The sequence below is a fragment of the Euprymna scolopes genome, chromosome 8 (genome assembly GCF_053919585.1).
Source record: "Euprymna scolopes isolate OS-2025 chromosome 8, ASM5391958v1, whole genome shotgun sequence".
Taxonomy (NCBI): domain Eukaryota; kingdom Metazoa; phylum Mollusca; class Cephalopoda; order Sepiida; family Sepiolidae; genus Euprymna; species Euprymna scolopes.
Genome location: NC_136489.1, coordinates 86,264,944 through 86,409,122, shown reverse-complemented (window position 1 = coordinate 86,409,122; position 144,179 = coordinate 86,264,944). Strand labels below are relative to the sequence as shown.

Below are 144,179 nucleotides of genomic sequence, written 5' to 3'. Positions count from 1 at the left end.
GCGATTGATAACGAACATAATAGCCATTAATTCATTCTCTGGAATATTGTTCTCTTCAACATCCAGATATATTTTTTCTCATTTGACACAGGTTTTGTGTATCGTTTAATAAGAATTTCTTCACGATCATGTCTGAATCTCTTTATCCATTATTTCTGCTTCCGAGTAAAGTTTGTTAATCTTAAACATTCGGTAATTTATTTTTTTCGGATTCCGAAACGTTCTTTCTTGATATATTTTTCATGTTTACGTTCCTTATTGGTTGGAAATAGTCTGCCAAAACCGTTTTGATCTTCTTTGCAAGCATTGATTCTGTTGGCGGTATAAAAGATTGAACATTGTTATCCGGGGAAAACTTATATATTTATTACTGCATATTCACATTGACACACCAGTTCTCGTTCAATCACCAACGTTAAGCAACGATGATCCTGACCAGTACTAAATGGGTGACCATTTTGAAATAGAACACTTCGTATGTGCTCTCCAAATATCTCGGTATTGTATCCAGTTGTCCGAAAACTTTCTACTTGCCATTGAAATAAAACTGCCTACTCAGAAGAAGCATGGTAAGGATTGCGCAACCCTTGCCACAAAAAATTATACGCGCAAGTCACAGCATCATCAGTGATGCTGTTGTCTTCACTGATAACGATGGGCAAACAATTTTTCTATTTATATATTTGTAGAAATTTCTGAATGTTCTTTTCAGTAGGCATATCCTTTGCTTTCTTAAGCGTATACAGTCACCGTTCTGCATGGCTACATTTCTTGCACGATACGGAGAGATAATGGTATATTTCAATATGCACGCCTTACAGAATATTTTTAATTCTCTACAAGTGAATTGCGTACCATTTCCCAATACTATAAAAAGCTTACGTTAGATATTAGTTGTGGAAGATATAAATATAAAGTTGGTAGTAACGTGCTGATATATATTAGGTTTGCTGCATGTGTTGTATCCTTGTGAAGCATAAAGGTGGTATAATTTGGTGGATTTTAGAACTGATGTGTGGCTATCGTCTAGCACTAGTAGAGAGCATGTTGTAGATCGTTTTTAATGCTGAAGAAATGTTTTAGCTGTTACATTTTGTTTTGGATCGGATAGTGTTGCTTTTTTGTAATGTGATTTAAGTCTTGTAATGTGATTTAAGCATTACATATTGGGATGTGTAATCCTGTATATATATATATATATATAGATATATATATATATATCTACATATATATATATAAGTGAAAGTGTCTGTTTGTCTGTTTGTGTACATTTTCCTACACAATAACTCCATCAATTTTTCAGTCTACAGACTCGAAATTTGATATACAGGGTATTGAGATTTGGGAAAATCTTTGTAATCGGTTTTCGGCCAGATATTTTTCTGTTAAGAGGTCAAAGGTTAACGATTTGACCTTTGAGAACTCTACAAAACCCCACCAAACCCCACCGTCAATTTTGGGTCTGAACACTTGAAATTTTTTATATAGGTTCCTTGGACATGGATCTTGATTTATAAATGGGTCATAATAGGGTCAAAGTTTATAAATATTTTACCGCTTGGGTCTCTACCAAATTACTCAGACAATTTCAGATCTAAACATTTGAAATTTTACATAAAGGGTATTCAGATATAAGACAAGCTTTTTAATCGGTTTTGGTCGAAAATTTAAATTATAATATATAAATGTATGTATGTATGTATGTATGTTTGCATGTCTGCCTAAAACTTTTGACAGAGGCGACGGATTTTTATAAGATCAGCATCGATTTGGAATTCGACCTTTCTGATGACAAATATTAAAATATTGACTAAAAACATTAATGTCTTCACCTTCTACAGGGGGGGTCGCTTTTTTCGCCGATATTTTCGAAATTCATCTTCTCCTTTCGATAGTCTAGCCTAAATTAAAACCTACATCACTTCGGCTTGGCGGTGGTTGCAACAGCAAAGCCGTCAGGTTTTTTCCGTTCTTTTCCTCCTTTGCGGTACGGGTTTGATCCTGCCTTCTTACAACCACCCTTTTTTTTTTTGCTCAACATACATATTCAAACACCCGGGCAACGCCGGTCACCCATGCTAGTATATATATATATATATATATATATATATATATATATATATATATATATATATATATATATATATGTGTGTGTGTGTGTGTGTATGTGTGTGTGTGTGTGTGGTTGATTTTTTTAAAGAATAATATAAAGAAAAATGGACTCATTCTTTAGATGTATCCTTTCCCTGAGACGTATTGGCCTTATTCTTTATATTTCTTTATATAAACAACGATTTTCACACACACACGTACTATATATATATATATATATATATATATATATATATATATATATATATATATATAAGTCTGTGTGTGCGTGCGTGCGTGTATGTGTGTATGTGTGTATTCATGCGCGTTTTCTTTTTGTTAAAGGAATAATTCTCCCTAAATTACATAAGGTTGTTTCAGTTCTTCAGAATCTATTAATATTTTAACAGTAGGTCTACTACTTACTGATGCGATATTTAAATGTCTATAGAAAAATACATAAAACAATACCCCAGATATTTCAGTCGAATGTCTGTGTAAAAAAAAGAAGGAGAGCCAGATAAATAATAAAAGAAGGGTTACATGTGTTAGCGAGAATTGTTATCTAGCCATGACTTACACGCACAATATTTTTATCCGCGCCTTTACAGACCATATTTTTAAGTTTACCGTTTATTTTATCACAATACTTTATTCAATTAATTAGTATATTTCCAAAATTGGCCATGGTTTATCCCATTTTCCTTATCATCATATCTCCTTCATCGGGCCAAAATATCGGATATTGTTTCTTGTTCACTTTAATTCCTTATAATCATTCGTATATCTCAAAAGATGACATTGATCAATAACCTACATCCCGTTGATCTAGCAAGTCAGCCTCAACTACCTGTCTGATGACTGTCTGTTGTATACGATTTGTGTTAAAACACATTTACTGAATTTTCTAACTATTAACAATTGGATAGTTTTCTTTTATGTTTATTTGCAACTCCTTGTTTAAATTGAACAGCAATTACAAATTGCATACTTTACTTTTTACTTTAATCATCAGCAAAGGCTTAAACATCTAGTAGATGAGGCCTTATCCCCTCCCTGCAAACGCTTTCCCAAAAAAGAGGCGTTGCGAGACTGCATCTGCTCTGCCGTTATTTTCATGACAAGTAATCGTTTAAGATTCAATATGTAATACAGTATGTTAAGTGCCACTCTCAACGTAGCAACACAAATATTTTTTGCTGAGAGATAGGGCCAGTCGCGTAACGATTATGCAATAAATTACCCATAGTCCTGATTTACAAAACTCCATTATCAACAATTTCATCCCATTCTCCGTCTGCACCTGAATCTTAAAGAAAATTCCATGAACAACGATTATTTCCCCAAACTGTCTACACCGTTCGTTTGTTCACACCGGTGGAGCTAGAAAAGTTCCCACGACAATCAGGTAACCCGTCACTGGCAAACAGATGGGTTATAAACGTATGATCCATCCGTCAAACCTTCACAAAAAGCACACGTTGAGATAAGACCATTATCAACAATTCCATCCCATTCTCCGTCTGTACCTGAATCTTAAAGAAAATTCCATGAACAACGATTATTTCCCCAAACTGTCTACCCAATGTCCACCGTTAACAATTACTACGCTGTAGTCTAAATGGTCTTAATACACTCAGTAACACTTATTCTTGGGTGGCATTTTGGCCTTAATAAGTGGTGACTCCCTTGGAGAAAAAGAAGAAATTACTATCCAAGAAGACGTCTCCATAATTGTACGCTTTAATTAGACTTGATGACGACAATGCTATAATCGTTTAAAAAGCAGACTCGTCGTATCTTTTTCTATAGACTGTGCCTTCTTGCACAGAATCTTTTTCATAGAAGTTCGTTTGGTTTTTGGTTAAAATAAAAGAGAGAAATGAAGACTCTTCCTGCTTGTTGTAACAAGATAAGTTCTTGCCATAAGTTTTTACAAAAGGTACCTGTAATTAGAGCTCAATCAATCATCTAAAATGAGCATAACAAACAGTAAGAAGAGACTTGCATCATCATTTCTCTATGTCAGAAGTAGCAGGGATTAACTGTTCCAGATATGAGATCAGAAATTTTCCAGATAGGAGAGCAGAACTTCTTTTTATGTGGGTCATGTATAGGAAGAGGATTGCTTCAAAGGTAAGATACTTTCTGAACTGGTAGATTGATCTAACTTGTAGAAATATTAGTAACAGAATTTGCTCTTTCTTACAATCAACACTTAATTTTCCTCTCTACTATCGCTTCTGATTTTACATCTACTGATTTTAAAAATAAATTCCATATAAAATCATCAATCTAGGTTAGTACAAAACACAAAGAAAATTGATCTCATACAGTTAAAGTTAATTCAATGTTCGTGTTCATTTCACCCGGCGGTTTGGCCTTGCAACGCCCTTTCCCAAATGCTATTTTGATTTTATAGTGTATTTTTTATTGTTCAAGCTAGGTTACAACAAAATGAATTCATGCAAAGAAGCATTTAAATCAACATAAATGTTTATCCTTCTGAGGTTTTCGCTATTATTATTTTCAATGAAAATTATATTCGCAATCTTCTAACCTTTTATCCGCGAATGCACAAGGAAAATATAGCCATTCGTCGTAAACTGATAATGATTTAAAAATACGCCCTTTAAAAATTATTCTGCCGTATATATTTTTTATTTATTTATTAAGCATTTATATCTATCAACGCCTCTATATTTTATTTCCTAATACTCGATGTAAGCTTTTCAAGGTTCGCTGTCTTGTTTACAATAAAAATACTGTTCAATTACGTTGACACACCGGTTCGCTAAGATCACAGAGGTTACGTAACGCTGATCCTTGACAGTAAAATATCGTTACTACTTGGGAATACAAAGTTGTTGTATGTAGGTAGAAAATGATTTTAGTCCTTCTGTTTCCAAATGTGTGTATAGGTTGCGGGCGCACACATTAACACCCATATGGAGTTTACCGAACGCCATCATCTCGACTACGATCGCAAAATGATGATGATGATGATGATGATTACAAATGTGTAATCAACATTCACCCCGTGCAAATGTCAGGTGTTAATAGCGTCATACCTGATTCACCTTGTTACACACTAAGAATTAGAGATGAACAGTGATTCTCACGTGACATAATCATCTAATATTCAGGTGACCCACAAACAAGTTACGTAGATATTGGCCATTAGAGAGTGTAATGTTAAGTCGATTTACAATTGGCATGTTGTTTTTTTTATCTGGGGAGATATTCTAAAGTTAATATATCGTCAAGAATTTGGTGAATCAAAAGTCGCAAATTCACAAAAAAAAAAAAAAAATGCAACGTGTTTCAACAAGTACCAATATTGTTTGGCGTGTTCAAATGTTAACCACAACCTCTCATAGCACATGTAGATCAAATTCCAGAAGAAACATACATCTACTACAACTCGTTCAAAAGAACTGACACTCTGGGGAATAATTGTACATAGTTTATTTCTTAGATTCAGCAATTATTAACATATTTCCTGGAGGTTTATAAGATAAATAACAGTTTTATGTGTTAGTTAGGGAGTTTGCGCTGTATATATCGAATTATGTGCAAAAGTAAAAGTAAATTTAATTATCGTATGAATATTTTTATGAAAATATTTTACTTGATTGCAAATTTGTTAAATTCTAACCGGAAGTTTGCAATAAATATGCATTACTCTATTGTTAAGAATCGTTTAAACTGCAAATAAACTGCTGTTACATACAATTACAATCATCTACATTATTATGCACAGCGGAGACCATCAATTGTAAGGTTTGTTTATCTTTTCGCTACTCTCTCCTTTATCTTTCCATCCATGTTTATCTCACTGTTGCTTTTTCTATCCGATAGAGAAAAGGGTATATTTGCAGGATTATATATTTCTTGGCTGAATCGCTTCATCAATGATGATCCGGCCATTAATACAAGATTACACACGAAGGAGAACCGTTTATAAATGAAGGTATGTGACTTGACCAATTCTATCAACAGGAGATAAAACATAGCAGTAATAAGATAACCATTTTACTACAGTTAAATAACGTTTTTATTCAACGAAAAATAAAAAGATACTTCAGCAAATCGGTTGATATACTTTTTATAAAAAACAAACTGAAATTATATCAAATTAGATGAGCAGAACATTTTTTGAACAAAGATAACTGATTTCAGCTTTTATGTTTTTTTCGTTTCCTTTTTCTATCGTCCTCTCTCATCCAATTCTCAGAGGAAATAGATTGAAAATCGACCTGCAACAAGCGAAGCGTGTTATTGGACTTACGATTACCGAAAGCGAATAGAAACAAAGATTTGTATGATTATTACAACAGCCATCAACATCAATGGGGTTATCTTGTTATTTCTATCGACTATTGCCTTTTCCTATCTCCCTATCTCTTTATATATATATATATATGTATATATATATGTATATATATATATATATATAACTACTTTATTTACTCACATAAAATTAATATACGAAAGTATAGATTTATGCGTAAACTTTAAGTATTTACTTCAAAAGTGCTCAATACGTAGGTAGAGCTAGTTAGTAATTTATAAAATATATATGGCGATTAAGCTTCACTGAATATTCCGCGTTTCATTCACTCTAGGACTCTTATAAGCCTGAAGAGTCCTAGAGTGGATGAAACGCGGGATATTCAGTGTAGCTTAATCGCCATATATATTTTATAAATTACTATATATATATATATATATATATATATATATATATATATACATACATATATATATATATATATATATATATATATATATATAGTAGTAAGTTATAAAATATATATGGCGATTGAGCTACACAGAATATTCCGTGTTTCATCCACGCTAGGATAATCAGGTTTATGCGAGAATTTTTAGGTTGTCTTGCGTTATTACATACGCACCTTCTATTGAGATTTAATTAGCCAATCAGCTTTCTAGTATCCACCGCATCCTTCCTAATCAGCTAACGAGCAGACACTTAAAAGACAAAGGCCCAGTCGACTTCCGATTGACCCATTCCTTTGTGTGTGCTACTTAGCGTAGATATTTTGTGTCTTGACCTATTTTAAATCTAGGTTAAATGTTTTTTTATATATGCTAGTTTGTGATAGTTTATGTATATGCATGTTTATTTGTTTATTTTCTATTATTATTGTTAGTTTTTAAAATTATTTTGTATCTCTATCCTAGAGTAAATTTTATCATATGAACACAGTTGTTCGCTATTTCTCTCCCATGGTTTAAATAGGATAGCAAATTTTTCATGAAGGCATAATGTACATGGATCGTCTAGGTCTCTACATGTGTTTGCTTGTCTTACTATTTTCCATTCGATTACTGGCGAACGTCCGATTTCCTTCAATCCCCAGTATTTATTTGCTAGTTTTCATACGGTGTTTTTTTATTATTTAATGGACTCTTGTGGTAATAATATCGAGTTTTGAAATCTAAGGAAGTCATACCTACGTAATATTTCTTGTTATTCGGGTTTTCTTTCGCAAATATTGTGGCCATGTAAACTATGCTTTTGATTAGACATTTATTTTGAAGTGGGCAAAGTGGGCAGTATCTACAGTTGCATTTATCTTGTTCGTTATTAGCATTTTTATTTTGTTATAGCTTCATGAAAAACATTTGCCTTGCTCACGGGCTCCATGGTGTTCTGAACTTAAGGAAATTATGAACATAAACAATAAAGACGAGATTATTTTGAATATTTTGGAGTTCAACAAAGCTGAAATGATAAAGTTGAGATAGGTCCCGGCGTCGATGACATAATGTTTTCTTCAAGCCAAACTGTCGTTTATAAAACAGATTCTATCATTGTTATAGGACGGATGTGTTAAGTGATAACTACCTTGAGTTGTGGTATTGTTAGGTAGTTGTTGTACACAAAGTCTTTCAAAATACCAACTGGTATGGGGTTAAATCGGGTGAATGTGGTTGATATTTGTAAATGCAGCCTTTTTAGTCGACATGCAAGGCGATAATCAATCTATTCCATAATAGTTAGCCGCGTAAGTAGTAACTTATTTTTGTGTACGCAATTGCTCATTTCTCCGTATTTCACTGTAAACAAGTAGAATGTGTTAACGCCTACGTTTAAATATTCTGTATGAACACTTATTCTATCCTCAATATTCAGAAAACAAAACAGGTAAATTATTCAATGATACAAGATAGTGAGGAAATATTACAATTCGTAGAGTGTTGTGCTTTTTAAAATAATATTTCACACTAAGCGATTGAAATTAGAGTTTCCGTATCTTGCTAGAAAGGTTTAACGATTTCTACTCCCGATAAATAATATATTTTCCTTTGGTAATAACGCCATTATATATATATATATATATATATATATATATATATATATATATATATATATATATATATATATATATATATTATACCTTTTGTTCAAACTAGTCCGATTTCACACGGGAAATATAACAGAATCACGTGTGTAAGTATGTGATAAATATATTGAAAAATGAAGAACAGATAACCAGTATATATATATATATATATATATACACATATATATATATATATATATATATATATATATATATATATATATATATATATATATATAGGGACAATTTATTCTTAAAGTGAATTAGAAAGGATCTGCACTATTGAATTGAGGAGATTGTAAATTACACAGATATATCTGTCTGATAAAAAGTCAGATCTGAATAGAAACCCCATATGTTCTCTGAATCTTAATTACTGATTAGAGAATAGTATTTTGCCTATTCTTTATCCTATTACACCTATAGCTATAATCATGCCGCAGGGATCTCTTGTATCTAAAAAGCTACTAATATTCAGTAAACCATTTTCAAAAGATACCTTTTAAATACATTAAATAATAAAAGAGGAAACAAATAATAATACACACCTTTTAAATATGTGATCGCAAAGTAAAGAAAAAAGATTTTTTTAAAAAATTATATAATGTCGCTGTCATTATGGACAAAACAAGAAATAAGATACACTTTTTGGCCTCACGCGTAGATCAAAATGCAGTATCCTTTCTGTCCAAACTCTTTACAACATTTCATATGTCATAATTTCCTCAAAGTACTTGAACGTAAACGTCTATAACGCGATATAATCTAAAAGTACATCAATCGAAATATGTTGATAAATATTTTTATTTTAACAAAAAGTGTTTACCTTCTGAGCCAAGCTTCTATTAACTACATAGTAGCAATATACAATCGATGTAAAATACAAATATGATTTCTATTAAATTAATACATTTGCGACCTTTTTCTATACATAATCACATTCTACACAATTTTTAAAAATAGCATCGTAACATCGTATAAAGACATTGAAGTCCCATCTGTCGAATGCATTAAAACTTGGCTAATTTCCTTCAGAGTATTCTTCAATTCCAATGTAAAATGAATAATCGTTATAAACCATCCTCATAATACATACAATTCCTTTTAGAATATTCTTTATCGTTCAATTGATCATCAAAACGTAATATAAACCTTTATCTACAAGTGGGTATCAGTCATAATAAGTGATAGCTTATTATATATATATATATATATATATGTATATATATATATATATACGTGTGTGTATACATATATATATACATATGTATGTATACATGTATGCATATATATGTGCATGTGTGTATATAAACCATAGTCACCTCTTTAGAAAACGTAACGATAAAGACGTAATATTAAGCCGAACCTTGCTTGAGAGAAGCCCTGCTATCGGTTAATGCAATCATTAAAACGTGGGCGGAAGTAACAATGAATCTGATGGGTTAGCTATCGTAATTAAATATATACTGCATGCAAAACACACGATAACATGAATTACATATATTTGATGAAGCGCGGAATAATCTGTGTAGCTTAATTTCCGTATATATTTTCGTAACATTATCTAGCTGTATTACATATCTCTTTCTCTTGAAGTAAATACTGAAAGTATATGCATAAAATGTGATATTTTCTAATGTTATTTTATGTGGATTAGCTTATCTGATATTGCTGGTTATCACAAAGTTGAGATAATACTGATTACAAATAAAATTGTTCCTAATAAGATATTAATAAAATTCAACTTAAAATTACATTCGTTTTACCTGTTCAAATAATATTTAGATGAAATTATTTACTGTAAGGAAAAGATATTAGATAGCCAATCATGAGATTCCCTTGATGTTCTCTTCACATTATTATGATAGTTATAAACATAAAGTATTAATCTAATATTTAAAAGATTATCTGTCTGTCTGTACGTCTGTCTTTCTCCATATTTTTATACTCTATCTCCCCCGAAACTAAAAGTCGCAGGGTGGCACAATGACGTAGCCCTTTTGACATATCGACCCGTTGTGTTGCTGTTTCCATGTGCCTGTCGTTGGATATCGTGTCTAACACCCGGGGAGCTGGTTGCATTGACAGGACGTTCCTCAACCAAGTAAATCTCCCCAGAAACGATAGTACCATAACAGAGCGGCGCAAGGGCCTCAGATGATTGGATTTTTTTATGAACCGTTCTTTTATGGGTCTTTAGCCCGTTAAAAAGTTTTAAAGGGATCAAAAAGGGGTCAACATTAAAAAAAATCGTTGTACATTTTGTACCTCCATCTTAGTTTATTTTTCAATCAATTCGTGTGAGTGTTATGTTGGAACAATTGTAACAACATCGGCTTCAAATGCTACCGTTGGGTTTTCGATTTCGATCTATCTGATGGCACCAAACTTTTTTTTTTAACTTTTGGAATCACAACTCTATAATCTAATATATAAAAAGCTGTCTGTCTGTCTGTCTATTTCCATATTTTCAAACTCTCTCTCTTCTTTGCAACTAAAAATAGTCAAGCGGCGGTAGGGTCTCAAATGATTGGATTTTCTACGGGCCGTTCTTGTATAGGTTTTTAGCCGGTTAAAATAGTTTTTTTTAAGGAGTCAAAAAGAGAACAAATATGACATCATCGTTTTACATGTTGTAATTCATCATAGTTTATTTTAATTAATTCGTATGCGTGTCACGTTGGTATAATGGTAACGTCACCAACTTTGAACGCGGCTGTTTTGGTTTTTGGTTTTTGTTTCGGTTCTAGCTGATGCCAACCAAATACACTATTTTACTTTTGAAATCACGACTTTATAATAATATATACGAAATCTTAACAAATTAAAATACCATGTTTAAGCGTATTTTATGGCCTGGAAAAAGCTGGACGCCCCCTGCAAGTCTAATATACAAAAAGACTATGTCTGTTTGTCGGTCGGTTTGTCTGGCTGTCTGTTTCTATAATTTCAAACTCTATCTCTTCCAAAACTAAAAGTTGTAGAGCGATGCTAGGGTCCTTTAAAATGATTGGATTTTCATGAGTCGTTCTTACATATGTCTTTTGCTGATTTAAATAGTTTTTAGGGGTCTAAAAATGGGTAAAAATCGAAGAAAATCTTTATTACATTCACCTTAGTTTATTTAAATTTTTTAAGTTTTAATCAGTTCATATGCGTGTCTCATTGATACAGTGGTAATGGTAGTTCATTTTAAATCAGTTCATATGCGTGTCACGTCGGTATAGTGGAAACGTCACTGGCTTTTAATGCTACCGTTTTGATTCTAACTGATGGCAACTAAATACTTTCTTTTTCCTTTTGAAATCACGATTCTATAATAATATAAACGAATCAGGACAAATAAAAATATCACATTGAAGCGTATTTTACGCCTGGGCAAACCAGGCGGCCACCGCTAGACTACAATATAAAAGGCACTATGCCTCTCTGCCTATCTCCATATTTTTAAACTCGATCTCCACCGGCTGACTACAATATGGTTGTGTTCAAGTCTAAAGTAAATAAGTTCTTGATGAGCCGTTCCATATAAGTTATCAAATTTACCAAATTTTCATTACTAATGATTACTATATTGTCCAATTTCTACTGTACACTCTTTAACCCTTATCCTTGAGTGGCCTCTGGGCCTTGATAATGTGGTGATGCCTATGTAAAAAAAACAAAAAACTAAAGGTCGCAGGGCGGTGGTAGGTATCTCAAATGATTGGATGTTTCATGGACCGTTCTTGTATAGGTCTTTAGCCCGTTAAAATAGTTTGTGAAAGTGTCAAAAAAAAAAAAAAAAGAGAAAATTTGAAATCATCGTTTTACATTTTGTACATTGATCTTAATTTATTTTAAATCAGTTCGTATGCGTGTCACTTCGGTATAGTGGGAACTTTGAACCCTACCGTTTTGCTTTTGGTTTCGATTCCATCTGATGGCATCAAAATACTTTTATTTTACTTTTGAAATCACGACTCTATAATAATATATAAGAAATCTGGACGAATTAAAATATCATATCTAGGAGTATTTTACGATACGGCCCAAGCTGTCTGTTGTTCGGTCTGTCTATCTGTCTGTGTGTCTGTCTCCATATTTTCAAAATCTATCTTAGCTTCGAATTATTTGACTTTTTATAGACTGTTCTTTTATTGGTCTTCGTTTTCAAGGAGTCCGAAATATGTCAAAATTGAAAAAAAATCCTTTAACATTTTGTACATTCATCTTACTTTATTTTTAATCAGTCCATATACTTATAAAGTCGTGACGTCACCAGCTTGAATGCTGCAGTTTTGCTTTCGGTTTCGATTCCAGCTGATTGCACCCAACTCCTTTTTTGTTCACTGCTAAAATCACGACTCCATAATAATTTATACGAAATCGCATACATTAAATCATCATATTTAAGCATATTTGACGACCAGGCGAAGCCAAGCGCACCCCATCTAGTATATATATATATACATATGTATATATATATATATATATATACATGCATACATATATGGTGAACTAGTATATATATATATATATATATATATGTATATATATATATATATATACATACATACAATTCTTTTATCATTATTATAGATTATTTACTCATTACCATGTACTTTATTAATAAAACATCGTTATTTAATTTTATAATTAATTTTTATTTTATTTATATTGTATTATTTTATTATTTCATTGATTTTTATTTTTTATTTATTTTATAAATTTATACACATCTACATGGGCATTCATATAAGGCTTCAGACCTCCACTTGATTTGCAGACCATAGAGGAAATAGAACATCTGTTTAGAACGCAATATTTTCCACGTCAAAGAAACACTGATTCTCATATAATCGCTAGCTAGACCGGCTTCAGGTAAACTTATTTTACCGCATACATCACAAACATGGTTCAGCACAAAAGCCTCTGACAGTTGTGACAGATATTTTCTTCCGGATCTCACGCTCAATTTTTGCATCGTTATATTTTTTCTTCTCAAAGCTATCACAGCTGTGATAAACCATGGAGCGACACTTTTCACAATTACTGGATGCACTCTCCCAGCTGGACACGTCAATACCGAGAGCTTTAAGGTTATCCTTGATGTTGTCCTTGAAGCGTTTCTTTGGTTTGTATTGTGGACGCTTTCCTTGAAAAATTTCGCCATAAAACCGGCGCTTGAGTAACCTCTCATTATCAATCCTTTATATATGTCCAGCCAACTTCATCTGGTTACGTGTAATCGATTTTGAAATGTATGGTACGTCAGATCGCATGAAAACATCCGTATCAAGTGTAAAAGAGTTCCACTTGATGCCCAGAATGTGTCTCAGAAATTACTGGTATACTCTGTCCATGACCTTTTTATATCTACCATAAGTTTTCCAGGCTTCAGAAGAGTAAAGTAAGAATGGTAAAATACAAGATAGACACTAATTTTTATACGAAGTGTTATACCTCTGTCAGACCATACTCACCTCTCTGAGCTACCAAAAGCCTTAGTGGCATGCTGTGTCCTGTAGTTGACCTTATCATCGAGGGTTCTGTCTCTGGCAAGAGCGCTACTCAAATACATCACAGCAAGCCACTGGTCGTTGACAAAAATATATGGTTCCGCATACAAACTATGACCTTTATACAGGCCTGTGAAAACAAATCGATGATACCTCCATACCTTCCTTACTATGGACCATAAGATCAGCATACTCTGCATTCACGAAGCAGGTGCTGAAAGACCCCTGTAGAAGCATGAAAACGACGAAGATCAAATACTTTACCTGTGGTTCTATTACGCAAATAAACATCCAGAAAACAATCGTTAAAGGCATACGAAAGCATAGTTGCAAAATGAATAGAGAAAAGTGTAGGTGCTGGTATATCACCCTTCTTTATGCCATTGTAAACTGAGATAGGTTCTGATATAAATCCATTGAAGTTTAGGCGAGCATTCATATTAGTGTGGAGTTCCCTGAGTAACCGTAGAAATTGAGGTGGGCATCCCAACTTTCCTGGAATTGTCCATAGCGCATTTCTGTTCACAGTATCAAATGCCTTGGTAAAATCAGCAAAACACTAATAAAGTGGAACACGGTGTTCCGTAGCGTTCTCCTGCAATTGCCGGGTAGAGAAAATCATGTCCATAACTCTTCTGCCCGGACGAAACCCACTTTGACATTCTGGAATGACAGACGGACAAATATACTTTAATAATCTATTGAGTAGAACTTTGGAACATACTTTGTTTAATGCTTCAAACAAACGTATCCCACGATAACTCCCACAGTCTGTCGTAAGCCCCTTTTTCTTGTACATTGATATAAGAATCGCATCAACCCAGTCCTGATAGATAGGGAACACCCTTCCTGACACCAGTAATAAGATGAAAAAATTCACGAACAAGCTTATTATTTCTATGTAAGACGACTTCCACAGGAATACCATCAAGCCTTTGGGCCTTTTCAATATTTATTACCTTGATTCCATCTCTAATTTCGTTCTCAGATGGGCACTCAGACATTTTATGGGTAAGTTACTGTTGTGGTAAAAATCTATTGATAACATGTTCATCAACATCAAATGGGGTTGTCAAGGAGATCAGAGTAATGTTCAGTTCAACGAAAGTTAATCTTGTTGTGATCCTTTATAAAAGTAGTTCCATCACTTGAGAGTAGGGGAGATGCTTACAATGTTTGAGGAGCAAACGTGTTTTTAAGCAAATGATACACTTGGAATCTTTACGATCGAAAGACATCTGAATTTGATTGGATAGTTTAGCTAAGCACTGATTTTTAATTTGGCAGAATCGCATTTGAAGAAGACCTTTGTTTGCTTTAAGCGATTGTTGGGATGATTCCAGATTTTCATGAGAGACAGAAAACATTTTATGATGCAACTAATTTTTAGCATTTGACAGTTAAGTTATTTCATAATTATTATCATCAAAGTGATCCTGATGCTTAGATTTGCGAAAGCCAAGAACATTTACATTTAGAGTGTTTTTTTAAATGCCTTCACGATCCATCAAGAACAGTAGAATTAACTAGAGTTTTTAATTTTTCACATACATTTAGATCATTCATTTTAGATACATAAACTCGCCTGGGAATCTTAACACCACCTGACCTACACTTATACAGATTTTAAGCTTTTTTCGTACCAAAAAGTGATCAGTACTGCACGCAGCTCAACGCATGACACGCACACTAAAAACATCTTGCAAGTCTGCCCTCCTGGAAATAATGTAAACAATCAAGGTCCTGTTTTGAACGATCGTGGGTCCAAATAAACTTATGGACTTCTTTGTGGCCGAGGAAAGTGTTACAAATTGAGTGCAGAGATAAAGAAAATGCAGACCGTTATTGTTAACCTTGCTGTCCCAAGTATGGAAATCTTCACTCACCTTAGCATTTAAATCACTGACGAGTAAGATATTATCAGATAAGAGAATAGAAGAAACTGTACGGCTGAGATCTTGATAAAAAGCCGTAATGGTGTCTTCGTCATGGTAGGAGCATATACAGATAGTGTCTGCAAGAAGGAGATGAATTAACATGATTCTGTCATTTATACAGTTTTTCTGTTCAATCCTCTTCACCAAATCTGATCGCACTGCAAAGTCAACCCAGCCTTCTCGCTTTAGCCTAGATGGCTTTCCTCTCTAGGAAAAGTGTATTCTGAACCCACTTCCATCTATTTGTATTCGTCACTCAGGCGTGTTTCAGATAATGTTATACTGTCTATACTGTATATACTATCCCGCAATAATAGCTGTCTTGTGCTCAAGTCTTTTACTATCTAGTACAGCTAACAAAGTTCTCACATTCCACGTAGCAACAGTTAGGTTATTCCTCTCCTGATGAAATTTGGATTTTCCTTGTTTCAAATTTTTCAATTTTGGAGCAGCTTCCGACCGCAGGAAATTGACCAGCGAATAAATGAGTAGACAATATTTCAGTCACCTTTTCTAGACCCTTCTTAAGTTCAGTGCTGAGCAGTGTATCCCTAGAGATTGCTGCCCAGACACCAGATCATCCAGCGAAGTTGCTTCCTCACTGTAAGCAGTTTATTCGATTACGTTAGATAAATCACTGACCGCTTATGTGCACTTCCAGTCCGTCAAGTATATGTATATTACTACTTACCTATCGCATTAGGACTTTCGGAAAGAAAGATATCTGCACATTATGATTGCGACATAACATGCTTATGATTGCACAGTGACAAACCGAAGTAGTAATATGAATGAGCAGTGGCAGGGTGTGCATGTTTTATTGTCACGGTGTATAACCTCTCCGGCAGCTGGACATATACACACGCATACACACAAGCAAGCAAACACGCATATATATATATATATATATATATAGTTCTCACAGTATAGTAACTCGCCAGACCTTAAGAGAAAGGCTAACAAGTACGACACCTTGCCCAAGGGTTACCTGGAACTATGCAAGGCAGAGGCGTTCATCTCCCTGAGGTATTACGTATACTCGCATATATATATATATATATATATATATATATATATATTTATATATATATATATATATATATAAGATGAAAACAGAATTATTAAGTTCTCAGATGTACCTCTCTATAATACTGCATATCAATACTCTATGGCTGATTGTGATAACTTCCAAACATTTATATCAGATATACCTCTGCACTCTATGTTCAAAATAACGCGTCTGTTTAAGTATCTGACCTGTTTTCATGATTAATTATTACCGTTTTATACCATCCAAGAGCCCAACAGCCCACCGTATTTCACCCTAGGATGTGATGCTGCCCACAGAAGTCATTATTTCCATTGCTTTGAACGTAATTAACGCTGTGAAACCAAGACAACCTTTAGGACTGCTAGCTACTATTGTAAAAGCGTAATAAAAAATGCAAGAGATTAGTATGCTTACCACGTCAGGTTTAAAATAGCTGAGCATGAGCTTGGTTCCCACCAGTTTTAACGGATGAAAAACAGGATCCTAAACAGAACATTGCAGCAAATTCTATCCTTTACGATCAGGGCCGCCTACCCACAGTATTGTCTCCGGTGACTGAAAAAAAAACCCCACCACGATGCATACAAATATATGTACGTTGTATTGCCAAGCTTATCAAAAACCTAGATCCCAGTAAACTACTGGTTTCGGCGGCATTCTGGCTTACCTCAGGTTTTCAGCCTGAGTCCAACTCTCTTCCTTATTTACATCAATTATCTTCCAAATAACATTCTTAGATAATTCATATATATTTATGCAATAGATACCAAAATCTATGCCAACACTTTAAAGACCATCAATCACCAATACTTTTCTGATTCTTTCTCTTCTGATCTTGGTAACATGGTGAATGCATCGAAAACCAAGCTTCTCTCTTTTTCTCATAATTGCTCTAAAACCCAATTGAAATGAGTGCCTCTCGTCTTAAGGATGCTCCATGTCTTCACAATCTTCTGGAACTGACTTTCACTACTGATCTTAAATGAAAAACGTACATCAAATCTGTTGCCACGATCGTTGGAAAATGGATGGATCGCGCTACCGTTCCAATAGGTATCTCACTGCTGATGCAATCCTCTATCTTTATAACAGTCGGGTATGTCAGAAAATGGAGTACTGTTGCCATTTCTGGGCAGGAGCTGCTTGGCGAACCCTATACAATCTTGATAGCGTTCAAAACCGGTTTCGAAACCAAGTAGGGGATGCCTTTTTTCGTCTATGAAACCTCTTTCCCACAGAAAAGACCTTGCGAGCCTGTTTATGATCTATCGTCTATTTCACAGCAAGTGTTCTACTGAACCCCAATCTATGGTTCCCCCTTGCCAAACTTTTACAAAAATACTCAACTAACTATAACCACTATGTACGATTTCTCCACACTCTCTATCTGTGTCTAAATCTAAATGCAGATTCCATGAGCAAAGCTTCTTTCTCAGAACTATCTGTCTGTGTAACTCTGTTCGCTGATCTGCTTCCCTGTTAAATACAACGTAGTAGCCCTCAAATCCAATAACAACAAATTCTTCTTGAGCCGCCCCCATAAATTTTCGAATTCAACCGAATTCACACCATTAACGATTACTACACTACCACCTTACATTCATTAACCATTAGCCTCAAGCAGCTTTCATGCCTTGATAAGTAGTGGCTCTCAAGTAAAAAAAGAAAATTTATACTACAGAAATTACATATATCGAATGATACATCATAAATACGAATCGAATAATCACAAAATTATTTTGTATCTCATTAGAAAATATATTTAAGTTTTTAAAACATTATTTTTCTTTTCTTATTTATGTGAATACATTTTAATTTTCACTTATTATTAATGCCTATTATTCGCACATGAATACGTGTTTTATTCATTCGATACATTCGATCATTTCTCATATGTTTCTTTGAATTTACATTTGTTTGTTGATATTTGTTCTAATTTTATGTCCCGAGTTTAACATTTTTTTCTCATGTAAACTTCTTTATATCATTTCAACAATCGCTAAACAATTCATATATTTTTCCGACTAGTCTATTGTTGCCACTGTTCGAATTGTAAATAAGAATTCGAAATCACAAGAGAGTACGTTTTAAATAACAATGTGTATTGAGAAGCACACACGGGAAAATAAAGAAAAGTACATTGCTTACGTACGTTTTGAGATAAACTCGCTTAGATAAACGTTGTATATTTTACTGGAAATTGTATATGTCCCCGGACGGGTTCATAACGGTTATTTAAATGCTCATGTTATTTAACGAAAATAAATTGATTTTAATCTTTTGCATTAGAATAAATGTTGATAATTAAAAATAGTTATAGCAACAAAAAGTACTATCGATAATTTCCTCCACTCTTTTTCTGTGTCTAAACCTAAACATGGTTTCAAAGAACAAAGCTACTTTTCTTAGAACTGCACGCTTATGGAACTCTGTTGCTTTTGCCTGCTTTCTATCTGACTGCATTATTGCCGTTTTCAAGCCAACGTAAACAAGTTGCTGATTAGCCGTTTCCTTAAGTAATCCAATTTACCAAATTTTCACTACTAACGATTACTACGATATGCTCCAATTAACTATTTTACACTCATTAAGCCTTGCCTTCGAGTGACATCTGGGCCTTGATAAGAAATGACGCCTTGTAAAAACAAAGAAACGCAAAAGTGTTGTTTAGAAAAGGATTATAATTTTTAGTCAATAATTATAACCATAAAATTAATGTTTACACGTTATTCACTATACCAGTAATTTCCTAATTAGACTGTCCAAGGAAAACGTACAAAATATGTTTTGAACCAAAATACAACTTAAACTGATTGTAAATAAATGTTTGTATAAGTCAGACGATCTAAAAATGCGTGTTACACTTTGATAACTCCTCGAATATCCATTATATATCTAGGAATGTTCTTTCGGATGTTTTGTATCAGAATGTCTCCGATAAGGATAAAAAATCGATAATAGAAAAATTCGATTAAAGAAGAAAGTTCGAATTTTTCTAAAGTTGACACCTTAATACAGCCAAATATCACAAGTCTATTTAAGAAGATTTATCACAGTACAAGCAGAAAGGCCCTGCGTACAAAGTCAACTATAGATTCTTTTATGAGACAGAGGTGTGTTTGTAAATGAATGTTTCGTTTCAGTTCACAATTGAACCCTAATGATTGATTTTTGCATTTTAAACTTTAAGTGAAACTATTTTTTACAGATATTATTTTTATAAAATCAATAGTCGATTCTGCACTATGCAATGTAGACTACAATGTTGAGCTGTGAAACAGCGAAACAGTAATGTATGTCGATGACTATAATGCTCCCTATCTTGGGTTGAGCATATTGGGAAGTGATATGCAAATTGCTATTAGCGTATTAAGCGACGCTCTTTGTGTAAACAAATCGAGCGGAGGCATTTGGACGATGTCAAAAAATCGTTAATTCAGTACTCACTCAGCATCAGCCGTATAGCGTACTGGTGAGAAGCCTTGAGGTTTCGATCCTGGCTTGAGGCAGTTGCCTGTTTAGCCGCACTGATGAGCGAAACAGTACTGTATGTGGATGACTATATATATATATATATATATATATATATATATATATATATATATATATATAATTCATATATATATATATATATATATATATATAATTCAGATCAGCTTGCCTAGTCGTTGAAACTGTGTTGATAAACATAATATACTTAATTATCAACATAATATTTCTTAAGATAAAATAACAAAAACCGTATAAGTAAATGTAACCAAAGGCAATAGCAGTTACTGTTCTACGAATTTACTTAAGTTATTTACCATTTTTTTTATTGTATTACATTTCATAGTTGGAAGTTTAAAGACTTTAAAATTAATTGCAAATGTTTATTATTATTTGAAGATGATGCAAACAATAGATATTTTAGCCTATTAAAAAAAGCAAAACTTATAACCGTTGACTTGTGATAAGAAAGTTATGCCAAACTGGTTTTGTTAAGTCGTACTTCTTTTTTTTTACAAAGCTTTTCGGTGGAAGAGACCTCAGAAAAATTATAAGGCACGAATGATCAACGCTTAATATAATGTAGCTTTTTAAGCAGATATAGATATAGAAGTTGTGGAAAATTTTTGGTAAATTTTTACTTAGTTTCCACCTGAATATTCTCCTTTAAAATTACCACTTGTTTACGTTTTCTGGCATGCCGAAAACGAATATCGCATTTAATTTTTTTGCAAATCAGTAGTTCTCCTAATATTAAGTAATGCGATTTCTTATGGTTAAAGTGGTGACCATTGTTGTACGCACAGGCGCACATGTTTTTGGCATAATTTATGTACACACTATTCTGCAGGTCACGGGTATTATATATATATATATAGTAAGTTATAAAATATATATGGCGATTAAGCTACACTGAATATTCCGCGTTTCATTCACTCTAGGATTTTTCAGGCTTATGTGCGAATTCTTTGGTTGTTTGTGGTTTTTATAAAACGACAAACAACCACAGAATTCACACATTCAGTAACTTCTGGTGAAACTTCTCGGTGTCATATTACTGAGAACTGCAATGGTTTTCTTGTTCATTGGTCTTCAAATTTATTCCTTCTGTACTTATTATTTTTCACATAAGCTGTCTATCCCAACAATGCCCTGCTCTAAAGAACCCTGCTTAACTCTCCCACAACCCCTCTACTCATATTATAAATAAACTCAATAATCAAAACAAGATAAAACCCAGAACTTTCAACTTAGACTACACTACATGGTCTCCTTTTCCTACATCAGAGGTCTACGTTTCAACCTTCTGAATATTGTAATCCAATTACGGGAAACCCAACCTTCAAGCGCGCACAAAGCTGGAGAACTAAGTGTGACTGGGACCTGTGAAAGATTGGCAGTCGCTGTCAACCATTAAAGAGGTGGGATTTACATAACAATGATCGACTGCGGCCCCGGCCGCTTTGCCCTATGGAGAGTCTAGTGAAATAGAGGCAGTCTTCGACATAGTGTCTCTGGAGCGAGCTCCGGTGAAAGAGCTGCTATCCGACAACGGAATCGCATTTAGATCGGTAATAGTTGCGGATGTAATGAAGAAATGGATTATCCGTCAATTCTTCAGAGCTACCTATAGAGCCAGTGACAACGAGATTGTGGACAGAAACCACCGGACAATAAAGGCAGTAACAGAGAAGGATACCACCTCACCCGAGCAAGCTGTCTATTTGTACAATCCGTCGCCTAGATCGGGACAAGTGCAAGAGACAGTTCCACACCTGTCGATATTCACGTACTCCTGGAGACATCCCAAGGTTGAGCCGACAAACATGATGACCGAGACAACAGGGACCATCAAACTCGGGGACGAAGTATAGATGAATCCCCCAGGGGTGCGATGTATCACACAATAGAGCAGGGGTATAGGTAAAGTAATCACCTGATACACTTCGTATCCGATTCTCCAGTCCCAGAGGGGTACAGAAACAAACACTGGTATCTTATTGTCTAGCAGTGCACTAAATCCCAGGCTTTGGTTGGTTGGTTGGCTGTTTTTATTTTACGGCATATCAACCTTTTTCAGGTTATTTAATGCCGAATCCAGTGATATAGAAGTATTTTTTTTTCAAATAGAATTTTTTTTCACGTCGGTTTCTATTTAACCCACGGGACCTTAACAGGTAATACCACTCCGTCAGGGTGGACCTGGGAGCAATGGCAAGTAAAGGGTGGCTCCACACGCCTTAAAGCCCGCAAGCTGGGGCCTCACCATCGGATATAGTTTAAGGTCATATGCAGAACCTCCAAGGCTTTTGTAATACTCTAAGAGTTTACATTCTGGACTCAAAGGCAGTTCAAGACGACAGCTTCCGCCTTATGATCTCTTACCCTTCTCGTAATTGTTCGGATCTTACTACACTGGGAGACAAATGTCCCAAAGCTAGTTCGTCTAGCTGCGCCTTTTATATATTCAGTCCAAATAGTTAATGACTGTCTAATCTGCCTCAACCGGCTCAACATATTTAGGATATGGAAGTATTTCTGCAAAAATACTTCTCTGAATATTTCCGTCTCTATCTTATTGGAGACGTTCTGAACTTCTTCCCGCAAGATATGTGTTGACCAATAATCTCTCGATCTTTCTTATTTTCTGTCTCATAATATTTCCTATCAAGATTCTTTCCTTATTTATCTGGGCTTTGCCTTTTTCTAGATCATTTATTCGTTGTTTAATTCTCCCAATATCTTTTTGGCAACTAACCTGAATTGAGCTATTATAGGGATTAATGCACATTGGATTTGTTTCCCGACCAATTCAACTTTCTCGAAATGATTACTTTGCTTCGCCCATCACCATCTTAACGATCGTAACTCATCTTTTAAGGGGTTTAATATTCGAGAATATTCCTCTATATCTTTATAAGTGCTAGTTAATTGCTGCCTAGCCTCATCGAACCTATTAATTTCTTCTCTATACTCTTGGATTAATTTCTCACTAGAATCCAAGTCACTTACTAGAGTAACCAACCAGTTCCTCTGTGTAACTATCACTTCGCTGGTCGTCTCAGCTCTTAGCCTTCCCCTCAGTCCCATAGTCAGTAACCAGCTGTTCTGGGACCCCGTACCTAGGGTAGATCTCTCTCAGAATCAAATCTGGTACTATCTGTACCCTCTTGTCCGGCCCAGTATATAATTCCTGTCAGTTGGTGAGCCAATCCGCAATGCTCACATTTTATTGGTTGCTTCGTTCTGTCATCGGGAAAATAAGACTTCATCTTCTTTCTCCCAAGCATGATCAGAATCGTAGCGATTCTTATGATTTTATCACAAACCGCTTTCAGAGTAATTTCCAGCCCGAGCTGTTTTGCTCCCTATCAGAGGTGTTCCCTAGCAGGAGATTATACCCAGTTTAAGTCTGCTTTGGGCTCGTGGTGTTGCCTTTTTCTCCTTTCTACCCCTAAGGGCTTTCATCACCTCCAGGTCAACTTGGCTAGGTTCTTCCTCCTCTTTAGAGGTTTGCCTCTCAGAGGGTTCAACCAAGGTCGCTTTCCTTTGCTTCCTCCCCTTCTTTCGCGGAGTTGCCTCTACCTCAAACTCAAACTTCGCAAGATTGAGGCCATTAACATGAACTCTTCATCATCTCAGTAATCTGATCCCAGGTCACAAAAGAAGCCGGTTTGCTCAACGATCCGATAATAGGGGGTTTATCATTTATTTAACTTCCTTTCCCGGACCTGTACCTTATAATAAATGAGATCTCCGACTTTGGTCACGACGTCCTTCATGTTCGAGTTTACCCGAGCGTTTCTCTTTTACTGTAGACATATGTAAGGATATCAATGAGCAGGAATATGTTCCTTCTAAATACCAACTGGAATATTGAAATCTCTGAACTCTCATTAATTGTAAACTTCACAGCAGCCAGGGCCTGCGTCAGAAACACGTCAACCGAGTCTGATTTTCCGTGACTATTTTGCCCTTAATATCTGCCAATGTCTTTCTCCTTTAACATTTATATGAGAGTGATAAGGGGAAGTTATGTCTTGCAGCACCTAAAACTTCGTAAGGCGTAACACATGATATTATTTAAATTATCTCTGCCATAGTCGGTAACCAGCTGTTCTGGGGCCCCGTACCTAAGGTAGATCTCTCTCAGAATCAAACCTGGTACTATCTGTACCCTCTTGTCCGGCACAGTATATACTTCCTGCTAGTTGGTGAGCCAATCCGCGATGCTCACTTTTTATTGGTTACTTCGTTCTGTCATCGGGTAAGAACCAAACATGTCCAGACTCAGTTTTTCACAGGACTTCTCCAAAATCTCTCTTTTCGTAAGCACAACCATCTTCAAGTTTACCTCAATCTCTGCCTGAGATATAGTGTAGGATGCCTTGACACAAGGTGTATTTCAGGCTCCGACATCTATCAACCAGGGCCTTTATTTTTACCAATTCTTGGTCCGGCTGGGCCTTGGTGATTTCATCGACCCAATGAGGGTCGATAATAACCCTGGGCTCCTCCGAGTCACTGTCACTCTAGAAGGGCTTTTCCTTGAGGGTGTGGGAATTGATTATTCCTACGTGAAATAGCCTTCCAAAAGGGTAATCGAACAGATCTTGCTTTCACCTTTGTTTCGGATGGCCTTAGATATATTATTTGTTAATAGTAACGAAAAACTCATAGTTCCGTCCATCGCAGAATCGCTGACCATCACCTCTCGACTCTCATCGTCTTTTTCCAACAAGGCTCTGAACTGGTACCAATAAGTATCTGTACCCCATCGCCCAGTAATCCTTCATCTACTGGACAGCACTGTCCTGGACGTAATCTTTACATCTTCCTGGGTCATCACAGGAGAGCTTCCGATGGGGGGGGGGGTTGGCCTCCCAATGGAATCCCCATCCTATCAGGGCAAATGGGTAAAAACTAAGTTTCGTCTTTGCTCCCCAAGTTAATTGCATTCCAGTATTAGCTCTGAACATAGGTCCATCGCTTCGTAGACCCTCAGATATCTGGCTATCCGGCCCAATTTATTGAGCAGGCGGGCCATACCCTCCAGTCTAGGTCAAGTGTAGGTCGACCAATCGAAACCGGCTGCTGTCTGTCAGGCGACGATACGCACCATCACCTGAAAGTAAGAGTCTGGCCATTTGTTAAATGTGTCAGACTTTCATTCGTCTTCTCTTTCGCCCCCATCCATAAGCGGGGGTCGAAAACAGGAATTCTTCTTCTGTCGATCTCTTTATCAATGGGGTCACCTCTCTACAAAGAAACTGTATTCGCAAATGACCCCTTCTTCCACCTTGCCATCGCTACTTTGTCGGGTAAGCCCTGTGCCTATGACCCGATTGGCCAAAATTCCCACAACGCAAGCATCTTTTGGTCACTCCGGCTGCCTGCCCTTTATACTTTAGGCTACCTATTGTCGTTTCCTTAAGGCTTAATTTTTCGGACGTGGTCCGGGACCCTACGATTTATTGGTTCATAGCCTCGCCCCCTGTCTTCCCCTACCGTGCGCCGTTTTGCCGTGTACATAGACTCTCTACAAATCTGGCAAATTAGACCCCTGCCGCTGCGGTCGGGTAGGACACTCCTTAGTTCGGTTTCCACCAGTATGGCAAGTAAGACACATCAGATTCATCGCCATGAGATCTGTTTATGAGGGCTGTTACGGATGTTACAAACCTCTTCCTCAATCCTACACCGGTTCTGCTTGATTGCGGGGTGGGGATCGGTTGACCGATCTCGGTCGGGACTTTTAGTACGTTAGTGACCTTCTACGATATTCTTGCGAGATTGTTTGCTTCAAATTCTTGATAACACACGATCGCTGATTGAGGCCAAATCCAAGGCCTCCTCCAATTCCTCCAGATTACCATGAAGGACATATGCCCTGATTAACGCCTCTCCAAGCACATCAGCCAACAGAACTTTGATGGGTCCACTTTCTCTCATTTAATTTTCCGGAAAGGCTCTGATAGTCAGACCCAAAATTCGCACGTCAGTTTAGTGATCACCTCTTCCCGCTCGCTACAATAGGCTCCCTAACTGCAACTATCGCAGTCTTTTCGCTGGACTATTCCTTCATCAATGCTGATCGCAGCTGCCTTCAAGACAACCTGAGATTTTCTTTGAATTTCCGCCCGATGAACCGTGCCACTGGTACTTGTGCCTCCTCATATGTCAACAAAATCAGCTCTTGCATTTTGCCGCCCGAACATTACCTTTTTTTATTACAGCGTAAAACCATTTATCTAATTCTTTCTGGTTTCCCCGTAATTCGGGAATTCTCAAATTCCTGAGGAGGGTTCTGTAAGCCTCTGTCACCTTTGGTCACCCACGGTCATCTTCCACCTTTTCCTCTATCCATTCCTGGGTTATATCCAACCATTCTGTGAGACACATGCTACTCGCTCGCTTTTTTCTTATTCTCTGCCTCGCTATCGATCAATTTACTCTTGGTTCGGTCTGGGACACTTATTCTCAAAATTATTCAATTAATAACAGAAATTCCACTTTAAATTTTAACGTATTCTTTTCCTAAAATATGACTCCTGATTTCATTTTACGATATTTATCATGCTAATCGGCAGTTTAATGGCGCCAAAGTGTTAATTATTTAATTCTGCAATCTCTCTGTGTCTTTATTTTTCCACTACTTTCTTTTACTCTGTCACCGACTCAAAGCAAAAGCCTACACCATCAACAAAACACGACAACCACTATCAAAAGAAAATCAGAAGGCCTCACCTTCAACCGCAAGTTGGTGGATACTCCAGAGTCAGAATCATGCGCCCCACGGCACCAATTATAACCAAACGAAGACTATAACGGGTCTTCATCGGTATAAGAGTTCGAATCCAGGTGTATCTGAAATCAAATACAAAGTCCAACAGCTACACTGATCACCCAAACAGCTCATACATTACAATAGTTTGATCATGCTCAATCCGCACGAGGACATGGATGGGTAAGTTGCTTCTGGTTACTTCACTCTCCGCAGGAAGAGTCCAGCAGGCGAAAGAAATTGATATTTTCAAGTCAAAGGAAGTGTCACACGCCAACATTGTGATCTAGATTAGATACCTGAACCACACACCCGGACTTGGTCTTGGTTTCTGTAATTTAAAGCACGTTGCAGTAACAACAGAAAAAATAACGATCAAATCCTCTGGTCGTGTTTTATAAAAAGATTATGTTGTTAGGAACTATATGATTACAAAGTTCTTAAATATGTACAATATACAATGCCACTGATACAAACATTGATTTGGTATGTATTCGAATGGCGTCAGTCTAATAGTCCATTAAAGTAATACCTTTTTTATATACCGTGAATGAAAACACGTACGTTTGAGAGTCCGTTAGAAAAACACCTTTCTGTTTTGAATATCGGATAACAGTCTCGTTGAAATCAACAGCAGCGTGCCAGCCTGTCCTTTCCTCTCTTGTGGGAAAATACCGTTTCTTCTACCCTCTTATGAAGTATAGTCTATTTCTCCTTTTTTCCGGAGACGTCTACAGACCGTTGAAAGTTATGCTGGTCGGGTGGCTTCATAATAGGCTTAGCGAGATTTGAGTAGGATCGTCTCAACCATAACGTACCCAACCCGGGGAGTTTACGTATCCAACCCGGAGAAGTTAATGAACCCAACCCGGGAAGTTGATGTTCCCAACCCGGGGAATTATTTATCGCCTTGCAGTTCAAAATCTACTCAGGAATTCTACTGTCAAAATTCGCTTGCGCACGATATTTTATAGATAAGTAACAGGTAGGTTTAGACGATATCGGACGTATACTCCAGTCAACAAAAGATTGCCCCGTCACACTCATACTCGTTCCGATTAGTCAATTGACAATCCTACGCAAGCATCCCCGTGGGTAATTTTCCATCTTCTCACGCTGGTGAGTTCTGTGAATGATGGCCATCGTCACTAAAGCTTAACTCCAAAAAAATTGCTTCATTAACAAAACATTATTCGTATTATATTGTTATAAACTCAAATCAGTTCAGCTGAAGTTGTTTTCTCCTTGTTTAGAGTTGAGTCACCAACCAGCAGGATAAGCGGGATTTGCCTGGTATTCTTCACATAATAAAAGCTTAAACTGATCTCTATTATAATTATTAATGTTAAATCTGTTATCACAGAGGTTGAGTAACAGAGGCACGGAAAGTTAAAAACAGAACACGAAAAGGGAAAATGCTGGGATAGGTGAGAAGCTAATTTGAGCAGAAGCACACAAGATACTATTGAGCGTAATTACCCGATGTCAGCTTTAAAAAATGAGACAGAGGACCACGCGTCGGCGTGTCTACCAGCATGTGACACAAGTTTTAGAAAAAAGTGCTCATGAAATTGAAAACTACTGTTAATCGCATTCCTTTCTTCTTTACTATGGTCTCCTATATTTTTCTATTACACATTTGATATTTTTTGTATTAAAAAGAAAACATTTTGACTAGTAATCGAATGGTATATTAAATACACAAAGAAAGAAATTTCGGGCTTCACAAACTTTTGAAATGGTATTTTATCCCAATTATTAGGGCAATAAGAGATGTTTTATTGTTTTGTGTTATTGTTTTCTGTCTTGTACCGGGGAAAATGTGGCTATGATGGAGGATAATCGGTGCAGTAAAAAGAAAATATGAGCATTTTTGTAAAATGTGTGAGGAATGGATGTTGAATAATGAGGGACGGAAACAAGCAAAAATGAAAGTTCAGGTAACAAAACTTCTGGGTAGTTATATAACGAGTTGATAAGACCAGATTATTGACCTTTGACGCAAAGTCGTCCTCATGTTTGAGGTCTGACGCAAAAGCAAACGTCAATTACAGTAAGCAATATGGCAAACCCTTTTTATCTCCAGAACTTATACAGATAAGCTACGCATCGGAAACTCTTCTGAAATCAAACCTGGCTTTCAATGCAAAATATAATATATTGTAATTGTTCGGCCACGTGTAGAATTCCACTGTAGGGCTATGCAAAATATACGTTAAAGGCATAATACAGGGAAAACTGGTTGACAAATAGACAGAAGAAAATGGATAGACAACACCTGTGAATGGACCAGCATAAACATAAACCATACAAGCACCTTCATCGGAGATCGCGATAATTTGTAAGGCACTCAACAATGTTAGTGAGTATTTTGCAGCTAGCTTAGAAAACTCTAAATGACAATGCTGTCTCGTAATCAACACCCATATACTGTTTCCAGATTGGTGAAAAGTGTTTAATGTTACGTCACTCATAAACATTAAGTAATTGGTTAAAATTGGATGAACATACGTCAAAATCAATTAAAAATTTCGGTATTTTATTTTTGTTTTTATTTCTAGGTCTCTCTCTCTCTCTCTCTCTTCTCTCTTTCTATATTTCTCTTTCTTATATTCTTTCTTATATTTTTCTCTAGTTCATTCTTTTACGATTACGTATTTCATTCTCACCGAGTTATTCCATACCTTAAAGACGCAAGTATATGTCCTAGTACTGGGGAATATTATAAAAAGAAGCAAAATTTGTACATGATTGGATAACTCACTCCAATGTTCATTGGATCTAATGCCCGGTGACCAAACACGAGCTATCGACTACTGATCTTGTTTATTTATTTGTTTTAAAACTTGGATATTTTCGTTTTGTAATTCACATAAGCCTCTTTTATTCATTTTATTATATAAAAATAGAGTGGATAAATGCTTCCATGTGCTTAGGTTTAAAACATATATATCCAAACATATTACGTTGATATTAAAAATCACATATTGATTGAACTACAGCAGGATGGCATTGTTAAGCTTTTAATGTAAGCTCGGCGTATATCTTCTTGTGAAAGATTCCGTTCTTCGCCTTGATAGCACATTTCTTTTGCGTTCTTTTTATTAGCCGCATTAAGTAGTATAATTTTATAAGCAGGTTCGATGTTTTTGTTCTTTGTGCGGTTTCTTTGCTTTCAAGTATAATGCAGTATTTCTTTTCTTATTTCAATCATAATTGCATTAACTTTATGCGAGTTTAATGTATCCGCCTCCGCTTGTGTTTTCCTTGAAAGGATTCTTTCATTTATATTTTTGATGATAGTTTGTATTATTTGAATTTGGTGTAATTTTCACTGTAAGATAGCAAAGGGTCTATTTAGATAGAAGACAGTGTCACACCTTAAAGGTCAGCATAAACCGCAAAGCGGAAAGTAATGAAAGTAGCTGGATTTTAGGCCGAGGTATATATTGACTATTCTGACTGACACCTGAATGAAGCTAAGCTAAATTTGCTGTACAGTGAGAATCTATTGGGGTAGTCATATATAATGTGCTTAGATGAAACTTAACAAACAGTCTTTCTGCCTATCTGGTTTTTTGTCTATATGTCTATATATCTGTCTGTATTTATAATACACATCGACATACGCAAGTGTATTGTTGCGCTGATATTTTATCTGGTGCTCTCTTTTTTTTTTCAAATAAACTTTTCTTCTAAACTAACGTCAGCGTCCGAGTCTTTTGCCTTCAGACGACGAAAACCTGTGTTAACGATGGTACAGGTCTAAAATCCATTTGTACACTAGTGGTAACTGAAAATATTGCACTAAAATTTGGCGACTGTATGATGAAAATATTTCATCGAAGTATTTGTCTTAATTGCATCAAGCCACCTCTGAGGCACTCTCATCGGTTGGTCCACCTTGTTTAACTTATGATACATCTATACGACAACCAATTATCTTTTCACCAATTTAATTATCGTGATCAAAAGAGTAACGCAATCGTAGTATTGATTCGTACTCTAGCTTATGTAAGGATATTCCAGATCAATTTATATACATGAGTTGAATCAGTGATAAAATTGAAGGAGGATTGCCAAATATATATCCATTTAATAATGACATTAAGTTCCTCAAAAGTAATATATTTGGAATCTTTTTCTAGGTGTAACCATAAAGTATTCTCTATCACAGCCCCACCATATACCAACGACATGCCGATATCTATAAAGCTTGCATCGACGCATACGCTAAGGTTTTGGCCGTCGATGCACCATTTGCCCCTCGTTTGTTGTGCACGGTTAGAACTTCTTTAATCATGATGTTGAGAGGGGTGTCGTTCACTGTCATCCCACCCAGTGGTGACGTCAGATGCTCTCTGCTTGATGAACGCTACGGCAACACAAAAATTACCACTCACGAGAAAGTGCCCAACCAACTTTCCAATAAAAATATTTGTCGTCGTGTGACCGTTGTCTCTTTATTAACACTTTTGTTTCTTTATTAACAATGTTTATTGCGTGTACTAAAATATATGACTGCTTTACGTGTACTAAAAGTATGTGTTCGTGTGGGCTGTAAATGAATCCACATTTCGATCCTAATTATCAAGTACTGACCGCTGCTTTTGTTTCTGCTGGATGACTGCCATGGAACCCCGGTTCCTTTTCTAAGTAAGAAACCAACAACCTATTCAGGCTTGTAGCTCTCCATTATATTCTGCATGAGCTTTTGCAGGGATGTTAAACTCAGGTACATTGTTGCATAACTTTTACTGGCGGTTGATGACCGGACCACTTCCACGATATCGTCATGGATTTTGTGGGTTGGTGGAATTCCGCGCGAAAGTAAGGTTCTTCTACTTCTATTGCCGCATCCAGAGCGAGAGCCGTCTCAGCAAAATGCACCTTGGCTACTTCGTTTATATGCACACCGCCAAATTTCTTGATTATGTCCATCCATAGAAAGAAAGTCAAAGCATAATGGTTTGCTGTCTATCAGCAGACCGTCAGTCACCAGGGAATTTCTGTTGGTCACTGTTTAGGTTATGCTGTCACCACCGTGGCTTAGCTGGCATTTCCAGCCTGCCGACAACATCGCGATACTTTTTCATACTTTTATAACAACTCAATCTCAACAGACGAGAAGCGCCCAGAAACCACCAATGCTATCCGATCTAATAATTGAACACCTCTTCTAGTTTATGTGGAGTCAAAGGAGTCCTGGCTTCTCGTCCTTTGCCTTGTTTCCCGGACAGCTAGATGCGACATGTCCTTGTTGCTGGTACTGATAATAATATATCTTTGGAAGCACTCTTTTTACTTTACCCCCATTCTTCTGACAGTCTCTGGCAAAGTAATTAGAACCTCCACACTTGTAGCACTGCACTGCGACTGCGTTCTGTTGGCCGAGGATTGTAGGAAGAATTCAACGTCGCCCGACCACCACAGCAACAGGCTCTTTCTCTTTTTTCATGTGATCTATAGCCCTAGAATTGTTTGGTACCAGAGTCATGTTTTCCATAGTTGAGGATCCATTAATCGGAGAGTCCTGATACGAAAGCCCAACTGAGCCATAGGCCAGAGGTTTTTTTTCTTAGATGCCAGGTTCTGTAGGTGACCCAAACATTCGTCCACATTTTTTTCCGAGGCACAAACGACTTGTGACAAGCTTGTCAAATGCAATTAAAAGGGCACAGCGCAAAAGCCAAATGATTGGCTTATTTAACTTACTTTAAATTCTTCCCCTGATCACGGGTCAACCATTAGTATACAGACAAAGCATCACCTCTCAGCTTGGATCGTAAAACACGCTCGATGTATTCAACATCACACATTTCGAACACGACCTCCACATTTTCCAACCATTCAGACACTATAATCAAGCGAGATGCCATAAAATTTGAGAATAAGCCGAATGTCAAATAATTTGCCTGCAATTTGCGTTTGGTTATTTGTTAACCGAGATAGCTTGTTCTGTAGAATTTTGAGAATTATGGCTCACAGCACCGGAACACTTTACGAGGGAAACCTTTTCTTTGTCCACCATTTTGTTGCATACGCATGCTAGTCCCTTGCTGATGAAGCTTTACTCATCAAGCGTGAGCGAAAAGCAGACTCTTTTCTCTTACAATTTGGCTATTTATGTTCTGAAACCGTTGCCATTTCACACGATTTATTTTGCTCCTTTCATAAAACATGCCACACTCCTTGTGTATTCTTCTGATTTTCCGGCACTGGAAGCAAATAGAGCTAACCGTTTGCTTTTTTTTTGCGGTGAGGTTGTTTGTAGCATTACTACTACTACAGACGTAAAACAAAAACACAGAATACCACATGAAACTAAGGAGACTGAAACTGCAAAATTGCAAATCATCTGACACCCCGAACAAGAATAAAAAAATAGTGCACATACATCGATCGTCATCACATCAAATCGTCAGGGATTTCAGAAGATGGAAACACCGAGGGGAGAGCCCGATCCAGACCTCTGTTTGATTTGTGTGAAGAGAACTGGCATCTTGTGGAAGCGTATTGCCCCCCCCCCCACCAAATTCTAGTGAAGACGATGTCAGTGAAAAATATATGTCAAGCGGCTCTTGCAATGTTGGACAGTACTGGAAACCGGAGGAAACTTGTATACTGGGCTGAGAACTCTTAGTGAGTCAATAATAATAATAATAATAATGATGATGATAATAATAATAATAATAATAATAATAATAATAATAATAATAATCATGATAATAATAATGAAATAATAATAATAAAAATACTACAACTACTAATAATAATAATACTTATATAGATAATACTAATAAAAATACTACTACTAATAATAATAAAACTTTTTCTACTACTACTACTACTACTGCTACTGATAATAATAATACTAAGACTTATAATAATAATGATGATGATAATATTAGTAATAATGATAATAATACCCATAATAATACTAACACTACTATTACTACTACTACTACTACTACTACTACTAATAATAATAATAATGATAATAATGAACACAAATTCAGAACCGAAAACATACAGATTTGTTTTATTTTCCCTAAAGTATTACAAAGCATCCATATTTGCTTTTGTTTAGTTTCTAGGATTCCCTTAAAGTAATATATTAAAGTAATATATTGAATATTATTTAAGTATACACTTCGCTAAATCACATGCATCATATAGAAAAATTAAAAATTAGATTCAAACCCACATTGGATACTTACATGCGTATTTAATCACGAACAAAATTTGAATCAATTGGTTTCAAAACCACCGAGAAAATTGTTTTCGTGAAAAAAATACTTAGTTTTATTATCTATTTTTTTACAGATGAAATTTGTGTTAAAAGTCAATCGACGTAGACTCGAAGTAATCTGACACATTTTGCCTATTGTCTGGGGTACTTAAAACCAAATTGATCCTAAGAGTTTTACTAACCAAACCAAGTAATATGGATAAATAAATATAATTACGATGAAATAAGAATAATTTACTCATAGCTAATTATTCTATTGTCATTGAATCAAGAATAACGGCATTCAGTTTTTCTAATCTGTGGCAATGCTAATTTTGTACAATTCCAGAGTACTTCATTTTGAGATTTTGAGAAGGTTAATTTTCTACCATTAAAGATAAACCTTGTGTCATAATCTACCTTGACGAGGAAGCAATAACTATAAACTCTATTTACAGAAAAGAACTGTCGTAGAATATATTTCTTAAAATCACTTAACGCAAGCTGGTAATAATATCCTAACTCAAATCATGAAATCAGTCTGGATCGTCTAAATTTTTGTGCAGCTGCTAATGGCGGGCACATATCTTTTTTGTAGCATCCTCTATATCTAAACAGAAAAAAAGCTTTCGGTTTACTTTCATTGAGGTATATTAAGTGGGTGATTTTCTTCATATTTCTACATATGAATTTATAGAGTATCTTCTATCTAATGCGTACTTTATTAATTAGGTTGAAAAGGTATACATTTTTTTAAAACACGATATGATATAAATTACCTTTTTTACATAAATATCATAATTAGCAACTATTTATATAAGGATGTCCGAATATGTATGTATGTGCATATGTATGTATTTATGTATGTATGTATAAATATATATATATATATATATATATATATATATATATTTGTGTGTGTGTGCGTGTGTGCGCGTATGTGTGTATGCGTGTGTGTCTGTGTATGTCCATGCGTACGTGTGTGTGAGGATTATATTATATCTAAACAAAATAGATTAATGGATATTTCTATAGATTCCATAAGATTTCTTTATAAAATTCCGAGGAAATATATTATGTCTTACTATAAAGCTCCTAATACGGGTTACTACTACTAATATTATAACTAAAACACAACTGCTGCTACTACTACTACTACTAAAAATAATAATAGGAAGAAGAAAATATTGAGGCTACTAATTCACACTCAACGTTAAGCTCTTGTCACCATGAAAATTATATCGAAGTAAATAATATGCAATGTTGTAAATAGTTATTGTGATGTAGTGAATGATGAACAGATTGACGAGCATTTCGATTTAACAAGAGAAATGGGAAAATATGTTCGAACATGAGTTGATCGTACTTTAAGTTACAGTCCCGAGAAATTTGTCGAAAGGCTATAAAAAGCTGGATTATATACAAGACATGCAACTCGTGAATGACTCATGCAGAAACTACCAATTTTCTTACTAAGAGTGATGATTAGGACTTTGAGATGGAAGTTAGTGTAATTTATTAAAACATATGATTAGTAAAATATTGATAAATTATAGTAGCAGGAAACAACAATAGAATAACACTCAGAAATTGTTTTAACAACTCAGCTTAATCTTCAGCGTAGACTGACTTAATTCATACAAACAATGATGAAGCTTCGCTGTGGTTCAAAGCTATACGATTATAAACATGAAAACTATAACCGACTTATATATTAATAATTACATAACATTTTGCAAGCAACTAATAGGACCATTTTTATATTAATTGAGTGATATAGTCATTGTTTACTGCACGAATATATACACACATCTATATTAAGAAAATACTACATTTATATTATTTGAATACTTGTATAATACGATTATATATTAAAAAAAAACTACACCGATGTCATGTAAATCAATATCAATATAATGTCGTATATTGATGAGCACAGATATATTGATGAATTACAAAAATCTGTTGCATTTGTGACCAGTAAAATTTACCGACCCGCTATTGCTTTGCAAAATCATTATTTGAAATAGCTAAAATCTTCATTCAAAAGATGTTAATATTAGACGAATCTTTCTCATTTGTTTACTGATTAGGTTCATGTTTTAGTATTTACATAAAGTAGGAGTACTGCAGTCATTATTGAAGGCGTAGTTACTTAATAAAAATACGAATAAAAATTTATAATTTTTATTAAAATAATTGGTAACATCTACATAGGCTAACCTTACATATGTGTGAATAAACTACTATATTGACACAACAAATTAATTTTATTATTTCATCCTTACATATGTGTGAATAAACTACTATATTGACACAACAAATTAATTTCATTATTTCATCCTTACATATGTGTGAATAAACTACTATATTGACACAACAAATTAATTTCATTATTTCATCCTTACATATGTGTGAATAAACTACTATATTGACACAACAAATTAATTTCATTATTTCATCCTTACATATGTGTGAATAAACTACTATATTGACACAACAAATTAATTTCATTATTTCATCCTTACATATGTGTGAATAAACTACTATATTGACACAACAAATTAATTTCATTATTTCATCCTTACATATGTGTGAATAAACTACTATATTGACACAACAAATTAATTTCATTATTTCATCCTTACATATGTGTGAATAAACTACTATATTGACACAACAAATTAATTTCATTATTTCATCCTTACATATGTGTGAATAAACTACTATATTGACACAACAAATTAATTTCATTATTTCATCCTTACATATGTGTGAATAAACTACTATATTGACACAACAAATTAATTTCATTATTTCATCCTTACATATGTGTGAATAAACTACTATATTGACACAACAAATTAATTTCATTATTTCATCCTTACATATGTGTGAATAAACTACTATATTGACACAACAAATTAATTTCATTATTTCATCCTTACATATGTGTGAATAAACTACTATATTGACACAACAAATTAATTTCATTATTTCATCCTTACATATGTGTGAATAAACTACTATATTGACACAACAAATTAATTTCATTATTTCATCCTTACATATGTGTGAATAAACTACTATATTGACACAACAAATTAATTTCATTATTTCATCCTTACATATGTGTGAATAAACTACTATATTGACACAACAAATTAATTTCATTATTTCATCCTTACATATGTGTGAATAAACTACTATATTGACACAACAAATTAATTTCATTATTTCATCCTTACATATGTGTGAATAAACTACTATATTGACACAACAAATTAATTTCATTATTTCATCCTTACATATGTGTGAATAAACTACTATATTGACACAACAAATTAATTTCATTATTTCATCCTTACATATGTGTGAATAAACTACTATATTGACACAACAAATTAATTTCATTATTTCATCCTTACATATGTGTGAATAAACTACTATATTGACACAACAAATTAATTTCATTATTTCATCCTTACATATGTGTGAATAAACTACTATATTGACACAACAAATTAATTTCATTATTTCATCCTTACATATGTGTGAATAAACTACTATATTGACACAACAAATTAATTTCATTATTTCATCCTTACATATGTGTGAATAAACTACTATATTGACACAACAAATTAATTTCATTATTTCATCCTTACATATGTGTGAATAAACTACTATATTGACACAACAAATTAATTTCATTATTTCATCCTTACATATGTGTGAATAAACTACTATATTGACACAACAAATTAATTTCATTATTTCATCCTTACATATGTGTGAATAAACTACTATATTGACACAACAAATTAATTTCATTATTTCATCCTTACATATGTGTGAATAAACTACTATATTGACACAACAAATTAATTTCATTATTTCATCCTTACATATGTGTGAATAAACTACTATATTGACACAACAAATTAATTTCATTATTTCATCCTTACATATGTGTGAATAAACTACTATATTGACACAACAAATTAATTTCATTATTTCATCCTTACATATGTGTGAATAAACTACTATATTGACACAACAAATTAATTTCATTATTTCATCCTTACACATTTCTGCGCGACTGAAAAGAGCACCTAAGTTTTATAAATCTTATATAATCATGTTTATAAGTTTATAAGCCAAACTCTTGATGAAGAAGAGTTATAACAAATAATATTTGATAACACTGTGAGTATTATTCGATATGTATGACACAGTTGTCAGTGAAAACATGTATAGGCGTGTGTGTAGCAACTAGTTAGGTATTTATCTGAGTAATTTCTCTTATATCATATGCGTAAATTAAATAATAAGTGGTACTTTTTAGATTTATTTATCATTTGGATTCCCATTTATGAATAAGTATTACCTTATATATATACTTATTGTAGGTTTCTACTACCTTCATATTAGGAATGAAATTTAAGTTTACTTAAACATTACTTTACATTTAAATATGCTTTCATAGTTTTGCTTAGTTAATTTACGATATGATTAAATACAGCTGTGCCAAGGCAACATATTTTACATATACATTATACACGAATTTTAAATTATATGAATTATATTTACGTCTTTTACATCTACGATAAACGAAATGTAAACAAATTTTATTGAATCATTTCCGTTGTTAATGCTTGTTTCACAATATGTAAGAAAATAATGATAACAATAAAGAATATATTATTTAATTTTGGAAATTCTTTTGAGATGAAAAAATTATATATTTTTATTTACTTATTTGTGAACTATTATCCTCATCTTTATGGGCGCTTTTTCACGACGTTTCGGCCAATTATTCATCTGGCCTTCGTCAGGTTATTAACCGCGACGTGATAGGAACGCTGGATCTTTTAACAACCTGACGAGGGCCAGAGGAATAGTTGCCCCAAGCGTCGTGAAACAACAAATATAAAAAGATGCGAATAATACTTCACAAACAAATAAATAAACAAACAATAAACAATGAAGAACGATTCAAATTTTGTCACATACAGTAACGGGTTTGTGTGGGTACTATTGCGCAAGCCTCTTTCTGAAAGTGTTAGCGTTTTAAGCAATTGGATATTTGTTTAGATATTTTTCCCATTAGCAATCATAAAATTGTTCTCTGTAGACGATGTGCAATTTGCATTCCTTGGTCGTCTGCTTCTCTAAAAGGAACCGTTCCTTATTGGCCAATTGTTCCTGAAAAAGAGAAGGGATGAAAGCACGCATGAATATATAAACACTTTACAATCATATATTTATGATACGTAACGTATTCGAGGACAAATTTATACATTAACAGAAAGTGAGTCTTATAAACAAATGACATTTTTACTAGAAAACATTGTGCTGATAATAAAACAGTCATGCAATTTAATCATTAAAGACTCATACTAATTCAATAAAAACATAATATTAGGTACAGAGCGTCTATTATGCTAGTATCAGGTGATTCTTTTGCATATTAGCTGTTAGTTGTAGTAGAGACACTTTTGTAATACCTAATGTGTTACCCAGTATCTTTTTTGTTTATGTTTCTCTTTTCAATGACGCTCAATACAAAGTACTAAAATTAATTTGGTTCTAGGTAAAACCGCGACCAAAATCATGTGGTTATTAATACTTCCACCATGCGTTTTCTTCATGTAAGGTTTGAATTATTGTTAAGTTATCGTTATCTTTTCTAGTTTGAAATTTCCCTTATTTCAGGCAAGTCAAATTTATTAGTGAAAAAGTCTTGTCTTGCAACAAGTCATGTAAAGTCATTAACACCTATATAAAATATATGTGCCCAACTATTTAAACAGAGATCTATATCCCTAACTCACAGAAAAGTAGATTTGCATTTTCATCAATACGACTTATACCTGAAGTGTTAATGGACAAATAATCATATTGTTCGTACTAGATGTTCTTTTGCAATTGATCTTATTAAACTTCTTCAATTAACACCAATAATGCTTAACTTTACGAATGAATATTCTAGTGATATCAGGGCGACCATTTGTCTCTTAGGTTTTGTTAATGTGATACCATTCCATGTTAAGCATTCAACATTTTTGCGATTTTTTTATATGAAAGAAAAAGCGACTATTAAACTGTTTATATTTTTAAATTGGTATATGCAGTGAATTTGCTTCTTTTGTTGTGTAATATGATAATTTGAAAATTCTGAAATAGTCAAGTAAAATAAATATTTCTGGATAGTTATACGTATGTGTTACCGTAAATTAGACGCAATTAATTACAGATTTGGATATGATATTTGCTTGCATATTTGGAATTTCAAGCGAAACCAACTAACTAGATAGATAAAGATAAATAGGGAGATAGAAAGAAAGACGGTTATAATAAGGTTGACGTAGTAAGATACGTTGAGGTTTGTGGATATTAAATGGAAATACCATGTTGTGTATGTGGACGGAAGCTAACAAATTCATTAGATCTTCCTAGCAAAACAGCCCCCACCGAGATTTAAGAATTAATAGCAGCAAATAGCGTGTATACTCTACGTAATGTCCGTCCGTCCGTCCGTCCGTCCGTCCATCATCATCATCATCATCATCATCATCATCATCATCATCATCATCATCATCATCATCATCATCAGAGACAGTCGTTACTCAAATAAAGCAACAGATTACTGTTGTGGGGTACAAATCCCCCCTATTTCAGAACTAACGGGAATCAACCAGTCCTATTAATACAACTGGTTTCAGAGACTAAATGGAGACATTCATACCATGTTGAACCGCATACTACGAACACGTTCCTCTCATACCACTTTAATGGTTCCCGTATTCTTTATGATAAATACATATTATATTTTATACACTTTACACTACTTGTAGTTTTTTTTTTCATTTTAACCCCTAGCACGGGTCTACAACAATTTGCTGACGAGGACGATTCAAGATCTTCCCGGATCAACCTACAATAATTGCTAACAACAACTGTATGACGAACATTCGGACAACGAATTCACTCTAAAAAATAAGACAACATTTGACGACCAAAAGGATTAAAGAAAATAGAACATACGCGGATATTTGAAATAATTTTTCCTACACTCGGGGGAAATTTGAAGCTTCAAAGAATTTATTTTTCAAAAGTCCGGTGAAGAACGGGAAAACTACTTGGGGGAAAAACAACATTCTAGCGTAAAAATCCACAAACACGGGATAAAGAACACTTCGAAAAGGACAACAAATTCTTGCCGAAAAAAGGATTTTACAAAGACATCGCCAAAAAGCCTATCTTGCTGTTAAAAAAGCTAATAAAACGTAAACTACGAGCTGAAACAGAACTCATAAGACGAATTGCGTGGAGATTTATTATTACTGAATTAACGAGATCAAGTTTTCAGTAAGTACAAAAACAACTTTGCCGTTCTAAAAAGCATGTCTTCCTTATACGTCTTATGGTTAAAAGGCATTAACGTTTGAAAAGGAAAAAAAACTCATGCAAAAGTAAATGATATATTTTATTTTATTGGCTAAAGCGAGTATTTTCACAAATTAAAAAAGACGTCGTATTTTAATCCGATTAAAATAAACTTTTCACTGGTCGACGGGACTGTGCGTCGAATAAGAAAAAAAAAAACGATTTCGTTAAGCACGACAAACAAAGTGTTAACGAGAAAAGGAATACTTTTTCGGACAGAAATCGGAAAGGGTAGCCAATATTAAATAAATGTTATAAACTCTCTTTCACAGATAAGTAACTTTTTCTTTTCAAAGAAAAAAGAGGAAAAATGTGTAGGATCAACAAGAAATTGAATCCAGTACCTACACGTTACGAAAATTAAAAAATAACAAACGAAATCTACTGCATTCTGTATGAATGCAAACGCCGAATTATTTTTCCAGTAGAATTGCCACACGAGGAAATAAATATGTGCAAGAAATATTCGTTAAATAACCATGTACGAATTTTGTAACCGTTTTATTTTTCTATAGCGTTGGTACTATAGAAAAAGGAAATCAACGAATTTTAGAAATGGTGAAATACCAACAAAGTTAACAATTAGAACTTGAAAACAGGTTCAGAGAAGAGCAATTGACATTACAGAAACAAAACGAAGACAAACAGTTAAATTTAATAAAATATCTCGAAGAAAAACGACCAAGAGAAAAGAAAGAAATGAACGGACAAATATTGGAAAAGCAGTTATATTTAATGAAATTATTTGAGGAAAAAAAGGAAAGAGATAGAAAAGAAATAAATGAACAAATATTGGAATTGAAAAAAATACATTTTGAGCAACAAAACCAGTCAGATAAAGAAATGGATTTGATAACACAAGTTTTAGTGAATAAGGATAGCAGAGAAGAAACCAGCACACCTTTTTCCCAAAATGCGATCTGGTCAGCTATTGATAGATTTCACTGTGTTCCTGATAAAAACCTAACGTGTGAGGCATATTTCAGAAGATTTTAAGACATTTTTAAAATTTATTGCAGTGCATGGACTGATCAAAAGAAGGTTCGTTTATTGCTACTGAAGTTAGGTACATCCGAACATAATAAATTCGTGGACTTTATTTTACCAAGAAAAAACAACGAATTGTCGTTTGACGAGGCAGTCAAACTATTAATGGATTATATTAAACTATTAATGGAGTTATACTGTCCAAAAAGAAGCCTTTTTTATAAACAATGGAATTGCATGAATCTTACACGTAAAGAGCCAGGATTATACGGAATTTGTGTCTATAGTTAATAAGCACTGTGACGATTTGAAATTGTCGTCATTAGCGGCAGACAATTTGAAATGCTTAATACGTGGCTCCCGTGATATGATGGCCTAGCGACCACTATAATGTAGTCTGGTGACGTCATGAACATCGGTCTGTTGAAATTTGGTCATGTGTCTCATGACTAAACTGGACGCTGGTTTAAAGTTTTGGAGGGTTAAATAAACATTAAACATGCCGTCGAGATGTATAGTTTCAAAATGCCGAGGTAACTACGAAAATGGACCAAATTTTACCGTGTTTTCATTTCCCCGCAAAAAAGGAAATAATTTACCAGTGGATTAATGCAATAAAAGGAAAGGATTTTACTCCATCTAAAATATAGCCGAGTAAGTGTTAAAATGTTTGAGATATCTAAAAAAAAAAAAAAAAAAAAAAAAACGCGCCTTTTTTATTTTTATTTATTTTTTTTTTTAGAACGTATTTTAAAATAAAAATGAAAGTATGCATATAAAAATGAATTTTACATTTATTTAAGTTATGTGCTGAAATAATAAATTATTATTTAAAAAGTTATTTAAAATGAGTTGTATGGTGAAAATAGTATGTACATTCAGCTAACAATTTAATAAAAGCGATATCGTAAAAACGGAATCCCTTGTTTAAATAATTCTAAATAAGAAAAAACATTCATCTTTTTAGTTCAACTATTTTACTGTGCAATATTTATATCAGCGTGAAATAGATTAAACTTTTTTTAAAAGTTTATGCCCTTTTTTGTTATCCCAAAAGCTTATTAAAAATTATTTGTGGTAAATGTCATGTAAGTGTCAGAATTTTGGAGAATATTCTTCCAAAATAAACTATTAAAATTGTTTAAAAAATAATAGAAATATTTTTTTATTAAAACAAAATGTGTTTACAAAATGCCGGCAATAAAAAAATAATATTTCTATTATTTTTTAAACAATTTTAATAGTTTATTTTGGAAGTATATTCCATAAAGAAAATAATCAACCCACTTTAAACGGAGAAATTACGAGTTTTGTATATGTTATTAGCAGTTTTGTGTTGGGGTTGTCAAAAATTCCCCCAAATTCTGATACTACAAGTGGCGCTGTAAACGAAAATAACATTTAAAATTACGGCAAACGAGTAGTTTCCATGATTTGAAGAAATGTCCGCTTTAAAAAATGGGGGATAACTTTTCTATAAAAATTTAGCGTAAAATGAGCACCCACTTTATAGCCATCACTTTCTTTTTAACAAATAAAAGCGAAAAAAATGAGTATGGCCACCTTTATGTTGAGGGTTGGGAGTCAACGTACAATGAACACAATTTAACGTAAAATGAACAGCCCCTTTCAAAAAGTCTAAACAAAATTTTTGTCGGGGAGGGGGTCAACTGTAGGTGCTCATTTTACGTTTAGTTGTGTTCATTCCTACATCAAAGAGGCACTTCGCCTTGTTTGAGGCGAAAATGTAATTTAAAAAAAATTGCTCGTTGCCCATGTAAAAAAATGGCCATAAAGTGGGTCGTCGTTTTAGGTTAAAATATTCATTTTTTTATCTAACATCTCTTTATATTTTGGAAACTATAAGTTTGCGGTAATTTTAAACGTTATTTTCGTTTTCAGCTCCCTCGAAAACCTTTAAAAGTGGTAATTTAAAAGGATTTTTTGAGGGTGGACTAATTCTGCACATTTACCTTATTTTTTTATTTTATCGCTTTTTGTCATGTAATTTTCTTTTTTTGTATTAAGTCAAACATGGTACGGTTTTCTTTTAAATTATTTCTTTAGGTATGTGAACTTCATTTTCGATCTGAAGACATACAGCAAGAGGCATCAGCATTTGATGAAAGGACTGAAAAGACAATTAGTGTTAAATTAAAAGATCACTATCTTAAGGATGGTTCTATTCCTCGAATATTACCAAACTGTCCCTCCTATTTATCGTCATCAACCACTTCTAGAGACTCTCCAAACGCAAAGAAAATGCGTTTAGAAAATTCTGCTCTTAAGTGTGCATTATGTGAAAGTGTTGCTGACTAGTTAGAGTTACGGAAACGTAAAACTTTCCATAATATTGATGATTTAGAAAAAATTAACGTTTATAGATAAAAATTATTGGACTTCTATTAGGCAAGACAATACCATCATTATATGCCATATAAAGAGATGCCTATGCGCCAAAATAAAAATGTTTATGGTGATTGGACCGGACTTTGCCGTTAGAGTATTCTGTAGTGATGTGGAAATGAGTGTTATAGGGGAGTATAGAATTCGTAAACATGTAACAGAGGAAAATACTCTGCGGATTTTGATGGAAAACAGGGAGATCATTGATGTAGATCAGGAAGAGAGTTGGGCCCAGGATTGACCTTTGAGGGACTCCAGCATTAATACTGCGGGCCTCTGATTTTTGTCCATCGACCACTACTCTTATGAGCCTATCGGACAGAAATGATTTAATGATTGAGAAAACATTTCCAGTTATACAGTAGCTGGAAATCTTGTGAAGTAGGACTTTATGCCATACATTGTCGAAGGCATTTGATATGTCAAGAACAATTGCCCTAGAAAGGAAGCCGTTGTCAAGAGATTCACTAATCCTGTGAGATATAACCGTTAGCACATCTGCGGTAGATCTTGCAGAACGGAAACCATATTATGTGTCACGAAGAAGGTTATTTCTGCTGAGGTGGTTGACTATTTCTCTATTTAATATGGATTCCAGCAACTTACTCATAACACACAGGAGACTTATTGGTCTGTACTGAGAGGGAGATGACTTATCACCTGAATTCTTAAATACAGGGCATACTGATGAGGTCTTCCAGGGAGTCAGAAAACACTTCTCCTTAAGGCAGCGCTTAAACAGTTTCGTAAGTATGGGAGCAAGTTCTGGTTGAAGCTTTTTTAACACTATAATTGGGATGCCGTCAGGGCCAGTTGCTTTACTAGAATCAAGGTTTTTGATTAGCTTGACGACCTCATGCACAGATATTTGTCTGTTACCTAGCGTGTTCTGTGTTATAGGAGGGAATATGGAGAGTTGATGGCCTTCGTCGCATAGGGTAGAATTAGCTGCAAAGTGCTTTGCAAATAGTTTGGCCTTGTCTGATGCTGACAAGATGACCTCTTGTCCATTAATAATGGTTAGGATAGAACTTCTGTTCAGGATCCTATTTGTCATTTGCCAAAACTGGTGGAAACCAAGCCGCTGATCAGCTACTTTGGATTTAACAGACTGACCATATAGCTTGTTGTTGCTGGCGTTCCTGAAAGCAGCTTTAGTCTCAGTGCATCTATTACGTTGGTAGCTATGGAAAAAGTGATTTCTGTGCGCGATGGCAGCAGCACATTCAGGGGAGAACCATGGCTGGCTGTTAGGTTTTTGTTGGAAATTTTTGATGGTATGAATCGGTCTATGCCTACAATTAACCATTCGGTCAGATCTGATACTATAGAGGACACATCCTTTTTAAACATGGAATGCAGATATGAATGTACGGAAGCTATCCCAGTCAGCCATGGAGTATCGGTATACAGTACGGTGGAGGGGTAGGTCTGGGGACTTATCACATTTCATTTTTATCTTAACTGATACGACGGAGTGGTCGGAGGATCCTAGAAGAGAATGAACGGAACATGAGCATAGCTCAGTGGAAGTTGAGAGAATAAGGTCTAGGAGGCTTGCATATTGCCCAGTAGTATCGGGCACAGGGTGGGTTCGTGAACAAATTATGACAAGACCTCCCCTCATCGTCTGTCTTATTTGAATTTTGTAATCCATGCCTTATAACCCGTGATTTTTAAAGGTTGCCTGTTGTCGGAATGTTTAAAATAGGGATGGTTTTATTGTTATTAATTTAAATTAAACCTTAATATTCCAATACTGATTTAGGTTGTTTGTCTTTTAATAATTTGTTTGAAAAAGAGTCTATGAAAAATATTATATGGATCATTCGCATCACTGTTCTCCTCTCGAGTGTTATTCTCAAAACGTTTATATCGATATAAGTGCTATCTGTGTTTAGCCGAGTATTTAATGCTTGCTGTGTTTGACTGAGTAGTGAGTTCTAGCTGTGTCTAGCCGTGTAATGTTTGATAGCTGTACGGTAGACCCTCGATATAGGTTTATGCGAGACGACCTTTAAGGACCATGGGGCATGTAGTTTAATATGCATTAGTTTCCAATTGATGAATTAATAGCCCTAAACATATCTTACAAAAAGACAAAAGGCGAGACGGCAAAAAAATGTGGTTGGCATGAAAGATACCAAATGTACCAAATAGGTCGTGCACATGTTAGCAATTATTTCTTCCTAATTAGACGACAATATACATATATAAATAGAATTAAAAATGTAAATATAAGTTTTATCGTGAAATTGTAGCCATCAAGATAATAAAAAGATAAGTATACTGTATAATAGAGCAATTAAAGAAATAGGAAGAATGGATGATGAAAAATAAAATTGAATAAATAAAAATAACGCTGAATTTTAAGATGAGGATCGGTTATTCGTAATATTTGGATTCATCGGACTAGTGTTCTCATCTTCAGTGTGATTTTCACAACGTTCGATCGATGTAACCTCCGACCGTCTTCATGTGCATTTTGTCGAACTCTGGAATGTTTCTATCGAACTCGGGAATGTGGACTGGATTTCGAGCGGAACCCTTTATTTGCTTTCCGGGGATAACATGCTCTTGTTCCGTTAGCCATGACTGAATAGAGGTCCTAAATAATTCGCAATTTTATTTTTTCGTACCTCATACTGAGGAGTGAACCTTCAACTTTCAGGAGAATATCACTTTTTATGATTGATTTTTTTCAAGTACTCTAACCACTGCGCCATTGGTCCCTTCGGAGAATTCTGGTATTTTAAGTATGAATTTTTATTTTATTTGTGTGACGATACCGGATTATCGCCAGGCAACCTTGCTAGTTGAAAAAAGAGAAAACGGCTTAATTGCTGATAGGAAATATACAAAACAAATATACTGAAGTTGAGCGTGGTCAAATTCCAAATTTTCCTGAGCAAGGTTTGTCACACTGGACGATCTCAGCTAAAGTACCTCGCAGTAAAACTATGATTTGCAACTTTCTAAAGAGCAGTGAGAATTATAGAAAAGCAAAATCCACTGGTAGGTCTCCCAAAAAGTCTCCTGTATTAGGTAGAAGAATAGGACAGGTTATTGTAAAAGACAGGGGGCTTCCTACAATCAAATTAAGACATCACAGATGCTTATTTCAATCCAGTTACCATCAGATATCATTTACGACAAAAAAGCCATGACGCGTTTAAAAGTAGAAGAAAGTTTTGTTTCTGATGAGAAAAAATTCAATCTAGATGGTCCTGATTGCTTCCGATGATATTGAACTTGAACATGCCTCCTGAAATGTTCTTCACAGGCCATAGTAGTGGAGAACCCAAGTTATATGGGGTGTCTTTTCTTACAGAGGGGCGATGGAGCTCCAGATGGTGCAGGGTTGGTTATGTTTGCAGGTTACAAAAGGCACTATTGATGAGGAAAGGTTATCGTTTATGTAGGGATGGATGGCCATTCCAACAGGATAATGCTGCAATCCACGCTGCACGACGGACCTTCACATTTCTGCAAGAAAATGGGACCCATATCTTGGGATATTCTGTATGCTCAGAGGACTTGAACAGAATTTAAAGCGTTTGGAGATGGATGACAAGAGATTTTGATCGAAATGGCAAGCAGTATTCGACAAAAAATGAACTTTGCGAAGCAATCCTCAGAAGTTGGAGCAACATCCATCACACCTTTATGGAAACGCTTATTTCTAGCATGCCTAAAGGAATCTTTGAAGTCATCAAAACCAGTGGAGGTAAAACTAATCATTAAATTTAGTCGTTGAATGTTTTCATACACTTTTCATATAATTTAGTAGAATGTATACCTCTGGCCCTATAATATTGACCAAGTGTAAATTGCAACATTTTATAAAAATGTAAATTTCGGAATTAAATGTTTGGAATGTAGCGTTATTCATAATCTTTTGTCTATTCAACGAAATGGAGTGAAGAGTTAAACTTCACACCTTGCATAGAATATTGTTGATCGTTGCCATGATTTATTAGATACTTGCATAAATTAAAACTGCACACTATGAAATTAATCATATATGCATAAAAGTTAATGGAACATTTAAAAAAAAGATTTTCAAGTGGTATCAATTTTTTATCAGCAGTGTATAATGAAGCCATCTGCTAAAAAAATAGTCAACTCTTTCACTTGCGCACGTTCTCTTTGATCTCTCAGTGATTTGGCGATGGAAATAAATTGTCAGCTGCGTTTGAATAAATCATTGTAATTTAACGCATTAGTTCTTAACCAAGGAAAATTCTCGTCGGTGGCTGTGTTCCAGAAAAATAAAACAAAAATATATTCAATTTGAATAATAAAAAATGTACAGGCGCATACTCGACGCCCGGTGAATTAGTTTTTTTTACCTTTACTCCAAACAGGACATGTTGCCACTTAGATATAAGGGACTTCTAATTTGGACTATGCCTAAGAAAGGTTAAAATCTCGGTTTACGTTGCATTTGAACTTCTGCATATTAATACAGTTTAAAAAGCAAGTAGCAGAAAGAGAATTCATAAGTCTAGCCGTTCTATGAAAGAAGTTATCAAATTAAAAAACTTTCTGACATTTAGGGACCTCAACCGTGAAGAGGTGTCATTAAAATACTTGTAAAACAGGTACATGGATGCACCATTTGCATTGATTTAGATCAGATAACCTGTTTTGGACCCTATCCAGGAGGGCGAGACTAGTGGTAGATGCCCCAGCCCAGATGAGGCAACAATACTCCATGCATGGGCGAATCGTGGCCTTGTAAAGGTACAGGATACTTTCAGGTGGGAGTAATTTTCTAGCTCAATAGAGGGAATCCACCTTGTTTGCAGCAGCCTTTGCAATGTCTTCAATGTATTTGTTTCAGTTCATATTTTCTGTGAATGTTAAACCCAGGAGCTTAAATGAAGAATTCTCGGGTAGGGAGTTATTTGTAAGAGAAAATGATATCGGTGGTTGGAGAAGCTTCTTGTAATTGTAAAAGGAGAACAGCTTAATCGTACTAGAATTAAATGTTGCCTTCTATTTACGTTCCCATTCCAATACGGTCTGGAGGTCATTTTCTAAGGATTCAGCCATTATCTTGGATTTGTGAACATCCGTTTTTCCCTTATGCATGTTATAAAGCGTTGCATCATCAGCAAATATACCCATCTCGGACTCAATATTATCGGAGAGGGGATTGATGAATATGATGTATAATAGTGGTCAAAGGATCGACCACTGAGGAACTCCCGCATTAACGTTATGTTGCTTGGGTTAACGTCTATCACTTACGACCTGGTTGTTCCTATTTTCTAAGAAGGATCTACTTATATTTAGTATTCGTCCAGTTACACCGTATTACTTGACTTTCATTAGAAGCTCTTCATACCAGACTTTGTCAAAAGACGTGTATATATCGTTGGCTATAGCTTCACCCGCCTTATCCAGTGCATGGTGTATACGTTCAAAAGTGACTGTTAAAATATCTACAGTAGAGCATTGCCTAAACACCTATTGTTCGTCAGAAAACATAGCTTGTGCGTAATTTTCAAATAAACTTTTGGGGAAATATCGAATAATACATACTTTTCTTTCTAGAATTAGATTGCGACAATATATTCGATAATATTTTGAACTCTTAAGAAATAATTCAAAACGCTATCGAAATCCATAAGTTGATTTACTGATGAAGTTAATGTTAAATTTACATAGGGTTATAATTAAATTAACTATGCTATTTTTCATCTATCTCTCTTAAGTTTAAAATTGCATGTTCTTCAGTGTGCGACGCGTCAACAAAAAATAGTAGGTTAATAGAGAAATGCACAGGCTAAATCGGTTTATCGTAAAAAATAGTTTATTTTTAATGAATAGCTTTCGGACAACTTAATGGATGAACAAATGTCATCATTTCTTATAAAGCGTATTGGAATAGAACTTATTAAACCTCGGCCAATGCAGTTCTTAACACGAATTATAAAACATAAACATAAACAGAAATAGATACATGTATACACACTTCATCTTTGAGCACGTCGTGTAATGGGGTAAAGAAATGGCTGGTTAGTTTGTACACATCAAAAACAAAGGCTCTATTACATCACGATAAACCATCTAATCACCACTTGGCCTCAATTGATAGGAATGACTTTCATTTCAAAGAAGCTTCATGCTTCGACAAGTTTCTGGATCTGACTTTCAGTCTGGTCTGAAATAGAAAACTTGCGTAAAATCTATTGCCAAGTTCGCTGGATAAATAGTTGCGTCATGCTATCGCTCTAGAAATTATCTCATTACCAACGCAATCCTATACTCGCATGATAGTCTGATTCTTCCTAAATAGAGTACTGTTACCACATCTGAGCAGGAGACACTAAGAGCATCCTATCCTGCTATGATAGGGTTCAAAATCGACTTCGAAACATAGTAGGTGATACCCTCCTTTTGTTGTATAGCACGGGGGTTTCATATTCGAGGATGACGCTGCGTTCATATTAAAAGAGATATGGTGAGGGCATTCATGTTGGAGAGAGACGGCAGGGACATATATATATATAACAATGATGAGGGGGAGAAGGCATTTACATATACTACGGTTTTGTGGATTCTTATAACATATATTAGCGTGGCTAGACGGTGATGAGTTCTTTTTACATCAGAGAGTTGTGAATCATTACTTAAAATGGAGGACGGGACACATTACTTGTAAGTGAGTTATACAAAGTTCATATTAAAATGGTTAATACATTCTTCAATTGTTGAATGACCACACGAATACAACGGTTACAAAAATCTATGATGTTCTTTATTTCATTTGACCGGTCGAAATGATGATGACGTCAGGAATTCAACTTAGGGATTTACATAGTTTAATGTTCTTTCCTTCGCTTCCAAAGGACCCTGACTCCAATTCTCTCTCTCTCTCTCTCTCTCTGCCTAGCAGACTCAACTGTTCGATCTCCTCTGCTCGACTGTCGACTATCGACCCTCTAATCTGATAATCCTAGCTCCTATTATTGAGAATTCCATTTTTGCTTTGACGTCACATGTGTTGTTCCAAACGTAACCAACTCACGTGGCTCAGCACACATTCTCCAAACACACTTTCGACAACAAAGAATTCTCAACTAACCTATTTTTTTAATTCAGTTTTCATAACAGAACGAACAATTAAATTCTTTTACCTATACAAACAATATCTAACTATTTCCAAAACAATAACTAAATTTTAACATTCCAATTTCTGAACGTTGCTTACAAGGTTCGAGTCTCGGCTTGTCCTAATCTCATTTTCCACTTATCTAATGTTCTTCTTATTTATAGGAAAAGGGGGCAGCATTTTCTTGTAACAATTTTCTTTTTCTGAAACCTCTTTCCCACAAAAGACACTTTGCAGGCCTGCCTTTGTTTCGTCGCTATTTTCATGGCTAGTGCTCGTCAGAAATTCAATGTATAGTCCCCTTGTAAAATTTTCACAAAAACACATGTCTAGCTACAACCAGTATCAACAATTTCCCCCACTCTTTAAATCGCAAATTCCTAGAATAAATATTTTTTCCTAGAACTACCCGCCTCTGGAAATCTGTTTCGCTAGTCTGCGATATGATTGTTGTAAAATATAAACAAAATGTTGTTGAGAAACCTGTATATAATTAAATTCTAACCAATGTTCACGAATAACGATAACTACACTATTGTCTCAGTGACCACTGTTCACTCATTAACGCTTATTCGCAAGTGGCATTTGGGATGTGGTAAGGAGTGATTTGTTAAAAAAAACACTACTACTTGCACTTTCTTTTTAATTTTTCTAATCATCTGTTCAATGCAAGCATGAGTAAATAAAATATATGAGCTCTCTGTAGTAAATACGGATGAAAACAAATATACTCTTCAATCTTACCAAAGAGCAAGAAAGCCCTCGCATGACACAGACCACCTGATTCTACACTGTCCAGACACCCAAGTGGAAAGAGGTGGTGCGACAGTCCATCTATCTGAAGATTATTTCTAAGACTGGCTACAAGTATTGAGGTCTATTACTATTCTGCAAATCACTATTGTAACATTAAATTTTATATATATATATATATATATATATATATATATATATTTATATATATGTGCATATATATATATACATTTTGGATGTATAGATGTTGAAGCATTGAACTAACAGCATTATTCGTCTATTATGCTACATCTGTATGTATGAACAAATAGCTTCTCCCGATATATATATATATATATATATATATATATATATATATATTAGTGTTATATCTATTATAATACTACTGCATTGAAGTCTGCCTATTTGTACACGTACGTCATATATGCTATCATAGCAGATAATATATATTACTGGCTTGGCGAAAGCACAGGGGAGACAACCGAATCAGCAAAAATAAATCTGGCCTGCAGGGCACTATATATATAAATGTAGGCATATTTGGGCAGATTTTATTGGTTTGAAAATATAGGGTCCTTTTTATCAATTGTCATGAAATTTTAACCATAGAATAATATTTCAATTTTCAAAAAACCTGTAGATTTTTATGTACTTTAATCCCATAGAACCAAACATATGAGCATTTCAATATTCAACTTGGTTTTCCTACGTAAAGTAAATGTCACAGTGTATAAAGAATATTTCCTAATGAGGGGAGATATGATATAGGAGAAAAATTTGGAATCAAATCTCACGTTGCTGGTATTTCAGATTATTTGAAAACATAGCAGCAAGCTTTAGTCTCCCCTTCATCAAGGCCAGAGATTTGGGGGAATTATATATGTATTATATGTCATATATGACGTAACATTTAATGTCATAACTGATAAGTCTTTTGCTATGACGTCATACATAATGACATAATATATGACGGCATAGCAAAAAGAACTTAAAAAGGAGTGAAGGAAAAAATGAAAGTAAAAATCTCCAGGTAACCCCTGGTAAATCATCTAATATATATATATATATATATATATATATATATATATATATATATATATTAGTTATACATATATATTAGTTATACATATATATTTATTAAAACTATGTCACATTCAACAAAAGGTGAAATTCATATGAAGTAAAGCTATGTTTGATTAACGCGTGAACATTTACTGCGATGAATGAATGTGTGAATCTGATTGGTTGACTAGCAAACTAACCATCGCATTAATACATAAAAACAAGCGGTAACATAATTCCATGCAATAGTCTGACGTATCCTCGTGAGGCTAAAGCACGAAGAATTATGTCTTGCTTAATTGCCATATTCTTTTTCAAAACGTATTCATACATATATATATATAATACCGTATATCAACACACACAAAGACATATATATATATATATATATATATATATATATATATATATATATATATAGAGAGAGAGAGAGAGAGAGAGAGAGAGAGAGGAGAGGTCTTAATGTTATATCTATACGCCTCTAAGTTTGGAATTTGTGTATTGATATTTATATTAAAACCCAATTTTTCTATATATTTAAAATAAAACTACAACTTGTTATATGGGTCGTGGAATTTTATTCATATGTAAAAGATCTATCTAATTTGCATATTGTTTTAAACATTAATTTTAATTAATTCCCTATTAGTTTTTTCGGTTTTCTTATGAGATAATCATCTTAGTTAACTATTACGTGTAATTATATTCATGCAGATACCCTACATGATTTATCCTTGCGTAATATTTGCGTTAAAAGGTTATAATAAATACAGACCTCTTTCTATATATATTTTTGTATGCGTGTATCTCTCTCTCCCTCTCTCTCTCTCTCTCTCTCTCTCTCTATATATATATATATATATATATATATATATATATATATATTAAAAAATTTGCCTTCCAAACTCCTCTACAAGTTTTTGCTCTAGAGACATGAAACTTAATGCATTGTATATTCGAATCCACGCGAAACATTATATTTGGGTTTTAACCAGGAAAAATCGGTGCAAAAGTGTGAAAATTAAAGAAATTATATTTGCCAGGTGAAGCTCGAACGACGGCATAACGAATATGCATGCGTAACGTAATATCTATTGGTTCATGTTTAAATTTTGTAAAACCCATAAATCCATCTCTCCCCTCCACCCCATTTTTTCACAATTATTTATAAGTTAACGAAAACAATGATCTCATAATCTCTACAAAGCAAATGCAGCGTAACATCTACCAAAGAACTTATACTAATTCTCCAAACAAAAAATGTTAATAACAAACTCATCGCCTCTTAACCAACTTCCCATTTAACGAAACTATTGATATCACCATGGACAATATATACAATAATCCAACACTCACTCCACTGAAAATTAACCCTGTAACCCTAAACAATATTATTATTAATATGTATATCTTTATGATGATAAAGCAACATTTACACACAAATCGATGGTGTAGCAATGGGGTCCGTATTGGGACCCATATTTAACGACTTCTATATGTTCAACTTGGAGAATAACATACTTAATACTATAAAAAAAAAACGTGAATTTCGTTAGGTACGTCGACGATATTTTTATTCTTGCTCTCAATATTAACGAAATAGAGAAACTAAAGGTCATTTTTAAACAAACTCCGTACTATCGTTCGCTTATGAATTAAATTCAAACAATAGTATTCCATTTCCTGACGTTCCCATAGACTGCAGCAAAAGTACACCCATTACATTTTCGTATAAAAATAAACTATTGCAACCAATTCCTGTATTTTAAACTTAAAAAAGTGAATGCCCCTACGGATACCAGACCGCAAGTATAAAAACAAAATTTATTCATCGAGCCAAATTGATCTCCACAAAGAATATTCTAAAGTGAATTAAAGAATATCAAACAGGTCTTGATAAATAATTAATTCCCCAGTTTCTTAGTGGATAAACAAAGAAAACTAACAATTAGAAACGTAGACCAAACTAATAATAACCTAGTTAGCAATCCCCACCCCATCAATATATTCTATCGCTACCAGCTACACCACAACTTTAAATCAGATCAGAAGGTAATAAGAAATATGATACATCGATATATATCCCCAGTTAATAAGAGTCTTGCATGTCATCATCCCATCCAGTTCTCACGGTGTTTTCTCTTCGTTTCACAAACGCCGCGGCGACACGTGACGAGCAACACACCGGTAAATGGCCAGTCAATTTTCCGCACACTGAAAATGCAATTCGAAGGGTAAGTCGATGGTTGACTACAAAAAGGTCACTTCTACGCTACCATAGCAGGTTTTTTTGCTCTTTCTGAACACGTAATCCTAACACGCATGTTTTTTGCAAGGGTCGCAGAACACACACTCTTATTCACCAAAATTATCGTTTATATAAGAAGACGTATGATTAGTTAGGAGGCAAAATCTTGAAAATTCACTTTAGGGGGTACGGAATGTTAGGAGCAAGCATTCATATCAGACTGTTAGAGGGGTCCATACTGAAGGTTTTTCAGGTGGATGCCCATTCAATTAGGCCTTTAATAATTTTTTAGAGCAAAAACAAAATGGCCGCCATGGTTGAAAATACAGTACTATTATAATGTGACATAGCTCCATATCTATTTGAGATAATGTTATAAAATTTGCTGTAATTGGAGATAATATTGTTTGTGATGTATATTAAACTTTGTTTAGTAAGAATTCCATATTTTTATACATTTAAAATGATTTTATTATCACTTTTTAGCCAAATTTCGTACGAACTTCATTGGGTCATTCTATCTGAATTCACCTGGCAATTACACCCACTAACTCCGAATTACTTGAAAATCGGCACAAAATTTTCTCTTATAGAGTTAAGATGATTTGCCAAATTATTTGGTTGTAAACGTTATGGTTCAGATTTTAGGGGGGGGGGTGTAAAGTTTGCATATTTGGCTACTAAATGTAAGCCATGAAACGTCACAAAATTTCAATGTTATCTAAATTTTTAAAAAATACTTCCACAAATTCAATATTTCTGAAATTTGGTAGGTAACTTCTATTCTCACAGTAAGTAAATTAAGTGACTAAAATAGGATTTATCCATGTTTTGGCAATGCCTTATTCACTGTAATTGATTTAGGTGAATAAAAAGGATTGGTTCATCTTTTGACAATATATTATTTACTGTAATTAATTTAGGAAATTAAAATAGGATGTGATTATAGATGGATAGATAGAGAGGAAGATAGAGAGAGAGAGATAAAAAGAGAAATAGTGAAAGAGAGGGAAATAGAGAGAGGTAGAGAGATTGAGAGATAGCGACAGAGAGAAGGAGAGTTAGAGACAGGGAGGGGGAGAGACGGAGGAAAAGAGAGAAATGTTGCATGAAGGGCTGTCCCCTTCTTATGTAAGTAAGAAGACATACTCGATAAATGAAAATGATATAAGGATAAAGCTAAAATCGAACCATGTAGGAAAGTGTAAAAGAGAATGGAAAAATGGAATGTTAGAAATTCAGTCTATTGTAAATTCTATCAGAAATAGTCAAATATTGTTTATATCGGAAAAAGATTCGATTGTCCATTCTTTAGAAATCTAGATATTAAATATGGCTGTTAAATGAATGCACAATGCGAGTTAAATTATATTGTTTAAAAAAAAGGTTAGAAAGAATTGAGGATTCTTTTTTTGCCAAAAGTGTGTTTGGACAAACATATGTAAAGCCACGTGAAAATTAGTCACGCTTGAAAAACACACTTCTGACGTCATAAACAAAGAATATTTCTCAATATAGGAATCTAAGGGTTCGGAGTTAGAGAGTTGATCAGAGGGGTTGATCAGACAGAGTTGAAAGTCGACAGTGGATGAGAGATAGTCAATTGGAGAGGAGAGCTCCTTAGTAGCGAAGGATAGAACATTAGACCGTGTAGATCCAAGTTTGAATTCCTGACGTCATCGCCCGGCCGATCAGATTAATAAAGAAATCACCATTTATCTTTGTAACTGTTCGTCTCGTCATTCCTTACAATAAAAAGGCTATGTGTTTTATCATCATCTATAACAAACTTTGTGCAACCCTTCCAAGTTATGTGTCCTCCCCACCATCATCATAAGTGAAGTATCTCCCCCTCTCTATATGTGTATAAGAAGAGCTGTCGCATCGTATATCTCCCAGTCCGTATTAATATGAAACCTAGAAGCATCCCAATCACATATAAATCTCTCTGTCATCAGAAATGTCATCAACATCAGTATACGTTTTTATATGTCCTCGTTAATATGTCTCTCAATATGAGCCCCCTGTTATTCAACATATATAGAGACAAGAGAGAAAGATATATAAGGAGTGAGAGAGAAAAGGGTTCAAAGAGAGATGGAGAAGGTGATAGAGAGAGAAAGATAGAGAGAGAAAGATAGAGGGAGAGGGAGAGATAGATGAAGAGAGATATATAGAGAGAGGAAGAGAGAGAGAAACAGGAAGAGAAACAGAGGCGTTACTACACCTCATAGATTTTTCCTCGATCAGTGGAGGAGAAATCCTTCTAAACTGAGGAAAGTTTTATTTTTGTTATTATCCAGAGTATTCTTTTATCGAGTATTGGGTTTTCCACACACACAAAAATCGACCGGTACTTTTACAGAATTTGAACCAGACGTAACTAACAGGCCTCTCAGATTTGCCAGAAACATGATATCAATCGCTTGCTTTCGCTGAGCCTGGCAAATTATCAAAGCGTAACAACGCTACGCAAGGAAAATACTGAAGAAAACATGTATAGAATAAAATCACTAGAAAAAAAAATCCAAAGAAATTTAAAAAAGATTCAACGACTCACCGTAACAATTTTTGTTTTAATCATGTAACGATCGGTAAAAAAAATTTATGCACATTTAAAGTCACAATCGTTATTTGTCAGCATTTACTCTCTGTCGCCCCCACAACAGCGGGGTTACTATCTTTAAAAGAATATCTGAGACAATTGACCAAGTCCTATCTGCTTATCCTTCAGCTAACATTCACGTATGTGGAGACTTCAATGTTCACAACGTCGAATGGTTGACCCACTCAAACAAGACTGATGATGAGGGGAGGTTCTGTCATGATTTCTCCATTGCTTGTGGCCTCACTCGGATTGTTCACGAACCCACCCGTGTGCCTGACAGTGGCGGCCTGTGTGCGGGTCTTCTAGACCTTTTTCTCACAACTTGCCCTGAACTATGTTCAGCTTCTGTTCTGTCTCCTCTTGGGTCTTCCGCCCACTCTGTTGTATCAATAAAGATTAACATGAAATGTAATAAGTCCCCACACGTACCTCTCCGTCGTGCAGTATATCGATACACTAAGGCTGACTGGGATAGCTTCCGTACATTTATATCGGATCTACCTCTGCGTTCCATGTTTATAAAGGATGTGCCCTCTATAGTATCAGACCTGGTGGAATGGTTAATTGTAGGTATACACCGTTTCATATCCTCGAAAAAGTTCCAGCAAAAACCTAACAGCCAGCCATGGTTCTCTCCAGAATGTGCTGCTGCCATTGCGCACAGAAATCACTTTTTCCACTGCTTCCAGCGTAATAGATGTATGGAAACTAAAGCCGCTTTCAGGACTGCACGCAACCATTGTAAGAAAGTAATAAAGAACGCAAGGGAGTTGTATGCTCAGTCCGTCGGGTCAAGGGTGCCTGAGCAGCGGCTTGGTTCCCACCAGTTTTGGCAAATGGAAAACAGAATCCTGGGCAGAATCGTGTGCTCTGTCCCAACTATCATCAATGGACCTGAGGTAATCTCGTCAGCATCAGACAAAGCCAAACTCTTTGCCAAGAATTTTGCAGCTAATTCTACCCTTTGCGACCAGGACCGCCAACCCCCAATATTTCCTCCTGCATCAGAAAACACGCTATGTGATATACATATATCTGTACGTGATGTTGCCAAGCTAATCAAAAACCTTGATTCCAGTAAAGCAACTGGCCCTGACGGTATTCCAATTATAGTACTAAAAAAAACTTCAACCAGAACTAGCGTCTATACTTACAAAACTGTTTAAACGTTGTCTTAAGGAGAATAGCTTCCCATCACCCTGGAAAATTTCATTAGTATGCCCTGTATTTGAGAATTCAGGTGACCACTCATCCCCCTCTCAGTACAGGCTAATAAGTCTCCTGTGCGTCATGAGTAAGTTGCTGGAATCTGTGTTAAATACAGAAGTAATCACCCATCTCAACAAAAATAACCTTCTTGGTGACACTCAATATGGTTTCCGTTCTGCTAGATCTGCGACAGATGTGCTTGCAGTTATATCTCGTAGGATTGGCGGATCTCTCGACAGAGGCAACCTTTCTGGGGCAGTTGCTCTTGACATATCTAGGGCCTTTGATAGGGTATGACATAAGGGTTTACTTCACAAGATCTCTAGCTATGGTATATCTGGAAATGTCTTCTCAATTATTAAATCATTTCTTTCTGATAGGTTCATAAGTGTAGTAGTTGAGGAGCGGAGGTCGGAGGCTCGCAGTATTGGTCTGGTGTCCCTCAGGGGTCCATCCTGGGCCCAACTCTTTTCCTGATCTGCATTGATGGCCTTCCAGGTCACATCCTTACATCATTTGTAGACATTTGTGCTGATTACACTACCATTTATCGTAGCACATCTAGGACAGTAAACGACCAAGTTCTCTCCGATTCTCTCTCCTCTGATCTTGAGCACGTTGTACAATGGGGAAAGGAGTGGCTGGTTACTTTTGATGTATCTAAAACCAAGCTTCTCTCTTTACATCATCAACATTCTGATCCACATCTGGCATTGGTTGAGATGAATGGCTCTCGTCTTCAGGAGGCCTCAAGTTTTACAGGCTTCTGGGCTTAACCATTACGCCTGATCTTAAATAGAACAAGTAAATCAAATCTGTTGCCAAGGCTGCTGGAAAAATGGTGGGATCTTTCTATCGATCCAGTAGATATCTCACTGCTGATGTAATTCTCTATCTATATAAGAGTCAGGTGCGTCCAATGATGGAATACTGTTGTCACATCTGGGCAGGAGCTGCTAGAAAGGACTTATCCTGCCTTGATAGAGTTCAAAATAGACTTTGTAGCCTCGTAGGAGATGTCCCTTTCTCTTCCCTGCAACCTCTATCTCACAGAAGAGATGTTGCGAGCTTGTCTCTGATGTATAGTTATTTTCATGGAAAGTGTTCGACTGAGCTTCAGTCTATGGTCCCCCCTCGCCAAACTTTCACAAGAAACACTCTTCTAGCTGAAAACACTATCAATAATTCTCCCAACTCTTTATCTGTGCCTAAACCTAAGCGTAGATTCAATGAACAAAGCTTCTTTCTTAGAAATGTACGCCTGTGGAATTGTCTTCCGTTTTCCTGTTTTCCGGCTGACTACAATATGATTGTCTTCAAGTCTAACGTAAATAAGTTCTTGATGATCCGTTATATATAATGTATATAAGTTCTTGATGAGCCATATAAGTTAACAAATTTACCGAATGTTCATTACTAATGATTACTATATTGTCCAATTTCTACTGTACACTCTTTAACCCTTATCCTTGAGTGGCCTCTTGGACTTGATAATATGATGATGTCTGTGTAAAAAAAAATCAAAGTGGTAGACTGTTGCCGAAATGAAACGATGTCGAAAAATATTTTTTTAATATTGTAGTATTTTTTTTTAATTTTAAATATATAAAACCATGCTTGGATTAGATAAAAACGCCATCGCAAAAGTCGAGACGATAACTTCAGTGGTTATGTTAGATTATCGATTAAGAGCATATATATCCTTTTTATGTATATATATATATTTCGATAATGAATGGAAATGATGTCGATTCTCTATTAGAGTAGATAAACTTAGGACTTCATGAAAATAAAAAAAGTTAGAACTTTTTTAACAATAAAAAAATGTATATATATATATATATATATATATATATATATATATATATATATATATATATATGGGGGGTTAATCGCAGAACGTAAATGATGAAACTTCTATTTTGATTAACTAGTCGCAAATTTTAATTAATTCTCATAGTAACCCATCTTTTGCTAAGTTTCTATCAATTCCCACCTCGGTCCTTTGTTTTCTTTATTTCGTTGCCACACCTTTTCTTCTCGCTGTATCTTTTATTAAAGGAACGAAATTTATAAGCAAAAGAAAGAACAATTGGCTTAGTTAGCAAATAAAATAGAACATCAATATAAATTGTTACATTATAATAGCAATTTAAAAAGATACTGACAGAGGGCAGGTAGAGAGGAACAGATAGAAAGACAGCGAGACAGTGTGTGTGTTAATCAGAGAGTGAGAAAACAAATTTGCGGGACATACAGCGAAGAAAACGCATTTTCTTTCGACAATGTTCACCTCAAACTACACATGTTGTCTATTGGAATGTTTAGAGGAGATGTGCGAAATGTCATTTTGCATTTAATTTAAACTTCTGCATGTCAGCACAGTAAGGGAAGCAGGTAGGCGGTACTTCTAAAGTCTAGCAGTCATAGGAAAGAAGCTATTAGAGTAGAAGTCTTTATTAGAGTAGAAAACTATATTAGAGTAGAAAGCTTTATTAGAATAGAAAGCTTCATTTGAATAGAAGGCTTTATTAAAGTAGAAATATATATATGTTACTAAGATGAGAAGGTTACAAGTAATACGAAAATCTGGAAAAAAAAAGAGTTTTAACCAATTCATGGCATTAAATAAAAAATTGAAAATGCTAATATTTACAGTTCAGAATTCAAGCGCGAACGGGTGAAAAAGTTGTGTTGTTATAACAGCAAGAACTGGCCATGATAAAGAGTCGGTGGACATACAGTGATTTTATTCTTTTTATTTCAATCAGACTACATATGTAAAATTAATGCTTTTAAATACATACATATACATGCATATTTTATACATATATATATACATATGCTTATATATATATATATATATATATATATATATATATATATATATATATATATATATAATGACAAGTGGAACGAAATTTGGGGGCAGTCAAAAGCTAACGAAAATAATTTTTTGCTCTCTTCAAAATAAATTTTAGAGGTAAATTTGTTTTAAAATACTGCAATATATGTTTAAAAATCCTTATTAAGGTCAGGAATATACAAATGCTGTATTGTCACTTTAATTTTTTTATGCCTAGTTTTCTTTCACAACCCTCTTTTGTCAGCTAAAAACTATCTAAACCGAACTCAGTGAGTGACTAAACGGGACACCGATGAACCAGCTTGCAGTTGCTTTATCGATAGTGGCTTAATTCGTATTAGAAGATCTGGGAATAAGATTCCATCTCAACTACTCTGTGTCCACGATAAAACAATCAAATTGTGTGCATGTTTTGGGATGTTTCTCCTTTCATGGCGTTGGGAAATTAGTGATTGTACCCAAAGGTACATCAATGAACAAGGAATGATACTTACATACCCTAAATAATCAGCTACAATAATCAGCTACTATCTCCCAGTTAGAAACATAAATTAAATTAATGACAAAACGAATAAAACTGCCACATCGACGAAATGTTGCACCTTTTGCCCGTCTTACAAGTATTTTAATTGCAGGTGCTTCAACTAACTACAACTCCTTGTACCTTCACGACGTAAATACCTCGACAAACCTGACAAGCAGCAAAATCCCCCCCTAGACGGTAGAGATCCCTAAATGAAAGGAAGACTACTACTCTAATAGTTTCTTTCCTCTGGCTGCTAGATTTTAGAATTCCCTTTCTAGTCCCTGTTTCCCTGACTGTACTTATATGAAGAAGTTCAAGCGTAACGTATACAGACATTTTGTTGCTTAAGTCCCTACAGAGCATCCCTGCAAATTAGGTTCCAGATAGTAGATCTGTACATAAAAGTGGCTCTGTACCTTTTTTTGTTAAAAATGAAAAAAATTTACATTTTTTTAAAAAATCTACATGGAAATAATTGTTTTTACTTGAAACTGGTTTTTATTATTTTAATATGGTAGAGACAAACGTTATAGTTTTCTATCAGCACTTGTTTTTTTTTGTATAGTGTTGCCGAAACTAATAAGCAGAACTTTACTTACTTAAGCCTGTCAAATTTATCTTAATTCCGTCAAACTTAAGATGACCTGATACCGAATGAATATGGTTTTAAACAGATGTTTGGCACATTTGGAATCGTTATTTTTGTTTATACAATCAATTGTACATCTCTGACCAGAATATATCGCTCAACAAGGTTTGATAAATTGTTAGTAAAATAGCATGCGTTCTGTAATTATGCCATCCGATTTACGACGACCAGATAGACGGACGGATTTTTGCATCTCGGAAAGATATCCGAGAAGTAATTCTGTTAGGAGTGACAAATTATCATATCATCAGATTTATCGATATCGGATACGTCGAGATTGGAAAACGCTTGGTCAATGCTATGGGTTAATGATTGTAAGAAGAGAAGCCGCCCATAACACATCGTAAATATGTTGATTACTACTATCCGCAAATTGTCGCAAGGGAAATGAATTAGACATGTTGACATCAGAGGCATACGCTGTCCTATATTCAATGCGTACTTGCAAATAGGAAAATATCCATTAATCATTAATCTATCAAAAGCGTTTTTATGTCGTTTTTATTGCGAGAACTTGTCACTTAATACTTTATAGTTTTCATACTATCATCATGAACAGCATAAAATAGATCTATTTTACACTTAAGCGTGGCAGAGCATAGATACCTTTAATACAAACGTAAGTCAAATATTTCAAACTTGAGGGTGAAAAAATGACAGAAAGTTTAATCCAAATTTAAGTGTGACATAGTAACGAAAATATTATTTAAAACTTATGTCAGGCATGGTGACTGAATTCATGTCTAACTTTAGTGCAACAAAGAAAAGATTTTATTTTAAACATAAGCGTGATTGGACGACAGAAATTCTACTTTAAACTTTAGCGAATCAGATCGACGAAAATTCCGTACGAAACTTTAACTGTGCATACCGATCGATGCATTAACTCTTATAAAAATGGATGAACGCATGTAACTTCGATACGGCCACTCAATATGCAGTTATAACGTTGGGTATGTTTTTACTTGGGCTTTAACGTGAAAGAACGACCAACTGCGGGACAGAGTCTTTCACAGAGATACAACTACACTAGTAAAAATCTAAATCACGTATATGGACATTTTTATTATTATTTAGTTATTTACAGAATTCGTGATAATTTACAGATGCAACACAAGTTTAATTATTGTGTACTTATTTAGAACAAGGGCCATGATATCGTAGGGATTTTCCGGGCAGTTTACCTTAAACGCTGAAAATGGCTGAAACGCTGAGACAATAAAATACATGCAGCCAACGTAATTTAGGAAAATACTCATTTATCGTCGTTTATTCATTATAAAAACGTTTATTCATTATAAAAAAAAAATATTTACCTTGGTTTGAAAAAGTACAAATAAAAAATGTAAAAAAAAGTTTATCATTTGCTTGAAATTAAAAAAAATATATTCATTAAACTTACCTTACTATGAGTTTTTTTTTTAAATTCTAATTTTAGGTTTCATAAAATCTGTCCATTAATTATTTATTGACTTTTTCTTTGTAATAAAAGTTAATGTTTTTTTCTTTTTGTATGTACAAATTATTGCGGCCATTGTATTTATGTACTACTATAAAGTCACCATTCGCCAATGTATGGAATATTGTTGTCATATTTTGGCTGGTGCATCTGCTACTAGTCTCTCGCTCCTAGACAGAGTCTAAAAGAGAGTCGCCAACGTGATAGGTCCTGAACTTTCATCTAAGCTTCAGCCTCTGTCCCACCGATGAAATGTTGCATCCCTCTGCCTGTTCTACACGTATTTTAATGGTGAATGCTCTGACGAACTGCAAGCACTTGTGCCCTTACGACGTAAATTCCCTCGACAAAACTGACAAGTAGCTAAATCCCACCCCTACAAATTAGAGATCCCTAAATGTAATAGACTTTTCTACTTCATGATTTTCACGTTAGTACAGTTTCCACTTCTGCCATTTAAAATTTTGTTAATGTCGCTTATCATTCGTTGTTTTTGTTATTCATGTTTGCACTATTTCTTGTAATAGACCGCCGCCGTATCACCACGATATTTGTCTGAATCTTCCGTGCCGTTAATGCAGGATCTTAAGACATTGTAACAATATCTTCTATCAGGCCCTTATTTGTCTAGACTCAGATGGTTTAAAATCAATTACAATGAGTCTGTTATTGCAGGGTTTTTTGCATATGATAAGGCGTTGTTAATTTTGAAATCAGAGGTATGTAGAGGATATTGACCTCGATAAAGAAAACTATTTATTTTCTAAAAATAATCCAAATCGAAATTGAAAGGATACTATTCAAACCATTTGCTTAAATGTAGATAATATATAGGGAGAGGAACTAAGATTGTCGATATCGAGACACGTGGTTGTGGTTATGAATACCGTTGCGAACTACAGAAAAAGCAGTTAAAATTATTTCAGATATGCATGTCAATTAATACGAAAAGCAACCATATAAAACTAGGTGATCTAATTTCTGCTTTAATGATATGTCACCACATAGCAAGGCCAGATGCCACTCTAGAGTAGAGATTAATGAGATGTAATAATTACACGTTGAAGATAGGAAAATTAGAGAACGCAGGATGACTAATCAAGCGAAACATGCTTAATTACTTGTGGACACTGTCTTTCACAGAATTATGATGATATGGGATTTGAAGACGATTATATATTAAAATCTGCGGTATAATCACGTTGACACATCGGTTCCTGTTAGCCCAACAAAGTTCAGCAACGTTGAGTCTCGTGAGTCCAAGATGGAAGTCTATTTGGAAATACCGAGTGCAGTATGTAATTTCATCTAACCGTGATATATATGCTGAATGAGCAGCATGTATGTATATTATTTCCCATAAATTTCCTTTTTCAGCAAAAGCCAAAGTGGGTTTTGCTGAAAAATAACCAGTCATTCGATAATGTTATCTGCAAGGAAGTAGTTTCACAGCAAAGTGTTTCACAAACTCCTTGTAAAACCCCAGTGCGGATGTCGAAAAATTCAGTGTCCCCATCTGGGGACCTGCCCATTGCTCGAGTGTGCTCATATAGCATCATGATAGCATTAGTGACTTGATTTGGAATGCCATATGCTTTTAATATGCTGGCCATTTTTCCTCTATGTACAGAGTCGAATGCTTTGGAGAAATCTACAAAGATCATGACTGCCTCAATGTTTTTTGCTTTGACTCCTTCAATCAGTCTCCTAACAGTAAGTATTTGACTAGTAGTAGAGGAATTCTTTCTAAATCCAGTTTGGTTCTTCCTGAGCACTTCTTCGATCTTTGGTTGGATACGGTTGAGAAGCATGGCATTGTAGATTTTTGCTGCAATTGGAGTGAGTGTTATTCCTCTGTAGTTGCTTGGTATGGTTAGGTCACCCTTCTTGTGAAAGGGAAGTATGCATCCTTCCCTCCATATATTAATAATTTTTTGATTATATATAGAATTGCATGAATTAAGAAGTATGTCAGTATATTAAGAGGTATGTTATCTAAGCCTGCAGCTTTACGATTCTTGGTCTTCTTTAGTACATTTAGAAGTTCCTCCATTGTAAAATCACCTTTCTCAATATCGAGTTCCTGTACAACAATCGGCTGAATTTGTTAGGAGATACTCTTGCCCCTTTTCTTTTCATTGTCTGTCTTGACTTTGTACTTCGCACCTCTGTTGATATACACAACGTGCTAGGCTTCAACCTAAATGACTCCAGATACATACGGCATCAATCAGCACACATAACTGATGCAGATTACGCAGACGATAGTGCTTTGTTCGCGAACAACACTGCTGATGTGCAAACACTGTTACGTAAGCTAGAAAAGTCTGCAAATGACATTGGTCTCCATATAAATGCGGATAAGACAAAGTTTATGACTTTCATTAGGGAATCAATGATTTCCACGTTCTTACTGCCATAACGCCTCAAAAACGCAATCAAAAAATCAATTACTGTCTGAAATATGACAAAAGTACTTAATCACAAGCGCGTAATAACCGAGTTCAAGAAATTTCGCTAGAGTTCTAAGGGCATCGGTACCCAGGCAAGGTCGTTTAACCTTCAACAGAGGTTTATCAGGCAATGGTTTTTCACGGAAAACTAACAATATCATTTCTATAATAAATATGAAAAACCCTAATTTCACAGATCACTTTCGTTTTTTGATTAATCAAAAATTGTTGCATTTTTGTGTTAATTTACTTTTTATTTTTATTTTTTGTGAACCATACTAAAACTCTTTTCACCAGAAGTTAACATCTCTTTCCAGTAAAAAAAAATCAATAATTAATTGTCTACAGCCATTTAATTGTTCCATATAAATCGTTTGTTCCGCTTTAAGAAATGGCTTCTGAAGTCCCCCAGTCTCATTCACGGAGCTCCAGGGCTCTGTGGTGCCCACTTTTGGAAACACTGTCCTAAGCCATAGATACAACTTCAGTATGTAAAACTCGGAGTATACCCTGTGAGTTCAATCAGAGCTGCAAAATTATAGCGAACCACCGATTAAAATATTTTATTCATTTTATTTTTACAATTGGATTTCTGTTCATTATTTAGTGATTTTAAATTCTCACTAGAGTCATTACCAGTGATAGATAACTGTCGCATAAGTACATGGTATTTTAATCACTTTACTTCTATCAACATTTTTTTCAGATATCGTCCATTGACACTCTCTGTGATGCGATTGGGAAAAATGTCAAGATTACTATCATCGTTTATTTTTTCAGTTGAGATCTGCATCCTTTTGTCCCCGGTCTTTCAATTCCCAAGTTCTTCTGCAATGGAGGAGGTTTCATAACATTTGAATTGTTTTCATTAATGAGGTATTTTGTACAATATCTTTGCCCCCTTCAATTTTATTTACCGTAGTATTTTTCTTTTATCCTTTATGTTTTAATTAGTGGCCCTGCCATAGTTTGTATCCCGGTATGTTTCATCCTATTCCATATATTTTTAGGTGTCTAGTGTGTTCCATGTACATGCTTAGATATTTTTTCTGAATTCAGGTTAACTTTCAACGGACTGGAACAATAGAAATTCAATAATTGGTAGATATCTCTTTATCTTCATACTTGTATGAAATTGTTCGTTCGTACTGCCATTTCTGACAACTTTTCCTTCTATAATCAATAATAATAATAATAATAATAATAATAATAATAATAATAATAATAATAATAAAAGGAGTAGTAATAGTAATATATATTTGTTATGCCTCTTTGAGGGACTCTTATGTTTACATACTTTCTCAACTCAGTTTTTAATTATTACAAAGAACATCTAAAATATTAATACAAGCTTATCTTTATAAGCAACTATATGTTTCCTCTGGTCGTATATTTTATAAGCATGGGTGAATGGTATCATTCCGAAGGGAAATATACTACACTGCTTCTAACGTAGTAGGCAATACATAGAAGTATAGTTTTATTACACCAGAACAGGTACTACACATTCAAAAACAAGACTTGCATGATTACTAAGCATATACTACATGATCGGAATTTAACAGCGTAAATTAGTAATAGAAATAGCATGGCCAACTGAAATGAGCATTGAAAATAGTACAATAGAAAAATGTAAATAATAATACAGATTCGGATACAAACAAACAGGTATCAAATATTCCTTTATAATAGATATACAGATAAAATACTATTAGATACTTTATCCAATATCTTCCGTTTCTACCAACATTTTTTAATCCATTCAATTGCCTCTTTAAATGTTCTACGCTATTCGTGTTCTTAATCGAATTTACGTCGGAAATACACAGATCCAATCCTCCATGGAACAAGAGACATCTGTTCCGAATGTAATGAGGCGGGCTTTGAGATAGATTAATCAAACACTCTTTTCATAATTCAATATTGCTAATGGATTCCTAGAGAGAAGCGTGAACTGGAGGATTTCTCACATCCTTGATGATAGATTCATTTCCAATTAGAGTTGACGACCCGAAAAATCAATATCATTCATCTTGGAAAACACTTCGTTTGCTGAAGGTGAGAAAAGTTCCCACGTCTGATTACGTCGTTCATCATGCGTAATTTAATAACGATTATCTTCGCCGACGAGTTTTCTGAGATTAGGCGCTGTTATTTCTTGACCGTTATCCTTACAAGGTTGGTTTATTAACAACGTTTCGGCTGTGATAGTCTCCGGCATTCCAAGATATATTTTTTAAAATTAGCCCCCCCTCCAATAAAAAACATTTAAGCAAACTTTGATGTTTGCTTTATGACTCTAGGCTTATTGAATCGTATTATTATCAGCTCGCCCTATTTTTACCTCATTATACACATTAAGATCGTTTTTCTGATATTGCTGCAACTCTCTGTTCATTAGTTTTATTTATAACGAATTGGCAAAAACATATAAATAAATACAATACGTTTTCAGGGTTGTTTTCTGTATATGCACTTTTATTGACAGAAGTAATCTCTTCCGACTGCAATGCACTTGTACCGTTCCAACAACCTGGAATAAAAGTCCTCTTCTGTGAGCGTGTCAATGACCCTCGTCACAGCCGCTTTCATCTTCTCAGTTGTATCATAACGGCAACCTATGAGGTTTTTGTTAAGCTTGGGGAATAACTAAAAGCCACAGGCTCTGAATTACTGGAAAAGTGAGGAAGTGTTCTGATGACCATCATGGTCAAATAGTATATGAGAAAGATGGAGTTCTGGACTAATACATTATCTTGGTGGAAATACCACTGACCCGATTTGAAAAGTGCTGACCTCTACCGACGTAATCCTTTCCATGAACTCCATTAAATCCTCACAATAGTATTTCTTGTTGACTATCTGTCTAGTGGGTAATCAGTGACTGTAGATCATGCCCGTGCTGTCAAAAAAGGGGCATCACATGTTTCTGGCTGGATTTGCTCGGTTTGCCCTTACTGGCTCTGAGAAAGTCGGCATTCTGCCAAGGTAAACTCTGTCTCTTGGTCGTTGGATCATAGCAATAGATCCAGCTTTTATTGCTAGTCACCAGAGCATCAATCACTGCAGGATCTGAATTGATAGTTTGTCAATCTCCCTGCCGTCATGACAACGTCTTTTTTTCTGATCTTCTGTAAGCACCCTCGGAATGAAATTCGTGCAAATCTTTCGCATTTTAAGTTCCTCGTGATTAATTGTGGGTACAGTTCCCAAACTGACATCAAACTGTGCAATTATTGTCTCTGTAGACACACGACGGTCCTTATCTACGATATTCTATATTTGGTCAATCAACTCTGATGTTCTGGCCTCCTTACACCTCCCATACCTCTCATCATACGTCACAGACTTCTTAATACTCTCATGCCACTCAAAAATGTTCGATTCATGCAAGATGGTCCCAAAGAGGTCTGAAGCATCCCATACGTTTCTGTGGCGTTTGTTCCAGGCTTAAAAGAGAATTTTATTGCATATCTTTCTTCTAAAGTTTTCTTACGTACAGATTGATATTTTTAAATTCACCAGTTGTGACAGTAAGGCTTTAGTAAGGTGTATTTTAATTCCTGCTGTACTGTTTATTTGAACCTAAAATCATAAAAAGTAGCCAGTAATCTTATAATATGTATGTTATCACACATTGAATTTTCAAGAGTCTACGAAAATTTTAAATGCCTGTTCTAAAATATCTGGAAACTTATTGAAACACCTCGAATAAATGGTCTTAATGACAAACACGATAACTCCAGTTTCTTTAAATTCAGTTATCAAACAATGAAAAGACAAATATACAAAATCTAGACTTTGAATAAAAGTTTGCTTCAATTGAAATAATAGGGATAATTTGTCAAGGGTTTAAATGTAATACTTTTTGTAATATCCCATTTGTAATTTTGAACATGGCGTTTATTGCGTGTTGAATCCGAACATATAATTAACGCAATGGAATCATATATTTATCCGTATATACATTTTATGAATTAGTAAATAATTGCAATAAAACTTGTTTCAGAAAAAAAAACGAATAGGAATTATATTTTAGCCTGCAGAGGAAAGAAGTTCAATTTCTAATTATTATATTAGGTGTCGCTAGCATTAAAATGATAAGAAATTTACAAATTATTAAAATAAACTAAATTAATTATTTAAATAAATAAACAGAATTTAAATAAATATAATCGATGGTAGATCTAAAAGAACTTAAATAAACTAAATAATAATATATTACAATAATCTAAATAAATATAACTGATGATATATTTAAAATGATTGAAATAATTTTAATAATGTGGATGTATTAAAATAATTTAAATAAATATAACTGATAATAGATTTAAAATAATTTTCATAAAGTAAAAAATAGTTTTAATAGATAAAAATAATTTAAATAAATATAAATGATGATGTATTGAAATAATTTGAACAAATTAAATAATATAGATAAATAAAACTGATGATAGATTTAAAATGAAATATGATATGTATTTCAGGAAGGAAAATCCATATAAATAATTTTAAGTGGTGCACAGATTGAAGTGAACCATTGAGACAAATCTTGGATCTTTGAAGATAAAATATAAGTAACTAATGCTTCGTTTAATAACTAATCAACACCACAAGATATTACCTCGGGCCGTACCTATGTTTATTTGATATGTACGACAGAGTTGGAGGTGTCCTTACATATAAAATAAGTTAAAGATGAATGAATTTCCGTATTTTTTCGCATTTTTTGTAAATCTGTGTTATTTAAACTGGAGAGACAATTAAAGATCGTCAGTTAGCCTTAAGTTCCCATATATGCATCGAGGAAAAGCTGCCTTAGTTGTGTATATAGGATGTTTTATTTAATACGTCTCTGTTATTTTGCTTTTGTGTTTACTTGTGGGTACTGGACAATAAGTCTGTTAATTAAATAGCACTAACGAAGAACACAATATTAGACCATTAACTGAATTTGTACTTGTGTCTGTGTCCTTGAGATGCCAACCAAAAATCAGTTTACCAGTCATATTTAATGCGATACGCTACGAAAAATGATTGGTGCTCGTGTGTTGTTTCTGAATAGAGGCAACTTTTGTTTTTATAAATGTCATATGCGAATACATTCAATGGTAATGCATTGCTGTTTGTTATTACTATGTATTGGACAATAAAGGTGCATTACTTCTTTCTATCTAAATACTTACCTTTATATTTCATGACGATTTAAAAAATATAATAATGGATGTTTGCAAATGAAACCACAAAGACATTGGCCCGGTTAAGTCACTTCCATTCGAGATGCTTGTAGTTTCCTCGCTGTGATCAGCATCGTTGAAATAAGATTCAAAATGCATTGCTTCCAAAAAGATAACGAAGAAAATAAAATAGATTCAAAAATCGACACGCTAAAGTGCAAAACATAAACCACAGTTTTGTATAATTTTTAAAACTTTAAAATGTTGAAACTTTAAGTTAAAACAAAGAATTCAAACTAAATAAAAATCGTAGTTGGAATTGAAACAAATGAATATTATTTAACAGACGGCAAAGTAATAAAAACCGATATAAGTTTAATTTAAATCAAATATAAACTGTCGTTAATTAAATGTAAATTATATATCACTACATTAATTAAGGTTAAGAATAGATGAGGTGTCTTCTTGAAACGCAAGAAAAGCAGAGAGTATCTAAGGCACTAAATTCACCCGCTTATAGTTGTTTATAAAGATTTTCTAATCAACCACTGATTTGGCATTAGAAATCCACTCGCACTAAACTAAATTGTTTATATATATCCACTTCAAAACAGATTTGCGAAGCTAGACTATACATGCTAGCAAATAAAATAGCTAGACTATACATGCTAGCAAATAAAATAGCAAGGTACGATCAGCCAAGCATGCAACATATATATATATATATATATATATATATATATATATATATATATATATATATATGTTGCGTGCCTTGATAAGGATTTGTGTATGAAGAGACGTTTAATTCTATCATAAAACAAATAAGATAAGTATAACAACAAAAGTATCGAAAATAAAGTAATTAATATACATGTGATTTATTTAAATACCACATATCGATAAAATAAAAAGTAAAAAAAAACACATAAGCAACTGTTAAAATACTAATACTTCGAAAGTTTTGCGTTTTTACACATTTCAAATATTATTTGTAAGTTTACTTCTTAATTTCATACATCACAAACAAACAATTCTTAAAGATACTGAAATATGAATAGAAGATCGACACGCGAGTGATATCATAATTACAGCACAATGTTTCAAGGTAACGAGTAATTTAACCAGACTGACCTATTTACTTACAGACGAACATAATATAAAGGCATGAAAGTAAATTATTGATTTTGTAAGACGATCTTTAACAGGTATCTCTATTTCTCTCCCTCTCCCTCTCTTTCTATCTCTCTATGTATCCATCTCTCTTCTCCTTTCTCTCTCTCCTTCTCTCTCTCTCTCTATATATATGCATATATATATATATATATATATATATATATATATATATATATATATATATATATATTAAGATACCACTTAACAATGAAAACACGCACATATTGTTTCTCCATTTCTAAATTTTCGGCTTTTATTTGTAACTACTTACGCACTCTTCTATCGGGCCAATTATGACATAAAAAGTATATAATTGTTTATTGATTATAATTTTACACAACTGGGTACTCTCATCAACATATTAATGACACATTGCATATATGTTGTTGATATGTTTTCCTTCTCCTAGAGAGATGACCTAAGATCTACGGGTCTATCGAGACTGAGATGAGTAGCCCTGCGCCTGGGTTCAAAGCCAGATATTTCTGCGCCCGCAGTTTGGATTAGTTGTAAGTTCTAACGGTACTGCTCAGCAAAACAAAAATTAAGATATGATAGGAAGTTTTAAGTGAAAAATCTTAGATAAATATGAGCATGGGATGTAATTTTGAGGAATAAATAAGGTTTACTCATTAATAAATGCATTAGAATAAGAATAGTATAACGCGTTAAGATTTGTGTCAATTCAGACGCCAAAACCAAAATTACTACTTACTTTAGCCCACATAAGGGAAAGAAAAGAATACAAGTGTACCAACTAAATATAGATAATTGTACGTGTAAATATAATTATAGCTAATAAGAATCTATTCAATATCGATGTAATATCAAATATAGGTATAATTAAAGATAATGCATGTTGACCTAATATAGATATAATAATAATAATAATAATAATAATAATAATAATAATAATAACAATAACAATAACAACAATAAAGACTGCAGATATTAAGTATTTACTTTTAAAGTTTTGTCTTTTCAAGTTAAAAGGACCAGAGAATAATTTCCCGCCAATAATATCACACACGAGATATGTAGTTTTACGGCAAAATGAAGAGCTAAGCAATTGTTTTTGTCAACGTGGAAAAGAAGAGATGATCTAAACTATGACTACAAGAATGCAATGTAAGCTTTAGGGTTATAAGGATTCAAAATAATGTTTATCATTCAAAACAGACACGAGGAGTCGTCTTGGAGGCAAAGTAACTAGCCCCTTGTACTCTTCACCTATAAAATAATCTTTCCAGGATTTTAGTATCAGACATTAAGAACCACACACGGCTAGCATGGGCATTGTATTTAAGAATGCATTAAGTCAAAGAACAATGGTAATTTAAAAGCTTCAAACGAGTAAAAATACAATGTTATCATGAGAGAAAAGGTCAGAAAAGTAAAATTAAAATAAAATAAACAACATTTTTGCAATACTCAATAAGCAAGTAAGAAATTCGGAAAATAAAAGAAGGTTGTCTTTTATTCAGTAAATGTTTAGAATAGTATTGTATTATTTAAACGTTATTTGTGATATGTTTAGATGCGATAAATTACCTCTATAATTTGATCTGTCCGTTTGTCAATCCTTTCTTCTATCATTTCGTCGTTTTATTTTTCCGTTCGCGTGTAATGCTTACGTTTGAAATATAATTTTCGTCGCTATACGTGCGGATTGAAAGGATCAATCTCATTTTCTTGGCGTATAAGGAATTCTGTCCTTTCATAACTTTTTAAGATTACATTTGGAAATAATATTTTTGTTGATCTGTCACTGTAAATTGTAAAATAGCATTAGTTAGGCTTAAGTCGTAAATAGAAATTTTCGCTGCATCCACACACCTATTAATGAGGTTCTTTCCGTCCGTTGGAACGTCACGTAACAGCTCGAAATAGTTATTTTATCGGTCTGTCACGCTCAAGTAGTTCAAGTAGCATTATTAAAACTACCCACTTTTTTCTACATGAGGAATTAGTCGTAAATCGATCTGTCACGTTTAAGCTTTAAATATCATTTCTGTCTGTCATGCTTTCTTAACATAGATGCGTCCAGGCATCTATTAGGTTAAGAAGATTGTTCTTGCAGAATTTTTAATTTTGATTTCAAATGATGTATTTCCAAATAAGGTTTTCCTTTATATATCATGTTTAAGGACGATTTTCGCCCTATCTAATCGTTTAAATTATAATCGTTTTCAAACAATTATGTCTTCTTTTAAGACGTTAAATACAAGATTGAAAAAAGGAAATTGGCACAATTTTCTCATTTCAATTCAAGCTAGGCCAGAAATTTGCTGAAACATCTCGCAATATCAAAACATTTGGCCCAGGAACCATTACTAAACGCACAACACAATGATGGTTTAAAACATTTTCTGGTATCGATTATACTCTTGAATATGATAAGTACAGTGGTCAGCCATCGGATGTTAACAACAATCAATACGGAGCCTAAGTTTGAGCTAATCCAATCACAACTGTTCGAGAATTTGCTTCTAAATAACACGTAACTTATACGACGATTTTCAACCACTTGAAACATTGGAAAGACAAAAAAAACTTGATAAATGGGTGTTTCACTAATTAGACGACGCACAAAAGAAACGCCATTAAGAAGTGCTTTCTTCCCTCCTTTTTCGCAAGAGGAACCACCCGTTTCTCGACCACGTTGTGACTTGGAGCGAAAGGTGGGTTCTTTATGTTAACCGGCTATTCTCCACAGTTGTTAGACGCCGACGGAGATCCGCGACATTTCCTAAAGCCAATGCTGCATCAAAAGAAGGTCATGCTGACTGTTTGGTGGTCTGCGTCGGGTCTCATCCATTACAGATTTTTAATGCAGACGAAACCATTACGACAGAGAATACTGTAAAAAAACAACACCCAGCGTTAGTCAAGAGAAAATGCTCAATTTTTCTTTACGACAATCCCGGACCGCACGTTATTAAACCGATTCTGCAAAAGTTGAACGAATTGAGCTACAAAACTCTGCCTCATCCGTCATACTCTCCAGTCCTCTCGCATATCGACTACCACTTTTTAAAGCATTTCGACAACTTGCTGCATGAGAAATGCTTCAAATACCTAAGCGATATCAAAAAAGGTTTCAGCGACTTCATCGCTTCCAGAACGCAAGATTTATTCATTACTAGCATAAATACTCTTGTTTAGCGTTAGGAAAACTGTGTTGTTTTTGATGGAACTTATTTCAATAACTATTTATTTGAGCCGAGATATTTTCATCTGTATTTAAAAGTTAAAAACCGCAAGAACTTTCTTGTCATTCTAATATATATATTATGCCTTTTCATTTCGTCAAGCCCATATCAAACAAAAGTCATTGTTTATAAAATTGAATATTTAACACATGAAATTGTCCGGAATGTCCGTGTATATATATATATATATATATATATATATATATATATATATATATATATATATATATATATATATATATATATATATATATATATATATATGCTAGTATGAATAAGGATGGAAAGCAAATGACTAACCTTTGAGCGTTGTAGTGATAACAAAATCGGTAGTAACAGCTGGAGTGCGTCTCGTGGCAAAACCAGAAGGGCAGAAAATTGTTACGACAAAGATTTCTCATCCGGAAACAATTGTTACAATTGTAGTTTGAATTACTACTCGGTGATGAGCCTGGGTATCTGTTGTCATGGTAACTCGGATACTGGGCGGTAATCGAGTTGAACAGCAAAATACCAGTGAATAGTATAATCAAGAGGTGGATCTTCATTTTCAAAGTTGCCTGCTTGTAAGACAAAAACTGAGAAATTAAAATATCATCATCATCAATAATAATAATAATAATAACAATAATCGTAATAATAATAATAATAATAATACATAATGCAAATCACTGAAAGAATAATCATAGCAATAAGAGCCACTAAAAATCAATAAAACAGAAAAAAGAGAGAAAAAGGATAAAACAAAAAAAAGAAAAGTGGGAAGAGAAACAACTACACGGAAGATTCATAAGGATGACAAAAGATGAAAATAATGAAAACACTTAGACATGTATGCGAAAAGGACACATAAACCGAGAACCTTATCCCTAATAATAACAGCACAAGACAACTCGATAGGAACTGACCTCATCAAAGCAAATATCGACAAAACACAAGAAAACAGCAAATACAGACTCTGTAGACAAAGAAACGAGACAATAAACCATATAATAAGTGAATGCAGCAAACTGGCCCAAAAGGAATATAAGAAGAGAAACGACCAAGTTGGAAATCACAAAATTCTATGATACATGGACATACAAACTGATAAATCCATCCAAGCAAGAAGACCGGATGTTGTAATAATTAACAAGAAAGAAAAGTCCTGTCAAATTGTAGACTTTGCTGTTCCAGCTCACTACAGGGTGAATATCAAAGAAACGGAGAAACAGAGCATATACACAGAGCTAGCCAAATTGTTGAAAGGGATATGGAAGATGAAGAAAATCAAAACAATACCTATAATAGTAGGAGCACTAAGAACAATCCCAAAATAATTTGAAAAAAGAATAGGAGAAATTGGAATCAACGAAATGACTGGAAACATAAAACGAACAACAATAATGAAAACAGCTGAAATATTAAGAAAACCCCTTCAATGTGAAACTAACAGAGGGGGGCATCAAGTGGGGGCCATAAAAACTGCTGAAAATGCAAAACATGAAACATACATAGATCCAAGAACACAGTTGTCGCGAATCTATAAGTTCTCTAACACCACCCTGATCATCCCCTTTCCACATCACTGCTTCCACCAAAAGAGTGAGGCCAAATAACCAAGTAGAGTCAAGGAGGAAAGAAAGACCGATGAACTGACCAGACCGCTGCCGGCTAAGTGCAAAGAGAACTGGGACCTTGGGGCGGCTATTGCTACTCAAATTCCAGTGGATAACAATAGCCGCTGCCAAGAAGAAATCAATGACAAGCAGGTGTTTTGATAATGCAAATTTATTTGCAAATGTTATCGAAAAAGGTGACGAGTACTGGACACCTGGGGAAACTTGTTAACACTCAGTTTCCAGGGAACAGCACATGCTGTTTTCAAGCAGATATTTTTAATGACGCGTGTGAAAGTTTCTTGTGAGCCAATAAAAATAAATTAACAATGTTGGGTGAGAAGGTGTATACACCTGCAGTCGATATATTTACGGAGAAAGAATACTTGCTTTTTCATAGGATAAACAAAGAAATGACAAAATGGAAGTACTATGATTCGGAAAATATATTTCGCTTCTGGGACAATATATAAGAAAAATCACATTTGCTGATAAAATTAAAGTAATACTTACAAGAAAACTTTTGAAAAAAACAAGTAGGGACTGAAATTTGTATGTGAAGTCCAAAGGCGATCTATGAAAAAATGTTGAACTGCATAGCACATAGCTATTATGAAATAAGATTTCAGGAATTTCTTTAGTTAAGATGTAATACAGACAAAAAATATAAGGTGATATATATATATATATATATATATATATATATATATATATATATATATATATATATGTGTGTGTGTGTGTGTGTATATATATGTGTGTGTGTGTGTGTGTTAAACATTTATAGTTATTTACCTTAGTGTCTCACTGTATAGGTTTTTTTCACACAATATGAAAAATCGTAGTTACAATGAGAATAGTTATTACTAGTGTTGTGACAACAGAATAATCTTTTCATTCTTTTGACTCTCACGTATATATCCGACAGTAAGACCCAGTCAAACAACTGAGAACCACATCAGTCTATATAAAAACATATAATGTATTAACGGATATTGTTGCAATATTTTGGGTTAATGGGGTATGATCCCACACAGTCGGAAGATTCTATTTATAACCGATGCTGCTAAGAACTGGCGAATCAAATTAATTCACGTTCTGCTACCAACCAATCAGGAACCAGAATTGCTTCATAAATATTAAACCTTTTCTGGAGCAATTTCACATGTTCTTTCCCGGGTTTCGACACGGCAAGAATATTTTGTTCTGTGGAACTGTCTACTACAAACAAGTCCCCTCCCAGGACTTGTGTGTAACAGCGAACCATCTGAAACTGTTGTGAAAATAAAAAATGGCTTACACTTCTTACTCAATTGCTTACACTATACTCAATAATCAAAACATTGAAAAAAATATGCTGTTGTCACAGCCTTAGTTATTACCAATTCAGATTTTCGATAGAGATTACTTCATGTATTATCAGCGTACCCATAATGTTTTAACTACCTACTTATTGTCTTATTTCTTCTCGTCACGTCAGGAACAGAGACACTGATTAAAAATGTTGTGGAATTAATTTCTATTAACTACGGATGGATAATCACTCTATCAACCATGTTTAAAATCTTTTAAAAAATTAGTGTCGATATCTCCTACTCCCTTAATTGCTGAGGTAATCCAACGAAAAACAAAAGGACGGAAAGTAGCAAGGAAAAAAGGAGGTAAAGCACAGATGAAACATAGCCATCAAATGGATTAACTTCAAGGCATCATTAGTGACAATTAGCTTAAACATGGGTGGATAAATGCTAAAGGGTACTTTACATATGACGCAACATTGCTAAGTATGTGGAGAAAACAGTCTAAGTTGGAAACTTGAACTCTGGATCCTGGATAAAAATAAGTAACTAATAAATGTGAACAGTGCAAGGCTCACGAATGAAGATAATAAATGATGTGTCGTAAAAGTAAAAACAATGTAAGTGGAAGGTAATTAATAAATAAACAATAAAAGAAATATAGAAAAATACGCAATATAGAATAAGGCTTATCGCCAACAAATGTCGTACATAAAATTTACTATTGAGCAGAAACAGACTCGCAATGCCTCTTTCTGTGTGAGAGAGAGAGAGAGAGAATGGAACACGAAAATGTTCTCGCTTACCAAGTTTCTAAGACAGCCTCTCAAGGCAGGAAACTGTCTTTTTTATGTGTTCCATCCCAGATGTAGCAATAGTATTCCATCTTAGGGCGTATTTGACTCTTGAACAAGTAGATGATTTAGCGGAAATGAGAGTATAACGACCCCCCCCATTTTCCTAGTGATTTTGCAACGGATTCACGACAAACAAATAATATTTTTTCTGTAGACAGAGAGAATAAAAATGTAAAACAATCTCATAAATGAATTCAATATAACTCGCTTAATATTATGCTTAAAAGTTATATGGCTGTTGATAAATGGTCCACGAGTTTAAAATAAACTGACAGATCTCGAACACAACTAGAAGTATACATGCAACTCATAAGTCGAATTCAAGTAAACTGGGACTATTTGGTAGATGTAGGGAACTATCATTTTACATTTGTAAAAAAAATCGTTAGGTATAAATATCGGTTGCCACTACAGAAAATGAGCATGGGGAATCTGAGTAAATATAAAGACGCAGAAGGGATACACTATTCACACCCCGGATGAAAAAGCATAGAAATAACTGAAATCTTCAATAATTTTAGTTCCCCTTAAATGCTAAGGAAAGTAATCGTTCGTTTTCAGTGAGAGCTGAACGATACACGGCTGGTGCGAGGAGTAAAATCTATTACGTTTGTGATCGAATAAGGAGTATTGGAAATTCCAGGAGACTTTTTAGCACAGAATCAGTTCAATGACTATTTTCTTTTTAAGGAGAATTAGCTATTTTTGCTAGTAATTTATGAATAAATATAATTTACCTAATCGATATTACATTTTCGTTTTGATTTTCGCTGTTCAGGACGTGTTTGGGGGATTGCTCCATCAAATGAGTCAAACAGGATATCTATCAGTTCATCTTCTGGAGTATTATTTTAGGCAGCATATCGTTCCTCAAAAATGTTATTGATTTTAAATATCTAAAGCTTTTTCTCTAACTTCGATGCATCATTTTTAGAATTTTTTAGATGTAGAATGATTAATCGTAATATTCTTTCGAACTACTCTTCTCACTTTGAGCTTCATTTGCACTGAAAATAACACAAGATAAAGAGTGCAGTTCGAGAAAGTAAATTATAAATTTGAATCGTCAGATTTTCGTATGATTTAAACATAATCCATCAATGTTTTACTCTTCCTTGCAAACATGAATTTTGTTACAATAACAGCAGATTGGACATTGTTATTTTCCGTATACATGCAAACATTATTTATTGGCCCCTCTGTATGTGTACTATTCACCTTCTTATCCACGTTATGCCTGGTTATTGCACACCATATTGTATGACAGGATCTTGATATGCTCCAATGAAAAACTGACAGAATATTTTTAATTTACTAGACGTTAATTAGTTTCTGACTAATTTTTAATTGTTTCAATTGTGGTGTCTGGTAAATTCATACAACGACTTTGAAGCAGACGAAACAATATTTTCGTAGTTGATACTTTACATTTAATATTCCTAGCCATTTTGAGAGGATCTCTAACAATATTAAAAAATAGGAACCGTGCTCTGACCCATCAAAATTCATGTTGATCCTAAACGACTGTTGTAAATTTTCAGCCAATATCTGAACTTTATAGGACCTGCATTCGCTGCCAATACATAACATTTTCATAGTTTCACTACATTTTGAATCTATTTACCCATACTTGACCAATGCACAAAGCTTCTCGGGATTCTACATCCGCAAAATGCCCGTGTGATAAGCATGAACTTCTTTTAGTATTTTCCTGCCATGTTGCATGGATAACCATGCTGTCCATAACTACTTTTAATGCACTTCCAAATGTCGTCTGTTTTTACTTTTCTTTAAGATATTTTTTAAATTATCGCCTAATGGCTTTGCTTTTATTTTTCTTATTAATGTTGGAATCTCCCTATTTGCGCTAGACAATGTATGTTTACTTCTACCCTCTAACTTGTAGAAAGGCAATCACTGTATTTAAGGGGTTTAACATATTTTAGGATACGTCAAGTTAATTAATTTGCGTTACTAATTATTGTCAAGTTTATTTCCTAGCTTATTAAAAACATAATTCGTTTGGTTTCTACAGCCGTTTTTAATACTAAACCCTGTGCGAAGATTAGACGTTTAAAATTGTTAGCACGCAACACTGACAATTTGAAATCATCGCAGTATTTGCTGCCTACGCTAGCGAACATAATTCATATATTCGTCTTCTTTCTTTGTGAAATTCATAACTTTCCACTTTTTGTACAGAAAAAAATGTTTAAAGCTTAATTAATTGTGTTAATAATTGTATTGTTCTGACAAACGTAAGTTTTCATGTATTTGTAACAATATATAATGGAAGAATTTAGTATTTTCAAACTCTAGACATCTTTTTTAAAATGTGTTCAATTAGCACATTGTGAATGATAAAGATACTTCAGAGTCGAAAGTAAAATTATCGATGGTGTTTCTTAACTTAGCACTTAAATAAACACATGCACTTTATCAGATACATTTCTGTTATTTACGAACAATGCTAATACTTCAGTTTTACTACTGCTAATATTCCGTACGATACCATTTATGTACAAACATATGCTACTGAAAATTTACTCCACTTACAAAAGATATATGCATGATAAATCTAATATTATCTGCACATTTTTCTTCCCAGTTCATATACAATATTTGTTTTTTCTATTTTCATATGTACTTAATAACCCCTCTTTCATTGCTACAGTCAAAAGATGAGTTATGTATGCATATAAATATCATTACGGACACTAGTTAAATAAAAGCAGTCAGCCATGTGGATTAACAATCTCGATAATACGCATATGTGTATGAATATATTAACTTAAATTTGAATATATCAGAAAGAGAACTTTCACAATATCTTTTAAGGTTTTTAGGTTAATTCATTTGAAGACTTATCTCTAAAGATGTGTGATTCTTCTATAATGTATATGAAGCAATAATAAACAGTTTACACTATATATATATATACATACATACATACATGTATTTATATATATGTATATATATAGAGAGAGAGACATATATATATACGTAAATATTTAGAGAGAAATAGAGAGAGAATAGGAAAGTGTTATTGAGTTTGCACATGTATTGCACATATGTATTTTGAAAATAATTGATGGCGTTTTAATTAGTTTCTTACTGTTATATATTTGTATTATTTAGTCAATATCTCAAACACCATTAATAATTCACAGCGAATTACTCTAAACAAAGCAATAATATCGGAAATGAAATCACCCACGTGTCTAATGTTCATTAGTTTGGAATAAAACCGTCATATATTTATTTTGATGGAAACTAAGAGTTTATAAAATATTTTTAAACGCTGCTAAAAGTTATTTTTATATAATAAATGTGGTAAACGGGTATTTACATATAATCACTCGTAGGATTCTGCGGAAATATATTGCTATTTCCGTTGTGATTGTGATACATTTCTTGGTTTTTAATCAGGAATAACAACAATGACCAAATTATTATGAATTTGTGTTCTGTTAAAATAGAATCATTTCGTCTTTTATTTAATATATATTAAAGTAAGCTAAGTATTTTTAACTGAACCAGGGATATGTTATTATTAAAACGTGTTATTTCATTATTTATTTCGATATCAAACCAACTGCCAAGCTCTGGCAGCAAAGTTGGCATAGCCAAACCTTTTATTATGATCACGTTTGTTATTATGAATAAAAATAATGACAAAATCTGTTAAGACACTTGATTTTGAAACAATTAAAAATTAGTCAGAAACTAAAGGTGCTTCAAAAGTAAACATATATACAAATACACATATATTCAAGCAAACATTATTGAATGCAACGGAGATACTTTGCTTTATGATTCTTGTTTTTTATATTTTTTCGATTTACCGTATAATCTTTTTTATATCAAAATCGAAAATATTAATAAAGGTTCCATAATTGTCATATATATATATATATATATATATATATATATATATATATATATATATATATACTTGTTTTAAATATCGGCATTGATATCACAAAGTTCGTTCAATAACTTAATAGAGTAACACTAGAGCTATAAGAATATATATATATATATATAAAAACTACTTTCGTGTATATGAGAGATGAGAAGACATAAATGCATTATATATTGTGAGCATTTTGAATATATTGGTGGTAAGCCGGAACAAGTGTATGCTCTGAATAGACAGGCGTTTGCGAAATTTGTAAAAGTGTATTCTCTGCATTTAAGGTGATCCATACATTACATACATATTTACATATATATATATATATATATATATATATATATATATATATATATATATATATATATATATATATATATATATATATATCGACTTGCTAGTGATGGATTTGATACGAAAATAGATATGGTATAAATAAAAATAAAGATATCAGGTTGACAAGAAAGCCCTTCAGTTTTTAATTTTTAAATTCAGATTAACAAAGCTTGGCTCAAACAAAAATATTTTGATCTAAATAAGCACTATCTAAACGCAAGCACAAAACAAGTGTATTTATGCCAGTAACGTAAACATCTTGCGTTCTTATGGCGATTAACTCTGTGACCAAACAACCTATGGTGGTCAAATTTGAAATTAATAATGGTAATAATAGGGCTAAGTTAGAGCTTTTATTGTGTAAACAATCTCACGCAATACTCGATTACCTTGCTTGCTCTATTTGTTTGGTCGATGACGCAATCCAAATAAAGGAAAAATAGCTTCAGTTATCAGATTTAGGATTGATAATAATATCTTGATACTTATATTATTTTCTTAGTAAAACAATGCATTTCGAGAGAATGGGAGTGAAAAGTTGTTTAGGCTAAGACCGGGGAAGTGTCTGACCATGAGGTCATGTCCCAATAACTTCTCCGCTTGAGAACATCTAGATGGAAAATTACCTCAATAAACGATTATGCACGAGAAGTGGATATGATGCAGTGAACCACGACTGGCCAGATTAAATCGGAGAGCTTCAGTCCCCACTCGTCACCTCATTATCTCATAATAACGATTTTAGATCAGAACACAGTTTACTTGAGAGGAGATCCAAGTTGAGTTTGAGTTTTAGAAAATAGATCTCGATGTCCCCGACCGCTGAGACATACGCGAGCTGAAAGACCCCTGTTTGAGTACATTTGTCATATATAGAACTTACACAAAAATAGATTCGTCGCTTGCTAAAACCTGTGCTGCTAGAACAAGTCGTCGCTTTGACACTATCGTTGACAAAAGATTCCCTATTACCATGTAGTAGCAAATTGCTGGTGACAATATTAAAAAAAAAAACGAAATAAAGGATGAACTCACTTTTTTGTGACTGTTTACTATTTACTATTCCATAACTATCGAAATTTACGAAATACGAAAATTATATTCTGGATATAAGCGACTGCCTCTCTTTGTGAAAGCGTATTGGTCGCAGATGATACGACAGGTGTTGATCTCTGAATTCTGAAGTGATTTGATTTCAACTACCTATACATTATCTTTGTACAGTGGTATTATATTAGAACTTTGTAGTTATATATTTTCTGTTATTATCCTTTTTATAAAAAAGAAAATCAACGACTGGAGTTTTTACTTATTGTTATTGTTGACATTGTTCTTGTTGACAACGTTACTGGACCGTACAATCAACTTGAGTTATCTTTCAGGAAACATCAATGGAAAGATGAGTGCCTGGTGAGGGCTATAGCCCTCTGATCAATAAGAGATTACAAAGTGGCGTGTGGCCGCACCTTTATGCCTTGATTAGCGGAGTTTTCTTGATGAAACAACGTAATCAGAATCCCTCATAAAAACCTGCGCCCCGCGTAGACGATCAAGACCAAGCTGTCGTGTTGTGAGGGTTGTTCCTGGTTGTGCAGAATAACTATGGAACTTTGAGGGGGGCATTCTGTGATCGGAAAAGCCTAAAGTGAACTCATATACCGGCGATTTCCCATTCTGTGGTGCCTTCGGATTATAAGTCGCTGAGGGCGTTTTAGGTTTTTGAAGAATTTCTCAGTCAGAAAGTGGTTGAGACGCTTAAAAAGTGGTAGTCGGTAGATGAATTGTCTGGAGAGTATGGCAGATGAGGCAGAGTTTCGTAGCCCAATTCGTTTAACTTCTTCAGGATCGGTTTAGACACGAGCGGTCAGACATTGTCGTGGAGAAGAATTTGATCTTTTCTGTTGACTAATGTTGGGTGTTGTTGTTTAAGTTTCTGATGCATTTCATCCATTTGTTGACAGGTCTCGCCTACATTTAAAAAAAACTGTAATGGATGAGACCTGTCGCAGACAACCAAACTGTTAGCACTATCTGTTTTTTTTTGTGCAATTCTGTATTCAGGAAGTGTCGTGGAGCTTTGTTGGAGTCCAACCACTCAACTGAGCGTCACCGGTTGTCGTAAAGAACCCACTTTTCATTGTAAATAAAGACCTTGTAGAGAAACGAGCCGTTTTAGTTGGGTAAAAAAGGTACAATGATAATTCATAGCAGATTTTCTTTTGGTTGTCGTTGAATTTTTGAGGCGCATATTTACAAGCTTTTTTGTTTCTCAATCTCATTCAAGCGGTTGGAAATCGTCGTATATATATATATATATATATATATATATATGCATATTCAAAAGAAAGTTCAAGTGTGGATTGACTAAGGCTCTTAACTTATAGTTGTCAACATCAGATGGCCGACCATCATCTTCAAGATTCTCGTCGCCGCCACGAAATATTTTAAAAAGAATATGACTTGTATGCTATAAGCTAGAATCGAAACCGAAAAAGTATACTTTTCGAGCCTTAATCAATCCATATATAAACACTGTAAAAATGAACGTTGTTTTCTCTATAACTTTTAATTAAAGAATTCGCAAAAAGAAAACTTGTATAGACGACAAACGTCAGGCGAAGACCATTGCTTTTTTTTCAATTTTGCCACCTTAGCATCTATTTTACTGGCTAAAATAAAAATCGCAAGTGCGCTACAAGTCTAAACTTCCATATATAAAATTTCAACTTTGGGACTAAATATTCAGGGAAAAGTTTGGTAGAGAATTTTTGCACGCACACCGGCAATGTCACACACACACACACACACACACACACACACACACACATATATATATATATATATATATATATGATTGTGTTCTGATACATCTCCATCTGAAATTATACGCAATTGTACAATGTATGTAAAACTATGCATAAGTAGACTCCAACGTAATAGTAATATAAAACCAATCAATATAGCATAGAAATGAATAAGTAATCAATTAAGCCTCCTTTAAAAAAGTGCAAATTAGTTCACATTTATGAAATCGGTCGCATATCCATGCCTGAATATATTAAACAGTTCTTTTCAATAACTTAATCAGACTTTTGATATCCATGCCAGAACGAGAAGATAACTCCACTTTATAGTTATACAGATATATGCTAGGCAGTATCTACTAACTATGCGATTAAAAAAGTAGCATATATATATATATAGGCACAAATTCACAACTAAGCTATTTCCTTTACATACAGCGTCAGTTTGTATCCGAAAATTAAACAGATTACTATTATTTACGTATCCATGCGTCACAACATGCAAACAATGTGATTTACATATTGGAGAATCTAAATGAAACAAATTAAAATGAATGTCAAACGGAACCCAATTCAAAAATCAATGAATATTTTAGCACGTGTTTTGTGTAATCACACGATATATGGAAACGCTTTAATGAAACATACGCTAGTTTATTCAGTTTGAGAAAGTTAGACAAATATTTGCCCAAAACTACGAGATGATACATTTAAAAACAAATGTAAAAAAAAAAATACTAGAACACAAATGCTTAAACTTACACAAGCCCCAAACTTATTAAATTGCTTATCGTAACACTCCACGCACCTATTAACTCACAGGAACCCAGTTTCTGACTCCAGTTACTATCTTGACAATGGCTCTCTACCGAATCATGTAGTCGCTGAAACTTCTGCTACTACTTAAAACTTTCCAGTGCATCACTTATACTAATGTTCCACTAATCCGTGAGAACGTTACGAGTAATACTTATGGGACTGTTATCAACAGTTTCGATTTCCATACAAACACGATAATAAGAAAAATGGAAAAAATTATAATAAAGTATAATATTAATATACGAAAATATAATTTATGCCTTATATAATTTTATGCGTATATTTTCAGTATTTACTTCAACAATGTTTAATACATTGGTACAGCTAGGTAGTAAGTTATTAAAATATATATGGCAATTAAGCTATACTGAATATTCCGCGTTTCATTCCAGTGAGAATTCGTCATAAGCCTTACTAATTCTCACGAGAATGAAACGCGGAATATTCTGTGTAGCTTAATTGCCATATATATTTTTATAACTTACTATATATATGTGTGTGTGTGTGTGTGTGTGTGTGTGCATTTGTGTGTGCATGTGGGCGTGCGCGTGTGTTTGAGTGTGGTTATGTATGTATGTAATATATTGTGAAATTATAATAAAGAATACGGTTTAATTCATAGAGAACATTTTCCTTTTTATTTAGTCTAGTTCAGTCCACTTTTAAAATTTATATTCCTGGAAAGTGTGCTTGTGTGAAATTCTACAGTGGATTAAGGACTGCGAAATCTCTAACATAATCTTCTCAATCACATTTACCAGGAGAATTGCAGGGCGACTGGAAACACTGCCGCGATAAACAAAGTAAAACTTGTCATTTCGGAATGTTCCATTACACTAAACTCATATACAAGAGTTTGGTCTATATTATGATTTATTCCATGCCGTTAGAGATTATATATGGATTTCTAGCGACATAAAGAACTCTGCACGCCGAACTTATAGTTCTTGCCTGTAAATTAATAACTTTCCGTATAATGATATTTATTTAGAGTGTTTAAAATATTCAGTGAACGTAAATTTAACAATAGCTGAATTGTCCATTTTCTTGAAATTATATACTGTGAGCCAAACGTATCCAGACTGTGACTAATAAGGAAGACAGAAGTCAACAATGAACGAAGGGTTCATTGTCTTCAATAGAATTATGCAGACTTGTTACTTTTATGCCATAAATTCAAACTGAGTATTGTTAGATCGGTGCTTCTGTATTTATTGACCCGAGATTTCAACGATGTTGACCCGGGCTCGCTCGGTAGCTAACGGAAATAACCGCAAAGGTCAGTCGAGCGTTCCTAAATTTTTAATGAATCTGCTGTCTATTTTAACTAATAATCTATTACAGCTAGAGTTTTATAAACTGGAAGAAATAAAATGATTTTAATCGCACAAGTTAAGGTTAGGATTTAGGATTAGAATTACAGTTTAGTATTGAATAATTTCATTGTATTGCATTTCCATGTTTTTCTTGTTTATAATTTTTATTTTATCGTAGTGGTTTAACGTTTCGCACTCGGCTGCTTCTGGTTATTCTCGTTAGCGGACGAGCATAGCCGAGAAACTTCGTGGAAACCACGAGTCGGTTAATGCAGAAGTACCCTTGAATCTAGCTTATTTGCCAAAAGTGGAATTGGTAGAACTGTTACCAAGATAGCCAGATTGCCTGATATACTCTGTTTACATGTTGCTGAGGATAATTAAGCACTTTTACTAAAGCTCTATCTAATGCATACATTTACATCTGTGTGTTAAATATTAGCGTAGATATGGCATTTAGAAGGTGATATGGCGACAGCACTTGAGAAAGTAGAATTCAATCCGTAATTTATATCTTACGTGTTGCAAGATGTGTTCAATGTTTATCGGATTACAATTACCAGTTAAATATAAAAGCAACAGTAAAAAAACATAAAAAGTAAAAATAGATATCGTTTTCATTGCACCAAAATGGTATACATAAGCACTGAAATTTCTAGAGAATGTCATTAGAAGCTGTGTGATGTCTCAAAGAAGTGTAATGTCTGAAAGAACAAGATTACGTCATTAGAAATTAGATAGCATGAAAAGGCTGAAGAGCAGGTATAACGTCAGTGGAAAAAAGAAATCAGGTATGACGTATACAGGGGTTGATGTGGACGCCTCTGGTATGTCCGATCCGAGTAGAAGTCAACAAGAACTGAATTGGTGGGATACTGTCGCGGGAGGTGATTATGATGTATTAGTCATGACATGAATTGAGAACGTAGGTGTGACAAGTTCGAATCCAGTTCCTTTCACAAAAGCAAGTTCACTTAAGGCTGTTATTAACTGCCCGACGTATTTTTTTTTCTAGGAAAAATCTAATTAGAAAGATATATGTCGAATATTAATCATCTGATTCATAAAAATTGAATGAACGTTTACAATTGTCTGAAAACATCCTGAGCGAGGAACTTGAAGGTAACGGTATTCTAAATAAAATTGTATGGTCTGACGAAGCAAACTTTAAATTATCAGGTGCCGTTAATGGACACAATTGCGTGTATTATGCAACCGAAAACCCTCGCATCACTATTGAAAAACAACTCAATCAACCCGGGGTAACAGTATGGGCCGAGCTTTCTTGCAAAGGTGTTGTTAGCCCCATTATTCTTCACACAAGCATTGATCAAACTGTGTACTTAAACATGTTGCAGGATACAATAATACCCCAAGTACGTTAATAATACCAAAATGATGACTTTTATTTTCAACAAGACGGTGACCCACCTCATTTTGCACTCACTGTGCGAGCACTACTTGACTTAAAATTTCCCAACAGATGGATTGGACGCCGTGGACCCATCGACTTGCCACCATGCTCGCCAGATTTAACTCCTATTGATTTCTTTTTTTGGGGCACAGTAAAAGATAAGGTTTTTGCACGCAAGCCTCGCACTGTCAAAAGCATGATTCAGTTCATTTTGGAAGCTTGTCAGGAAATTGATGCTGATAAAGATCTTTGTTCTAGAGTGTTCATGAGTGTTCGTTCTCGATTAGGGGAATGTGTTAACGCTGACGGCAAGCAATTTGAATACCTGCGGAAATAGGGCCTCCTATTACACTGTGTTTCTTATTATACGTACTAATTATTACTTGTTTATGCAACATTTGTTTGTCTGTATAATAAATGCCTTAAACTTTATACGTTTTTTTCTTTTTTTGACAACTGTATACCTACTTTTGCATTCCCCTGTATATATATATATATATATATATATATATATATATATATATATATATATATATATTAAAATAACGTTATTTTCATGGTAAATGTTCGATTTAGTACCAAATCTATGTAAAATATTTACAAAAACCTCATCTAGCTTCAATTACTATAAAGATTTTACCTTTTCTTACTCTGAGTAACTAAAACCAATTTGAATTTCATGAGTAAAATTTCATTCCAACAACAAACCGTTTGTAAATCGCAACACCATACAACATTTTCTTTGGAATACATTACCGCGGGGCTGCTTTCCAGCTGACTACAACATTGTTGTTTTCAAGTCCAGTGTAAACAATGTTGAATCATAACCGTAAACAATCAATTTTACTTAGTTTCAACACTCGCAACCAAACATCACGGTGTTGTCTCATCATTACCCTGACATGCACATTAAACCTTGTCCTCGATAAGCGGTGATTATTTTATAAAAGAAATTGTTGGAACATATATAGCATACCAGCAGGGAGACCGATGTTGCCCGGAATTGAATGATGATCAACGGATGTTTAACACTCCCATACTTTTATTGACATCGAAACCGGTAAAATCGACCATTTTTCAATTAAATCGATTGATTGCTAGCTCCAGTTGAGGACCCATCACTGTGCACCGGGAGGAAGCTCTACATTCCTTCCCGCAGTTACTTAGTCTACATTATAGTCTACATTGCACTGTAGAGAGCCCATTGTTGATTTTATAAATTAATTGTTAAATATAATGGCTTGAACATTATTTAATTTAAAATGGCAAAAATCAAGTATCATGGTTTAATTGCGTTCTAAACAGAAACATTCATTTCGAACGCGTCCTTGTCATATCAAATACCCTACTATTGCCAAACTTTTCTTGTGTGGTAATAAAACTTCTGAAACGCAAATGTGGTGTTAGGCTGTATAATATATACATTTTTATTAGTTTCTTATTTCATTAAAATTTGTTTAATAATATGCCAGAAATACTAACTAAATAGTTAGTATTTCTGCCATATTATTAAACAAATTACATGCTAATATTATCATGGTGTTTATTTTATTATAGTTTCTAGTTGTAATTTTCCAGTTTCCTGTACGACCATCTCAGCAAAACTACTATTATAAGTGACATGCAATATGGTTCATACCCTGCAAGTCCAACGTAAATAAATTTTTGATAAGCCGTTCCCCTTAAGTAATCCAATTTACCAAATTTACACTTCTAACGATTATTATATTATCCCTTTCACTGCTGTACACTCTTTAATCCTTATCATCGGGTGGCCTCTGAGCCTTGATAAGTGGTAATTCGTTTTTCATAAAATGACATACAACAGCTCTACAAGCACTGTGTAGCACTGCTTTTAAATTAAATATAAGCATCATCATTATATCTTATGAATCTGAAGATTCTAGCGTTGGCATTGGTTTCCTCGATATTTTTAGCCAAAATTCTTTCTAGAAAAACATCGAGGATTACGGGCGGGATCACATGAAGGTTGCCAACATACTAAATAGAAGTGATTCTTGTGGAACAAACTAGATTCGAACTAAAAATACTCAGGTCCTCAGTCTGTATCGTTAACCACTACCAGCGTTCCCGCCGATTAAATATGATTAAACAGAGTAATATGTATATTCTCGCGTTTTAAAAGAATTATGCCAATATATTCTAATTTGTAAGCGCATGATTGAAAGACGTTAAAATCCTTGGAATCTATAAGAAATAAATAGAATATGCACTTATGAAATGAACGAGCAAATTTGGAATATGATCGGATTTAAAACTGATCATATTCAAAATATGTCTATTCAGAAGGAAATTAAAAGGAACATAAGATATCGAGTTAGCTAACTCGAACTAAAATTTGAATTATTGATTTACAGAAAGAATAAACTGTATTGACACTCTGTAGAACACAAGCATATACCATATCATGTTAATATATTTTAATTGAAATATCTTCAATTAAAAAAAAACCCTCGTGGTTCCGTTATTACAGTTCACTGCATTTGTACAAAACAACAAAACGAAGCAAGGGTGTTTTCTTTACTTGCTGGCCCCTACCTCGGCCCCATTGAAATAAATGACCTTCGTATTCGGAAAGCACCATGTCTTGATAAGCTTCTGTCACTGAGCTTCACTCCTGATCTGAATTGGCATACATGCATTGGCAAGATAGCTGGTAAAAATGGTTGGATCATTTTACCGCTCCAGTAGGTATTTCACTGCCAATAAAATTCTCTATTTGTATAAGAGATATATACGTCCTAAAATGAAATACTGTTGCCATACCTGAGCAAGAGCTGCTCGGCGTACCTTATATTGATAGAGTTCAAAACATAGTAGGTGATGACTTTTCTCTTCCATGCAAACCTTTCTAACAAAAGAGACGTTGCGAACCTTATCTGCTATATTGTTTTTTTTTCATGCTAAATGCTAGTCTAAACTCCAATATATGGTTCCTCTTTACCAAACTTCTACAAAATCACTCGGCTAGCTACATTCACTATCAACAATTTTTCACACCTTCTATTTGTGCCTCATCCCAAACGAAGATCCCATGAGCATAGCTTCCTTTCTAGAACTTACCAAATGTGGACATTGTTCCATTGGATTGCGTGCCAGCTGATTACAATATGGTAGCCTTCAAGTACAATGTAACCATGTTTTGAATGAGTCGTCTCCTTACATAATCCAAAGTCTACACTATTAACGATTACTTAGCTATCACCTTATATTAACCCTTATCCTCGAGTGACTTTCTGGCCTTCATGATTGGTAATTCCCTTTGTAAACAAAACTTGGTTACTTTATTCTGAAAGGAATGTTTATCATCAACAATTCATAATATATTATCCATTGAATATGTTATTTTAACTATTATATATGAAAATAGCCTTCATACCTTACCCAGACTATAAATCCTTAATTATCAAGATAGATTTGTGAGAATTGCAGCCTAGTGTTGCTGATTTAATAGTCCATAATAGTATTCATCGTTCAAATCACGTGCCTGTAATATTGTGGCGTAACTATAAAGTTGTATTTACCATTCAATAAAATTCGCATTATTTTTAATATACTTCTATGTATATGCAACAAATTCTCATACTAAATAGACTCGAAATTTTACTCGAAGATCAATGTATTATTCCATAAGAACGAGCGATAATCTCCGAAAATCTGTACTCATATGGAAAAAGCACTTTTTCAGTGTATGTCTGTGTGTATGCCTGTTTTTATGAGTTCGTTTCATAGGGACCCCAAAACGGCTGGTCCGATATATTTGAAATTTAACACAAATATACCTTATGTGTCTAGAAGTTTTCTTAGGTATGTTTTGTATCGAGCACAAAAAAAAAGTATGATTTTGACCAAAGTTAATGCCCTTGTACAGTCTTACGTCACAAGTGCATTTGAGAAGTTTTATCACCGCATAAGCAGAATGGCCAAGCTTTAAAAAAATTAATAGTAGTTTATTTGATAAGACAGCGATGCGCCCGAAATAAATGTTTCTGTTTAGAGCACTACTGAACCATGATACTTGATTTTTGCATTTAAATCTTTAATTCAAGGCATTAAAAATAATTTAATAAAATAATTAGTAGGTTCTCTGCAGTTTAATGTAGACGGCAATGTAATGTGGACTGTCACTGCTGGAAGGCGTGTGAAAGTTCCTGGTATGGATCCTAGACTAAAGCAGGTAATCAATCAATTTGATTGAAAAATGAACGATTTTACCGATGATTTCGATGACAATAAACATATTACAAGTGTTGAACATTCATTGACTTTATCCTCGGCAACGTCGGGCCTCTCTGTTTGGCTTCTATTATATTATATATGTTTGTCTTCCCGCAATAGCGGGAAGTGGAGAAATTCTTGAATTTACGTGTCTATAATAAAATACAGTAGATTATAATCTGGTCTATACCAATAATGCGACTATATTTGGGGGAAAAATACGAGGGGCGTGCAATAAGTAATGCGCTTGACCCACTTCCAGTTATCTGATCTAGCTGAAAATGTGCATGTGCAATGATTTATATCTCTACGGGTTATATCTCTACGGGTTACAGCTCTGAACTAATTATGGTTTCTGTTTTACAGGTATTTGAACTGAGTCAGGTGTGAAATGGAGACTGTTGACTGTGGAGCAGTGATCCGGTTTTTGTATTTTAAAGGACGCACACCACAGGAGACCTTTGATGAAATGAAAGAAACTTATGATGATAATGCCCCAGCATATGACCTTGTAAAACGCTGGCACCGTGAAATCAAACATGACCGGAAGTCTGTGGAAACAGCTCCCAGACCTGCCCCCCTTCTGCCATTGATGAGGCATCTGTCCGTCAAGTTGAGGTTGCCATTTTGGAAGATCGGCGCATTACTATTCGCCAAATAGCTCAAGATGTCAAGATTAGTACAGGGTCTGTGGAAACTGTAATTCATGACCATTTGCATATGTATAAGGTGTCTGCCAGATGGATTTCCAGGTTGCTCACACCTTTCCAGAAGCGAGAACGCGTCGAGTGCTCGAGAATGAATTTGGAAATGTGCCAAGAAAATGAGTCAAAGTTTTTCAAAAGACTGATTACACAGGTTGAAACCTGGGTCCATTACTATGATCCAGAGATCAAAGCCCAGTCAATGCAGTGGAAGCACTTGAACTCACTACCCCCAGAGAAGGCAAGGTTGCAATCCTCCGCTGGCAAAGACATGCTCACAGTCTTCTGGGACCAGGACGGAGTAGTGATGACAGATTTCCTGGCAAAGGGTACCACAATTACAGGAGCCTATTATGCTTCACTTCTGAGGAAATTAAGGGAAGCTATCAAAATCAAGAGGTGAAGTAAGATCAGCAAAGCTACCCTCCTCCTGCAAAACAACGCCCCGGGCCACAACTCGCATGTCGCCAGATCAGGAGCACGGGCTTGTGGTTATGAACTATCCCCATCCTCCCTACTCTCCTGACCTTGCCCCCTCTGAGTTTCACCTCTTCCCAGACATGAAGAAAGGAAAAGCGTTTCCCAGATGATGCAGCCTTGATTTCTGAAGTCACGTCTCGTGGTTGGAGGACCAACCTGAGGTGTTCTACAAAAACGGTCTCAAGAGCTGCATCAAACGATGGGAGAAATACATAACTCTGGGTGGTTCCTATGTAGAGAAAGACTAATAACTGTGCCAAGTTCCGTTGCTCTACTACTATGAGAAGTAGGTCAGGGGTAGTACTTATTGCACACGCTTTCGTATTCAGAATTTATTGTAAATTTTGAAACAAAGTGACCAATGGACGAGAGCGAAACATTATATCGCTTTCGTGAGAGCTGGCACAACTTTATAAGTGTTGCATAGGGGTACATATTAAGGAGAGACAGCGGGGATATATATAACAATGATGAGGCAGAGACATTTATGCAGTTCTGTGATGTTTCTTCTTAACTCATATAACGAGGGTGATAAGGTGATCCATTCTTATAGAAGGAGAGATACATATTCTTGGAATGGTTACGCAATGTTTATAATAAGATGTTTAACACATTACCTTTTGGGTGTTGAAAGATGACACGACAACAGTTTTAAAAAATACAAAGATGATTCTTTATTCATTGGACCGGTCGAATGCTGATGACGTCAGGAATTCACTTGTATCTACATGGTTTAATCTTCTACCCTTCACTTCCAAAGAGGCAGCTGATCACTGACTGCCAACTGACTGACTCTCAACTCTCCCTCTCTGACTAACTGTCTGATCTCTGCTCTGAAATTCGAACCCATAGAACTATATGGAGAATCGTCGTTTGTCTATCACGTCAGAAGTGTGTCTCCAAATGTAACCAATTAACGTGGCTATACACACGTTTTCGAAAACACACTTCTGCAAACAAAAAATCATCTCCTAACCTATTTTTAACCTAACCTATTTTTTTAACAATATAATTTTAATTTGTATTGTTCATTTTTTTAGCTGACATTTTTAATATTCAGTTTCATAAAAGGATGAACAATCAATTCTTTTTACGATATAAACAATATCTAAATATTTTTAATAGAATTTAACAATGGACCTTTTAAACATTCCGATTTCTAACATTCTATTTCTTAACCTGGCTTACAAGGTTCGAGTCTCGGCTTATCCTAATCTCATTTTCACTTATTTAATATTCTTCTTATTTACATGGAAATAAGACAGCTCTTTTCCTGTAACATAAGCAGCATTAAGATTCTTATGTGAAAATTCGTTCATAAATACTCAGCATAAAATAAGACGCCCAATATGCACTAATCCATCCGAAAATGTAGAGAAAATGTCAACACATGTATTGGTATGACAGGTAATGCTTTTCACGTGTTTCCAAGTGCTAACTTTGCTCGAAGTATGAATAAAATCTTTAACTTAAACAAATCACATGTGTAGGACATTTTTTATATTGTCTGCAACATGTTTTTCATTACGTATACCCATGCAATATAATATTATCCATGCAGTATATATTATATGTATTTATTGAGTCAATGCGATAAACAAATGACAAATACCTTTATTTTTCAAACAAGTACATATGCTGTGTCTTTCTCTTAATTAAGGACATAGTGCTTACCATGGAAACGTTTAAATTGACACTTTCGGTTCATTGAAGTTTAGGATATATGCAATATATCTTAGCCTCCGTAATGTGATTCCTATTAAAGGTAAGGTGGTATTTATGTGATTGCATCATATGTAGACTTATTCAAATCACCCTCTACGCATTGAAAATAAATCTAATCGAGTTACATTAACATATCAGCTAAAAGTAAGCATATAGATATTAAATATCTAAATTATTGCAGTAAAATCTGTAATCTATCTTAATAAATCCGTATTGCTATATGTTTATTTGTTTGCTTGTTTGTTTGTTTGTTTAAAATAACACCATAACATACATAATATATATGCATATGGCGTCATATCTGTCATAGCAGATTATATCATGGAGTCATATGACGTCATATCTGCCATAGCAGATTATATCATACATGACGTTATAGTAGATTGTGGCATACATGACGTCACGTATAGGGGACAATCTGTTGCAAATAAGATCAATTATGGAAATTCTTATATCAACTTCGTACATCTATCTATATTAAATCTATATTACCTACATATTCTGTTTGATTAGTAAATACTGATAAGAGTAAAGTGTTGTATTAATCTGTAATTCTTCATATAACTAGTGCGTAAACACAGTTTGTTTAACGTTCAACGAAATAGATGGATTAAGTAATATATATGACATGACGCTGGTCTGTGAAAATAATAATTCTCCGCAAGTTTCTTACACATTTATATACTTGGATCGAATATTGTAAAAAAAAATGGCTGCCCATCTAATTAGAGAACAGGTGGAACTTTGGTCAATTTCAATGATCTGATGCTATACAACTTACACTATTTGAAAACTTAGGAAAGCTGGTATTTCAAGTCGGTCACCCATTAAATGTGCACACCATGTTCAATGTTACTTATCTTCAATAACTCTAATATTTCATTAACTTTAAGCTGTGTTAAAACATAAAATAATTATAAACTGAGTTAAACACATATATCAATTATAAGCTGAGTTAAAAACATAAATTAATTATAAACTGTGTTAAAAACATAAATTAATTATAAACTGTGTTAAAAACATAAATTAATTATAAACTTAGTTAAACACATATATTAATTATAAGCTGAGTTATAAACATAAATTAATTATAAACTGAGTTAAAAACATATATTAATTATAAGCTGTGTTAAAAACATATATTAATTATAAAATGTGTCAAAAACATAAATTAATTATAAACTGTGTTAAAAACAAAAGTTACTTATAAACTGTGTTAAAAACATAAATTAATTATAAACAGTGTTAAAAACATAAATTAATTATAAACTGTGTTAAAAACATAAATTAATTATAAACTGTGTTAAAACATAAATTAATTATAAATTGTGTTAAAAACATAAATTAATTATAAACTGTGTTAAAAACATAAATTAATTATAAACTGTGTTAAAAACATAAATTAATTATAAACTGAGTTAAATTCACTAATGCAAATATAAGACAGGTGATTGCACTGTATATATATTTCGAATTATAAAAATAAAATGTATGGATGATTTTTAGTGTTTATTTTTTAATGTCTTCTATAAAAAAGGGCTAATAAAATAACAAAAGAATTTCACAAGTTTAGATAATTTTCTATTTGTGAAATTTTACGTTAATAACATTATTTGCTGATACTTTTTTCTCCTATTCTTAACTCTTGATTTAATCGCTTAAGCATACTTTGTTTTTATTCATGTGTTTAGCACTTTTTTTAGCAATCACAACAATACCATGTTTACTCTAAAGCTTACTCGATAAAAATATCTATTTTTTATTCAATTCATACACACACATATATATATATACAAAAACACAGACACAGCTACACAGCCACAGACACAAGCACACACACACACACACACACACACACACACACACACACACACACATATATATATGTTTTATTTTTTATTACCGTTTTATCTGTTTGGTTACATATGTTTCGGATGTTGGACCATGTTTACGATCCAACAGTCTCGTCAGACCTTACAGAAACTTGGCTTCTGTAAGGTCTGAGCTGTAGTAATTGAGCTACAAAAGAATCTACAAAGTTTTAGGTAGCCTATGCCTTTTAAGGCCTCAAAGGCTATGGATGGATAGACATAGAAATAAGATATCAGAACATTAATGATATTATTACAGTCACTATTAATTAAAAAAATACTTTAAATCAATGCTTTTCATCTGTATGGACTTACGATTAACGATAACGGTATCATGAATGTAGAACCAATTATAAAGCCTTCGCTTTCTTTGATGAAGCACCATACTTTTACTAACAAAAAAACCCTACATGTACATTTCATTCAGTCTTTGACTCTCGACCGCACAATGTATTACAAAAAAAATATTTGATTATCGTTCTCGTTGGGTACGCCGGCATAAATCTCTCTGTATCTCTCTATCTATCTATCTATTTATCCATCTATCTTTCTATCTATCTCTCTATGTATCCATTTATCTTTCTATCTATCTCTCTATGTATCAATATATCTATCTGCATCTTTTTATCTCTTCATTTCTCGCTCTCTGTCTTTTATCTTTAGTCTATATCTGATATGTAAATCAAGCATTAAATCAAACATTATTATATATCAATTGCTATTTTCCTCAGTAAAATAGAGCTTTCTCATTTAAAGCTGCGAGAAACAGAGGCACAGCGAACAAGGAGAGGAAACATACTCAGATAGATGGCAAGGTTTACGGGGAATGAGCAATAAACAAACAAACAAAAAAAGTACAGAAATTAAATAACCCATTTTTATTTTGATACCAAATATACACATACCCATTATTAAACCCTTTTGTTATTTTCCTCCCTCTTTCTTTCTTTTTCTTCTGCTTCTCTTCCATCTCTCTCTTTCTCTCTCTCTCTCTCTTTCTCTTACTCTCTCTCTCTATATATATATGTATATATATATATACATACATATATATATATATATATATATATATATATATATATGCCAGTTGGACGCCCAGGTTGCTCCTCGTACAAAACGCTTAAACTTGATATTTTAAGTTAAGCGAATTGCCTATGCATTATTATAGAATTAGTCGTCGATTGAATATTATATATTACGAGAAATAATTTGCCCGGTGGATAAATTTACAAGAAAAAATAAATAAAAGCTATAAAAATATCAACCACCAAATTCCGTGTGTTTGTTTACAATATCACATCAGTTGATATTTGGGTTTGACGATCTTAAAAATAGTCTTGACTCTCTTCATTAAAAGACAAAGAAAAATTACAGGAGAATGTTTTACACTACACTGGGAAAAATTAAACCGGTGCTACGAAAATTTTTATCTGTAAAAATTCTTTTTATTTATAAGAAAAGAAAGACGATTTTTAAGATCGGATTTATCCAAATTTCGTACTTATTAGATGAATTTCTGGACAAAAAATCTACAAACATATAAATTACGTTAGTGTAAAATTTGCAAAAGATAGGTTCAGCCATCACAGAACCTATGAGGAGAGAACTCAAATATATACACAGATAAAGTGGCTTATATATATATATATATATATATATATATATATATATATATATATATATATGTCTTTCTATATATATATTTATGTATATATATATATATCATCGATAAATAAAATATCAGATGAATAATAACTTTCTGTCAAATTAAAAAAAACGCCCTTGTTACTCTCTTTAAATATCTATCACAGAATGTCTATCTCTGTGCCTATCTCTTTCTTTCTAAAGATTAGCTCTCTCACTCTCTAAACATTTACATCTCTGTTTCTCTCTCTTGTTCTCTCTTGTCTGTCTGTCTGTCTCTCTCTCTCTCTCTCTCTATCTCTCTCTCTTTCTCTCTCTTTAGGATCTGTACATATACTCATTGATTTATCCCAATTTTGGTCTCCCTACCCCTCTTCCTCTTTCTATCTCTATCCATTTCTTTCTCTCTAATTGCTAAATAAATATCTGAATAATTTAGATTTTAATCAATAAATTAGTAACAACACGGTATTACTTATTTAGACTCTGCTTATATCGAAAGAAAGTTTGCTTTTAATTTCAAAGTTCAGTATTATAATTTTATGTCCTTTTTATATATGAAATTGAGAAAAACGACCACATTTTCTTAATAATTATTCGTTTCGGAGAGCATGTGTAACCTAAACATATAAGCATTATATATATATATATATATATATATATGAATATATATATATATATATATATATATTATGTGTGTGTATCCTTCCAATATATATATATATATATATATTCATATATATATATATATATATATATATATATATATATATATATACATATGTGTGAGTTTGTATGTTTGTGTGTGTGTGTGTGTGTGTATAGGTGTGTATGTATGTCTTGGAGTTGCGCCAAATCTAATAAAAAACTGATCCAAACAGTCATCAATTGATTTAAGTAAAAAAATTATAAATAATAAATTAAATAATAAATAATAAATTAAATAAATTATAAATATACTAATAAATAAATTTTCTTAAGAGAAAAATTAATTTCAGTAAATTATAACGTTGCAAGATATTAACTAACATATCCCCAATACATATTGTTATCATTTAATTATCACTGAATAAAAGAATAAAATGAAATCCAAATATATGATTATAATAAAGAGATAGGTTAAAGGAAAGTATGGTTGTAAATGTTTGATAAAAGAAAAAAATAAGAAAAATGTTGTTTTAAAATTTCAAATAATAGGCTTTTTTCTAACTAAAGCGTAACAGACACAATAATATTCCTACTTTTATATTGTAGACTAACAGACCAAATCATATACTGTAACAAACTGAAGAGTTGCAGACCAAATGATATAGTATTTCATATTAAAGAGTTACAGACCAAACAATCTGATATTTTAAACTGTGGCGTGACGGACGAAATAATATGCTATTTCATATATGGCTGTGAAATGTTATCGAAAATTCAAGTTTAAATATAACAATGCCAGACCAAATAAAATTCTATCAAAATTCCCGCAATAAACACCAACTACTGTGCAGTGAAGGAAATCTCGTATAATATTGTTGATAATCTTATATAATAGCATGACAAACGAAAGAAAATGCCACCTTGAGAATGAAAGACGTAAGAAAATTTTACTTTTAATTGAAGTATGGCAAAACATAATAATGAGACTCCGTAGTAAAGTATGACAGAGGAAAATGGTATTTCAATCGGAAGCTTAACTAAAATATGCCATTTTACACGTGAGCCTGTCATGTCATAAAATGCTATTTCAAATTTAATGTTGGTTGGTTGTTATTGTTTTACTGCATATCAACTCTTTTTAGGTTATTTAATGCCGAATCCAGTGATTTTTAAGAAAAAGTTTTTAATAGAATACATTTGATTTTTTTTTCAAGTCAGTTTTTATTTAACCCATAGTTGGGACCCTAACAGGTACTACTACTCCGGGCCAGAGTGGACCTGGGAGCAATGGCAATTAAGAGGTGGCGTCCCACTCCCCAAAACCCGCAAGCTGGGGTCTCACCATCGGATATAGTTTCAAGTCATATCCAGGACCATTCAAATTTAAGCGGAACCGACAAACCATGGAACAAGCGTCACAATTCTTCCTTGCATCTATCTACCTTGTGAATGGATGCAACGAAAAATGATGTCTGAAACTTAAGCGTGACAGACAAACAAAATACAATTTTAAACTCATCCCTTACAGGGCAAAGAATATGCTAGTTTTAACCTGAAGGTTTACAGACAAATAGACATGTTATGTTATTAGTAATGTTATAGAACAAAACGTCTAGAATTCTAAATTTAATCTAAACGCAATATGTTACTTTAATCTGAAGCATCACAGACAAATAGAAATGCTATATTAATAGTAACTGTTATAAAACCAAATAAAATACGTTGCTAAATTTCATAGAAATGCAATGAATGTGAATTGTAACAGAAATGTTATATGTTACACATTACAAAACTATATTTAAAACGGAATTGTAACAGACCAAATGATCTATCTACAATGTCTCCTATAATAGTATAATGATGGATTGAAAAAACAAACAAACATATATATATATATATATATATATATATATATATATATATATATATATATATATATTTCTCTGGGGGAAACAACATGGCTGACGAGAGCCTAACAACATTTACATTTTACCATTAACTGGCCCTCTTTATATTGGGCTTGAAATACATAAGTAGAGCAGGTTACATTTGTCTTTATATAAGCAGTAGTTTGTTGCTACACAGTCATAAGCATGTTTCGGTCTACTAGTATTTACTAACTAGAGACCTCATCAGGCAACAACCCTTATTTTCGAAAATAAGGGTTGTTGCCTGATGAGGTCTCTAGTTAGTAAATACTAGTAGACCGAAACATGCTCATGACTGTGTAGCAACAAACTACTGCTTATGTAAAGACATATATATATATATATATATATATATATATATATATATATATATATATATATATAACAGTATACAACTTACCTTTGTGTCCTGCAAAAGGATGGAGAGTTCTTTCCACGATCAAATTCAGAACAGAAATAGCGATTTACTTTCAGGAAATGTAACCAAATACACGGATGTTCAAATATTCAAATATGTTTTTGTAAACAACTTAAAATCATAAATTTTCTACGAAAATACGAGGAACAAGCCTCCAAAAATATCCCTTCTGATTTATTTCTTCAACAGTATTTTGGCTCGTTCTTCAATTCCGTACCAGCTCTCGCGTTCCTGAACGTCTACGGACGTCTGGACTCTTTCCCGACTAAAGAAGAACCCTTTGTCCTTCTCTCAACCAACCCTTGCCATATGAGAGCTGACATTTCTTTTTCTAATAAACCTATCAACACAGCTGGCTCATAATTCCCTAAATAGATCGCTTCAATGGAGCCTTAATTGGCTTTTCATCTCCAGCCCAACCTCTTAATACAATAGTTTTTTTGGCACGGTAAAACTAGAATCCCCTGAGACGACCAACGATACCTTCCAAGTTTTTTTTATTATTATTATTATTAATCTTACAACTAGCTTAGTGGCTCGTGCATAACGATTGGTCGAACCATAATTCATGGTAATGGAAAAGGGCAGAATGTTAAAGTGTGCTCAGAACGATAAACTTCTCTATATAAATACACAGCATACATTATGTATATAATTAATCGTACATTGCATACACAAACACACACACATCTCTCACTCTTTTCCTCTCACTCTCAATCTTTGTCTCTCTCTATCTCTATCTCTTTATCTCTCAATCTCTCTATCTCTCCTCCCTCTCTCTCTCTCTCTCTCTCTCTCTCGGTATATATATATATATATATATATATATATATATATATATATATATATATATATATATATATATATATATATATATATATAAAGTGATGGTTGTGTAGTTCCAACGAGAGAAAAAATGTATATTTAAAAGAGTGTAGCCATCAACAATTGTGGGTTTTTTTTAAAGGTTTTCATCATATTTTTATTTTAAAATATTTTTATAACGCGTTTCGAGCTTAGGGTGTGCTCTCTTCAGATATTTTCGTAAAAAGTTTTTCTTTAAAATGGGAGTTTGTAGATATGCCTCCGCTGATATTAAATATGTTTTTCATAGTGGTGCGATGCGTGTGTTCAGTGTTTAGACATTCTGTCTCCAACTGTAAGTTGTTCACTGTGACCGGTCAAAGTTAGTTTCAAAGAGTGTTTTTTAGTCCATATGGTGAAGGTTTTTATGGCTTCTTTAGGGTTCTTTTTAAATACTTTCTTTCCCCATGTATAGCATACACTCACACACAATCACATACGCATACATATATATTCATGTACATGTACACATGCACATGCACACGTACGCAGGCACACACACATACACACACGTACATACATAGAAATATATGTAGGAGCATACATATATACACATATACATACCCACCTACACACCCACACACGTACTCGCATACATCCACCGCTAACAATTATTTTTATTTTTTTATTTCTTATTTTATATATATATATATATATACACACTTTTTTTCCCCAACCAAAACACGCATGTATATATGCGCTTAATCATTCAGACATACGTACACGCACCCCCCCCCCACACACAAGTAAGATGGAGAATAGGTAGAAGATATATATACACACACATACACGCACATACACACATATATGTACACACATATATGTATGTGCACATACACTCAAAACATCCACATACTATGTAGGCACATACACATACACACACATGCACACACACAGACATATGCAGGGGCTCACACATACGCGTATATCCATATTCACACGAACACATTTACCCACTCATACATGTCCATACATATGTATATATATATATATACATACACACACATACATACGGATGTGTATACACTCATCCACCCATATATATATATATGGGCACATGCACTCACAATCACACACACACATACATATTCATACATCCCACCTTATGTATATATTGGTTGAAGTTTCCTTTCCAATCCATGCACATATGCATGAATTTAGGAAAACTCGTCCCGGGAAAACTCGTCTCGGGAAAACTCGTCTCCGGAAAACTCGTCTCCGGAAAACTCGTCTCGGGAAAACCCGTCCCCCCCCCCGCTAGGCAGGAAAACTGGTCCCTCACTGAATAAATATCGATTTTATGATCGTTCTTGAAGGAGATATTGCTTTCCAAAACAGACCACAGCCCCCCAGTTAATATTTAAAAAAAAACACTTTTACCTGTTTAATGTTTTTTTTTTTTTTTTTTTTTTAAATAAAATCGACTGCCCGCCCTCTACCCAACTGGCCAAGCTCCTAGCGGTTTGATTGTGTGTGCATGTGCCCATATATATATATATATGGGTGGATGAGTGTATACACATCCGTATGTATGTGTGTGTATGTATATATATATATGTATGCACATGTATGAGTGGGTAAATGTGTTCGTTTGAATATGGATATACGCGTATGTGTGAGCCCCTGCATATGTCTGTGTGTGTGCATGTGTGTGTGTATGTGTATGTGCCTACATAGTATGTGGATGTTTGTGAGTGTATGTGCACATACATATATGTGTGTACATATATGTGTATATGTGCGTGTATGTGTGTGTATATTTATCTTCTACCTATTCTCCATCTTACTTGTGTGTGTGTGGGTGCGTGTACGTATGTCTGAATGATTAAGCGCATATATACATGCGTGTTTTGGTTGGGGAAAAAAAAGTGTATATATATATATAACATAAGAAATAAAAAAATAAAAATAATTGTTAGCGGTGGATGTATGCGAGTACGTGTGTGGGTGTGTAGGTGGGTATGTATATGTGTATATATGTATGCTCCTACATATATTTCTATGTATGTACGTGTGTGTATGTGTGTGTGCCTGCGTACGTGTGCGTGTGCATGTGTACATGTACATGAATATATATGTATGCGTATGTGATTGTGTGTGAGTGTATGCTATACATGGGGAAAGAAAGTCTTTAAAAAGAACCCTAAAGAAGCCATAAAAACCTTCACCATATGGACTAAAAACACTCTTTGAAACTAACTTTGACCGGTCACAGTGAACAACTTACAGTTGGAGACAGAATGTCTAAACACTGAACACACGCATCGCACCACTATGAAAAACATATTTAATATCAGCGGAGGCATATCTACAAACTCCCATTTTAAAGAAAAACTTTTTACGAAAATATCTGAAGAGAGCACACCCTAAGCTCGAAACACGTTATAAAAATATTTTAAAATGAAAATATGATGAAAACCTTTAAAAAAACCCACAATTGTTGATGGCTACACTCTTTTAAATATATATATATATATATATATATATATATATATATATATATATATATATATATATATAAAGTAGCAGACCGTCCGGCATTGCCCGGTCGTAAAATACGCTTAAATATGATATTATGATTAATGAATATTTCGTATTTAGTATTATACTATATTGATCCCAATATAGAATAATTATTTAAAAAGTTTACAGAAATATGACTCGTGCGTCACAACTGAGAATCTAAACAAAAAACGTTTAGCTTACGATTAACTTTTTACTTTGACGTTAATGCCTGAGCTATAAAGACATGTTCGCTGCAAAACTGAAAATTAAAACATGAACCAATAACTATTATGTTTCGCTACATATTTGTAATACTGTCGTTCGAACTTCACCTGGCAAATTTCATGTCTTCAATTTGCACCATTTTTCCGCGGCTAAAACCCAAATATAAAGTTTCGCATGGGTCAGAATACCCTATATATTAAGTAGACCAAAAACTGAAAGAGGAGTTTTGTAGGCAAAATTTTCGAACAAATATATATATATATGCATACATGATCTATATTGAAAGAGGTTTCTGTTTACTATAACATTTTTATGCAAATATTACGCAGGTATAAATCATGTAGAATATCTGCATGGATATAATTACACGTAACAGTTAACTGAAGATAATCATCCCATCAGAAAACTGAACAAAACTAAAAGTGATTTAATTAAAATGAATGTTTAAAAGAATATACAAATTAGCTAGACCTTCTGCAGATAAATGCAATTCCACATGCAATTTGGATGTGTTCGCGTATGTGTGTGTCAGTTGGATCCATATTGACTCCGAAACAGGTAAACCGATTTTTTGGAAATTTTGCAAAAATGTACTTTAGTGGTCTAGGAATGTTCTTTAAAGTTTCTGTATCGGAATGTCCCCTAGAAGCACCAAAATCAATAATCGAAAAATCGAATTAAATGGGAGAACAGGTTTACATCCTTATAAAGGTGTATTTAAGAAGTTTTATCACCGCACAGGCAAGAATGCCGGCATAAAAAAATCTCCAGACTAACGTTTTGATAAGACTGGAGGCGTTCGAAATGTATGTTTCTGTTTAAAGGGCAATTGTACCAGGATACTTGATGTTTGCATATAAATCTTTAATTCAAGTTATTACATAAAAGAAATGATAACACTCAACAGTTGCTTTTCTACATTTATTTACTTCAACAGTGTTCAATACATAGGTAGAGCTAGGTAGTAAGTTATAAATATATATATATGGCAATTAAGCTACACAGAATATTCAGCATTTCATCCACGCTGGAATTCGTCAGACTAATGCCTGACGAATCCTAGCGTGGATGGAAAGCCTGCCGAATCCTAGCGTGGATGAAACGCGGAATATTCTGTGTAGCTTAATTGCCATATATATATATATATATATATATATATATATATATATATATATATATATATATAGCGAGAGTGAGACAGAGAAGAGAGTGTATCAACTAACGTATCTTTAAAAGTTTCGGGTTGCGAATCTTTCGGAATAGACAATAGCAATGTTATAGACAAATCTCTATTTAACGATGAATAATCGCATTTTAATTCATCGTTTTTCGTTATGTGCCAAGAATAATAAAAACTATGTTTGGAGTATCTGTTTTATAAATTACTTCTTAAACCTCCAATTGTTTTTATCATTAACGAATACAGATTCAAATAAAAGCAAAATACCTTACTCTATTAACTGCAGCTAAATAACTTATTTATTACTAGCAAGGCTACCCTTCTCTCTTTAACACTCTGTATTTCTTTCTTTCCACCTCCCTTTCTCTAGCTTTTTCTTAGTTCTTCGCCCAGCCCTTTTCTCCTCAAGTTGCATACACTAAAACACAGACAACTCCAACACTATATAGTACATAATAACACTGGAAATTCGACTCTCTTTGATGAAACATGACTTAGATGACTCTCAGACAAATTTAAATATTATTCATCCAGGACAACACTGATACAGAATATTTAAACTTTGTAGGTTTTTGTTTTGTCGGTTTTTATTTTTATGTGAACATGCAAACATACACACAACCATTTGGCTTTTATATAATAGATACTCTAATAATGTATAAAAAGAGGACATGTGACTCTATGATATGTTAAAATCGTCTTCATTTTTATCTTTCGTAATGCATGCAGCGGCTCTGTTGTTTTAGCAGCGTCGGTGACCACGGCTCTCCAAATTGTAGAGCCTCGGTAATCTTGGGAAGACATGTAAAGACGATAGTTTCCCCTTTGCCTTCCGTCTTGATAAGGGTGTGTATCTCCCCTGCTCCCGTAGGTTAAATGTGTCCCCAAATATTTTCAACTTGGAATTACTTCGATTCGGCACGATACATAGAGCGCCTAGCCTTTCAAAATGGTCACTCATCTGGTACTGGGCAGGCTCATCGTTGCTTTATTCCGGTGATCTGGCCAGAACCGGTGTGTTAACGGGATTGTGCCGTATATTGCTTTCTTAATATTCATCCACTAGTTTAGATTTTTCTGTGTAGTCCTTTTAATCATTACTTCTATGGACTATCCATTTATCTTTTAAGCTACAACATGGTAGGTTTGTTCACTTCGTGCGTTTGATAATGAAAAGCGGATGAATAGACTGTGTGTAGCAAATGCGATTCGCCACAAAAAAAAATCAATGTAATTTCGACAAATATAACAGTAAATCGAACTTACCGATATCACCTGATGAATTTACGATCAAAACAAACGCTAAATTTAGTCCGGAATTCTATAAAGAACAAAACGTATACCGAAATGCCCGCTGCCAAATCGTATGTGACAACTGAACACAAGTTTGAACTTTGGAAAAGGAACTGATGCCAATTTTTATTAAGGTTTACCTTCCTCTTCTTTTACGTAAATTGTTGGAGCGTGTATAAGCCACTCAACAGGTCGGCCAAAATTTCAAACACCGAACTTGAAATAGGGCCAACAATTCTCACCTCCTCTGTCCCTACTTTTATTCTATTTCTCTCTTGTTCCTATCGCTACCATCCTCACTATGTGTATTTCTCTATCTTTCTTATATATCTTCTCTCATATTCTTTTTCTTTCTACTCTATAATCTTTCCTCCCACTTCTCTCTCTCTCTCTCTCTCTTTATATGTATATATATATATATATTTATAAATCTATATGTTTCTCTGCCTTCATATTTTCACACTCTATAACATTCGAAACTAAAAGTCGCAAAATGTGGTTAGGGGCCTCAAATGATTGGATTTTTTATGGGTCATTCTTTTATTGGTCTTTTGCCGGTTAAAATAGCTTTTAAATTTTTAAAAATGAGTCAAATTATTATGTACAGATAATTTTCTAAAATAAAGGAGGCTTCTCTATAGTTCAATGTAGACTACACTGTACTGTGGACTAAGTGATTGCGGGGAGGCATGTGAAGATTCCTCCCTGTACACTACGGAGGGTGGTCTATACCTAGAGCAGGCAATCAATCGATTTGATTAAAGAATATGCAGTTTCATCGATTTCGATGACAATAAAAGTATTGGAGGGTGAAAGATTTGTATATCCCCCATTCAATCCCGAACAACGTCGGGTCTGCCTGTTAGTATATATATATATATATATATATATATATATATATATATATATATATATATATATATATAATGAGTAAATGGTAAATGGAAAAAAAAACTGAAAAAGTTGCTCAATATTAATTTGAAGCAAGACATATTTTTATTACCATTTTTAATCTGCTTAGTTACATATGTTTCGACTACTGGAATCAAATAAGGCATCCGATAATATCGTCAGACTTTACAGATTTATAATAATAGGATTTGTAATAATCTGTAAAGTCTGACGAAACTATCGGAGCGGTAATTTGATTCCAGTAGTGGAAACATATGTAACTAAGTAGATTAAAAAGGGAAATAATAATACACATTATATATATATATATATATATATATATATATATATATATATATATATATATATACATATATCATCCATACACAGTACTGTTTCACAGCTCATCAGTGCGGCTAGACAAGCAACCACCTCAAGCCAGGATCAAAACCCGACCGCCCATATGACAGTTGGAGCTTCTAACCGTTGCACTATTCGGCTGCTGCTATGTGGGCAGTGAATTAACAATGTTTTGACATTGTCCAAATACCTAAGCTCAATTTGTTTACACAGAGAGCATCGCTTCATACGCTGATTGTAATTTTTATATCACTTCCCAATATGCTCAACCCAAGATAAGGAGCATTATAGTCATCTACATGCAGTACTGTTTCACTGTTTGGCAGCTCATCAGTTAGGCTAGACAACTACCGTAAGCCAAGATCGCCATTAATAAATTTGAATTGAGTCTACAAGCTGTTTCATATATATGTTCTGTATTTAAGAACTCAGGTGATAAGTAATCTCCCTCTCAGTACAGACAAATAAGTCTCCTGTGTGTCATGAGTAAGTTGCTGGAATCCATATTAAATAGAGAAATAGTCAACCACCTCAGCAGAAATAACCTTCTTCGTGACGCAATATGGTTCCCGTTCCGCAAGATCCACCGCAGATGTGCTAACGGTTATATATCATAGGATTAGTGAATCTCTTGACAAAGGCTTACTTTCTAGAGCAATTGCTCTTGACATATCAAAGGCCTTCGACAAAGTATGGCATAAAGGCCTACTTCACAAGATTTCATGCGACGGTATAACTGGAAATATTCTCTCTATCATTAATTCATTTCTCTCTGATAGGCTGATAAGAGAAGTGATTGATGGACAAAAATCGGAGGCTTGAAGTATTAATACTGGAGTCCCTCAAGGGTCAATTCTGGGTCCAACTCTCTTCCTGATCTACATCAATGATCTCCCTAAACACATACTTAAATCATTAGCTGACATCTATGCTGATGACACGATCATTTACGGCAACATATCAAAGGCTGTAAATGGCAAAGCTCTCTCTGATTCTCTCTCCTCTGATCTCGGACGAGTGGTTCAGTGGGGGGAAGACGTGTCATATATATATATATATATATATATATATATATATATATATATATATATATATATATATATATATATATATAGATATGTGTGGGGGGCGGATTACAGATGATCAGAACAACATTTTTACTGTCAGTTTATAATCCAAGATTAGTAGACTTATAGTTTGTTGCTTATGTCAAACTTTCTTTAAGATTTGTTTCAATCTGTCTCCCCTGAAAATTGCATCTAGCCATATACATGGTGATTTTAAAAGCGTCTTATTTTGGTTTCATCAGTAATTTGTGTTTTTTAATTTCTTCTATATTTTAAGGTGGTGTAGAAGTAGGGCTGGGAACGTTTTTGCTAGCAATATGTGTTTATAGAGCAGCGGAAAAATGTCAACGACGCCACAAAAACTGTTCTTTTTTTTCTGACGCAACAGCAATACAGGAAAGATTTTAGCGAGCATAATATATCTGATAGAAGGACAATTCAATATTTGGTTATCAAATTTCGGGAGACAAGAAGTGTTGCAGATGCTCACAAAATCAACAGCGGTCAACATCGTTCAGCCGTAATTCCTGAACATATTTTATGAGAACGCCTTGAGGAATTCCTCGGAAAATCAACATGCCGTCATCTACAATAAATTGTCATTTCAAGTACATCAGTTCTGAGCATCTTCCATGATTACCTTAATCTTTTGCCTTACAAAATTCAGATCTTGCAGAGGCAATCCGATCGTAATAACGCAGATTTAGAAATATTTTGTTAAAATTGAAGTTTTGCACGCATAATTTTTCACGTTTTAGGTTCGTCAGAATTCGTTAGACTATTGCTTGGAATCGATATGACTGCGTGTTTTTATATATTGCGGTTGTGCTGAGTTTGCTAGTTAGCCAATTAGCTGCTTTGTTATTTAGGCATGCATAAATCCCAGCCAATGGTAGCGCGTTTATAAGGCAAAGCTTCACTTGTCGTCTAATTCACCCCTTTCTCCGTTCGTTTTTGGAGACGACAGCTTCCCTTTTTATTGTATTGGAAAATTACCAAGTTTTAAACTACTAGTTTATTTGTTTATATATTAATTAACAGGATTTTTATTATAATTCACATTTTGTGTCTTGCTATTGACATTACCGATTTTATATGAATAGGCGAATCATAACAAATTCTATGAAAATGTCCTTATGGAAAGTGGCCACCCAAACACTATCTTTAATTACATCGAACTTAATTCCTCTAATACTTATAACAAGAAAAATAGGACCAGGAAAATAATTTAGCTTAACCCCCTCCCTCAATACAATGGTCAAAACGAAACTAGGCAAGAAAGTCTTTCAACTAATAACCAACCACTTCCCACCCGCTCACACCTACACAAAATATCTAATAAAAACAAAATTAAACTTAGGTACAGCTGTATTGATAACTTAGAACAAATAACCAAGAAACATAATAGGAAAATACTTAACAAGGATAAAAGCGCAAATAACACTAGCAAAAATAATTGTAACTGCCCCAACAAATCCGAATGCACACTTAATCAACATTGCCTACAAACAGAAGTAGTGTATAAAGCCACAATTGCACCTACAGAAACCCCAAACGACAAATAATTGGTTATATTGGCTTGGCAGCCACCTCTTTTAAAGGTAGATTTAGAGTACACAAATGCTCCTTCACAAACCCCAACCACTCTAAGAAAACCTCACTAACCTCCCACTATCTACATCTAATCCAAAGTAACCTTACACCAACCGTTATGTGGCAAATCCTTAAAATATCTAACGCATGTAATTCTTTAGATTCTCCATGTCTCCTCTGCCTGAACGAAAAACTTTTTAGATTCAATTTTAAAGATAGAGACAAATTAATAAATAGAAAATATGAAACTACCATAAACTGCCGGCATTACCAATCCCATGTCCTTGGTAATTATACACCTTTCTGAAACATCCATCAGACAACATCATTTTAGATCTGCTGAATCAGACACCCAAGACAACCATCTACCACATACTTCCAATTACTGTAACATCTACACAATTAAATCCTCTTACCCCATCCTCCCTATACCCTTTATTATCCTACCTCTCGCCCTTAAACCCTCATAAATCCAACAAAATAACATATCTCCAATATTATAATTTTTAACACCACATAATCTCATCTACCATACAAAATTACCTAGTCGTCTGCGTCTACTACTCTTTCTAGCTAAACTTACCCATCCACCCGAACATATCCCACACACAATCTCCATAATTTTATATGGTAAACTATTATACATGCAGATATATGGGTCTGTACCTGCACAGACGGGCACACATGGGTATGTATTGAAATGTATATCCGCGCAATGCTCTATATGCATGGGTATATATATATATATATATATATATATATATATATATATATATATATATATATATATCTTAATACGTGGATATCCCAATATAACTGTGAACATAAATTGATTTATAAGGTGTTACAAACCAAATACCTCAACTTAGAATAGTAATTAAAGTATTTAATCCGCATAAAATTACCCTAGACTCCTCCCCAAACTCTATAATTGCCTAGAACTATTATCCCACCCGATTATTAACCATACAATCGCCTAGAACCTGCATTCCCCTTTTTTACTTGTTAGAAATATAGCCCAATATCCTCCTGAATATTTTAATAGGTTTTATGAAACCAACTCAGCTTCTTATTTATTAGACGTACCTCGTTCCCTCCTAATATTCTGTCTCTTTAAGTAACCCATTTATCCTATATTTCTATATATTCTCTGATATACTCTCCTCCCTCATATACATCTATACCATGCCCTCTCCTCCTTCTATATACATCCAACTACCTATCTTACACCCCCTATTCACTCTCCCACCTACCTTTTATCATGTACACATTCATCTATACACGGATCCAACTATACCCCACGTACTTACTAATCACTACTATAACTTTCCACATATAAGTATGTATATATTGGAATCGTATTGATATCTGTATGTATATGTGTGCATTTATAGGGATATGCTTAAAATACCATTATCTTTTACGCACTTACTTCTCTATATGCACGTATATGTATCTTTGTATGTATATGTGCGTGTATGTGTGAGCATAAATTGGTTTTTTTTGTGTATGTATTTATATATGTATCTGTATATGTACATGTATGGGTGTATATACTCATGTGTCGTGTACATTCTATATGTAAATGTCTATATTTGCAATACACTTGACACTGGTCCTGGATATGACCTTAAACTATATCCAGTGGTGAGGTCCCAGCTGCGGGCTTTGGGGAGAGTGGAGCCACCGTTTAATTGCTATTGCTCCCAGGTCCATTCTGACCCGGAGTGGTAGTACCTGTTAGGATCCCAACTATGGGTTAAATAAAAACCGACTTGAAAACAACAAATATATTCTATTACAAACAATTTTCTTCAAACTCTTTGGATTCGGCATTAAATAACCTAAAAAGGGTTGATATGCCGTAAAACAAAAACAACCAACCAACCAACCATTTGACACTGAAAATAAGTTAGACATAACCATTACCCAAAACACCAGGATAGACACCCACAACCACGCCCTACATAACTTTTAACCTTTAACCCTTCAGGCCTCATATATCAGTACAACTGCATTTAAACTCTTAAACATCCTACTAACCATATAACTAAAAATATAATACAACCTAATTGTGAATACTCCAGCCTAATTTATAACTTTTACTACTTACATTTATATCTCCGATACATACATACAATTTTAAACACTATATACACAAAACTACTCAAGGAATTATAATTGATCGATAAATCTATTTTCACCTTCACTGCATTTAATTTACAATCATCATTCTTCCTCCTCTTCCTCCTCTTCCTCCTTATTTCTATTATTTTTACTTTTTATTTTATTCTATTCTTATCTTTATCTTTATTTAGATCTCTATTTTTCACCTTTGTAACCATTTTCAATTAACTCAGTACTCCCATGTGTATGTAGTCCTGTATCTCCATTGCTTGTTCTATATGCCAGTACATATGTGTGTGTGCAAACTTATACCAATGCCTAACCCTTGTAACCCTGTTACATCTGACCCCTAATATCAGGCACCCCGAACTAGTATATTAAACCATATAATCACCCCAGCACATTATCCTAGCCCCCCCGTCTATCTTTTTCTGAATCTAAACCTACCTAAACATTAGGACCTACGAGTCACTATAACTCAACCCCTACCTAATGAGCACTTATATCCAGCCAACTCCATACAGATCCCCAAATATCAAACCAACAACATGTATTGGAACATATTTTATCATGCACCTACCTAACCTCGCCTTATAAATTATACCCATTTATTTATCCTAACTTTACTTTATTTACTTAGTATAAATATGCACATGCCTATGTATGTATGTATGTATGTATGTATGTATGTGTATTCTGTATATATATATATATATATATATATATATATATATGTATATATCTGTGGGTATGTGTGTATATATATATGTATGTGTATATATGAGTACGTGTATGTATGAATATATATATATATATATCTTACTGGAGATCTGTATCTGTACATATGTATATGTATGTATATATGTGTCTGTATATATATATTTATATATATATGTGTGCGCGTCAATATGCATGTATGTTTATTTATGTATGTATGTGTGTATATATATGCGTATATACGTGTGTGTTTGCATATGTATTCACTTTGACTTCAAAATGACCGTTTATAGTCAATGAATTTAAATAGATAAATGTAATTATGTTCGGCGTAACTCACGACGTAACTACTTCGAGAAGACGCATCTTAGTTACTACGCCAACCTGTAATTAACCCTTAACATGCCAAACGCATCTGACACGTACGCAACTTCTCTCTCTCTCTCTCTCTCTCTCTCTCTCTCTCTCTCTCTTTCCCTCACTTATTTCATATATTCCGGTGTCTGGTTGAACAACTAAAAACTCGCCTATCTCTCACCAACTTATATTATCTATTAAATCTTAAAACCTAAAATTGAAATTCTTCCACCTCCTCTCCTTACCCCTCTTTATCTCCCTCTCTTTTCCCTTCCCCTCCCTATATCCCTATACGCGCCTAGCTGAACTTCCTAACCCCCCACGCACATCAGTCTAATATTCTTTAAACCTCATAAGTTAACGATTGTCGATCTCCGCCCCCTCCCTTTTCCCTTTTTTTCCTCGTGCTTCCTCCAAAATCATTTTTTCAAATAATAATAACCATTTCTGTAAAGTCTGACGAAGTTGATGGATCGTAACTATGATTCGGCAACCGAAACATGTGTAACTAAGCAGATAAATCGGTAATATATATATGTTGTTTTGAATATATATATATATGTGTATATATATATATATATGTATATATGCACATATATATATATATATGTATGTATATGTATATATATATATATATATATATATATATATATATCACGAATCTATGCGGCTTTAAAAGCAAACGTATCTGTGTAAATGTATTTTTATACTTTAAGCTCTAATCATATATTGTTGATATATTGAGCACCGCTGAAGTGAGTTTTGTATGTATACAAACACTAGTGCTTTGGGGAAATTATTTCATTTTGATTTTTATCATCATTCTAATTTTTCCATGCTATTAATTGAAATTTTCAGCTTTGCATAAATAGCAATCTGTTTTGTACATCTCTATTTGATTACGGCTAGCATAGTTTGTGTTAGCTTATGTTTGTGTTAGTTTTCCCCAGATTGTTATTGTTTTTTTTTTCTGGATAATAGTTCGACTAGGAATATGTATGTGGATAAATTTTAAAAAGCTAATCCATGCACACGTATACTCGCTTTGAAATCAGCAGATTAGTTCGGTTACGGCTTAGAGTGGCACAAACAACGAACTTGAACGAGGCACATTTATCATCGAATAAAGAATATTAGATAATCAAGCATTAAGTATCGAACACACTAATAATTTAACTTATGGAAAGCTTACAAACGTTCTTTATACTAATGGACAATTGAAATTAAACAACAAACCCTTTTTTACTGAGAACAAATGGCACTAAAATTTGTTCTCTCGATCCACTCTCATAAACGTCACCGCATAACTGGATAAGTGTTTCACACGTTTCCAAACAGGCCATTCTGGCAGTTGGCTGATAATCATACCTATAACTATTTGTCAACGAGTAATCAGTTTGATAATCATCCACTTAAATAGGTAAGCACCTTTGGTTTGATTTTAATTTAATATAGGCATATGTTTTGCAGGTAAACATCCTTTGTTTATGGTATAACCTGGAGACCCACAACAGTGCACCGATATATGCTTCTCTACAGTTATTTAATCCACAATACATTGTAGTATACATTGGACTATAAACAACCTGATGTTGATTTTATACAATCACTTTTATATAATGGCTTAAATTCAAGTTTAAAATGCAAAAGTTAAGTATCATGGTTTATGTGCTCTTGTAACATTTATTTTGAACGCGCTCCTGTTTTATCAAAGGACTTATTTATTTTATACCTTAATAATATTTTATAGGCTGGTCCTTTCTGCTTGTGCGATGATAAAACTTTTCAAATGCACTTGTGATGTTAGGCGTTGGTTCAAATCGGACTGTTCTTATTTTAAGCTGCATTTTTCGATTTTCGATATTTATTTAAGACATTCCAATAAAATACCTATATAAGAACACTGCCTCAGAGACACAATTTGTATTATTCGAGGTTTGATAGGTCGAAGTAGAGAATTCATTGTTGTGACAATCTATTAACACGTCTAGAGAGGGAATTATGCTGTTTTTTGTGTAGCTCATGAGTAAAATTAAGTACAGAGTTATTTAGGAAAACTGATTGTAGGTGATTAATATCGTTTTTATCTTTAGTAAGTATTTAAATATTGCCAACGTATGATAAATATAGTGATTACATCAGCCAGTTCCCACTAGAAGTGGAGATTGTTATTAGGAAGTGGGAAAGGATCGACAATTGAATAATAGACAAAAAAGTCTATTTTATTTAATGAAATATGCCATATATATATATATATATATATATATATATATATATATATATATATATATACAATCTCTCTCTCTCTCTCTATCTATCTAACTATATATATATATATATATATATATATATATACATATATGGTAATCAAGCCACACAGAATTTTCCGTTTTTCATTCTCTCCGTAATTCGTCAGGCTATTGCACGAAGTTTATATTGATTCATGCTTTGTGTATTACTGTGGAATTGAGTTTACTAGTAAGCCGATTAGAAAATTTGTTATTCACACAAACAGCCAATGAGCGCGTGTTTATAAGGCAAGGGTAATTTGATCTCTAATTAACCTTTTTCTTTGTTCTTTTTAGCGGGCTTCTCTTGTCTTTGTGTCGAGAACTGATTTAGTTTTTATCTGGATGTTTTCCACTTGCATTTAATTTATACTAGTGTATTCATGTGTATTATGCATGAGTTTATTTATTAATAATTATAATTATTATCATTATAATTATAATTATGAATATATATAGACACATATACATATGCATACATATTTACTGTAAATAACAAGAGTTGTTTGTTAAAAGGCCTTTAATTCATCAAAAACAAAAATATTTCATTTCAAACATTTTGTAATAGAAATAAATCAAATTCTACACAAACTGAAACCTGCAATTTTACAGCATGATCAGCTTTACATGAATATGATAATCGAATTTCATGTTATGTGTGTTTAGGATTTTCGCATGTATGTTTCTTTGTTATTGTTATTTGCATGGAAAACTCTTATACATTTTTTGCCTCGAGCCATGTTCATATTTCCTAAAAACAAATTCTCACTCCCTTTCAATTTCACTCACTCTCTCTCTCTCTCTCTATCTCTATCTGTCTTTCTTTCTTTCTTTCTCTCTCTCTCTATCTCTATCTGTCTTTCTTTCTTTCTTTCTCTCTCTCTCTCTCTCTCTCTCTCACACACACACACACACGAACACATTCGAACGCAATTTTCTTCAATATATTTAGGCGTATGATATTTTGAAAACATTATTCCCGTGCTGATATGGTTGAAAATGAAATTTGACACATGTAATTCAATTTGGAAATATCTGACGTCAAATGCACGATTTTTTTTTCTATTTTACTATGCTTGGTTCGGCAGAAATATTTCCCTAATCGATTTTCAAATAAGTGCCGAATATAATCGTCTCTTGTTTATGAATGTAAATATGATACAGTTTATTTCTTAAATTTGAACAATACTGCAGATATGTTTGAAAACTATATACAATATGATCAGCAGAATTGAGGTTTTCTTTAGTAATCACGTATAGTTTTCTAACCTAGGAGACAGAACTGCGCCAAATTTTGGCATAGAGCATTCCTTGTGAACCGTCTCTGATACAGAGTACAGTTTTGAAACTATTGAACAGAATTGTAGAAAATAACTACTACTACTACTATGACTATTACTACTACTATTAATAATAATAATAATAATAATAATAATAATAATAATAATAATAATAATAATAATAATTGCTGCCCATATTTCAGAAAAGAATAATAACTGCAGGCAGTGAGCAATCAATTGTGCGTGGCCGTTGTTATAGTGCAAAGTTATTTGCAATGGTTTTAAAAGAAATAGTTAATACTGGAAAGAAAGCCCATCAGTTATTATCGTGAGTTGTCATTGATAATGACCTGTTGTGACCCCCTTAACAGTACATAGTAATAATAAAACAAAATTAGTGCCCAAAAACAATTAGGTAGAATTGAACTAAATCTTACATGACTAGCCATTGCTAGGCTGTGTACATGTTTTACGTTGTCAGAATCGTGTGACAAACTCGAGCTGTTGTTGCGTAATGCTTCCAACAACCGGAATGTACAGCTACTTGGCGTTGGTGTTAATCGATCGCGTAGTTAGCCTTTATATTTATCGATATGGATTCTATAGCTATTGCTTTTGTCCGAGGATTAATTAGGATATTAATTATTACAACACCACGAGAAACACATTCGCATGATCATCCATGCTATTATTATTTGTATTAGCATTTAAATAATCACTGCGCAACAGCCGTTCTAGCGTTATCTCACTAGAATATATGCAGGCATCTTTTTCCAGCGTCTTTGTAATACACGATCGATACATTATGACATGCTGCAGTTCTAGTGCGTACATGTATATGTGAGAGGGGATGATGGCTAAGTGATTACCTACACAGACTTCTTACCTGGGTGAGTCAAGTTTAAAACCAATTCGTTTCACAGAAATATTTTCACTAAGAGATGTTGGCAACCTTCATCTGCTCACCGTGTAAGTATCTCATGTCTTTCTAGAAGTATTTCTAGATAGAAATATATCATAGAAATGAATACCAGCAAGAGATATCCGATTCATTCGAAATGAATGAATAAGTGATACTCAACCATCACAATTCCCTGTTCCAGCTTATTCTTGCCGTCATGTAATCTCATTTAATATAATGATTACCTTGTCTGCGTTTCTATTCCCTTCATAAATAATTCTGTACAATTGTGGCATTTTTTTCTTTTTGTCCGAGAAAGATTCATTATAACTTCCATTTATCAGTATTGCGTATTTCTTTGTTGGTATTCACCTCGGGTCGATTAAGTCGGCTTGTTCCAATGAATTCACCGCATCTCGCACGAAAGCTGATGAAGCTCAGCGATACATTGCTAACACTTTCGACAGCCTTAAACGTTCTGAGCCAAGTTTTAAGTTGGCTCCGGATCGATGGTTTCTTTAATGAGATCGCTGCGTTGACAGCGTGACCAGCCCAGCGAAAGCGTCTCATGAGCCCGCTGGAGTTCAGCAGGAAATGTTGCCAGGGCACACATAGAATGCGACGCAGACAGAAATTATGAAAATTTCTAATCCGCGAAGATCAGCAGATCTCATCAGCCATAACTCACTATACAACAGTAGAAAACAATAGTGTGGACGAGTGCTTGGTAGACTCTCACCTTTATGGCTAACTTGATTTCCCGTCTGGACCTAAAACGGGAATAAGGGTCGCAGAAGACGAAGATAGCGCTAGTGATGCGGCCATTAATATCTGCATCTCCTTGTCCAGTCACAGTAATAACTGAACTTAGGTACTTTTAAGCAGTTTATTGCGTACCTTGCAGCATTGAAATATTTATATCACTAATAAATCTATCACTCTCTCATGTATCCATCAATGCCATCGTCATGACTTATTAGTAATTTTGGTAATTATTATTTTTCAACTAAGCATTTTACTTATCTCATGTTTCAAACAGTGTATTACATAGACTTCTGGAATTTTCCCCCAAATAGTTTTGCAAATATCGTAGTATTAATCTTTTTCTATCATACTGATCGTGTAAGACCAAGATTAAAGTTATTTTGTTTATCTTCACCAAAATGTTACATAAGATATACCAATTTACATACGAATAATGCTACTAAATATATAATTATGATGATGTGTAATGGAAAGAAAAAGCTGAAACGAATATCAATTATAAAAAGAGCGGAACTCATGTGAATAATTTTTGGATTGCGGAAACTCACAAACGGTTGCTATAAAATAAAAACAGACGTCACGTGATCGCAAACAAATTAAAAAATGCCTGGAATCTGAATAAACTGACATACACGCACACAAATTCACTGACATACACGCATGCATGTGGTGACACGAGTCTCGACTGATATAGTACAAAATAATTGTGAAGGGTTATACCGAAGGAGGAAGGACAGTAAACACCAGCCAATTACCACATGGGAGTGTGCGGGGTTGTAATGAAACGTTTGAGATGATGATTGCCATTTAAATTCTCGAGAAAATCAAAGGTCGTTGCTTGTGATGAAGCAATGGTATACTTCTAATGCTATAACACAAAATGATTTGCATTGTTTATTGAAAGTGGTATAAGATGCTGGAAATATAAGGAGGCTGGTCATGCGAACTCTAGACAGCACCATATGTTCTTGCCAGTAAGAAATCACTGATAATGACTTGTGTTAAAACAATTAGTGAGTAAATAATAATAATAATAATAATAATAATAATAATAATAATAATAATTACAGAGATACCGAAAAAACGAGCAAAATAGAAAATAGAGACGTAAGGATTAAGATCAGAAAAGAAAGCTGGGTCGAGACGATTCGTAAGGATGACAAAATATGAAACTAGCGAAAACACTTGGACATTGCTACAAAAATCGAAATAGAGAAACTGAATACCTAATAACAGCTGTACAATATAACGCAATTAGAACAAACCACATTCAAGCTAGGATCAACAAGGCGCAAGAAAACAGTAAACGCAGACTATGTGAATAACATAATAAGCGAATGCAGGAAACGTGCCCTAAAAAGAATATGAAAATAGATATTATCGAGTTGAAATGGCTGGGACTTATGTGGACAACTGCATTTTGAACATGTAGACAAATGGTACGAGCACAAATCGACAGCAGTACTTGAAATGGAAAGTCACATAATCTATGAGTCAAATATATACAAATATATAAATCAATCCAAACAGACCGGGTATCATAATTGTTAACAAGAAGGAAAAGTCTTTCCATTTCGTAGATTTCGTCGTTCCAGCAAACCACAGTGTGAAGATCAAGGAAACAGAGAAGATGAGCAAATGTACGGAGCTGGATAGAGAGCTCAAAGGGATATGGAAACTCAAGAAAGACAAAATAATACTACTAATTGTAGAAGTTCTAGGAGAAATCGCGAACAACTTTGAAAAAAGAATGGGAAAGATTGGAATCAGGGGAATGGCTGAGAAGATACAACGTATAACAAAGAGACGACGCGTTAAATCAGATAAGTGAATGTAGCAAATTAGCCTAAAAGTCAAACTGTCTGGGAAAACCAATGCATTTAGAAGTATGATAACAATTGCATGTTGCAAAGGGTACGAACACAAACTCGAGACAGTACTGAGAAACAAAATCTCACTCACATGTCATAACAGTGAGCAGAAAACAACTGCATAATTATCTATTTTGCCATTCAACCGGCCACAGTGCAAATATTAAGGAGACCAAAAAAAAAAAAAACAAAAAAAAACGACGAAAATACATGAAACTTGCCAAAGATGTGAAAGGAATATTGATTATAAAGAAAGTCAACATAATATCATGAATTGTAGTAGCACTAGGAACAGTTCTAAAAAACTAGAAAATAGATCGAGAAAATTTAAAACCAAATGAAAGACTTGGATTAGACAGCTGACCCAAAAGATAAAAACAACTGAAATCTAAATGAAACTCGTCGAATGCGGAAACTAAGCCACGTGAATTCATTAACAATGCACATAGGAGCTGTAACAGTAATAAAACAAAAACATAAACGGAACACAACGTATGTAATTTGACCTTTATGCTTGAACCGTATTCATCACAGTTCCAAAATCTCTCGGACTCCTACCGCCGCAAAGGAACAAACAAACAAAGATAAATACATCTGACTCGTTTTTTTCTGTGTGTTTTAGCATTTATTACCGTTAATCTCCAAACAATGCCGGCTTGTTTTTATTTATTTTTTATTTTTTTGCTGTTCGTTTCGTCTGTCATGAGATTACCAAGACCCTGCCGTCTCGACACCAGCTTAAAAGTCTCTCGCTACTACCACGGGGACACACGTCCATCCCATCCGATGCGTTTTTCTTTCTCTCGACTTCACTTAGGTATTAGTCAGAAATTTCTCGACTTCGACTTTGTAGGTTCATCTCCTGCGGCGCGTACTTTGCTTCTCTTCACAACGTAGTGTCCTTTATTCTTTGTCTTATCACCCAAGCCCACGCATACTTGCTAATTTGCCTATGTGGTTTTCACGGCTACTGCTGTGAATATCTTCCCAAACCAACTATCCTACAGCTTCTGCTGATATTTTCCCGTGCGCTCAAACGCGCTCTGTTACACGTAAACCTAAGAGAAATGAAACAACAAAAACTCTAATAATTTTCCCCTACCCATACAAAACATGTGATGCTAATAGCCACGACTGATGCCACATATGATTGGTCGAGGAAGATAGAAAAACTTATGAGAAGGAGAGGGAGAATATGAACTAGACCTCCATTGGAATAGTGATTTGGTATGGGGAAGCTTATTACAGAATAAACCCCAGTGAGAAGTAAGGATCACTGCCAATAAGAAACCGATGGTGCGATTACGTAAAAATTATTTGCAATGCTTATCGAAAGAGAGATAGAATGCTGAAAATCTTGGGAGACGAGTTTTCACTCAGACCTCAAAGAACACAACCAGTATTGTCAATGAGCAATCATTCATGTGTAAAAACGCAGTGTTTTAAATTATCAAAATAATTCGGGATACCAGCATTAATAGAATTGTATATTATGATGATTAAATAAAATTCCAATAGTTCTATTCATAAGCTGTAATTCAGTCATTTTATTCTGGAACGACACGATCACATGTAAAAAAATGTGTAGAAATTATGACAGAAATAATAATTCTAGCATAACAATACGAATAATAAATCTTTTAGAATAAGTGTGTTTTTCGATCTTGAATACTTTTCCTAATCAAGTGACATGTTGGATCAGTAGGGACAAACGATTCAACACATATTCTGATAAATATTAAAAATATGAATAGTAGTGTTTTTTTTTATTAAACGCGAGTGAAAATTCCGCTGCCAAAAACGCGGTTCAGAGAATCTGGTAGGTGACAATGGTAAAGTGATTAAGGACACGGACTGACAAACTGAGTGTGCGATTTTCGAATCCAGTTGGTTCCACAGAAATGTTTTTACTTAGGAATACTGACAATCTGCCTCGCGTCAGTACCTGAGGTTGTATCTAGAAAAAAATTCTGACGAGAAAATATCGTAGAAACCAATGCCAATAGGTATTATCTGATTTATATGCAACAAATAATTGATGCTAGACAACAACTTCAACGGCACAGTAGTCTGGTCACTGGAGAGAAATCAACTTCTAAAGCTCAGAACTGTTTCGATCCAAGAACTTAGTATTTTTCGATAGTGCTTTATAACAATAATAGATAATATATATAGTTATTCGAAAATTGAAATAAATATACATGGCACATTTCACCATAATAATTAGGAACTGAACTATTATGATATAAAACAGCGATTCATTTCTGTTGACTAAAGAAACAAAACTTTCTGTTGATCACGTCTTTTTATTCTTCGTTTGATTACTGAGAAAATGAATATACAGTGCTATATATTATAAAAGTTAACGTGTTTGTGTGCATAGAACAGTCCTTAAATCCTATTCATTTTTTGGTCTACAGAGTGAGAACTTGATATGCATGTATCAGCTCCCCAGTTTCATAAAATAAAGGAAGGGAAGTTACGCCTAGACGGACAAGCATTAAATCGATTTCCATTTGAGAAGACCAGGTGTTTTTGTTACAAAAATACCGCCAGGTATAAACTAATCTATAAATCACATGGAAAAACATGCATGAGGCACGTTCAATATGTACCCTTTCAAATTAATAGCCGGTAATATAAAATTGATAGTTAGAAAGCAGTTAATCCACGTTTGCCGCTGTTACGTATTGTATATTTGTAAAAACGTGCAAAGGATCTGCCACAAGCAAACCAAACGGTTAAATAGAAAATCTTTCTCATCATCTGCAAAGAACATTATGATAAAGTAACTCGACGCATTGTTTGACATTTCTTCTTGTCGTTGTTAACTGCCAGTTTTATCTTGTGAAGACAAAAATGTGGGATGCAAAAAGAGACATATTCAGATTAAGCTCATAATATCTAATATGTAATTGCCCCATCAAAATTTATGATTTATCATTCTTTTTTTTCTTAATGGGTTAATCTGACTAAAATAAAAATATGTCGATGAATAAAGTAAATGAATTTTAAGTAAACAAATAAAAAAATGTTTTCTTTTTATGAGAAATTGCATGAAAGTTCTGTGAGTCACATCTATCATCTAATGTGTGGAAAATTTGATTTTTTCAGGTTCCACAGACAGAGAAAGTTAAAAGACCAGAGAAACGAAAGAGGACCCAATAGCACTTTTCAACTTGGTCCTATTGATAAAACTTCCATAAAAATATAAAAGGAGTGCAATGTTAAGAGACAGAGGGAACCAAGTTTATTTATCTTCTTTTGTCTCAACATCTTATAACCAGAGTGTTTCCCCTTTCCGGTAAGAGGATAGCGATGAACAAGATAAACATTTGAACGAGACAGACATTGTTAGAATAATTACAGCCAATTAAAAATTCCATGGTATGCTATTGAACTTATCCGATGTTTCTTCAAAGTTAGAAGTGAGCCTGTCATATGCCTTTTTTATTTACATTCTATGGGATTTCTCATTAACGATACCATCCTAGATAAATCAAACATAGACAGACAAAAAGAAAACTCTAAAGAGTATGGCCTTCAAAAACACAATGCAAAAAATCGAAAACCTGGTTGTATTAATGTGGATAGTAGGCATAACAAATCAACTTTTTATCAGTAGAGGCGAATGGGGAAACAAAAATAAGAACAGTTAAGGGACCAGAACGCCACTTTACATTCACAATGAAAATAGGTTGTGATAAAAAGGGAGGATATCATATCCATAGTGTTGCCCATAATACTAATGCGACTGCCGTTATTTTAGCAGAAGTTGCAAGTGTTTTAGAAGAATATAAGAGTTTGACTACATTAAAGGCTGCGCTATTAGACAACATCAATACAAACACTGGCTGTGAATCTGGGCTTGTCACATCGCTAGGAAAAATATTATACAGGAAGTTACACACTATTGGTTTCTCCCTACATCAGAATGAGCTTCCTTTCAAGAATTCATTTAAATGAGTCGATGGCAATACACAAAGCCCAACATCATTTACTGAGCTAATTGGAAAATTGTGTATAAATAATTACAATCATTTGCCACAGTTCGAATTTTCATCTATAAGTAGTACTTTGGATACCAATTATTCTGTACTATTAGGCATTGATGATCTGGGTGGCGACTAAATACTACTTTATGAATATGCAGTAGGGATTTCACTGGGAAAGGTTGATTCAAAATATGCTGCATGAATGATTTGGCCTTTAAATCAAGCCAGATGGCTAACTCTAGCAATCCGACATAATATGTTTATGGACACGACACTGTTTGATAAAATGCACACATTGGTTAAATTTGCTGTTGAAGTGTAAGCAGTTAGTTGGTTTGAAATTAAAAGAGAATATAATTAAAAAAATTAAGCAGTAGCCACAGGAAATCCAAACAGTTGCATTAAAAAATATTCAATACAATGCTTTTGCCCCAGTGTCAGGAGATATTTTGTACGCAATGAGCAAATCAAATGAAATGGAAGTGCGGGAAGAAGCTATAAAAACATTTTCATTATTAGGTAAACATTTATTTATAAAAAAATAATGTAATATTCATTTTTAAATGTTGTTATGATTTCTTTATTAAAAAGATTAAAACAAGGATTCATTTTTTAAAGTTAATTGATTTTTGTCTCTCAGGAGTGCAAAAGCAACTAAAACAAGGTGTAAAAATTCCACAATAAATTTCAAAGCTTCACATTTGTTTTTATTTGATGAACCTATCTCAAAGTGGAGGTTGTGAACCCGGATTTACAGAAGGATTTTCAGATGAGGAATATCTTGAGTCATCATTGAGTAGGAGGAAACTAGATTTGCCTAATTTACCTGCACATTCGCAAATTAATCACAGAGTTTTCTCAGTTTGTCTAAGGATTTGAAAGAAGACACAAACATATTTCAAAAGTGTTATGTCGAGAAATGAGACCTTCTTCTGATTCAAAAGTTTCGTATGTGGAACACTATGATATGATGCAAAAATAATCATTACATTTGTGGTTTTTGCATGTGTTACTTATAAATCCGTTTTAAAATTTGGGTATAAATTTGAAACTAAGATCATATATGATGAATCAATATTTTAGAGTAGTTTCAATTAGCAATTGTAGCTTTTAAAAATGATCCCTTATATATTACAAGCAGATTTTGTTCTTAATCGTTATACTTTTATTGATAATCAGTTGTGTTTATGAGCTTTGGCGTTTTTATTTTATTTTTTTATAGAAAATCGTTCCAGACAAAGCATGAAGCCACTTAATGTAAGGATCTAAAAGAATAATACTTCAAAATGTTGTCACTGATAAGTGTAAGATGGAATACCTTCTGACCCAGAATTACGTTTTATTACTTGTATCTTTCAATGTTGTCAAATGAAGATTATATGAAGCGGGGGGAGGGAGTAATTCATTTTTTAATGTTAATTTTAATATATCTCTTTCTCTTTTTTACTAACATGATTATTCTAAAAAAATGTCTTGATTGAAATTGTAAACATTTTGACAATATTATATAACATTGTCTAAAAAACAATGATTTTCAGTGCGTCTAATTAGACGATCTTTAAAGTTAAATGCGCATGCTATCATGAAAGATGACAAGCTAGTTTTTATTTAGAACAGTACTCACACTACCAACACAACTTTTCCCTGCGTAGAAGTTTTTGATTTTCGAGAAAAAGTTAAAAATCAACCTACCCTACTCTGTAATTATCTAGACCTCTTCGACTATTGAGCAAATAGTCAAGCGTTGATAAACGTAAATGACAAACTGAACTTTACTGGCAGATGCTTTATCAATGGCAGAATAAGCTGACCATGTCTAGGAGATGTTTCCACATATTTTGAATTCACGAGGCCAGCGTTTTAGAAGGTCATGTGATGGGAAATAATTATTATAGCTTTCCTTCATTTCATCAAAAGTCTATTGTAGTGTTGCGTCTTTTAAAATAAAAAAAATCTGATCACTGCGCAGCACTTAACAAACTCCATTTAACACAACCCAATATTCTGCAAATCAGAAACCACAATTAGTTTAGATCTATAATTGGCAATATAACCAATAGAGATATAAATCATTGCATTCGCAAAATTTTACCTGAGTCATACAAGTGGAAGTGAGTTAGGGTTAATTATTAAACAGCCCTCGTCCAGTTTCGGCATAGAATTATCCAACGATGTTTAATATGCCATAAAAAGCAGCAACCATAACAAGTTTTATTCACTTCTTTAATTGCTTACTCGTATTGACTTAGACGCGTATAGTGTTTCATTTTGTATAGTGTTTATGTGTAGGGTGTGTCAACGTATAATAGTATTCACACGACGAGCGAGTCGGCGTCTACGAACTGAAACAGGTGAGCAGCTAAGCGAAGCGAGGTCACCATTTGGCAAGTTACTAGATGTGGCTCACTTTTCTCAAATATTAACGTTTTCACGTCCATTCTCGCAACCCATCGAACACCGGTTCTTGGGAATATTTTCCGATACATGACACGCAACAATTACGTAGATTTCGTCTGTTTTGATTTTTCACTATCTTAATAGGTGATTTGACACAAATCAATTGAAACTTGATGATATGATCCCAGTACTAGAAAGATTTCAATTTATCTTTACTGGATTCCTACAAATGCCGCTCATCATCATTGCGAAAATTATTATTATTACATGAACTATTATATTTAACCTTTATATAAACAAAACAGTAGATGCATGTGTGTGCATGTGTGAAACTATTAAACCGATAAACTCTTAAAGTAAGGGTAACATCACATTTTAATTACGAACGAATAGTAATTATACACTGAAGATGGTTTATAGCAAGCAACATCTGTTTGGATCGATGGATAACGTGTACAGAAATATGTCGGCAAGTTGAAATGCAACATGTGCATTTACTATAATTAGGTTTTTCATGAATAAAATCTGTTTAATTAATGTAATAGTAAAAAAAAAATAATGTTATGAATTTTCCTGAATTATTTTTTTTATTTATTCTTTCTACCCGTTTTTATTATTTAACCATAAAACTATAAAATGTAATTCATCATAGGCGAGAAATGTAATGCTTGTGAAATATTTTCCATTCACATAATTCTTCTTTACCCAATTAAACATTGTAACACTTTAAAATGATGGAAATAAATGGGAGCCTAACAGATAATTATTATTAATATAATAGTAACGAGGGCAATTGTAGACATAATGTCAGAAGATAAATATAGCGTATAGATGCATATACCAGAATTTAAAGTGGAAAAGTAAAATCTGCGTGTCGATAATTTTAGATATGCAACCTGAAATATTAAAGTGCTTCTAATACAGAAAGGGAAGATAACTCTTTCTCTCCTCTTCAACTATTGGTTAAATAGGATAGCTATTTGTGGTAATATTCCATTGTTATATCTTTTACGTTGCTTATTATCATTAATTGTTAATAAACTGGCAGGCATAGTATAAGTCACTGAAGCGAAAGTTGATAGACATTGTATAAAATAAGACTGGGATGGTAAACAACATATTATATGTACGATTGAAAATGATACGAAAAATAAATGCATTGCGAAAAACAATATGGTCTCGAATATGTAGGTCATGTCGTATTTTTATTGGACCTACTATTTTTCTTTGCGAATCTGTTTGTACATAACAAAATATGTGTAAATGCATTATTTCTAACTGTGAAATTTGAATTATTGAGCAATCCAAGCCAGGACTAATAATATCCTAACTGAGAGCTCTTCCTTCAAACCCTTCGACTTAAGATTCATATGAAATATTCAATGCAACAAATACATTGAACACATTGCAAAGGCTGATATGAAGAATATGTTTCCTCTACCGTGCTAGAAAATTACTCACACGTGGAGGTATCCTGCAGCTCTAAATAGCTACCCTTCGCCCATGCATCGAGCATTGTTTCCTCATCTGGGCTGGTGCATCTATGGCTACTCCCTACATCTTGAATAGAGGCCAGAAAAGAATCCCAAATCACACATACTCCAACAAACCATTTTAGCAACAAAACCCAACCCCTTTACACTAGAGTTCCCTAAATACCGCAAAAATCTACTCTAATAACTTCTTTTTCCCGACTGTTACACTTTGGAATTACCTACCGGTTTCCTGCTTCCCTGACTGTATTGTCACATAGAAGTTTGAATGTAATGTAAACTGATATCTTGCTAATATACTTGGAAAGTCTTCTGTAAAAATCCTAAATAGTCTGAGTGGCAATATGTTTTGTTCTAGGTGAACAAGAGGTGAACAATGTATATGTTTTCGAGCGCAAATAAGAATTGTGGTATTGGTTATGGTATATCTGAACATCAAACAGGATAGCAGGGCAGAGGACACGCCAAATGGTCTGCTTTTCTAATTTTGTTAACTTTTCTCTGGAGACCCCCACGACGGACAAAAATGTAATAGAAAATAAGTGTATCCATTTAGTTAATTTTAGGTTTGTTTAAGAAATAGACACACATAATGTTACTTTAACGGACTATTAATATATTTTTATTGATTGTTGCTTTCTAAATCTTATGTACTAGCGGGGGAGGCGTCCGGACTTTCCGGGTCGTAAAATACGCTTAAATATGTTTTAATTATGCAGATTTTGTATTTATTCTTGCAGAGCCAATTCTCTATCGAGTATAGAAAAAAGAGAGAGTATAGAAGGGAGAGAGAGAGAGAGAGAGTATAGAAGAAAAAAAGAGAAACAGGGAGAGGTGAGAAAGACTTTCAGTAGAGGAAAGTGAGTTGACAGGTCACCCGGGCAGCGACATGCTTTCTGGCCCCTGTTATTTACTAAGCGAACAAAGAAAGAAAGAGAATGATAAGAAAAGTACGGAGAAGAGAGAGGAAAAGAGACATTTTAGTACAGACACTCCGCCGAGCCACCGTGCCGGACGGACGTGGAAAATTTCCACCCAACAATAGAGAAAGATGAACGAACAGATGTCGTCGAAACAGATAATGTCGATCCCCCCTCCCACATCAACAGCGAAAGAAAGGAGATAATACTAACCATAAAATGACGAGGAACGCGGTGCATCAAAAAGATATACAGCGAAGAATAACTGAAACAATGGATGAATACTACATAGAAATATCGTCCGAAGAAAAAAAAAAGAGTGGTTAAACTTTACGTAGAAATGAAAGAAAAAAAGTAAAGACTGTAGGTCCTCTCTCCACATACTAATCTCTCGTGTATTTAATATGCGAGTGCCGTATTTTGCCACATTTTTTTGTTATTGTTTGAAGATACATTTTCGACGGTATTTCCTTTTTTTTTTTATATTAGAGTAAGATACCCTTTCCCCATCTATAATTTTTAAAAAAATTTTTTATTTAATCTCATTCCCTCCCTGCCATAGTTTATTTTTTTATAATAAAATAAATTTTAAAACGTTACCACCGTGTGTCGTGTCTTTGTTACTTTCATAAGTTGTTCGTTCGCCTATTGTATATTTTCCGAGTTTTGAAAGAGTCTCCCCATTCTTTCTGTTTCAGCAAGATGTACCGACCTCAGAGCTTATGTAATTGTCTATATTTTAGCTGGAGTCCGAACACGGTACCCCCGTAATAATAATAAAGGGTTGGGTTCGAGACTCCTAACAAAATGTTCCCCAGTTCGATACAAAACACCTGATGAAGGCCGGAGGGCAAAACGGCCGAAACGTTGTGACAATAACAACCAAGATGAGGAAGTCAGTCCGACAATCTCAATCAATCAATCAGAGCTTATGTGTTTCAATGTTCATTTGTATTTCATAAATGTTTTTTATTATTTTTTGTTGGCATTCGTAATAATAATAATAATAATAATAATAATAATAATAATAATAATAATAATAATATATATATATATATATATATATATATATATATATATATATATATATATATGCCACTACTTTGAAATTAAAAAAAAATAACTTAAGTACTATCGACTAGAATTAAAACCCAACCATTTTTCGCTCCAACTGCGATCCCTACTGTTTGAGTTTACCCGACAGATAGATAAGAATTATTTAAAAGTAAACGCATATAAGCTATCGTTGAATTTGCGCATGCGTGAAACTAAGATGAATATATCGGCAAGTTAAAATGAACATTTCACCTTAAAATTGCCGTCATATTTCTATGCACGTTACTCAGTCATCCAAACAAAGATTGTACTTGTTAAAAAAATATCCTTGGCGTATGATTACTATTCCATGTTTATGTTAGTGTTATAGGACCTGTAGTTTTAGAGTTATTCGTTAAATATTTACACATAAGCAGACATATACACACCTACTGTTTTATTTGTATAGATTATTCAGTAAGGAACGAGCAACAACGATATATATATATATATATATATATATATATATATATATATATATATATATATATATATATACAGTCGATAAGTAAGTCGATAATGAAGTGAAAATAAATTATCAATAAGATATTCGAATAGGAAGAAGAAATAACAATTTCAACAAAAAAGAGAAAAGAAATAACAATGTCAAACTGAAAAAATAGTGAAAAAACGAACGTCGATCGGTCTTGTCACATAAGTCAATGCTCATTGTAAGATCTTATACATGGCGCCATTATTGTCAAGGATTTGGGATTGGAAAAAATCATCACGGAAGGATTTGCAAAGGGATTACATAGAAACAAAAAATGGATGAATTGAAACGTTCTCTGCATTCGGATGAACCTTAACTGATAAAAGTTGTTACACTGCAGTAATTGGTTTATAAAACAAATCAATCAATATTATAAAAATAGAAAAATATACACATAAGCACACAAAATATATAAGCAAACACATGTGCATATATTGCGGGCGAGTGAGGTACAATATAATAATATGAACAAATAATGCACACACACTTATGTATTATTTAGTGTATGAAATATTATATATTATTTCGTATATGAAAATAAAATGTTATAGCAATAAATAATGTTTTATGAATCACATAGGTAGAGCTAACTAGTAGTTTATAAGCTACACAGAGGCTTCTGCGTTACATCTCATGATTCCCTATCAGAATGAGACAGAGTATTGTCGGTCAAGCTTAATTGATATAAATATATTTTCATAACTTCCTATACATGTAAAAAAGTAAATTTATACACACACATTCGCTTTTAATCAGTAATGTGTTGCTACACAGTCATGAGTATGTTTCCGGCTTCTACTATTTAGTAATTAGAGACCGTTTCAGGCAACTGCGCTTATATTTAAAACGAAATCATTACTGAAAATCAAAAGTTATCTTACAGTAAATGCAGCTTTTTAGGGGAAAAAAGAGGACAGGGGGCGAGGTTCAGTCGTGCGAAGAACAAAGTTGAATTGGTGTGGATTTTTTTTTTTTTTTTTTTGCTGGTTAATGTTTTTTTTTAATTTTTTAGGGCTCCGTTACTCAATATCTTTACCATAAAACCTCTCCACACCCAGGCAACGGCGGGTACCACCGCTATTTAAATATATAGAAGGCAAACTGTCTGTGTGTATATGTCTTGCAAAAACTTCCGACAGATGCGTCGGAATGTGACAGAATCAGTATCGTATTAAAGCTCGTTCTTTCGGGCGACAAATATTTAAAAATTGGCCAAAAACATTACTTCCCCCAGCCTTAACTAGGCTGTTTTCTACAAGGATGGGCAACTTTTTTCATAAACATTTTCGCAAGTCATCGTATCTATTCAATTAACTACCCTTAATTCAAACCATCTCGACTTCCGGTTTCGCGATGAATACATTACTTAAGACGTTAGCTTTTTTTCACCTTCTTTTCCTCTTTCCAGCTACGGGTTAGAGCATGCCTTCCTACTACCGCTTCTTTTAATACCTCTCTCCACCCAGGCTGCCTACTGTTGTTTTGATTCCCCCACCTCTCCATCATCTACTACCACGTTTTAACACATTTTTCCACCCAGGTGCCTACCGGGGTTCATTACTACACCACCTCTTCACACCAGGTACTCCCGCTAATATTATGGCATAAACGTTAAAACTAACTCAAAATAATACCTCTTTGCATATACTCCAGGGAATTATGTAACATATCACTATATGGATACGTACAAGCATCATCAAATTTATTGGTACGGTCCAATAAAAACCTTATCAAAAAGTATAATATATATTTTGAACTGCTCGTTCCAACTCAACAATCGAATTTAAAAAAAGTGAATAATAAAGAAATTACAAACGATATTTCAATATTCCCTTGTTGAAATATATCCACCGTAATTCCAATGATTGATTGTATGGCCTTTAGCTTTAATTACTTGCTGTAGTCGTTTATTATAGTTTTCCACTTACTTGTAGCATTCTTCAGCAGTAAATTTATCCCATTCCTCTTGAAAATAATCTTCTAACTTAGCGAGATTCTTAGGCTTCCTCTCCATTACCCTCAATTTAAAAATCCTCCACAAATTTACAATAGGATTGAGGTCCGGGCTTTGGGATGGCTACTCCAAAACATTGATATTGTTGTCCTCAAGCCATTTCTTAGTCAGATTAGCTGAATTCTTTAGGTCATTATCTTGCATGAAGCACCAACGTCGACTAAGTGACAGCTCTCTAGCAGAATCCTTCAGGTTTTAATTCAGGATCTTAACATAATAATCCTTTTTCATGATGCATGTGACCTTAACAAGTCGTCCTGGTCCAGTGGCAGCAAAGCATCCCCAACACATCAAACTGCCTCCGCTGTGCTGCACAGTTGGTATGGTGTTCTTAGCTAAGAAGGCTTCGCCAGATTTCCTGTAAACAGAAGAAACACTATTATGTCCGATTAACTCAAATGTCGTTTCGTCGGACCATATAACATCTTTATCAAAATGGCGCTTTGCGAACTCTAGCCTTGCTTTCAGATACAAAGTTTCAATAAGGGAGTCTTCCTCGGGCGACATGCTTTCAAACCAGCTCTCTTCAAAACTCTACCAACTGTGTGTCGAGACACGTTCACTCCAGAGCTTATCTGTTCCTCTACAATCTCCCCAGCAGTGATCCTTGGGTTTTGGTTGACACGTCAAACTATTTTTCGCCCTGCTCTCGCGGAGAGTAGCCTTTGTCTTCCCCGACCTTTCAAATTCATAACGTGACCTTATGCTTGAACTTCTTTACGATGGCTCGGACGGTAGATTTGAGAAGGTTTAGCTTCTTAGAAATCTCATCATAGCCCTCCCCTTTGGAATGACACGCTATCACACGCTTCCTGGGGTCTTCGCTGTGTTTCTAAGTCGAAAATTCCTTGATTTAAATTAATTTAAAGCAAACGCTGTCTAAAATTTATCTGAAAATATATATATTTTTTTTAATTAATATTAAATAAGCATAATAAGGCTACGAAAAGGTAACGAAACCATGTTAAACATGAAATTGGTTGTAATTATACTGATAATAGATGAAAATAATAAGCCGTGCCAATAATTTTGAATACGGTAAATTAGAAAGTTCTTTAGAATTCATTTTTTTTTAAATCCAATTGTATCGGAAAGAGCAGTTCAATGATACTACATAATGACCTTCGATTATGACCATTTTTATGAGATTTTATTAACAAAATATTTTTTTATTGGACCGTGTCAATAAATATGATCATGACTATATATACATATTTTTTTGGTGTATGCATATATGCATACGTTACTACCTCAAGATCCATGGGCATTACTTTTTACAAATAAATAAAATCTAATACATAAATCTCACTATATCTCTGTGTGTATGTCTCCGTTTTTTTTTTTAATTGTATCCCCTCCTAAATGGGTGGGCGTTGTACGGCGTGCCGTAGCTCAAAAGATTGCATTTTCGGTGCAGATCTTTATTAGAGGTATTTACTCAGTTAAAAAATTGTTAAGGAGTTCAAAAAGGGGTTCAAACTTGAATAAAATGACACATTGTGTCGTTCTGCGCATGCGGACATTGTGTAAAAAGAGATATATATTTATTTAGATATTTCACAACTGAATGCTCGTTTGTTTCAGTGGATAACATTGCCGATTACTAGCACAAGTGTTGCGGTTTCGAGCTTCATCATTTACTCTTTTTTTACATTCCGATATTTTGGATTTTTAAATGTTATTATGTAATAAATATACAAGAACACTTTTATTTTTAAAAAAATACAGAAAAGTGCTTTTGAACGAAAATGTCATATTCAAAATATATGATATATCGGCTTATTTGTTACATTAAAAAAATCACGTAAATAGATCAAGTAATAACATTTTGTATTGGATTTACTCCTAAACTAATTAACTGATCATTATGAATATTAATTATGTGTATATGTTTATACAGGGTGACCCAAAAAAAAAACGGGCCCCAACTGTAATTAGGCCCCGTTTCTTAGTGTTTTGTCCGAATGAAATGAAAGTTTGGTCATAACTAGTTTATTATATTCAAAACATCACATCAAAACACAAGGGTTTTTTCTCTCCGTTGTACAGCATATGTTCTACATAGTCTCCACTTAGCGTTTTTTTTTTTTTTTTGTTTTTTTTGGTCACCCTGTATATTCTATGCATTGGATTCACTTCTAAACTAATTAACTGATCATAATGAATTTTAATTATGTTTATATGATGATATATTTATAGGTCTTGGAGCTACTCCTAAACTAATTAACCGATCATTATAAATTTTAATTATGTGTATATGTTTATATATTTCTATGTATTGGATTCCCTCGTAAACAAATTAACGATTATTATGAATTTTAATTATGTGGATATGTTTATATATTTCTATGTATTGGCTTTACTCCTAAACTAATTAACCAATCAGTATGAATTTTTATTATGTGTATATGATTATATATTTGTATGTCTTTTATCCACTCCTAAACTAATTAACCGATCATTATAAATTGTAAGAATGTGTATATATTTATATAATTCTATTATAGGATTCACTCTTAAACTAATTAACCGATCATTATGAATTTTAATCATGTGTATATGTTTATATTTTTCTCTGTATTGGATGCACTCTTGAACTAATTAACCGACCGTTATGAATTTTAATAATGTGTATATGTTTTTTATATTATTATGTGTTGGATTCACTCCTAAACTAATTAACCGATCATTTATAATTTTAATCATGTGTATATGTTTATATATTTCTACACATTGTATTCACTGCTAAACAAATTATGAATGATTAGTATGTGTATATGATTATAGGTTTTCATGTATTGGATACACTTCTGAACTAATTAAATGATCATTATGAATTTTATGTATTATATATGTTTGTATAGATGTTATATTCCAAAAATCACATACAATGATTACTTACTTTTTAATGTATGTATGTGTACAAGAAATTCTATCAAAGTAATGAGGTACTTGTGCAGTATAGTACTCATATGAAAAAAAAAGAAAATTTTACCGGTGACATACATAAAAGTTAATAAAACCGAAAATCACGTTGAATATTCGAGTAGCATAACTTGCCTCTGAGAAATCGGGTGCTTATTCACGATATCACTCAGATTAAAAAAGATAAACAAATTCTTACTCTAGACGCACAGAAAATTTAGCACAACAGAAAATTACATAAACGTATCGAGTTCTTTCATTTTTAAATTAGAAAAAAGATATTTGTGCACTATCCTATCCAGGAAATAAGGTATTTGTACAGCATCCTATCCAAGAAATAAGGTACTTGTACAGTATAGTACTCACATGAAAAACAAAGGGAATCTTTCCTGTGGCGTACATAAAAGTAATCCAATGACATTTATATAAGAAATAAGGTACTTCTTTAGTATAGCACTCTAATATAAAAACAAACTCTCACCTGTGACATATGGAACATTTGGCACAACAGAAAATTATGTTTTATTATGTAAAATCATCGAGTAGTTCCATCTGTATATTAGAAATAAGGTACTTGCCATTATCCTACCAAGGAATTAAGGTACTTGTGCAGTATAGTACTCATAAGAAAAAACAAAGAAGTCCTACTCGTTGCATATAAAAAGTTATTAAAACCGAAAATCACGTTATATATTCGAGTAGCATTACTTTTAAATGAGAAATAAGGTGCTTCTTCACCATAGCATCCAGATAAAAACAAAAAATTTTTACTCTAGACGCATAACAAATTTAGCACAACAGAAAATTGCTTAAAAGTATCGAGTTCTTTCATTTTTAAATTAGAAAAAAGGCTCTTCTACAGTATCTTACATAGGAAATAAAATACTTGTACAGTGAAGTATCCGTATGAAAAACTAAGAAATTCGTATCTGTGACGTACATAAGTTATCAAAATCAAAAATCATGTAATATATTCGAGTAGTATGACATTTATATAAAAAAACGGTGCTTCTTCACTATAGCATTCTGATGTAAAATGTAAAAACAAACTTACTCTCACCTGTGACATAGAGAAAATTAAGCACAACAGAAAATTATGTAAATTATTTTTAATATGTGTTGTATATTACCCACCCTAGGTAAGCAAATTCGAAACGTGATGGAAATTTCCTGTCCTAGGGAAGGTAAAATTATTCCATACATATGTTGTGTAATACCCGCCATAGGGTAGGTAAAATATGTTTTGCTATAGATGGCAAATAATACATAGACATAAAAACTTCCTATACCCTAAGAATAACAGGTACGTTCAAAATTTTTCTCATTGACTTATACGATCCCGAGCAACGCCGGGTGGCCTTTCTAGTAATTAATATAACCTTCAGTAAAGTAATATCATTGATATTTAATAGCAAATAACTCAATAGAATTTTCAATCACCCTCCATTTTAAATAATTAATGTTGATTACATTTGATCATTAAAGATTTAGTAATGATATGGATTCTGAGTTTTCAATTAGTATTATAACAAAACGTTAAGACTGTAAATACCAAATTCATAAATATACAAATAAACAAACATAACACTAACGAATATCATTGTAAATAACATTGAAGGTTGTCTAAGATAACAGGTTTGATAAAGCGAGAGAAATATTGTTAAACTACCACTTATAAACAAGTTATGAGCTCCCCTTTCCCCTACCCTTTTTTATCCATTTCTTTTTCTCTTCTTTCCTCCTCCTCCTCCTCCTCCATCTCCCGCTCCTTCCTCTTCTCCCATCTTCCTTTGTTTTCCCCTTCCTCTTTCTTTCTTACGCCTCTTACCCCCTCTCTCTTCTCCCTCACTTAACGGATCCTTAGGAGACCAATAGATGTGTAGCGAAAATGGTCAGTTACATCCGTATGACGCTCAATCTTTTCGCAGAACGATACCAAAATGCTGAGGAAAAGAAAAATAATAAAAACATGTCTAATATACACTACCTCATTTAGATTTTAAGACGGGCAGCGGGCAGACACAGCGGACACGTATTGCAGAGAACATCTATATCCGTTCTCCAACTTAATTTCTCAACCCCATCCCTACATACTTCATTTCCTCACTCCAACAAAAAATTCCACACATACTAAACCTTGTTTTCGCACAGTTCTCACCTTGTATCCCCTTTTTCCCTAAAAATATTTCTACTGCAAGATAACTTTGTATTTTTACCAATGATTCCGTTATAAATATAAGCGTAGTTGCCTGAAAGGGTCTCTAGTTAATAAATACTAGAAAACGGAAACATGCTCATGAGTGTGTAGCAATACATTATTGTTTATGTAAAAACAGATTGAAAGTATACCTTGCTCTACTTCGATATCGAGCACTCTTGTATTAACCTCGTTATATTTCACTGGTTACCTTACCTCTGGAAAGTAGCAACTTCAGTTTATATATATATATATATATATATATATATATATATATATATATATACATATACATATATATATATATATATATATATATATATATATATATATATATATATATATATACTATTTTCTTATTCATCCATGGTAAATATTAGTCGTGCGTTTTTGAAAATATTATATCCCAGCAATTTACTATTTTCGTATTTTTCTCATACATTAAGTAGATCAGTTTTCTTTCGATTGCACCGACGTAAAGTTCCTGTGTACAAGGAAATACACACTTAAATCTGTTTCGTCAATTA

General features: G+C 33.8%; 1 long non-coding RNA gene across 2 annotated transcripts; it reads right to left on the bottom strand.

The window, feature by feature from the left end:
- Window positions 1-39,170: 39,170 nt before the first annotated feature.
- On the bottom strand, window positions 39,171-106,323 carry LOC145284051 (uncharacterized). 2 transcript variants are annotated; one of them, XR_013868791.1, is made up of 4 exons: window positions 105,822-106,323; window positions 78,125-78,402; window positions 73,446-73,597; window positions 39,171-39,666 (listed from the first exon to the last, which is right to left on the bottom strand). It is a non-coding gene; the product is annotated as an uncharacterized LOC145284051 (long non-coding RNA). The 2 variants fall into 2 exon arrangements; XR_013868790.1 differs by lacking the exon at window positions 73,446-73,597 and having other exon boundaries at window positions 105,822-106,321.
- Window positions 106,324-144,179: the final 37,856 nt, after the last annotated feature.